Genomic DNA, 132,462 nt, shown 5'->3' on the forward strand with positions numbered 1-132,462 from the left:
AGTAGGTTGTTTGTTACATTGTGTTCACACCTTACCAATACATGAAATATAAAGTAGGTTGTTTGTTACATTGTGTTCACACCCTTACCAATACATGAAATATAAAGTAGGTTGTTTGTTACATTGTGTTCACACCCTTACCAATACATGAAATATAAAGTAGGTTGTTTGTTACATTGTGTTCACACCCTTACCAATACATGAAATATAAAGTAGGTTGTTTGTTACATTGTGTTCACACCCTTACCAATACATGAAATATAAAGTAGGTTGTTTGTTACATTGTGTTCACACCTTACCAATACATGAAATATAAAGTAGGTTGTTTGTTACATTGTGTTCACACCTTACCAATACATGAAATATAAAGTAGGTTGTTTGTTACATTGTGTTCACACCCTTACCAATACATGAAATATAAAGTAGGTTGTTTGTTACATTGTGTTCACACCTTACCAATACATGAAATATAAAGTAGGTTGTTTGTTACATTGTGTTCACACCCTTACCAATACATGAAATATAAAGTAGGTTGTTTGTTACATTGTGTTCACACCCTTACCAATACATGAAATATAAAGTAGGTTGTTTGTTACATTGTGTTCACACCCTTACCAATACATGAAATATAAAGTAGGTTGTTTGTTACATTGTGTTCACACCTTACCAATACATGAAATATAAAGTAGGTTGTTTGTTACATTGTGTTCACACCCTTACCAATACATGAAATATAAAGTAGGTTGTTTGTTACATTGTGTTCACACCCTTACCAATACATGAAATATAAAGTAGGTTGTTTGTTACATTGTGTTCACACCCTTACCAATACATGAAATATAAAGTAGGTTGTTTGTTACATTGTGTTCACACCCTACCAATACATGAAATATAAAGTAGGTTGTTTGTTACATTGTGTTCACACCTTACCAATACATGAAATATAAAGTAGGTTGTTTGTTACATTGTGTTCACACCCTTACCAATACATGAAATATAAAGTAGGTTGTTTGTTACATTGTGTTCACACCCTTACCAATACATGAAATATAAAGTAGGTTGTTTGTTACATTGTGTTCACACCTTACCAATACATGAAATATAAAGTAGGTTGTTTGTTACATTGTGTTCACACCTTACCAATACATGAAATATAAAGTAGGTTGTTTGTTACATTGTGTTCACACCCTTACCAATACATGAAATATAAAGTAGGTTGTTTGTTACATTGTGTTCACACCTTTACCAATACATGAAATATAAAGTAGGTTGTTTGTTACATTGTGTTCACACCCTTACCAATACATGAAATATAAAGTAGGTTGTTTGTTACATTGTGTTCACACCTTACCAATACATGAAATATAAAGTAGGTTGTTTGTTACATTGTGTTCACACCTTACCAATACATGAAATATAAAGTAGGTTGTTTGTTACATTGTGTTCACACCTTACCAATACATGAAATATAAAGTAGGTTGTTTGTTACATTGTGTTCACACCTTTACCAATACATGAAATATAAAGTAGGTTGTTTGTTACATTGTGTTCACACCTTACCAATACATGAAATATAAAGTAGGTTGTTTGTTACATTGTGTTCACACCCTTACCAATACATGAAATATAAAGTAGGTTGTTTGTTACATTGTGTTCACACCACACCCTACCAATACATGAAATATAAAGTAGGTTGTTTGTTACATTGTGTTCACACCCTTACCAATACATGAAATATAAAGTAGGTTGTTTGTTACATTGTGTTCACACCCTTACCAATACATGAAATATAAAGTAGGTTGTTTGTTACATTGTGTTCACACCCTTACCAATACATGAAATATAAAGTAGGTTGTTTGTTACATTGTGTTCACACCCTTACCAATACATGAAATATAAAGTAGGTTGTTTGTTACATTGTGTTCACACCCTTACCAATACATGAAATATAAAGTAGGTTGTTTGTTACATTGTGTTCACACCCTTACCAATACATGAAATATAAAGTAGGTTGTTTGTTACATTGTGTTCACACCCTTACCAATACATGAAATATAAAGTAGGTTGTTTGTTACATTGTGTTCACACCTTACCAATACATGAAATATAAAGTAGGTTGTTTGTTACATTGTGTTCACACCCTTACCAATACATGAAATATAAAGTAGGTTGTTTGTTACATTGTGTTCACACCCTTACCAATACATGAAATATAAAGTAGGTTGTTTGTTACATTGTGTTCACACCCTTACCAATACATGAAATATAAAGTAGGTTGTTTGTTACATTGTGTTCACACCTTACCAATACATGAAATATAAAGTAGGTTGTTTGTTACATTGTGTTCACACCTTTACCAATACATGAAATATAAAGTAGGTTGTTTGTTACATTGTGTTCACACCCTTACCAATACATGAAATATAAAGTAGGTTGTTTGTTACATTGTGTTCACACCTTACCAATACATGAAATATAAAGTAGGTTGTTTGTTACATTGTGTTCACACCCTACCAATACATGAAATATAAAGTAGGTTGTTTGTTACATTGTGTTCACACCCTTACCAATACATGAAATATAAAGTAGGTTGTTTGTTACATTGTGTTCACACCTTACCAATACATGAAATATAAAGTAGGTTGTTTGTTACATTGTGTTCACACCCTTACCAATACATGAAATATAAAGTAGGTTGTTTGGTACATTGTGTTCACACCCTTACCAATACATGAAATATAAAGTAGGTTGTTTGTTACATTGTGTTCACACCTTTACCAATACATGAAATATAAAGTAGGTTGTTTGTTACATTGTGTTCACACCTTACCAATACATGAAATATAAAGTAGGTTGTTTGTTACATTGTGTTCACACCTTACCAATACATGAAATATAAAGTAGGTTGTTTGTTACATTGTGTTCACACCTTACCAATACATGAAATATAAAGTAGGTTGTTTGTTACATTGTGTTCACACCCTTACCAATACATGAAATATAAAGTAGGTTGTTTGTTACATTGTGTTCACAATCTTACCAATACATGAAATATAAAGTAGGTTGTTTGTTACATTGTGTTCACACCTTACCAATACATGAAATATAAAGTAGGTTGTTTGTTACATTGTGTTCACACCCTTACCAATACATGAAATATAAAGTAGGTTGTTTGTTACATTGTGTTCACACCTTTACCAATACATGAAATATAAAGTAGGTTGTTTGTTACATTGTGTTCACACCTTTACCAATACATGAAATATAAAGTAGGTTGTTTGTTACATTGTGTTAACACCCTTACCAATACATGAAATATAAAGTAGGTTGTTTGGTACATTGTGTTCACACCCTTACCAATACATGAAATATAAAGTAGGTTGTTTGTTACATTCTATTCACAATCTTACCAATACATGAAATATAAAGTAGGTTGTTTGGTATATTGTGTTCACACCCTTACCAATACATGAAATATAAAGTAGGTTGTTTGTTACATTGTGTTCACACCTTTACCAATACATGAAATATAAAGTAGGTTGTTTGTTACATTGTGTTCACACCTTACCAATACATGAAATATAAAGTAGGTTGTTTGTTACATTGTGTTCACACCTTTACCAATACATGAAATATAAAGTAGGTTGTTTGTTACATTGTGTTCACACCTTACCAATACATGAAATATAAAGTAGGTTGTTTGTTACATTGTGTTCACACCCTTACCAATACATGAAATATAAAGTAGGTTGTTTGGTACATTGTGTTCACACCCTTACCAATACATGAAATATAAAGTAGGTTGTTTGTTACATTGTGTTCACACCTTTACCAATACATGAAATATAAAGTAGGTTGTTTGTTACATTGTGTTTACACCCTTACCAATACATGAAATATAAAGTAGGTTGTTTGGTACATTGTGTTCACACCCTTACCAATACATGAAATATAAAGTAGGTTGTTTGTTACATTGTGTTCACACCCTTACCAATACATGAAATATAAAGTAGGTTGTTTGTTACATTGTGTTCACACCCTTACCAATACATGAAATATAAAGTAGGTTGTTTGTTACATTGTGTTCACACCTTACCAATACATGAAATATAAAGTAGGTTGTTTGTTACATTCTATTCACAATCTTACCAATACATGAAATATAAAGTAGGTTGTTTGGTACATTGTGTTCACACCCTTACCAATACATGAAATATAAAGTAGGTTGTTTGTTACATTCTATTCACTATCTTACCAATACATGAAATATAAAGTAGGTTGTTTGGTACATTGTGTTCACACCTTTACCAATACATGAAATATAAAGTAGGTTGTTTGTTACATTGTGTTCACACCTTACCAATACATGAAATATAAAGTAGGTTGTTTGTTACATTGTGTTCACACCTTTACCAATACATGAAATATAAAGTAGGTTGTTTGTTACATTGTGTTCACACCTTACCAATACATGAAATATAAAGTAGGTTGTTTGTTACATTGTGTTCACACCCTTACCAATACATGAAATATAAAGTAGGTTGTTTGTTACATTGTGTTCACACCCTTACCAATACATGAAATATAAAGTAGGTTGTTTGTTACATTGTGTTCACACCTTACCAATACATGAAATATAAAGTAGGTTGTTTGTTACATTGTGTTCACACCCTTACCAATACATGAAATATAAAGTAGGTTGTTTGGTACATTGTGTTCACACCCTTACCAATACATGAAATATAAAGTAGGTTGTTTGTTACATTGTGTTCACACCCTTACCAATACATGAAATATAAAGTAGGTTGTTTGTTACATTGTGTTCACACCCTTACCAATACATGAAATATTCTAAAGTAGGTTATTTGGTACATTGTGTTTACACCCTTATTAATACTTGAAATGTCCTAAAGTGGGCTGTTTATTACATTGTGTTCACACCCTTACCAATACGTGAAGTATCTTAATGTAGGTTATTTGTTCAATTATGTTCCTACCCTCATCAATATGTGAAATATTCCGAAGTAAGTTGTTTGTTTCAGAGGTTCCCGTAAAGTTACAGCAAATTTATCTAAGTATAGATGTAACTAATAAATCAGATGGAAGGCAGCTGGTTTCTAAAATCTATGTTCTCTCTTCAACAACATTTATAATAGCACTTGACATTCAATATTGTAGTACAAAAAGTTCTCCACACTGCAGAACGCGTTTAGCAGCAATGGCTCGTGAACCACGAATTATGAAATTCAAAGTCGGGGCTCCCTATTACCAAGACCACATCCGGTTCTATCGTATCATCAGTTTTGATTAAATCTTGAAAATAATTTTCAAACTGGTATTACTTCACTCTCTTCATCAAAGTAAAAGGTTGTCTACTGAGAGAGGATAAAGTGTGGTGCTCACGAGGTAAAATACCTTATTACTAACCTTTAAATCCATTGAAAGTTGAAATTTAGTTCAACAATATGAAAGATTCTTTACAGCCGTGTAAATATTACAGCACAATTTTTATCTCAGACAGTTTGGAAACGTTAAACAGACAAGAATATTTTGTTTCTTTGGAATTAAACACAAAATTACAGAATGGGTTATATGTGCTCTGCCTACCACGAGTATCGAAGCCCGGTTTTTATCGTTGGGAGTCTGCACACATACCGCTGTGCCACTGGTGGACCCGCCTTCCATTCCCAAGATATCAAACAGATGCATATAGCTAATAGGGTTACAATCGAATTAGTCGAAAATGGTAAAGTGGTTCAAGTTGTGCCCGCTAGGCGGCTCTGGTATCGAATATTATTCGTGTCTTTTATCTAAATGATAGATTCAATTGGGAGTTGATTTCTGGTTTTACCTCCCTCCCGCATTATCTTCTACGTCCCTTCCCTAAAAGGACTAGTGAAATATGAACCTACAAAATATATAGGAAAATTTGATCCAGTGGAGAGTGCTGAAGAAAAGCGTATTATTCATACAACTTGATTGGATGTTCATTTTGTTGTTTTTTTACTGATAACCAGCCTCTTACAGCTGTGTATTATAATAATCAGTGAATATCTTACTGTGACCGCTGAACTGGAGTCCAAACATTAATTAAAAAATTATATTGGAGTATAATTTCATTCACATGTGTCACTCGAACAATAGGGCCTTCAGTAAAAATAACATTAGTAACCTGTCAGAAGAATGTTACTTTAAAACTCTTTCACCAGGGTGACAAACAGTTTATTCGCCTTTTTAAATAAAAAAGAAAAAACAACAACATTTTATGGATTCAATAACAGAACATTTCATTCATCTTTCTTTTAAACATCATGCGCATATAAAGAAATAAAATCACACCAAACTAAACTAAAATTACACACATAAAGTGGAAATACACACATATAAATGTAAAGTAGAATGGCACACACGTATTATGTAAATGTACTGGTTTTTCGTCGAATACTCTGGACGAAAAAAAAAGAGAAATTGTATAATTTACCTTTGCATTGTTTTCAACTAAGTGTGACATATTGACATCTAAGGTTGTGCTTGAAACAATGTGGTTTTAAAAATGTGCCTTTTAAGGAAACAAATGTAGAAAAAAGGAAAACATCTTATGTTGTTAAACTTGAAAGGTCTTTGACCTAGCGAAGAGAGTATTACTTTAAGAGTAGAGATAATGTTAAAAACAGTAATACTGAATGTGTGAAAAAACCTTAACCATTAATCCAGTCAAAGAAAAGGTAGCCACCCCTGGCTAGATGAAGAAAAACACCAAAAAATAGTAAATATATCAGGAAAAGCCAGGAAATATGGAGATACAGTTCTAAGAAGAGCTGCAAAAAGAATAGGCTTAGAACCCAACCACTCTTGAAACGTAGAACGTAAAAAACTATGAAAGAAATAAAAAAATTAATAAAAATTTAAAAAGTAGGAATGACTAGAGGAACATCACAACATTTGGTGTCTTGTGACATCCGGGCTCTTTTTAAAGTAGGCGTGGCCTTTCTTCTGTCCGTCACTACTTCGTATTTTACTTTGTACTTGCATCCAATTACAGACTTAAATTGAGTTGTATCGGTAGCTAATCCTTTCTAAATACCCAACAAATTTAAAAGTTTCAAAAATGACCGGTTTTGATACTATTCTGTTGGCTCGCTCGTGACCAGTCAAATGGCTATAATGTCCCCCATAAACAAAGTATGACAACTGAAACTTCCTATCTGACCCCGACATCAAATACCACATTATGATGTTATGCATTTCGTTAGGGTCACGTAATTTGATTACATATACTTATCTGTAGTTGGTTGCTGAAACAAAGTTTACAACAGCTACATAAACCTTTGGTTCAGTTTCAATAAATACTAAATTACAAAGAATCACACGAAGTTGGAATGGGTGGACCTCCAGTAGCACAACGTTATGTGTGCGGACTTACAACGCTAGAAACTGGATTTTGATGCTCGTCTTAGGCGGAGCACAGATAACTCATTGTGTAGCTTTGTGCTGAAATACAAAAAAAATGCAAACAAACAACCAAGGAATAAACAGAACGATGGCTCGAACGGTGGCTCCATCTACTATGAGGTTGCACCTTATCAAAAGGTATATGTTTCTAATCTTTCCCCGATGTAACGTTTAGCTGCATTATTATTAACCAAATTATTTTTTATTTCTGATTTTATTTGTTTTAACCAGAAATTGATTATAATCACATGTTAATTTTAAAATATGTTGGAAAACGTAAAATGACTTGTAAGTGATTTGAGGCCCTTCGCATTCAACTGAGAACTGGTCTTAACGGATTGCACAGTTGACGCACTTGCCAACTCATAGTCAAGTCATGTGGGTCTGGATATAAGTTCAGAAAACTGAGTCCCCAGTCTTTCTTCTGGGATGACGTCACGATTTTACCACGTATATCATACGTGGGTTCAGAGAAAACAGCATTCATACAAAACTCTGTATTAAAAAAACATGAAACACAAAATTTGTACTGTAGAGAGAGATTGAAAAGGTGAAAATTGATAAGAAACAAACAAGTGAAGATCACCTGAACTTTAATGGTGAGGTGTTATTTGAAAATATATATAAATATGACTACATACGTACTGCCAAAATATCGCGTCAAAATACATAAGCGAAATATACTCTAAAAACGGACTGGTGAAATATCCCTTCAAGACATACAGGTGAAACGTTCTGTAAAAATATACTGGTAAAATGTCAGCTAAAAACATACTGGTGGAACGTTCTGTAAAAATAACTGGTGAAAGTGGTTTACTGGTGAAGTGACATATTAAAACATGCTGGCGAAAAAATCTTTAAAATGCAGAGAAGTGAAATCTTTTTAAAATGTGAGTGAAACAATTGAGTTGTCTTTAGAAACAATGGAGATTACACATCCCTTAACAACACATAAGTGAAAACATTGTTAAAATGTGCGATGAAACAGTCGTTATGAACAACGATAGTTGGCCAATTTTAGACGTTTCTGAACGGTTTTATGAAACAGTTGTAATTATTGGCAGAAGGCACGTAGTATGGTCATTAATCTAAAAAACTTGACAGAAACAGACTATGAACTTGAGAAAACTAATCACCTATATCTGTGTATTAGAGAATGTGAAACTATCCATGTTATGTTTGACTTTCTTCGTTTTTAACAATGTTAACAGTATACCCTAGAAAGTAACTCGACACGACTTGTTTAATTACGTTATCAAAAGGCCTCTTGTACTCGCGTTTAACTACAACGTAACGTATAAACAGGGTTATATGCGGTGTCTATTTCTCTAATTTCTGAATGTTTGTATTGTCAACTGTTACGACAACGTCAGTAGCGAAGTACATCTACCTTTTGTCCTTTTTTGTGTTTCATGTAATCCAAAATCATACGAATTATTCAGCGTTTATGTGCTTTTATTTGTTTACATTTTTATAAACATGCTATTGTAGACATATTGTTGAAACATTCTTCCTTGTTTTAAACGGATTATAAAAGCAATTCGTGGTGACGAGAAACCCACTTGAAATAATAATGTATTCTCAAAAAGGTTGGTACGATGGGTAATAGTACTCATATTAAAATAAAGTACAGAACAATGTTTCGACCTTCTTAGGTCATCTTCAGGTTAACCTGCTCTTTATTAACCTGAAGATGACCCAAGAAGGTCGAAACGTTGTTCTGTACTTTATTTTAATTAAAATGGTAATATCCATTATACCAACCGTCTTGAGAATACGTATAATAGAAGGTTGTTTTTCCACCGCTAGGGTCCATTGGTACAGAGGAGTTAAAAAAACCCAAAGAAACAACATAACCTTGGCTTGAGCATGTTAGGTCGCTTTTTTTTAAAACCAATTCGAAATAGGTAGAACGCTTTTGTTTTATATTCTTTCAGCCAGGCTTCATAATTTAAAAAAATAAAAAAAAATTGTCAATTACGCACTGAAAAGTCTGGTGACAATAAAACACTAACGCGGGCCATGCCTCGCCCTCAATTTCTTTCTCACTTCACAACGCTGAACGTGCGCGTGCTTTCAGCCCCATAGAAGGGTAGGGTTGAGGCTGCTTACTTTACTTAAAGTACTGTCGAGTTCACTTCTTATCTCGTTCTCCTTTGAACGTCTGCTGTTCTCTCTTTCTCCATCGGTATTAAAATTCCGAGGGTTTAGATTTGGAAAAAAAATATTTTTGGCGCCATTTAAACGCGTGCGAGCTTGGACAGCGAAGCACGTGGTAAAGCATTTATAACTTTCTCCAGTATTTTTCGGTGGAATTTAATTCAGCGCCATTTGACAGCTTTTAGCTGTTTGTTACACAAATTGATTTATAATGCCAATGATTAGACGTGTGTTCGTTGGAAGTGACGGTTTCAACTAAATACATAAGATAATATTTTTCAGAACATGAAGTACCACCCATTGTAAAAAAGAAATAATCATAAAAATTTTGTGTTCGGATTGTACTAGAACTGTTGTTTCATCCGTGGTATAGTAAGTATCAGTGACACGAATTTTTTGGTTGGAAAACCTTAAAAACGGAAAAAAACACTATGTCACTTGCTAAGCCTAATATCACTGTGGTGTGAAAGACGCGACCAAAAGTTTCTAATTTAGTGGAAAAGTCGGTAAGTATGGAAGTAGCTTTAAGGTCATTATCTTTTTCGTAACATAAACAATATATATATATTAGTTACTTTACAGTGTAACTTACTCCAGTATAGTTTTGTAATTTATTTTGTCAACTGGAATGCAATAAATGAAATATTGACGCTATGTTCCATTTTTTTTTGTCAAATTCCGTTAAGTTATAACAATACAAAGTATGCCGAAAGTTTCGTATTTTTATCTCAAAAAACGTTCAGAACGGTTGGGTAAATATGAAATTAAAATGATTAAATAAGAAATTATTACTTACATTAATAATGTTATTTGCATATATAATACCTTCCTCGGGTTTTTCTGAAACCTCTGATGGGCCTCTTAAAGATTCGTTTTTTTATATAATAAAATAACTAATAACCTGTGAAATGTCTATGTTTTATTCGAAACGTAAAATAGGCATATTACGAATAATGATTTAATTTTTTTCATAGCACGAAATATACAAATTCTGTAACTGTCAATAACTCGTACTCCTTTCCTAATTTTCGTGTTCTTTTTCAGTTTTGATGTCATCCCTTGTTAGATTTCTATATTTTTAAAGAAAACAATTTACGTATTCCACCTCTTTTTAGTTATCGCAGTCTTATTATTCCAAACCACAAAATAAGTCGTTCTCAAATCGGTTAGGCTTAACCATGTATTTTGTGTTTAACATGTTTACCTGGAGATATGTTGCATTGTTTAATAAAAAAATAAAAATGTTGTACTTATTCGCAACACATCAGCAGTATAGAGTACGATTTTGTATACTGCACATAACGTTAGGATTTCAATCATATATAACCATTTATACTTGTGCATTGACTTAACATTTCACACTGTACATTTTGTCCGTTAGGGGTTCTTTATTGAATTGTTTTACTTCGTTCACGTTTACAATGGTGTATCCAAAACTACTTTTCTTGTTAATAACATATACTAGAAACGTATCTAATTATAATAATTACAATTTTAAACATAAGAGTAATAAATTACCAGTGACTGCTTTCTTGATCACTGGTCACTTAAATGCTAGTTGTTTAATAATCTAATCACTGTAACTGGTCGCATTTGACTGTTAGTAGCTTTAGTCAGTTGATATAATTCATTATATCTATGGTATATATATATGTCTATAAACCTGTAGACATCTTCGCTCATGTAGTATTAAATGTTGTGAAACTTTGGTCATTTATCCAGACATGATACTTTCTTCACAGTAAACGTTTTATTTATTCATACATGTAATATCATCAATCATTACTTTGCTAGAAATGTGAAATAACAAACTCTTATATGTTTCAAAAGTTTATTCAGTTAAACCAACGTTCTTAGTATCAAATACAAATCACAATAGATGTAGCCCCCTGGTGGCTCAGTTTGAGGGCTTACGCTGCAAATAACTGGGTTTCGAGATACTTGGGGTGGACATAATACACGTAACCCATTGTGTAGCTTTTTGCTTTGTTCGTTAAGCACAAAGAGATACAAAGGGCTATCAGTGTTGTTATCATCGCGGGTATTGAAACACAATGTTTAGCGTTACAAAACCAGGCTTGCCGCTGAGCCACTGGATGGCGAGCTTTGTGTTTGATAATAAACAAATAAAAATAAAAGATAAAACTGATATTTATGTATATCGCGTTCAACATGAACATAGTTAAATCTGTGTATAAGCTAGAAATCAGTTGGCACAATGCTACGTTTTGAAGAAAACGTAAATAAGAAAAAAATCGAAATAAGAAGCCATAACGAATCAGGGTTCGGGACCTCGGGCCTCCTCGGAAATGTTTCGTAATTTGTACCGGAAATAGTACATTTTGAGACTATTTTTACACCTTTTAAATATGGGTTATACAAGAAGAAGTACAAATGTAGCAGACTATTTCACTGTGATTAGTACAATTCAACTAAAAACGTCATATGTAAGACTATAAATATTTTAATATTTTCTTAATTAAATGTAATCTAATATTCACTTCAACTTTACAACAAATGCATGCACATAAACTATTTCTTTTAAGACACGAAAAATGTGAAATTGTTGCTTTTAACCATGAATGTTTTAATAACATAATTCTGACACGCCTTACTTAGAATTTTAAGTCTGGCTAAGGCGACAGTTCTGGTTTTTTCTCCAAAGCTGTGAGTTTATCTTCGTTGGTATTGAACGTTTCTAAGTTATTATCGCTATTTCTAGAATTATACAATTAACACGGTGAAGCATAAGTAAAGTTATAAGTATACTTATAGTTTGCCCCGATAGAGGGCAAGCGAAGTAGACTTAAACTACAAAGTTTCTTTATTATAAGAATTAAAATAAGTTATCCACACTTCAAAATACTGGTCTGCGTAATTGACAGGAGATCCTTCCAATACTTAAAAATATTGTTGCATTCGGTCTAGTACGTAAACAGTTGAAAATGCGTGGGAAATGCTACAGCTTTTCATCCTACACTTCCATGTTGCATTGCAGTTAGTAGGCGAGAGGTTTAACGGAAAAGGCACGGCTGGAAAAAGGCTTGCATTTTGCCGTGACTCATACTGAATATCGTGTGTTAAAATCAGTTTTCCCATATTTTCTACATGCACAGACACAAGTTGGCTATTTTGACTGTTTTTTTTTTTTAAACAACAACGAAAAAAAAAAAGATGACTACAACGCCCACACGTGTGTTCGAAACTAATCTTTCAACTTTCGACTACTACACGTAAACCAAAAATCCATTTCTATGTCACACACTTCTCTGTAAACAGTTCTCTGCATATTTTTATATAAATCGGCAAATCATACCGGCAATTCGTACCTTGATTCACATCGCCCGGCAAATCACACCTTCGCTAAAATAAACTGGTAAATTTCTGCCTTCTTTTCAATAAAGCACTAAAATATTTTTATATGAACCACTAAATCCTCGTGTTAGGGTAATCCATATAAATTTTGGTAAACAAGTAATTCTTCGTTCATGTACACCAGAGCTCCGTGTCTACATAAGTTACACAATTCTTGATTTTTATTTAAGTTTGCGAGACTTTTTTTTACTTTGAATCTTTATTAAAATATTCTAAAGAGTTTAAATCATAATTATAGACAATATCTGTTTTGAAATTTTCGAGCAAAGTTACACAAGAGATATCGCATAACCTTTCCGTATTCTGAAGTGAAGGAAAGCAGCTAGTCAGCAGCGCCCACTGCCAGCTTTGATCTGACCAAATAATTAGACTTTATAACCTTTTTAATAACGTTTTGTCTTCTCATTGGCAACGTGATGCGAGGCATGAATCTCGCGACTCACAGTCTGGGCAGGCTAATCAGATACGTGTAGGAAGTAGTTGAATAGTGTCAGATAAGATAGATGTACAATTCGTATATGTACACAGTATGCGTGTCGAATCAAGCTATGTGAATGTGTTACAAGTGGTGTTACTTGAGACATGAAGTGATACATCTGTCACCTTCTGAGCCATCACAGATTTCGATATAACCTTGACATTGTTAAGGTTAAAAAAGAAAACGTGAAATGGTTTTAAACTTGAACTTAATATGAAAAATCTAAACCGATATCCAGAATAACGAAAGCTTGTTTGTTTGTTTATTGAATTTCGAGCAAAGCTACTTGAGGGCTATCTGCGCTAGCCGTCCCTAATTTAGGGTAAGACTAGAGAGAAGGCAGCTAGTCATCATCACCCACCGCCAACTCTTGGGCTACTCTTTTACCAACGAACAGTGGGATTGACCGTCACATTATAATGCCCCCACAGCTGAAAGGGCGAGCATGTTTGGTGCGACCAGAATTCGAACCCGCGACCCTCAGATTACAAGTCGAACGCCTTAACCCACCTGGCCATGCCGGGCTCTAATGTCTTAATATGAAAATTCGAAACAGGTATCTAGAATAACGAATGGCTAAGATACAAGTTTGCTCTAACGTCTTAGTATGAAAAATCGAAACCGATATCCATAATAACGAAAACTAAGATACAATAACGTCTTAATACGAAAAATCGAAACCGGTTAATAGAATAACTAAGATACAAGTTTGTTCTAACGTCTTAATCTGAAAAATCGAAACCGATATCCAGAATGACGAAAGCTAAGATACTAGTCTGTTATAACATCTTTTATGAAAAATCGAAACCGGTGTCTAGAATAACAAAAGGCTAATAAGATAAAAGTCTGTTTTCATCTTGCGTAATTTTATCCTATTGAATTTAATAAAAAAAATTCCTAAATTGTGTAAATAAAAATACGAATTTGAAGTTTTTTGTTTTCTTATGAAAAAAGCTCTATTTTATGAAAAAAGTTCTCTGTACAAAGTTCTTGTACACGTACAACATATTCTATAGCTCGTGCCTTAAGGCCCCAGCTAACTACATCAGGCTTCAGTTTCATGTCTATTTTTGGCTCGGATCTAGTACCTTCTGAGTAGTGAGGCTGCATGCCCGGCCTCCGCTTGTGTCGCTGAAATTAGTTATGTAAGAACGAATAGTCGCCATTCTCCGTTATCTGTACTGAGAAGGAGGAAGCTAAGCCTAAAAATTCATAAGAATTGGTTAGTTAGAGTTTTTTGGCTCAAAGCGTCGGGACCATCTACGCTTCATAAGAAGAAACTGAATAACGTAGATATAAATAAAACTTTCCACCTAATCAGTTCACGGTCGTTGTTGTTTTTATGTGTGTTTTTTTTAACATACTGAAGGTAATCCATAACCACAGGTGGTCTTTTAATATCCACTTCATGTTTAAAGAAGCGCATTAGTGTTTTACACTTCTAAATATACATGTAAGTCGGTAAGTTATGTTGATATGAAATCACATATGACATGGTTTGCTTTGCAGTGTTTGTTGCAGTTTTATATGTAGTAAGAGCATGCAAAGTTACGTCATCGCATTTGCTTTTGTTTGACTCTTTAAAATACAAGAATTCTTAAGTCTCGTAAACACCCATTGTTAATTATCCTTCGAATTAACTTTAAGAAATGCAATAGCCTTTTTAATAATAAAATAAAGGTAATAAGCTCATAATTATAGGCAAAATGTTTTAGAAACTCTTACGTTGAGATATTTTAATACATATAATACTAATTTAGCACATTTGCCGTAAGGAAAATTGCCATTAGGAGTTGTATCAGTTATTTTCTTTTGAATTTCGCGCAAACCTACACGAGGACAATCTGCAATAGCCGTCCCAAATTCAGTAGTGAAAGATCAAAGGGAAGGTAGTGTCAGTAATATAGTTTTATATCTTCTAAATTATCATCGAATTAAAAATTGTTAAGGTTAGTTGTAAACCTGAGTCTGAACTGTCCAGGGTACGTAGCTGAATGTTAACACTGATTTATAAAATCAATGGTCTATACACTGTTCTTACTGGCCAAGTTTAACTGAATTTTTCTTAGCCTAGAGATTGCTAACGATAATATTTTGTTAGGATTTTTTTTAAAATATTGGTTTTACAAGTGAATGGATTAAGTAAAATTTATAAAGACGTGAAATTTTGAAGATTATGTTAAGTTTTACAAATATTCCTGAAAAAATCTTTAAATGTAAAGAAGGGTTGGACTCAATAAAGAACAAAAGATGAAATCGAACTCTCAGCAAACTATGATATAAACATCATAACAGAACAAATTTAAACGATACGATTCTGTAAAGTTATTAGAGTTCTTTGTATGGTAAAAGGCACGTGTATTCTTTTATTGATAGCTCTGTAGGAAGCTTCGTAGCATATAAAAGCTAAAACACAGAGGGTTTTCCCTGGATAGAACTAAGATAGTCCATCCACTATGTGACTAGGCGCAAAAACAAACAACAATTTGTCAGTAATCTTGTTGCGTTGTTTCGGTAGCAAACAAGCAAACCATGAATCGAACATACCCATTCATTTTAGTTTTCTATACTTAAAAAAACATACATCTTTGATCTTAAATCAGCTGGTCCTTTGATACCTCACAGAAATGTAAGGGGCTTATAACGCTAAAAATAGGGTTTCAATATTCCTTATTAGCAAAGTAGAAATAGCTCCTTATGTAGCTTTATAACAAACAAAGTAAATCAGTCGAAGTGGCGCCAACATTCGTCTTTGAGGATCCTACATGTAGGTGTACTAGTTAGGCCTAAACAAACATGCAGATGAACGGTTCTAGTACGACAAAATAAGTAATTACGTATAGATGTTTTAGTTAGGCCTAAACGAACAGGCAGACCAACAGTTTTAGAGCAACGAAACAACATTTTTACATATGGATGCTGTAGGTATAAACAAACAACATTCAGACAAAAACGTACTAGAGTAAGGAAACATTTATGAGCTAAACGCAGTAATTTAACGTGTAGGTAGCGTTGCATTGTCTTTCCATAGAGCCTACATAGAGTACTAGTACGAAAGTTATGCCCATTTGGAAAGTCCTATTAGCCTATTTCTCTGTAAATAAATCTCTTTCATTAGGTATAACAAAATACCTATAGATAATAATTTCATCCTCGCATCACAGCGGTATGTCTGCGGACTTACAACGCTTGAAACCGGGTTTCGATAACTATGGTGGGTAGAGCGCAGATAGCTCTTTTTGTAGCTTTGTGCTTGACTACAAACAAACAGTTTTATCCACAAGCTGTAATTTATACCACAAGATTTGAAGAAAAAACAAATGCTTTAAGGGGCTCTACTTGCAATTAGCGGGTCCCAGGTTTCAATTCCCATCACTGAACTTACCCTTTCAACTGCGCGGGCGTTATAATGTGACGTTCAGTCCCACTATTTGTTAATAAGAGTAGCCCAGGAATTGGCGGTGAATGGTGTTGAATAGCTGCCTTCCCACTAGTCTATCACTGCTAAATAAGGGATGGCTAGCGCAGATAGCCTTCAAATTGCTTTGTGCAAAATTCAAAACAAAACAACAGAATTCTAGTTTTTAGGCCATTCGAGCGTATTCGGCAATACCGTAGTGACAATAACAACAAATTTTGGCAGGAATATTTTAATTTTCTCATTTTTACGATGTTCTTGTCTGTTCAGTCTGTCCTTATCCTCTGTCACGTTCATTAAGCCAACGTCACATATTTAATCACTTTCATTTAAGCAACGCCATATCTTGTGTTTCATTCATTTCTGTTTGTTCAGTTACACCTGGTTTCGTCTCTTTATAGTGTTAACGAATCAACAGTAAACTACACCTGGGTTCTTTACGTTCTGTAGACGAACTCTGGTTTAGTCTATTTATAGTTAGCTATTTCTCATTACATACTAATCATCTGTTTCCTATTCCACTCTACATATCCGTTCAGCTGCATCTGGTTTGGAAGTTTAACACTAAATAAACTAATTTTGATTTTGTTGTTTTAGATACAGTCATTCATTCACTTTCCTTTTTCCACCGCTTTCCATTCAGCCGTGTTTGGTTCAGTCATTTTGAACTCCGTAATCTTAAATTACAGCTAACTCTTATTCCGTTTTCATCGCTCAGTACAAAATTCTTAACACCCCCCGAGCAAGTTTTAAAAATAATTCTAAATCAAGAAATCACTGTAAGGCCCCGGCATGGCCACGTGGTTATGGCATTGGACTCGTATTCTGAGGGTTCAAATCTCCGTCACACCAAACATGCTCGTCCTTTCAGCCTTGGAGGTGTTATAATGTGATGGTCATTCCCATTATTCGTTGGTAAAAGAGTAGCCCAAGATTTGGCGGTGGGTGGTGATGACTAGCTGCCTTCCCCCTAGTCTTACGCTGCTAAATTAGGGACGGCTAGCGCAGATAGTTTTCAGTAACTTTGCGCGACATTAAAACAAATAATTACTGTGAGCTGTTTGTGGTTAATCTTGAAAGTAAAACGTGCTATAGATGTAAGGAATTCGTCCGCTATTTACAACAAAATAAAAAAGAAGTGGTCTTCCGATGACGTCAGCTTTCCAGAAGAAAGTTATTTTCACCTTACTTATTTACGAGTTTTAGATAATGCACATATAATTGTGACTGCCACGAACATTAAAAGACGGCTTTCTTTTTAAAACTCGCCTTACTCAATGAAAGCCATCTATTTTTACACTGTTGCAACATGTGTGGGGGAGACATAATATGAAGCTCTTGGCCTAGTGTCGTGGCATTTTGAGTCTTACCTAGAAAAACGATATTCGATACACTGGAACTGTAAGGTTTTGTGGGTTCTGACAGGATTTAGGCTTCGATAATAGTGAAAGAATAAGATAAAAAAAAGAATTCATTCATTGTAGGTGGATTACACTTTCTGCGGTGACAAGTAGAGGCCCCAAACACAGATTGGGTTTATTTTCAATAACTTAGAAAACTTGCTTAATAATTGAATAATAAATTATAGCATCAGTTCCACATATTCTTAAAACGTATATAAATATTGGTGAATAAACGATAATTAAAACACCTTGCATAAAACTCTTATATGTAATATATTAACAATGTAATAATGTGGTACCATGGTTACGTACAAGTGAAATGTATAAAAAATGTAATAATGTGGTACTATGGTTACGTACAAGTGAAATATATCAAGAGTATAATAATGTGTATAACCCATTTACTGTTATACATTTATTTTAATACCTTAATTTGTTTCAGTTTGATGCATGTGACTTATATTGTTCTGTTTGTATTCTGCAAGTCCCTCCTGTTCTGTAAATTTGTAGAATATTCTCGAGCGTAAGAATCAACAATTTGAATGTCATTATTGTTGCCAATTGAACTTTCTAGAACCTCGTCTAAAAGTTTATAAATTGACACGCGAAGAGACAGAAAATAATATTATTGGTCAGCTACAGTTAGTGTGCTATAAACATCAGAAGCTATAATTGTGACAAACGCTTATTAATCGGAATACTACAGATATTTGACCAGGTACGGTTACAGATTTCGAACATTGCAAACAGTCAACTTCAGTGAATAAAATTCGGATGTTATTATTTACACAAGAACATTAAACCTCTTCGTCGGTAAAAAGTCCGCTTGTCACCGGTATGAGGCCAGCCAAGCTAGCTTGCTTAAACGAGGTGTAACAATATCAACTCAGAATTAATTTATTCGTAGTGTACCTGGACTGTCGATGAAATATTCAGTTTCAGTCCAGATATGATTAAGTGTAGTTTGTAAAACTCTTGTATATAAAGCCAATATTTTAAATAACTCTTTGTAATAACCGTTATTATAAATTATACTGTTGTTTTTATAGTAAAATATATTTGTTTTAAGAAAAAAAATTGTACCAATTTTATTAACTTATAAATCCAAATTCAAATTTTCGGTTATTTGAAATCGTAATACGTAACGTACGTAACATAATAAATCGGAGACTCATCCGAGATAAATTATAATACATAACTTTTACGACGGGCATATACAGGTGAAATTTCAGTGGAACGTCATAATGTGACGTAAATAGACGTTATTCAGTACAATGTCACAAATAAAACTAAAATGTAGTTTAAATCGATGAATCTGCTTATGATAAAAGGCCCGGCATGGCCAGGTGGTTAAGGCACTCGACTTGTAATCCGTGGGTCGCGGGTTCGAATCCTCGTCATATTAAATATGCTCGCCCTTTCAGCCGTGGGGGTGTTATAATATGACGGGTCAATCCCACTATTCGTTGGTAAAAGAGTAACCCAAGAGTTGGCGATGGATGGTGATGACTATCTGCCTTCCCTATTGTACTCTCACTGCTAAATTAGGGACGGCTAGCGCAGATAGCCCTCGAGTAGCTTTGCGCGGAATTCAAAACGAAACAAACAAACTTATGATAAACTCTAAATCTGCGCCTTATATTCTCTTCTAATTCAACAACCAAATTGTTTCTGTTTTGGATGCAGTATATTGTAGTAATGTGCGGATAAGCAGATGAAAAATGTGACGTCACGTCGTTTCTGTTATAATAAATTCTGCCATAATATGAAACTTATGTTAAGCCTGTTGGCCAGCGGTAGGCATCGGTTGTTTTTTACACGTTTTTCTACGACACGTTTACTTTAAGACTGACGTCCACTGTTAGGGTCCCCCGTCAGTACAGCAGTAAGTCTATGGAGTTACAATGCTAAAATCAGGGGTTCGATTCCCCTCGGTGGACTCAGCAGATAGACCGATGTGGATTTGCTATAAGACACATCCACTGTTGGATGAAGACCATATATTATCATCTCTATTCCCATCCCACTCTCCCTTAAAATCGAATGGCTTCTTGAGATAAGTCTGAAGGTTTACGAAACCCGTAGCGTGCGCAGGAGAAACAGCTCATTGTATGACGTTAGACTTAACTATAAACAAACAAATCCGGTCGAATCTTCGATTATGTGTTTTACCGTTGAAGAAAATATGGCATTTTAAACGTGAAATGTTGAATGGTTTGGGAGTTCTAAACCATTACAATTAATAAAAATTTAATGTTCTATTGAAACATTTTATATATATTCTCACAAATTATCATTATTATTATTAGGCAATGCTAAAATCAAGGATTCGATACTCCTCTCATATAACCTAACGTGCCCTCTCTATAAAAAAACAACACGAACACATTACTAATAGGAAGACACTCATTGATATTTACTGACTGTCTTTCAATTTTATGAACTTAGAAATTCACACACAAACAATTAACGATATAAATATATAGGATGTTTCTGTGCCCTTTTCTAGTAGATTGGAATATTTAAAAAAAATCTTACAATTTCCAGGTGGCTCAGCCGTAAGCTTGTAGACGTGTTCTCTAGTGGATCAGCGGATTTGCTACGCTAAATCCGAGACTCGATTTCCCGTGGTAGAAATAGTGCACAGAGCGTATTGTGTAGGCTTATGCTGAAAAAGAAACTAGATTATAGAATTAAAACGGCATAAAATCGGGTTCGATCACCGCTTGCCCTGCACAAATAGTTCATTATGCAGCTTTGCGCTTGTGACAAACAAAATATCTTAAAATTGTATCCACTTCAGGTTAATATCCTTGGTTTCTTACAATAAATAATTTAGTTTCCTAGTTTGATTGTTGCTGGTTGTTTTCTTTTGTTGCTGTGATATGGATGATTTGGCTAAATTTATTTAAAAAAAAAACACACGAGAGGATTTTCAACTGAAATATATTAGGCTTAATGCTGGTCATGCTTAAAAAAAACAAGGCAGAAAAATGTTTTTGCCATATCTCTACACGATTGTCTACCTGCGCTTTGTCCAGCGTGAGGAATCGAATATGGATTTTACGGTCAGTTAACTTATTGCTCACCCAGTGAGAGAAAAATAAAATATTACTGAACTTTTGGTTCAAAACGTTTTTTTTTTTCTTCTACTGTTTTCAAATCAGTTTTCGTATCTTTAATTCTATTTTTAGACTGTAGCTGCATGTGGGTATGAAGTTTTATATATATCAGTTAAGCCTACTCTCAAACTGTTTTGTTCAGATTTATTTTTAAAATATAGTCTAGCCTTTTTTTTTCACTATTATTATTTTAACCTATGGATATTTACTAATTAAACCATAGGTCCAAATGATATCTGACAAAGTTTAGGATTCAAGAATTACTCTTTTCCCCACCACAGTAGTAAAGCGATGAATTAATGCCCTATTAGTTATATTTCTGACTAGACAGCATTTACATTCACCTTAAATTACGCGTTCAGATACACGCGCGAAAGCTAAAGCTTTCGTCAAAGGTTTCTAGAGCGTTCAGACATAATTTCATATTCATTTGGAAACGTTTTCTATTATTACAAATGAACTTTGATAAGAACCTTATTAAAACATTTGCAAGCAGGATCTCTAACAAGTTATGAACGTGCCCATTGTATGTTAACAATGCTTTTAGTTTTAGCTCGGCTAATTGTATTGTATGAGTGATATGGAATAGCAATATTAGAAAGGAACTGTTTACATATATACATGATTGAGGGAATTTACTGAACAGTGCAGATGTTGATACGAGCATGACCAGATGATGTGAAACAACTGAATGAACGACAGACAAAGGAACAGGGAAGTTCTGGTGAATGAACAACCAAGACGCACTGAATGAACTGATTACCAGATAATGTTTCCAAGTTCTCAGATTTCTTCAGACTATTCCTGTCTCGTGAGAAAGGAAGAACGTATTCGAACGTGTCTACCGAGTGAGACTTTAGAGTCGTGTGAGCGTCGGGAAGCATTGCAAAATCTCCGTTCTATATTTTCGACATGACATTGTTGTCACTTGAGTATTGCTATAAAACAATAGCGATCGTTGTCTATAGTTTAGATTCACGCACGCGCGTCTATGCAATATGTGTTTGGACTTCTGCCAAAATTAGGCTTAGCTATGTTTTTCTCATTGGTAGCTCTGTGCATACTGGGATCGGAATACATATTACGTGATTGTTGTAGGGCCGTTTTAATCTTATATCACTAGTGAAGTAAATATGTTAATAATATAGCTTTACCGCGCACATTCGTGTATTTACAGCTGTATGTTTACCTTCATGAGGGTTGAATATGTTTTAAATACAAGTGCTGCACTGTACACCTACGTCTTATGGGAGTTTTGCCATAAGAGATAATTACTGTTATTTTGTTTGGTTAGTTGTACAAAACCACGTAAAACATGATGGTACACGACACATTTATTAAATACGGTACGACATAGGTAGAAATATCTGCCAATAGTGTGTGATTACAGATTATTTAAAGCCTATTGTATTTGAATTAAAGGTGATAAAAATGTGAAACGTAGTGATAGAAGGACTTTATATATATATATCATATTCTTAACACAACTAATATTATCCTCTTCAGCCTTATCAGTCTGTACCAACTCCTGCTGTGCACGTGGGTGAAGTTAGGATGTTTATCGTACAGAGGGCACTTCTGTCAATGTTCAGGTTATCAATGTATTAGAGCTTAGAGAATAACACATGTAAGACCTCGTGGAAAAAGGAAATTCTGTTTTATACAGCGGTGTATGCTATATAAAAAAAAATCCACAGACAGACCTCGGGTTGTATGATGCACGAGCAAGCTGAGGGATCTCGCAACGCACGCGCTTCTTTGAATTTCTATGAATTTTACTACATTTGTTTATTATAAGAAGAAACTAAAACTACATAATACAGCCACAGAGAGTTAGACAGATGTTATAATACAGCCACAAAGAGAGATATTTTAATACAGCCACAGAGAGAGAGACAGATGTTTTAATACAGCCACACAGAGAGAGACATGTTATAATACAGCCACAGAGAGAGAGAGAGATGTTATAATACAGCCACAGATAGAGAGACAGATGTTTTAATACAGCCACAGAGAGACAGATGTTTTAATACAGCCACAGAGAGAGACAGATGTTATAATACAGCCACAGAGAGCGACATATGTTTTAATATAGCCACAGAGAGAAAGACAGATGTTATAATACAGCCACAGAGAGAGAGAGACAGATGTTTTAATACAGCCACAGAGAGAGACAAATGTTAAAAATTCTGCTAGAAGAATAAATATCATTCTAATGGTGAATAATGTTGTAGTTCACTAGATAATCAGGCAGTAGAGGGACTAATCCCCAATCGTACACTAAGAAATCCCTAGATATTCTGTCAGTGGAGGGACAGTCGTACATTAACAATTCAGTATATAATCTGGCAGGGGGGGACTAACCCACAATCGTACACTAACAGTTCACTAGAGAATCTGACAGTGGGGGGACTAATCCCGAATACTACATTAGTAGTTCACTAGATAGTCTGGAAGTGGAGGGACTATTTCCAATCGTACACTAACAGTTCACTAGATAATCTGACAGTGAGGGGACAGTCGTACATTAACAATTCAATAGATAATCTGGAAGGGGGGACTAATCCCCAATCGTACGCTAACAGTTCACTAGATAATCTGGCAGTGGAGGGACTAATCCCTAATCGTACACTAACAGTTCACTAGATAATCTGATAGTGGGGAGACTAATTCCAATCGTACACTAACAGTTCACTAGATAATCTGTCAGTGGGGGGACTAATTCCAATCGTACACTAACAGTTCACTAGATAATCTGACAGTGAGGGGACAGTCGTACATTAACAATTCAGTAGATAATCTGGAAGGGGGGACTAATTCCAATCATACACTAACACTTCACTAGATAATCTGACAGTGGGGGAACTAATTCCAATCGTACACTAAGAGTTCACTAGATAATCTGTCAGTGGGGGGACTAATTCCAATCGTACACTAACAGTTCACTAGATAATCTGACAGTGAGGGGACAGTTGTACATTAACAATTCAGTAGATGCTCTGGAAGGGGACTAATTCCAATCATACACTAACACTTCACTAGATAATCTGTCAGTGGGGACTAATTCCAATCATACACTAACACTTCACTAGATAATCTGTCAGTGGGGGGACTAATTCCAATCGTACACTAACAGTTCACTAGATAATCTGACAGTGAGGGGACAGTCGTACATTAACAATTCAGTAGATAATCTGGAAGGGGGGACTAATCCCCAATCGTACACTAACAGTTCACTAGATAATCTGGAAGTGGAGGGACTAATCTCTAATCGTACACTAACAGTTCACTAGATAATCTGACAGTGGGGGGACTAATTCCAATCGTACACTAACAGTTCACTAGATAATCTGACAGTGAGGGGACAGTCGTACATTAACAATTCAGTAGATAGTCTGGAAGGGGGGACTAATTCCAATCATACACTAACACTTCACTAGATAATCTGACAGTGGGGGGACTAATTTCAATCGTACACTAACAGTTCACTAGATAATCTGTCAGAGGGGGGACAGTCGTACATTAACAATTCAGTAGATAATATGGAAGGGGGGACTATTTCCAATCATACACTAACACTTCACTAGATAATCTGACAGTGGGGGGACTAATTTCAATCGTACACTAACAGTTCACTAGATAATCTGTCAGTGGGGGGACAGTCGTACATTAACAATTCAGTAAATAATCTGGAAGGGGGGACTAATCCCCAATCGTACACTAACAGTTCACTAGATAATCTGGCAGTGGAGGGACTAATCTCTAATCGTACACTAACCGTTCACTAGATAATCTGACAGTGGGGGGACTAATTCCAATCGTACACTAACAGTTCACTAGATAATCTGACAGTGAGGGGACAGTCGTACATTAACAATTCAGTAGATAATCTGGAAGGGGGGACTAATTCCAATCATACACTAACACTTCACTAGATAATCTGACAGTGGGGGGACTAATTTCAATCGTACACTAACAGTTCACTAGATAATCTGTCAGTGGGGGCACAGTCGTACATTAACAATTCAGTAGATAATCTGGCAGGGGGTACTAACTCAGTAGGTAATCTGGTTGTGGAGAAACTAGTTATAAATGTGACAATGCAGTGAGCAGTGTGTCAGTATATGTTTGATTGCCTGAGGTAGGGGGACAGGGTACGAAGAAACTAGTGTTTATATTTGCTGATTGAGAGAAAGAAAAGTTTATTTCGTTTAAATGTTCAGATGGTAGCAAGATGTAATCACCGTTTCAACAGGAAACTTAATTTGGCAATCCTGGAGGAACGGAAGTTCCCCAAGAAAATAAACACTTGGGTTTTTCTATCGTTCACTCTATGGGTTCAGCCCAGGACTTAACTAAAAGCGATGACAAGTTAGACAACGACCTTAAGCCTTACATCGTCTGATACATAAAGGCCTACCGGGTTGATTTAAGAACATTTAATTGTATCTGTATTTGTTTCTTTTTGTTCTTTTATAGAATATAGTCTGGTTTCCTAACATTTTGGATATCATAACCTAAGCAAGGTAAATATATACACTCTATTATAACATAATATGTAAATTTTGTAACTTTTGTAAACAAACTGTGCACTCGCTCAGCATGTGACACACTAAAATTGTTACCTTGGAAAATTGAAAGTCAGCACGTGGCTACTACCATGAACAATTCATGACCAAAGGGCTAGTCTAAAATCGATTTTGCCGTCACCTAGGCTTAAAGCACACCATCCGTAACGGTGGAAAGGAAGAAACGTTCGTTCCGTAGTCAAGTTGGTTTTAAATATCTCTCTAATTTCCTTCAACCTCAAGCTGCATGATTTGAGAGAACTGATACCGAGTTTCCAAAAAAAAAACATTTATTGTATTGTTGAAAGAAGACAACAACGTGACGATATTAGGCTAAAGAAATCGAGAACGTCTTTCGTAAACTCAGATAAGTGTCGACAGACAGATACACAACTAGAGAAAGATAAAATATATTTATAACTAGTGATCCAACTTACAGAGGTGCACAGAAAAATAGAGAAAGAAACAAATAAACATACTCAGGTAAATATAAAGAAATACTGACGACAACTAGTTTACGCAACAGATCTTACGAGACAAATCCAGTTGTATTATATAGCCAAGTTTTTACACGTTCTATTCGCTCACTGAGTTGACAGGTATCCATGTGTTTACACGGTCTATTAGCACACTTATTACTGATTTAACAGGTAACCATGTGTTTACATGGTCTAAAGCACACTGCTTTGACAGGTAATTACGTGTTTATACGTTTTATTATCACACTGTTTTGACTAGTATAGTCACGTGTTTACACTTCCAAAAAGCATGTCGTGATGGGAGACTTTTAAAATATGATTTAAAATTACAGACTTAATAAAATATCAAGCATTCTTCAGGATACATTTAGGACACTACGAGTGTCTTAGTTCAGTCTTCGTAGTATATTTGGGACACTAGAAGTGTCTTATCTTAGTGTTTGTGGTGCATCAGGGACACCAGAAGTTTCTTAGTGCAATCTCAGAGTGTCTTAGTTCGGTTTTCGTGGTATTTTTGGGACACTAGAAGTGTCTTAGCTTAGTGTTTGTGGTGCATCAGGTACACCAGAAGTTTCTTAGTGCAATCTAAGAGTGTGTTAGTTCAGTTTTCGTAGTATATGTGGGACACTAGAAGTGTCTTAGCTTAGTGTTTGTGGTGCATCAGGGACACCAGAAGTTTCTTAGTGCAATCTCAGAGTGTCTTAGTTCGGTTTTCGTGGTATATTTGGGACACTAGAAGTGTCTTAGCTTAGTGTTTGTGGTGCATCAGGGACACCAGAAGTTTCTTAGTGCAATCTCAGAGTGTCTTAGTTCGGTTTTCGTGCAACATCTGGGACACTAGAAGTGTCTTAGCTTAGTGTTTGTGGTGCATCAGGTACACCAGAAGTTTCTTAGTGCAATCTAAGAGTGTCTTAGTTCAGTTTTCGTGGTATATGTGGGACACTAGAAGTGTCTTAGCTTAGTGTTTGTGGTGCATCAGGGACACCAGAAGTTTCTTAGTGCAACCTCAGAGTGTCTTAGTTCAGTTTTCGTGGTATATTTGGGACACTAGAAGTGTCTTAGCTTAGTGTTCATAGTGCATCAGGGACACCAGAAGTTTCTTAGTGCAATCTCTGAGTGTCTTAGTTCAGTTTTCGTGGTATATTTGGGACACTAGAAGTGTCTTAGCTTAGTGTTTGTGGTGCATCAGGGACACCAGAAGTTTTTTAGTGCAATCTCAGAGTGTCTTAGTTCGGTTTTCGTGGTATATTTGGGACACTAGAAGTGTGTTAGCTTAGTGTTTGTGGTGCATCAGGGACACCAGAAGTTTCTTAGTGCAATCTCAGAGTGTCTTAGTTCGGTTTTCGTGGTATATTTGGGACACTAGAAGTGTCTTAGCTTAGTGTTCGTAGTGCATCAGGGACACCAGAAGTTTCTTAGTGCAATCTCAGAGTGTCTTAGTTCGATTTTCGTGGTATATTTGGGACACTAGAAGTGTCTTAGCTTAGTGTTTGTGGTGCATCAGGGACACCAGAAGTTTCTTAGTGCAATCTCAGAGTGTCTTAGTTCGGTTTTCGTGCAACATCTGGGACACTAAGGATGTCTTACTTCAATATTCGTGATACTCTTGAGTCACTAGGAGAACAGACAAGATACCAAATTTCCCACCACTGAAATCATCCTCCAACTTGGAAAATTCAGTGGCCAACTCTATGAACAATTTACTCGTATTTCCATGGGTACAAAACTGAGTCCTTTCCTCGATAGTCTGTTTACTGGCTACCTGAAGGAACGCCTCTGTGCCACTTTTAAATATACTTTCTTCGATCTTTTTATCCGTTACATTAACGACGTTTTAGGTATTGTTACAAATACCAAAGCCCAAGTAGAGAAGTTCATTGACCTCATCCAACAACTCCACTCATTCCTTGAATACACTTATCAAGTCTCATATCAGTGCCTCTTTCATCCTATTATCTTAAAACCAGAGTACACTACAGAGACACTGATAGTCACTCTTACTTACTAAGGTTGCCATTTATAAAAGGCAGTTCACAAGATTGAGACACATGTGTTCTGAGGACCAAAACCTTCCGCTCCAAACACCACGATGACAGAATTTTACCAACAACGTAACTTCCCAGCCTATGTCATCGAAAAAGCCCAGAATCTGTTACACAGATTATCCCTTAATACCTAACATAAGGACAATAGTCAGCAGGATAAAACTTCCTTGCTTCTAATATATCATCTAAAAGATTAACAGCAAATATAATACACAAAAATGTATGTTACCGATCACTGCAGAAATATCCACTACACCTGATCTAAGTTCTTCTAGATGAAATTCCAACCTCAAAGACTATTTAGTACCCTCAAAGCTACAGAACAACAATGTGCCCTTTATAGAAACTTATTGTTGCACCAGAAGAACTTGTTATACCTGTCCGTACATTTCAAACAACACCACAATAATTGGTCCTAGTTACCGTTTTCACGTCAGGAGACATTATATCTGCTCGTCAGAATGAATGTGGTGTTTGTTTGTTTTTGAATTTCGCGCAAAACTACACGAGGGCTATCTGCCCCTAATTTAGCAGTGTAAGACTAGAGGGAAGGCAGCTAGTTATCACTACTCACTGCCAACTCTTGGGCTACTCTTTTATCAATAGTTACTAGGATTGACCGTCATATGATAACGTCCCCACGGCTAAAAGGGAGAGCATGTTTGGTGTGACGGGGATTCGAACCCACGACCCTCAGATTACGAATCGAGCGCCTATCTGTGCCGGGCCTATATCTAACGTAACAGGTGTCACAAGTTATAAAGTGGAGAACCAGCCTGCAGACTGAGAGATCATTTTTGCGAAAACCTTAGGTCTGTAAGAGAAGGTTCCATTGACCTCCCAGGTCCTCGATAAGTCCTCCTTACCACAATAATAAACCTGGCATAGTACTCTCTGTCATGAGAAATGAATAAGTTTTAATGAGAAACACCGTTTGATCTTTCTACTCAACATCGAGTTCACTTATGGTAATAACGAAAGATCAACATTCATATAATTATAAAACTTCGTCAACGCTTTCATTTCCATAAACCTTTTCTTTAGTCATGTTTACCTCACTTCCACTCCTGGCTAAATCTTTCTTTTCCATATTTGTGCTAATTTTAATAACGTTTACGTAACAAATTCAAAAATATTGTATCAGTATTTTTGTAACTGTGTTCCACGTTCAACGTGTGTCATTAGAACCTTTATATTATGTTACCTTTTAACTGGTATTTCGAGCCTAACTCCACGGTCGTTTGCTCTATAAAGGTTTTCATCTAGATGTGTAAATTAATTTTTTTTATTATCATTCATCCAAGTGTCTTACCTCAATCTGAGACATTCACAGTGTCTTTCGTACCTCAGTCTCTGGGACATTCGAAGTGTTATAGCACAGTCTTTATGGTACATCTAGAACAATTGGAATGTCTTGGTTCCGTGTTTGTGGTATATCTGGAACACTTGGAGTGTCTTAGCTCTGTGTTCGTGGTACATTTGGGACACTCGAAGTGTCATACCTCAGTCTTTGTGGTATATCTGAGACACTCGAAGTGTCTTACCTCAGTTTTGATGGTACATCTGGGACGCTCGGAGTGACTTATTTCAGTCTTCGTAATACATCTGAGACACTCAGAGTTTCTTACTTCAATCCTTGTAGTACATCTGGGACACTAGGAGTGTCTTAGCTTAGTCTTCGTAGAATATCTGGGCCAGTAAGAATATCTTAGTTCAGTCTTCATGCTACATCCAAGACACTTGGAATGTGTCATATGGTGCAGTCCTCACGATACATGTAAGGCACTTAGTGTTTCTATTCGTTAAATCTTTGTGAGATGTAAATGTGGGACACTCCATTGTCTTGATTGGTTCAACCTTTATGTCATGTGCATCTGGGACACTCGGAGCGTCTTAAGTGGTTCGACCGCTTAGTAATACATAACAGATTAAAAACCAATGGAAATGATTTTTTCACCAATAAATACTGAGGTTCTTAAAAGTTTGTTTGTTGTTTAAGTTTCACACAGAGCGAGGGAACAATATACAATAAACAGATGTAGTAAATAAACACCACGTTTTATGTGACGTTTCAGGAATTCTGTTTACCGCAAGCTCTTAACCTTTCTGTTTCTGTCGATTCACGTGAAGAGAAGTCGCTTTGAGAAGATGAAAATGTTCAAATAACTCTGTTTATTTGGCTAATGTATTTGATATTCATGCGACCACCATACGATGTTTACTCGTGCACTATACATGCGGTAACTGCGCGTTCAAGGTAATCGAAAAAACGCATACTGTCGATTGATATCTAGCGATCAGAGACGTGAATAACACAACAGTTATATGTCTCACGCGCGCCTTACATGAGGTAAACGCGTTCAAGGTAATCGAGACTCGAATATTGTCGTGTGGTATCCATACGCGAGTAACACAACAGTTATGTGATCTCACGCGCGCCTTACATGAGGTAAACGCGTTCAAGGCAATCGAGACTCGAATATTGTCGTGTGGTATCCATACGCGAGTAACACAACAGTTATGTGATCTCACACGCGCACTAAACGAAGTAAAACGCGTTTTGTAAGACACACAGAACACGAATTCGTCACGTGTGAAAGACACGTCAATTACCGTACAACGTAGACGTTGAAAATGATAGACAAAATTTGCGCTTTTTCGAAACCACGAATTTTTTATGTTTCTTGTAATTCTTGATGACGAGAAATCCACTTGAAATAAAAATGTATCTCAGAGCGGCTGGTGTAGGTATTAACATTTTTACTGATAAGGAGAGAACAACGTTTCGACCTTTCTTGGTCATCTTCTTAACCACATGTTTCTTGTGTTTCAAGCCGAGTTACATAAACGTGGCCATTACACTGAAGTTGTCGATTTTTGTGTATGTTTCCGACCTCATAATCACCGAGAAATGGATGTTACGTTTACACAAGCTAGAATACTCTGCGATTACTTATAAAATCTAGAACTATGTATCTTTTGTTTAGCTGTGATTTTTAATACACACACACACACACGTTATTTCTAAATGTGCAACGTTTCATTATTTGTTATTTTTTATTTTGTTCTTACCCTAAATAACTGTAAGCACGTGCTAAGTAAATTTAAACGTAATGTGGTGTTGTTATCACCTGTGTTGCACGTGCCTCGTAGTTGGCGTGAGTGTTAAACTCCAAGTAATGATATGTAATGAATTCAGTCAAACCAAGTCATCACAAAGCCCCGGATGTAACGGTCGTCAGTACTGGTGCGGTTTTGTAGAGTTTAGCGTAATTATATTAAGGAAGTTCCAAGTTTTATCCCCTGTGAAAAAAAACCCAACAAACTCTAATTTTTCAACAATACCGGTATTCCTTTGTGTACTGATCGATGGGTGGACGTGGCTGTCCACAAAAGTCACTTCTACCTTTAGAAACACACAGTTGTGATTGTCATGTAGACGCCTGATATCGATGTGCGTCGCACACTGCTTCCGTCGTAACAGGAAGCTTATGCCGCGATCCCACTTCAACTGACCACCACATTATCCGTTTGTCTGTCCGTTATACAACGGCTGATGACTTTTCTGGTTACATGAGCTGGTTGTGTGCAGATCTGTTATATAAACCTTGATTGGTTCAAATGTACCTTTTATAGGTACTATTATTTACCCGTTTTTATATTATGTTTTATTTGAAAAAGAAAAAAAGAGTTTGTGGATACTGCAGCGGTCCCCAAACTATTGGTCACGACTTCTAATGACCTGAAAGAGGTGTGAAGTAGGTCACAAAATGGAGCACAAAAGTATAGCTATATTTTTCTTTTAAATTTGTACATGAAATATTAAGTCTAAAATGTCGTTGAACAGACAAAACTAAAACATAAGCGTTGAATTCAAGTTGAATGGAGACTGACCACTCATCAGTTGAGAATGGGTGCCAGAAATTTGTAAGTGGGGCATTAGAAAAGCTCAGTACCCCTGGACTGTACATGTATCTGTTTGTGGGTGGTGTAGTGTACTTGCACGTGTTGATGGGTGTGTTCGCGCGCCTGAATTGTTTGTAAATATTGTAGACCGCCTGGGTGTGTTTGTGGGTGCTGTAGTTCGTTTTGAATTTCGCGCAAAGCTACTCGAGGGCTATCTGAGGTAGCCGTCCCTAATTTAGCAGTTTAAGACTAAAGCGAAAGCAGCTGGTCATCATCCAGAATTATACTGAAAAAAACAGACTTAACTGTGAACTAGAAAATGTTTAAAAACAAAATTAATTAATTATTCATTTATTTGTTTTTAATATAAACAGGAAAATCTAAAGTCATATTTCAAACTCCATTAACAAACTACTTACAGTGATGTAGCTGTAACAAAAGGCCACAATATCTTCCTCTTGATAAAAATATAATCATGTTAATACTCAATTCCGTAAGGAAAATAGGGCCGCACACGCTGCGGTTTCAGTAACAGGTTGGTTTTTAAGTGAGTAGGTTGTTAGCCTACTGCACAATCCCCAACCAGGAGGACAATTTTCTCAGCCCACTGAGGGGAATCGAACCCTTGATTTTAGCGATGTAAATGCGGAGACACTCCGCTGGACTAGCGGGGGGCAATCATGTTAATAAGTGATGTGAAATTCTTAAATTGTGCACACATATCAGTATTTCTATTATACTTGTTTCTCTGCTCCTACAAAAACTGTTGTACATTAGCTAAAACTTTGACTCTGACTGCACAGCTAGTCAATCCTGGCACACAGAAAGGACATCTTCTTTTTCTTTTATTAATTCCTTTCCAGTTAGGTCTATCTTCTCCCGTGCAAAATCGCTGATCTCCAAACCTTGCACGATCTTCCACTTACGGTCAGCACCAATCTGAACAGGGAAGCTGTACATAACATTACCAGGTACGTTGTACGAACCATCCGAATACACTGCCATCGAAACCCACTGTCCCTGTAGTTCAAATAAATATAAAGTTACGTTGCACTTGAAATACAGCACCAACAGTTTAAAAAAGACAAAAAAAAAACAGTGTTCAGAATCATTATACAGGCAGCTTTTGCAGCTGTCATGGCACTTGACAGCTTCCTGGCAGCAATAACAGCAGCTTCTCTCTTCTGTACAGTCTACAGGTTGTTTTTTTCATGTGGAACACTTGTGTGAAAAACTTAAACACTGTATGGATTATACTACCAGGTGCAGTAAGTTTAACTTTTTATCAAGTTCACCCTATCTCCTCAGTGACTCCTGGCTAACAATGTTAAACACTCAGTTTACAAAAGTTTTGATATAAGCATGAGCCAGTCACAGATATTAGTATAAAACTTTACCGAGTTAGAATGAGTACACAGATAGAAGCCAATAAGAACACTTTATCCAATCTCTTTACAGAGTGTATGCCACCAACAATTACACCTGTAACTTGTTATTGAAGATCTCTCCACCTAGTGGATGTCAATAACACTAGTAAGTAAATATAAAGAAGACAGAACAATGTTTATAAAATAGTTGGGTAAGGTATTGTGGGCATTTCTTGATACATGGATTCTTGTATTTTTGGTTGTATTGTTTGTCAACGGAGACAGTTGTTAATCCTGCACAGCTAGTGTGCCTGAATGTGTTTTATGGATATTGTTGTTTGATTGGCTTACATGAGTTATCGTTAAAACATATTTTTAAATGGCTGATTATTAGTTTCACCTGTGATTGGAACACGTCATTGGTTGGTTTGGTAAATAGAAAAAAACAAACAAACAACTATTACACTATGTAACAAAATTTTTTACTTTTTCTTGTTCCTGGACAGAAAGTGTTATTTCCCAATTGTTTATGTCTAAAGCAAATGGAAAAGACCTATTTTTCTTTTCATACTTTGCTTTTGTGACCTGGGTAATGAAATTTTCAAATTTACCCATTTTCCAGAACATTCCAGGTAGATTCAGTGCTGAGTAGCTGATAGGGAATTTTCTCGAACTTACAAGAATTTTCAAGAACCTTTTAGAATTTTCTAGAACTTTCCATAGCAATATATATATACATGGGCTCACCACTCACCACTTCAGTTTAGTTCTAGCTGCCTAAGTGAACACATAAACCTATCTGATTTTATCAGAGGTGTCATTAAAACGCTGCAAGTATTCTCCATATGTATTCTGCTATATATGTGGCCAATTTATCAAAACAAGAGCGAAAAACTACTCTGTGAAAGCATCTTTTAAAATGTGTGAAGCCTACAAGACATATTTCGGCATGCTTGTCGGGGATCAATACAAACCCTGGGCACCTCGTTTTACCTGCGAGCACTGCAAAAAAACTCTACAAGATGAGAGGACAATTTTTGCTGCTTGAATAGTAAGATTTTATATTATTCAAATTTTAGACCTTTTAAAATTTAAATATCTTTCGGTGCACCTCAAAGAGGAATACAACAGCATCAAGACCTTGAGAAGCCTTGATGTATGATGAGTATGGCTGGGAGGTTATCGGAGACATCAAAATGGTAGCATTCCTGATGGGTCTCCAAGGAGGTTTTACCAAGTTTCCCTGTTATCTTTGCCTTCGGGACAGCAGGGACACTGCAGCGCATTACAACAGGAAGCACTGGCCATAACAGACCGAGTTCTCTGTGGGGAGGTACAATGTCAAGTGTGAGCCACCAGTGGATCTCAAGAAGGTGTTGTTCCCACCATTACACATAAAATTGGGTCTCATGAAACAATTTGTCACAGCTCTTGATAGGGGTCTGCAGCCTTCAAGTACCTTCGAGACTTCTTCACTAAGCTGTCTGGGGCAAAGGTCAAAGCTGGTGTCTTCGTTGGACCACAAATAAAGAAGATCCTGGAGTGCACAGAATTCCTAAAGAAACTCTGAAGGAAGGGTAAAAAAAGCTTGGGACAGCTTTGTCGCAATGGTTTGGGGCTTCTTGGGCACTCACAAGGCCGAAAATTATGTGGAACTGGTTGAGGCTCTGGCGAAGAACTACAGCAAAATGGGCTGCATGATGTCCTTGAAAGTTCATATCCTTAACGCTCATCTTGATAAATTAAAGGAGAACATGGGAGCATACTTAGAGGAGCAAGGCAAGCACTTCCACCAAGATATACTGGACTTCGAACGCCGCTACCAAGGAGCGTATAACGAAAACATGATGGGAGACTGAATTTGGGGACTGATACGTGAAAGTGATTTACATTACAGTCGCAAATCTCGAAAAACTACTCACTTCTAAACATTTTTGTTCATTTTTGTATAACTTTAGAATAAATACATGTAAATTTCGTTATCCGGGTCACAAGAGCAAAGTTTGAAGGGAATAATAACCATTTTCTGTACTTTTACAACATAAGCAATTAAGAAATAACACAAACTATCCAGGAACAAAATTTATGTAACATAGTGTAATTTTCATCTAAGCGTGGATACATGATATTGGAAACCATAAACCTAAGTGCTAAGTCCAGGATACTGTCGAAGCGCCACAATCGATGTTGCGATCTCCAACATTATGCTTGGAAAATAATAATTATACGGTAGAGATTCGAATAATATTGGTTCAAATCTGGTTATCAAACTTGTCGTCTATCGTGTTTTTTGTTGTTGTTGTTTATTTCAGAATAAACTAAGTCAGACATCCGTTATCTGTGGCGAAAACACGTGTTCTAAACAAACAATGTAACTGTGAGCTCGTCAGTTTCATGTTGTGTGTGTATACTTTCCCCTTTCTTTACCCCCAACGTTTTGGCCTAAATAATTTAACTATAATAATGATGATGTCCATTGATAAGCACGACCTCGCGTCAGGCGTAAGAGAAGGACCGAAAAACTCACTCACGTGAAGCGAAAACATCTGTAAACCTCCCAGAGGGCCACGTTCTAGTTCATTCAGGGTAAATAAGTCTACCAAGCAAGGGGCCGCGAGATTTCTTCTAATGAGTTGTAATACGTGTCGTAGGTATTAGCTGTTGACACCGACACCGTTTTTTAGCGATCACGCGAAACGTCCTCGGGTTGATGGATATTCACTGTGGGGGTTTGTCTGCCTCTGCGAGGTTGCATAGTGTATCAACTGTGGCATGTGTTTTACAACTGGCTGTTAACTGTGTTATGGTTTATGCAAGAAGATAAAGAGACGTACTTTGTCTAGAAGTCCGTGTGGTGAAGTTCCAGTTTTCAGTAAGTTTAGTGTTGAAAGTTTCATTAAATATAAAATATCTAAATATATGTTTGTTTGAATACCGGGGCGCTAGATTATAAGCATTGTGGGGGTTTGTCTGAAGTAGGTTCTGGTATTTACCGTGGGGGTTTGTCTGAAGTAGGTTCTGGTATTCACCGTGGGGATTTGTCTGAAGTAGGTTCTGGTATTTACCGTGGGGGTTTGTCTGAAGTAGGTTCTGGTATTTACCGTGGGGGTTTGTCTGAAGTAGGTTCTGGTATTTACCGTTGGGGTTTGTCTGAAGTAGGTTCTGGTATATAACGTGGGGGTTTGTCTGAAGTAGGTCCTGGTATTTACCGTGGGGGTTTGTCTGAAGTAGGTTCTGGTATTTACCGTTGGGGTTTGTCTGAAGTAGGTTCTGGTATATAACGTGGGGGTTTGTCTGAAGTAGGTTCTAGTATTTACCATGGGGGTTTGTCTGAAGTAGGTCCTGGTATTTACCGTGGGGGTTTGTCTAAAGTAGGTTCTGGTATTTACCGTGGGGGGTTGTCTGAAGTAAATCCTGAGTATTCACACCATTCTAAGATTGTCTAAAAAGTGCACAACTTTAAACCCGTAGGCTCAACTGTAAGCTCGAAGGCGTATAACGCCAAAATTCCAGGTTTGATTTGCATGACAGACCAGTGCAAAATGTCTTAGCGCTAAACTAAACAAACAAACATACAAACTGTGTGTGGTGTTATAATTAACTTTTGCTCACCACAGATAACTTAAATTAATGCAGAATTTAAATAATATATATTAATCTATTCTTCTGAATTATTCAGTAGACAAACTGTTTAATATTAACTTCCATGTTTATTTGAAAACGAAACTTTTCAACCCCAGAATTACTGATAGATTTTGTATACATATAATTTTTAAATACATTTTTCATAGACAGTTTATGCCAGAAGTGTTTTGGAGGTCGACGTTTATTAGCTATAATGTACAAGCTGCGCACAAAACGCAAAGATACCATCAATATTGCAATTAATTTATCTAAATGGTTCTGTTTTACAATATGTATTAGCCAAGTGGTTAAGGCACTCGACTTGTAATCCGAGGGTCGCGTCACACTAAACATGACGCCCTTTCAGCCATGGGGGCGTTATATTGTGACGATCAATCTCACTATTCGTTTGTAAAAGAGTAGCTCAAGAGTTGGCAGTGGGTGATGATGACTAGTTGCCTTCCCTCTAGTCTCACACTGCTAAATTAGGGACTGCTAGCGCAGATAGCTCTCGTGTAGCTTTGCGCGGAATTCGAAACAAAAGCCAATATGTATTTCGTAAAGAAGATGAGTGATTTCTTCATATTCGATTGGTTAGGCCTTTGTGACGTAACAAGCAATGACGTGAAGCAATATGCTTATTCTACCGGAAGTAAACGGTGTGAAACCAAATCGGTAGTTTGAAAATTAAAATAAAGTGGAGAAATAATGTAATCTTTGTTATTATATCTGGTTCTTTGATAAACTACAAACAAAACAAGTCATTTTAAAACAGCCAAAAGAAATCTGCTCTGAAACACAACGAAACCAAACAAAATACAGTGATGCCGAGAAAACCCACTTGTAGAGAAAAATATATATGTAAAAACGGCTCGTTTGGGTTGAGAAAATTTAACACTTTTTTATCCTTACTGTTAGAACACGTAATTAAAAGAAAAGAATATTGCAGTATGTCTGCCACACAACATCTTTCATATTCAATGACTACGAGGCCTTTCGTACAATACCAGGATTCATCAGGCCGACAGATATGACACGAAAAACATTGTAGTAGACAAGACATTATCACATAAGTTACAAAACGCATAAAAACGAGAAATGTGTGCTAGCACATTGCTAGACTAAAGAATGAGACAAAAAAAAATCCACGTACAACACAGCGAAACTTACGTTCCTTATCCTTATCATATAACGTTTCCTACATACGATTAATGACATACGATAGCCGAAATGAACTAGCTGTGATAGGTTCGTATGATGCTGACGTAGAGGGCTGAAGGTGTTACGTGTAATGTATTTACAAACTGTAAATATTCGTATGCTCTTCTATTCGCCTACTTAAAGGGATTAATAGGACCTAATGAATGACCTCTCACCTATAATGTGACCGCTGATAGTTCTATAGCTTTTTCTTAAGAATATTGTTTGTAAAATAGATACAGAATTATATTAAATTTTTACCTACAGCTATTTTAAAAATGAAATAGATGGAATTAAATGTAAGAAGTCCATAAATGTCTGGTGGAATGCAGCAGTCCAGTTGATGGAGTATGGAATTTGTTTGTATCAACACTGAACTACACTTAGCTGTTATTGTAATATGGAATTTGTTTGTATCAACACTGAACTACACTTGGCTGTTATTGTAATATGGAATTTGTTTGTATCAACACTGAACTACACTTAGCTGTTATTGTAATATGGAATTTGTTTGTATCAACACTGAACTACACTTAGCTGTTATTGTAATATGGAATTTGTTTGTATCAACACTGAACTACACTTAGCTGTTATTGTAATATGGAATTTGTTTGTATCAACACTGAACTACACTTAGCTGTTATTGTAATATGGAATTTGTTTGTATCAATACTGGACTACACTTAGCTGTTATTGTAATATGGAATTTGTTTGTATCAACACTGAACTACACTTAGCTGTTATTGTAATATGGAATTTGTTTGTATCAACACTGAACTACACTTAGCTGTTATTGTAATATGGAATTTGTTTGTATCAACACTGAACTACACTTAGCTGTTATTGTAATATGGAATTTGTTTGTATCAACACTGAACTACACTTAGCTGTTATTGTAATATGGAATTTGTTTGTATCAACACTGAACTACACTTAGCTGTTATTGTAATATGGAATTTGTTTGTATCAATACTGGACTACACTTAGCTTTTGTTGTGGTATAGCATTTGTTTGTTTCAATACTGGACTACACTTACCTATTATTCTGGTATAAACGTTGTTCTCTCCTTATAAATAAAAGTTAATATCCATACCAGCAGTCGTGAGGTACATTTTTACTTCAATCGGTTTTCTCCTCATCATGAAATATTAGAAGTATTTTTGTAATGTAGGCTTAACGTTAATTCACACGCTTGTCAACGTTTCATTTCTGAATTTGTTTTTGTTTTATATATTCACACACTGATCACCGGATTACTGTAAGTTAGAATGATAAAAGCTACACTTCTAACTGCACTTCTCGCCAGTCGTTTAGTCAAGATATGATTTCAAAATCTATACACCTATTGTTGTCACTATGTTACCTCACAGCACTGGATTCACTGACCAATGAAGTATACAACACACCATCCGATGACGTTTAACCACTGAACTCACAGCATACCGAGTTTTCCATTCTACACCTTCAGCGTTTCGATTATTGCTATTATTGCTACAGCGACAGTAATAAACGGTTTTCGCTACGTTTCGCGGCCATATTTAAACTAAAATGCGTTGTTTAGTCCGCAGTCGCACACAATAGTAACAAGTAAGCAAACGTTTGTTAGCCTAAATTCCACGTTCACTAACAACAGGTAAGCCATGTTTCTTATGTGATAGTTTGCCTAAAGTCCACGTTCACTAGCAACAAGTAAGCCGTGTTTATTATGTGTTAGCCTAAAGTCCACGTTCACTAGCAACAAGTAATCCATGTTTATTATGTGTTTGCCTAAAGTCCACGTTCACTAGCAACAAGTAATCCATGTTTATTATGTGTTAGCCTAAAGACCACGTTCACTAGCAACAAGTAAGCCATGTTTCTTATGTGTTAGTTAGCCTAAAGTCCACGTTCACTAACAACAGGTAAGCCACATTCATTAAGTAGTAGTTAGCCTAAATTCCTCGTTCTCCAGCAACAAGTAAGCCATGTTTATTATTTGGTAGTTAGCCTAAAGTCCATGTTCACTAGCAACAAGTAAGCCGTGTTTATTATGTGTTAGCCTAAAGTCCACCAGCAACAAGTAAGCCATGTTTATTATGTGTTAGTTAGCCTAAAATCCTCCAGCAACAAGTAAGCCATGTTTATTATGTGGTAGTTAGCCTAAATTTAACCGGCAACAAGTGAGCCATGTTTATTATGTTGTAGATAGCCTAAATTTCACAGTTATATTTACTCAAGAATTAGGTATTTATGATTTATAATAAAAACCTTCACTATTCAACGTCGAAAATCATGGTTATATTGAATAATAAAACTCAGACGATGAGATGTCATTGTCAGTTAATGAAATATTTCTGATGGTATGATCAAAATAACGTTACTGTTTTCTCAGCCACAAGGTGGTGCTCTGACTTAAATTGTGAAAAGTTACCATTAAATTGGATATTTTTTCTACCAAGAAACATCATTCATTAAAAAACAAACAAACTTTATTGATGTAAGATAAAAGACTACATTAGTATTCAGTCTTGTTAAAGTACCAGTATAATAATAACATTCACGACTTGAATTACACAAACATAAGCTTCACACGATTTCCCTTTTCACCGTCTAGTTCTGGAATTCTCATAATTTGAAACGTACACCTAGCCAACCCAGCGCGAGCCAGTTTCGTCAGGAGGCTCGAGAAACTGTTGTAAAATAGAGTTTGTGACATTAAACTGAACAAAATTAATATTTCGAGAAGAAAAAATAGTGAAACAAAAGAGCTTAATATTTGTTTAAAGGTTGGACTAGATGTTTAAGCTACTTATAAACTGAGATGCGCATATTTTTTTAATGGAAAAGTTTAACATTTGGACTGTAGTTCTGCGTTTAATTGAAGTGTGAACATAACCTTCAGAAGTCGAGTTTACTGAAATTATATATATATATATGTTCCAATAAACGAAAACCTATTTAAACAGAAATTAAACACGGTGCACAAATGAAAAGGATCCCCAGGGTACAGATTATAATGTGGGATATAAAATGTACCCTAGGTTTTGGAGGTGACTGAAAATGTAGGACCCACATTGGGGTGGGGATACACCGTCTATCAGTCTTAACCTCTGTTTTCTAATCCTACATGAAGAAATTAATAAATAATAATAACGTAATAAAAAGAAATAGACATTCGGAGAGCGAAATGTGGGTGCTCAAACCCACAACGTCCCACATCTATATATATTACTGTTCACTGCCCGCAGACAGTTGTGGGAAGGTGACTGCTCTTTAAAGTAAAGAAGTAATAATAATTAGGTACTACCACTTCGGGGGTAAGTAAGATAAACTTACCTCTTGAAGCTGGAATTTCAACCCTCATTATGGTGGTTAGGCTAAATTATTAGCCCAGTAGATAAGGTATAAGTTATACTAGTATAGAGGGTCCCAACCAGTTATCATAACTAAGTAGTATAACTCCCAACCACCATTAATTAAGTCGAAAACCTTTGGTTTGTGCAGTGTGTTTTTTTTTGCTTAGAGTTGTTTTTGCTTATTACAAAATCACGTCATTAGTGAGAGGTTTGGATTTGCTATTTTTATCGCAGTTCTTCCTTTTGATTTTGTTTTATTTTACTTGACAATTGAGTATTAATATTCTATATATGATTCTATGTTGTATTTATAAATATTTTGAAAGATCTTCCAGTAATGACCATAGCTAATTAAATATAATTACGTCCTTGATTATGCATTGTTTTATCGTGATAAGGCACTCAGCACGCCATGCTTTGTGCAGCTGAGATTCTTAGTCGGCATATTTTGAAAGCTGAAGACTAGGTCTGCACTACTGGATAGGGTTGACTGCTTTGTTTGACTTGATCTTGTAACAAAGAAACACGTGCTTACAGGGGCCTCATGCATATCAGTAACGGGATAGGGTAAGCTATTCTGTATGACTTGATCTTGTAACAAACACACACGTGCTTACAGGGGCTTCGTACACATTGGTAAGAGGATAGGATAAGCTATTCTGTATGACTTGATATTGTAACAAAGAAACACGTGCTTACAGGAGCTTGGAGCTTGCAGGAGCTTAATACACACCGTTAACTTTTCAAAAAGATTAACAAAAATCAAATATAATTTCTTGCAGTCAAGTAACCTGCATTTGGTGGGTTTGACCCCTCCTGTTTGTTACCTTCAAACTCTCTGACCCACGAAAGCTGACAAAAACCGAGTTTCTTTCCGAATTATTTTGTCATCAAATAAGAGACATCTCAGTCTGTACTATTTCTGCAGGGACGGGGAACTGAAAAAAAACCTTTAGCCTACTCGGAAATGGCGGTTAATCAAACAGCGCATGCGTTGAGAGCTTTGTGTGACGTATTCCCTAAATGATGTTAGTTTTAGCTACTAATCAAACGAATCTCCGCGTCTTCAGTTTCCAAAATGGCACGTGCATTTAGTCTAAAATATTAATACAGTCTCCGCCCTGTCCCTCCCTCTAGTGGTTGACATTCTTTTACAAAAAGTGATTATCGTATTTGAATAGGGTTTCAATTCTTCATACGTGGATCTATTTTATTTATTCATTCACAAATAAAGCAAGTAAAACCCGAAATCTGTTTCTTTGTGGTTTGATTTCTATGGCACTGATATAAAGAAGCCATCTCTTTCGGTAACTTAGGAAATCTAGTTTCTAGTTTAAATACACTGTTCTCAGCCCAGATATTTGTTACCTTCTCGCTTACTTCTCTGTATACCTTATGTAAACGTCAGTATGTGCTACAAGTATAATCTAATATTCAGTACGTTAATTTATTGGCAATACCTCAATGTACATTTAATAAGTTAGCTTCTTGATTTTAATGTTACGAGTCCATCAAAATATGGCCCGGCATGGCCTAGCGCGTAAGGCGTGCGACTCGTAATCCGAGGGTCGCGGGTTCGCGCCCGCGTCGCGCTAAACATGCTCGCCCTTCCAGCCGTGGGGGTGTATAATGTGACGGTCAATCCCACTATTCGTTGGTAAAGAGTAGCCCAAGAGTTGGCGGTGGGTGGTGATGACTAGCTGCCTTCCCTCTAGTCTTACACTGCTAAATTAGGGACGGCTAGCACAGATAGCCCTCGAGTAGCTTTGTGCGAAACTCCCAAACAAACCAAAAACTTGACAGTAAATAATTTTTATGTTCTAATTCATTCGTAAAAGTGAATAATGATGACGTATTTGAACCAATATCATTTGAATCATTTTTAATAAAACTTGGTAGAACAGTCCCAAATGAGCCTTAAACCTAATCAGCTAACAGTTGACTATATAGTAAGCCGGCTGTCACTAAAGTATCTACTATGGGAGAAGGAAGAGGAGTGAGTCCCAGATGTCCCACGCACGAGCTGTCAGGCTGTGATAAAGAAAACTCAACGTAACAAGACAAAGCTTGTCATTTGAAAGCATTCACATGTGGCAGAGGAGACATATGAAAGCGTTGTAAGAATCAAAACCGAAACTTAACATAAAGAAGCTACTTTTCATCACTTAACGATTGGAGTGTCATCATCTTCTTTATATTGAATATTGATTAGAAGTGTAATCTGGACACGGTAATATGTAACTGTTGTTTTCAATCTGTTAGTTCCGTATAAAGCCTTGCATAGAGTTTTATTTTGCTTAATGTTTTCTTCTTATGTGGTCCTTACTATCTAAAGACTGGGCTGATCATACTGTTTTGAAACTAGAATTTCAGTTAATATGCCTTATAGAAATGATCCATTGTTCAAGCTGCAACTTCAATTTTCATAGTTATCTTTACATCTGTCTGATAGCTTACCTTTGTTTTATGTTTATTCATTTATATATCTTTTTAAGCTAGCAGATTTGATAATAGTTATTTTGTCTCAGTTTGTCTATGTACCTTACGTTCCAGGGATTTATTATTAACCAGTAACAGTATTCTCTTGTCTACTCTCCATCAACTTCACCAGTAACATTATTCTTGTGTACAATCTCCACCAAATCCACCTTTTCTAGTACTTGACGAAAGTAAGATATGTATCCCAGTTGCTGAAATTCTCCCCAGTCCCTGGTTTCATAAAAGTTCCAAAGGAACAGCAGTCACTGTATTTTATTGACCGGTTTCGTTAGCCTCGAACACTGAAAAGACTTAAAACCATGCGAGGTCGCACTGCTTCTTTTCTTAGGATATACAGCGGTAACCATTTAAATCTTTAAACTGTCAGATAGAATGATGCTTTGTCTACACTTGAACATTGTTGCTCAACAGAAAGAGATAAAAATGTTGCGCCTACCTTGAACGATGTAGATTATCAAAGATGCTGTGTCTACACTTCAAAAATGTAGCTTATCAGAGTAAGAGAGAAGTGTGATTACCTTGCAATAATATTCGTTCCCCGCTGGGACAGCAGTAAATCTACGGATTTACAACGCAAAAACAAGAGGTTCGATTCCTCTTGGTGAACACAGCAGATACCCCGATGTGGCTCTGCTATAAGAAAACACATGCACATACGCAGCAACATTTAATATGCAAGATAAATAAAAAATATAGATCGTAAACAGTAAGACTGGAGATACTGTAGATATTAGTTTTTAAAACGACAATCATCTGTGTTTCCTCCTTGCTGTTACCTAGAATTACATTTAGTGGAGTCAAAATAGAGATTTGTAGCTTGAGTGAATAACTAGTAGCTATCTGATACGGTACCTGATGATTTAGTGTAGCTATTGATTATTTGACCACATTAATTAGACATTTAAAATGATACACTGCAGTTAGAGATTATCATACAAATTTCTTTGAGAATATAGTGAGTATTTATAGTTTCTGTGTAATTGAATTATCTGTCTATAAGGAAAAGCAATGGGCAAATATATACCTGGGTTAAAACACAGTCACCACAAAGCGCTTATAAAATGTTACCACTTGAAAAAAGCAGCCTTTTTAAATAAAACGTATGCGTCTAAAACATCACTTTAAATAAATATTCATGTCTTTTAATGTAATTATTCTGTGAATGTGAGTATTAAAATTTAATATTAGGTGTGTTGTTTTTTTTTGTTTACTCCTTCACTTCATACGTAATATAGGGATTGGCTCCTTAAAGACACCGATTGTATAGTGTACAAATCATTGAGTATCTACATATTACCGTCACGTAATATACGTCTACTATTAGCCGGTAATTCCTTTTTCACCCTATATTTAATTTCAAGGGTTAATGGTAACATCGTTTACATGTTTTAGCTTATGTAAAATAGAAAAGAAAGAAATCGACTTTTCAATACCCTTAAGACTTTTGCTTGTTTGGTATTCTACAAAAGATTTGGATGCAATATACTAAGCTGTCTTTGTCGTAAGTTGGCAAGAGGAGTCGCTAATGGGCCTTTTTGAATGGATTTTTCTTTTCATTGTAACTTTACCATACGCACTTTTTGTAAAGGTTTAAAAATGTTGTTTGAACTGAATCGTTACTGTTTAAAGTGCCATTTGCTCGAACATTCTTCTACAGTGTTAAGAAATTTCTTGCGATCCCTAATATGAACCACTATCGTGGTTTATGATAACCCGTGAGAGACCAGCGTTTACTGTCTGCGAATTGCTTAATCAAAAGTCTTGTTTTTGCATTAGAATCAATTTTCCTGATAATACTACAAAAAACAAAAAAACATTTATACCGTGTTACGATAAACAAGTAACGATTATAACAAAAATAAGAAATTTGATGTAGAATTAGATTTAACACTGGAGAAAAAAACAAATCGTGATCATAAAACTAATATTAGATGGAAATGTCCTTTATCTACATGCAATTTTTTATATTTATTTACAATGATTATTATTTTAACATATGTTATATATTTTGATTTGCGGAAATTATAGATAAACGGAATTTCAACCAGACCCTAACAACAAAACAACAAATTAAAATGAACTTTTTACCTCAAAATATAGAGCTAACTAATTAACTCCTTCAAGTACATAACAAGAAGTCTCTGTAAAAATATGACTCGTGCTCTGAATTATAAGCAACTAATGCACAACTTGTATTTCTAACTTTGTCGTGAATGAATTATGTGAGAATTTTAAAGTTGACCTTGTTTTTTACGAGAACCTGTATGTATTTATAAATGCTACAGTGTGATTCCGAGACGTGCGTGTATGTATATAATCGTAAAATAGGGTGTTAGGCCTTAAACCTATTTCTCACGCGAAACGGGGTGTTTCAAAATTATCTCTTTCATTTGGTGTGTGAATTCAAAACGAGGACAGTGCTTATCCTTAGGCCTCTAGTCTTGGGAAAATATAATTTTCAGTCGACATCGTGCGTGGACAGGAGTTCTAATAACATCACTGATTGTTCTCGTTTCCTAATCATAGTATAAAGTGGTGTTAACAATCCATCTCTCCACTTGGTATTTATCTGATAACTATATCAGATTTTGACTGTTTTAAATTATAAATAATGTTCGAAGATAACTTAATATTTTTTCATCATATAGCAGGCTGCAGTTTTATGGATTTCGTTTGTAATAAAACAGTGATTTTGGGTTCTTTTCATCAAATGTTTCACAGTTTCTTTAAGAATATTCACATTTGATGTAGCAGCTGCTAAGACGTATCTCAAGACGGCTGGCATGGCTATTAAAAATGTTATTAAGATAAAGTACAGAACAACGTTTCGACCTTCTTAGGTCATCTTCAGGTTAACAAAGAGAGTTTGCAACTGACCGTTGCCGGGTACATGTTTTAGGGACCAGAATGTAAACGTGTACGGGATTGTAGGTGACGCTGCAGTTACTAATTAATAACCTAACATCTAACTCAGCGCCACCTACAATCTCGTACACGTTTACACTCTGGTCTCTAAGACATGCACCTGGCAACAGTCATTTGCAAACTCTATCTTTGTTAACCTGAAAATGACCTAAGAAGGTAGAAGAAATGTTGTTTTCTACTTTACTTAATAAAAGTTTTAATACCCATACCCAGCTGTCTCGAGATACATTTTTTACTTCAAGTGGATTTCTCGTCATCACGAGCTGCTAAGACGAGTCTGTTTTGAGCATTCGAGTTAAATCTCGTCAGAGTTACAAAAACTACATAATTTGTTTTCCAAACTCCAATATAAATTCTTACTTCATGCCACAGTATCGAATGTTTGTTAGTGTTGCTCCTAGGTGACGCTAGTAACACCGAAATGAAATAAAATAAATGTACCCACATGCACCTCGCATAATCTTACATTTACATATTAGTGTAACTATCTTTGTTTTTGTACTAAGATGAACTTTGTCCCCCCCCCGCAAGCATAGTTAGTTAACTCTAATAATTATGTGGCAGTGAAATATATAGAGCAATTAAAAGCAAAATGGTAATTTATTTCAGGAGAGAAGTTGTTTCATGGGTTCGTAAAAACTCTTCTACTTTAAGCACAAGGTGTACAAACTACATACTAAAACATATCATTGGTTTGCACGTGCTTTGTAGTCAGTGTGACATATACATTAGATAAGTGAAGTGAAGGAAAAGTATCAATGACCGCTAATCAATTCTTGGATCGTTTCTGTTTTATGCACCGCGTTCTACTAGAAAAAAAAAAAAAAAGATAAATAAATGTTGTTTGTAAAGTTGATTTCAGAAATATAAATTAAAAGTTGGAGAAATTAAAATATTTTTTTTTATTTTGCTTACGAAACAAAGGAAGTACTTTTAACATTACATACACCTATATATTTAAAAGAATTGCAAAACATCAAGACATTACAAAGTATCTAGTGACAATGTAACATTCATTGTGAAAATTTAGAAAATATTGTTAAATATTTGCTTGAAGAGATCATCATTTTCTTGGTTTCGACACCAAACGCACTTGCAGAGATACGAGCCAATCATGTTACGATTGTATCTCAGAACTGCTATACGATTGGTTCCACAATTTCCTTTGTTGCGTCGCTTAACCATATTCCAAGTACTTTTAATTTGCTACAAATTTCAGAAATATAAATTAAAATTTAGAAAACTGATTTTTAAAGGGAATTTTTTTAGAATTTTTAATTAAATTATTTTTTAAACAAACACATAATTATTTACTGATCAATCTAACATGATCTAACCTCACATAAAGTGATCTAGCCTAGCGAAACAAAATCAACATCGTTACTTTAATTTATATTTCTGAAATCAGCATTAAAAACTACATTCAAAAATATTTCTTTTTCGCTTTGAACACAAAGCATGAAACAGAAAAGATTCCAGTTCTTCACGTTATATAACCGTACAGTATCAGATATAATAAATAAACTTAATATTCCGTAAATTGTTTGATCTTGAAGTTTAAAGTTCCATGAAGGTCCAGTTTAGCCGACACTTTAATCAATGTGTTGTTGGGTTATTACTAGTTTCGGAAAATTCTACTTCTCATCAATAACCTTGAACACAAATTGATCAATTAGACATAAGCTGTGCTTATATCATAGTGAAAACTGTTAGATGTATTGTTTCGGAATATTACATTTATTTATTATACCTACTATTGTGCAACTATGCAACGTGAAGAGCCGAACAGTGGTGGCCTGTGACACATTTCTTGAGTAGGTTTTTCTCATAGTGATTACAAAGCACGTTCAAACCAACAGTATATTTTGATACTTTCCACTATAATATACGCTCAGCTTTTCTCTAATTGGTTACCTTGTGTTTAGGGTTACCGATGAAATGTGGTATCCTCCTAAACTCCTATAACCCAATAACACACGTTGATCAAAGTGTTAGTTGAACTGGACCTCCCTTAAACTTAGACTTCGATATTAAACAGTTTTCGGAATATTAGGTTTATTTATTTATCAAATGTGTTCTCGACTTTTTCCGGTCATTTAAAACTTGTAAAACTCGCGAGCAAATAACGTAGTATTATACATCGATTGGTTAAAGATCTTCGCTCTTCTGTTGTTGACCCTGGTACGACTGCAGTTTAAGGATGAACTCCGTATGTTTTCAGTCCCATCTAGTTAGGCACAGAATGAATCGGCAAGGGATATAAAAGGTTAATACGGAAACCTTATTTCAACACCTTTAGTCCTAACTATTCATAATCACTTTAGTTCGATTTATCTTGTCACTATCATAGTGTGACCGATATGTACCTTGTCAAATGACACTCCAAACTTTTTCGTTCTTGAAGTCCTTACAGATGTTGATAAAGATATATCTCAGGGTTGTGTTTCTTCATCATATGTTGCTTGTTCACCCTACGATTGGATAAGCTATTGATTTGAGGCTGTTTGTGTGAATACAACATTCTACCATGTTTTGCACGATTTAAATCTTAATGACTGGTTGTCACATACGAAGATCAAAATCAGTCGGTCTTATGTTTTTTACCAGTAGATTTAAATTTTCTGTTTTTTAAATAATTGGATCTAACAGTTGGAAGTTAACTCCCAAGCCAGCACGAGGTATTAAAACATTTAGTGGTTTTTACTATATTGAAGTTTCTGCTATTTTTCTGCTACAGGAGGTTAGAGTAAGATGGGTTGAAATGGACAAGTTAACCACTTATTTGGAGTTTGACTCAATATTGATTTATAATAATTATATTTTGCTAAAAAGGCTAAAGATGATAAAAACAACTAGTTTTTGAACCTTGTTGTACATGGTGTTGTCCACTTCAGGTTATATTTCCTGACAGGCTTCTAACTTTATCCCTTCTTCTACATTTGAAGCAAAGATACGCTAACCAGCTGGACACCAGATGCTCAAACAACAACACGCACGTCCTTCCTCGTGAGGCCTTATCCCAAAAGAAAGTCGAAGAGGACAAATCGTAGTCTAAAACAAGACCACCAATAGGGGGGTGGGGGTAACGGGGGTTTACCCCTGAGCCCGAGGATATTGTAGGGCACGTACAAAAGCTCGCGAAATTAACGTTTCAGAGTGCATTAAAAATTTTGCCATGAAAAAAAATCTTTGAAAGTTACGTTATACGATTAACTGATTACTATGGGGGCCCCACATGTACATGATTACTCTAAGGTCAGGGACGATTCTCGGCAGCTCTGGTAACTACTTTGCAGGGGGTGGATGGATCTTCAATAAAGTTGTACAGAGGTTCATTAGGTCCATGTAGGGATACATACAAATTTTCAGTTTTGCATTTTGCAGTTTTCATGAGTGTTTTTGTGTTTTTTATCACTACTTCGCCCTCTGTAGTTGGATCTTAACCAAATGTGACAAGGACGTTTGTTGGGCCCATGCGGAATACATGCAAATTAGCGTTTTGCAGTGTTTATGAGCGTGTTTTTTGGCAATTACATATAAGGGAAACAACTTTTCATGTCCTGAGATAGCATTTCATTAACCATAAATTTACATAACTTCCGCCCAGTAGACAGGTATTCCAACTAATTACTAATATTATTAAATTTGACTAAATAGAAACCTGTCAACTTGAATAACTATTTGATTGAAAGTGAAAGTTGATAATTCTTATTAACTTTAAATTCACCCATTTATTAAAAAGTCTTGGTGTTTGTTTTTCGTAATACTTTTCGGAAGAACATTAAAGACTAGGACAAACGTCTGCTGTCTTCATATGAAGTTACTGTTGTACCCTAGAGGTGGCGCTCGAAGTAATTAATTCTGCGAAACGTTCATAGCAACGTAATTCCGTTAAGCCACAACAGTTGGCGAGTGTAGCAGTTCTATTTTATCGAAGTAACTTTGTGCCTGATGGACTTCTAGTTAATTCAACAGGTTTTGCTACTTTGATTAAGTAACAAAGTCTAATAGTTCTTCCAGGAGATATTTTAGTCTAATTTCTTATCTTTTGTTTATATAATTTACTATTTCTGATTTGAAATAGTTGTTTCTTATAAGGAAATATATTTACACACAAATATAAAAAATAAGCGTACAGAGATAACGTTTAATTGCAATAATTCTACCACATTCTGCAACAGTCCACATATAAATGTCTGCCTAAATTAGTATTATCCAAACCTGGATTCGCGAGAAGTCTTGGAGAGAATTGGTTATACATACGATTTTTTTTTTCTCAATTCAAATTTATGCATCGTGAATAGCTGTTATTTAAAGCTAACAGAGGCCTTCAAAGCGTTTGTGGTTAAATTAGAATCTTTATTGCAACAATATATCTTTAAATACAGGATTTCTTAAATAATGCAAAATAATTCCAATCGCACACACCGATATCTGTAAGTTCTCGTGTCTTAGGTCTAACATTAAGTAAGCCTTTGTTACTTGACCTGGTATGGCGCGTAAGGCGTGCGACTCGTAATCCGAGGGTCGCGGGTTCGCGCCCGCGTCGTGCCAAAACATGCTCGCCCTCCCAGCCGTGGGGGAGTTATAATGTAACGGCCAATCCCACTATTCGTTGGTACAAGAGTAGCCCAAGAGTTGGCGGTGGGTGGTGATTCCGAAATTCCAAAAACACCAAAGCCTTTGTTAAGTTCAGCCTATATTCGATAAAGATATAAAATTAACAGTGTGATTTTAGTACTTTTTTGCTCTAGTTTAGTTAGGACTAAACCTTACTACACTTAATACTATAAATAAATATAAAGTTATAATTCATGATATTAGAAAAACACGTAGGTTCGAGAAGTTTTGATAGAAATTAATAAAAACCCTATAACCCATTATAAACTTATAGTTATTCTAAGATTTAACGTTAATTCTTTTTAAAAATTTTGATAAAATTATAATATATTACTGCACAAACTGTCTACTAAAATATATTTACATCCGTTGAAATGGAATGTGCGCGTATTTTCAGGACAAACAAAAACTAAGTGTTACTTTAATAGATTGCTATTAGATTATTAAGTAAGGCTTAAGCTATAACATTTGGTAAACAAAACACTGTAAACGTCTAATTTCTTCAAAATATGCCTACGTTTTGTGTACACATAGATTTGATGTTTTTTAATTTGTTTGTAGTTTAAACAAATTCTAAAGGCAATCTTCTGTAAAATCATCTTGTTTTAATATAGTTACATAACTTCTCAGAAAAGCAGTAAAATTTGGAAAATATTGTCCAAAGTTACCGTAGGCCTAACTTTCACTAGCTACAAATATGTACATTGTATGAATATAAACGAAATAGTCCTGAATCACCCTGGCCTAATTTACGTATGCTGAGTGCGTTATATACTTGTATATCTGGATTCTAAAATACTAAAATAAATAAATAAAGAACGAGCAGAAATATTTTTAAATTATGTGTAATTGGGGTGACTATAATTATTTGAATGCAAAAAAAAAAAACAAAAACGCTGTACATGCTCTGTCAGGAGTTATTAAACTAAGTATTTTAATAATCCCTGAGTTTTCCACGTTCGTATAACACCATTCTCCTTACTTAGATTTACCCTCTACCTGCGTAAACTCACCAGTATTTTCTTCTTTCGGGCCCGGCATGGCCTAGCGCGTTAAGGCGTGCGCTTCGTAATCCGAGGGTCGCGGGTTCGCGCCAAACATGCTCGCCCTCCCAGCCGTGGGGGCGTTATAATGTGACGGTCAATCCCACTATTCGTTGGTAAAAGAGTAGCCCAAGAGTTGGCGGTGGGTGGTGATGACTAGCTGCCTTCCCTCTAGTCTTACACTGCTAAATTATGGACGGCTAGCACAGATAGCCCTCGAGTAGCTTTGTGCGAAATTCCAAAACAAACAAAATTTTCTTCTTTTAAAATTGATAAAAAATGGGACCACATATTCTTTAATCGTGCCAGAAAAAAAAAATACAATCGCTTCCTTCGCATTAATGGGTAACTATTAAAAATATCAATTTTAGTTACTAGATTTTATTTTTATTTTTAAAATTAGTCCTGGGATTGTAATCTTAAAAAAATAAACAGAAAGTAGTACGTAACCTGAAACGTTCGCTATTCCAAGTGATTTATCTTTGACTTTCCATTGCATTTATTAAAAACTCTGAAAGTGTTTAGTCCTGAAAGATCTTTCTCTTGCTTGGCGTTGGGTGTTAGTAACGTATTACAACGCTGAATGATTATCAAAACCTGGCAAAAACTTTATGGTTGTTGGCATTTGCTTGACACACGTTCGCTCTCTTCCTGTGATTTATTGGACTCGATATAAATCGATCGACTGATTATACATTGACTTACACTCCCTTCCTAAATTTGCATCCTCTCCAATCATGAGAGTAAACCTATTTGCCATGCCACTTACACCCACAAGTAAACAGGTTTGAGTTTATTGCATACAAAACTGATTGGGGGAGTGGGAAGCAGGCGCTTTTATGTAGACCGGTGGGCTGAATCTCGCAGTTAAGCCTACTTGCCAAGTATGTTATGTATTCTTATCGTGAATTTGTGAACGATTACAAGTTAAACAACGTTTTTTGAATTATTGGGCCACGTGCACATGGACACCATTGCACGTGCTGAGCACACGCAGACCCTGGTAATTCTACTTCAGATAGTGGTTATTTTGAGAGGACTGACGTTTTCATGGTTTCAGTTTTTGTTGCGAATGTTCTCGCACTCACCACTCTAACTTAACCATTCATTTCCTTGTACAAGTTAAATAATAATAATTAAACAAATCATCTGGTGTTTGGTGTTTTTCTAGTAATATTTGCACATTTCTAGTTGTTTGTTTAAAATGATTAATGAAAAATTACCAATAAAAATAAAAACTTCTATCAAAGAGTGTTACTTTTACTTCACAACAAGTCTGCTGTGAGAAGACTTAAAACTAACTTTCTGTCATAACTGGAAATAGTTACTCATAACTTTATAAAACGACATATTATAAAGAAAGGAAATATTCAACATATATCTATGTATAATATAAAATTTGACTTTCTTTATAATCTTCAGTACGACCAATGTTTCTGCAAGTGTTAGATAACAGGTATCAACACCCAGATTTAAAAAACAAAAGGTGGATAAAATCTAGATAATGTTCCATTATAATGAATATTCAACTTTACATCAGTTGTTTACAGTTACTTATAAGTTTATACAAAAATATGTTTAGTTTTAACAATTTAGTTGCCGTAATTTTTTTATTATTAAAGCTCGGTCCACAAGCGATAAATGAACTCTAGCGGACGTAAGAACCATTAAAGAAATGCACACAGAAACCTAATAAAATATACTTAACGCAAATTATTAACAAGAGGATTTGGATAAGTTAACTAAATCTCATACAGCAAATGTTTAAATTGTGTTTACTTTTGATTCAATTATTTCATCCACAACGATTTTCGATTCACACACACACAATTTAGTCTCACTGTGTTGGACTAGGATGTCTGAGATTCAGCTGAAAACTGTACGTAAACATAATCAGTGATGTCGAGAAAACCCACTTGTAGAGAAACATGTATATTTGTACGTAAACATATTTTTATACCAGTTCACAGCCTGTGCTGTGGTTTGAAGGCTTGATTCGGCCACACCTCTTCGATATGCTTTTTTTTTTTTTCAACCAAACATACTCTGTAAATCTTTCTTCAGATTTCTTTGGCTGTTTAAGGAGGGAGAAAGCCCTTCATACGTTTCTATAGTCCCTGTATTCTTCTGCCGGTTATTTTCTAGAGAACATGAACATGCGCGTGGCTTTTTTCTTACGGTGCAGATGGTGTGTCTCTGTCGACGTCACAGGCCAACAAAAGCTATACAGTCGTCCAGTGTCAGCCGTAAACTCTAAGGTGTGGTCAGGCTTTTGCTAGGCCTAGTTGTATTCACAAACACTACTGGTGTGGCTCTTTTAAAGAGCAGCTACTTCGACAGATGGGGAACAGGGATGTTAACATGTCAGAACCATCACAAGTGGAAACTTTATTCCCACGAAGCAATGTACTTGTAGTCTTTATTCAGTACACTATGTACATTAAAAACACTTCTTTGATATTCACTTCTCATGGTCACAGTATACATATCGGAGGATGCACTAGGCATCATAAGCTATATAGGAACCTGGCATAGTCGTTCTATCTCCTATGTATACGCTGCTTTTTAGCTATCCAGAGCGTCTCGAAGACGAAAACTGGCAGGTAGCCAAGTCCGGGATCTCATATATTTGTTCATCACCATCTTTGTTTCACAGGCTTAGCGTTTGCCTAGTTCTGGTAATAACTATAATTTTATTATCAATTGATAGAGAGAAAAAAAAAAGGCTTCACGATTTTTGACTACCTATTTTATTAATACAAAATTTATAAAAAAAAAATAAACAAGCGAGTATTATGGAAACATTTATCACTAAATAAAAATATCATGGAGGGTTGGCTACTGAGCTTGTTAAAAGGAGCGAATCAAGATAGGGATGGAAGTATACATATCATTTGATAGGCTAATGACATTTATAGCAGATTGTCTCGATTTTAAGTGGAGAATAATATATCCATATTACTGGCTTCCTCACTCGTGAAATACGTATTCTAAAGGTTACCAAAGAAAAGGTGTAATAATGAAAGAGATTCTGTTAAACCACCAAACTTAGACAAGGTGGGGAAGCCAGTAATGTAGGAATTTTATTCTTCGTATAAAGTCGATACAACTATGTCTGTTGTGTGATGATTAATCCATAAAGTGATATAACCACTTCCATACCTGTCGTGTTTGGTTCCATGCGTTTCAGTTAAAAACTAGTCCTAACACTAAATATGTGTGGATGTGTGTGCTTTCTTAAAGCAAAGCCACATGGGGCTATCTGCTGAGCCCACCGAGGGGAATCGAACGCCTGATGTTAGCGTTGTAAATCCGTAGACTTACTGCGGAGAAGCTTGTGGATGTGACATTCTACTAAATGGACGTTCCACGTTTTTATTTTTGTTTTTCTCGAAAATAGTAGATTAAAAAATAATATGACATTATCTTGCAGTTAAAATGGTGAACATGCTAAAAATCTTTATAATAATCTTATTTGCATATATAAAATCTTTTTTTTTATAAGGAAAACACCCTTTGCGGACAAAACAAGAACATAATTGTATTTGTATTTCAATGAGATGTTACTTGAATACGAATATATGTTAACACTTAATGATGTACCTTGTAAAATATATAAAGTCCGTGAAAGACAAATAACTGTAAACGTAATTAAAATTAAAGAGGCCAACATTTATTGGGAAGTGTAATATGTCTCCGCCACGTAGTCCCAATGTGAGCAATAATTACACCAAAAACAAAAACAAAAACTCGGCATGGCCAGGTGAGTTAAGGCGTTCGACTCATAATCCGAGGGTCGCGGGTTCGAATCCCCGTCACACCAAACGTGCTCGTCCTTTCAGCCGTGGGGGCGTTATAATGTGACGGTCAGTCCCACTATTCGTTGGTAAAAGAGTATCCCAAGAGTTGGCAGTGGGTGGTGATGACTAGCTGCCTTCCCTCTACTCTTACACTGCAAAATTAGGGACGGCTAGCGCAGATAGCCCTCGAGTAGCTTTGCGCGAAATTAAAAAAAAAAAACAAACGATGAAAGAATGGCCGTAGGTGTTTGGAAGAATAAACGGTAGTAAAATAGTGTTTCTCTGTGTGGACGTAATACAAATTTTGGGACTTAAAAAAATGTTCAGTTTTTCTTCTATAACAGTTGTAAAGAATAAACGCGTATATTAAACACAGTTTTGTTATTGTTGAATGGTGTATAGATAAATGAGAATAACGTATAAATGTTTAATTAATTGGCTCATGTGCCTGTGCTGCAGTGTTCTTCTCTATGTTTATCACTTTGCTGTCGTCATATTTTCCCATAATAGTTAGTGGAATATTTAATTTCCATTTTGAAGACGAACCAAAGGAGGAAAATTTAGTTTCGTAAATCCAAGTCCACGAACACACTTCCGGTTGTACACGAGGCTTGTTATCACTACGGGACTCTGAAAGAAAAGGTTCCGCGTATGAAATAATCCGTTCTGCATGTATTAGAATGTTAAAAGACCCAAGGGGATGGTGTCCGTGTAAGTCATATTCAAGCTGTGTTCACTTTTTGATTTTCAACTCGAAGATCCGGTATGCACGCTACCCATATGTATCTACTGCAGTTTTTGTTTTGCATAACGTACACTGATATTTGTTTGCCTGACGGTTGTCACGTGGTACCCGTACTATTAAGCACTCTGAAATATTGTTGGTGCAGTCCTCTAGGGGTGCGGTAGTACTCTCGCTCCTCTAGTATGATGGACTGTCAGAGTAGGGTTAGCAAAGGCTGAATGTTTTGCTGTTGCTGAGGGTGGGTACGTACGGTAAGTGGAATTCGTTTATTATAACCCTGTATCATTAACAGAAAACGTTTATGAAGTGTTGCCTTGTTTCCTGCGAAGGTGAATGAGAACTTGGAAAAGTCAGGAATAGGTTTGACCTCTCCCTCCATCATGGAGGAGGCAAACTCGAGGCTATTATGAAAAAACAAAGAAATTACTTCTTCAACACGACAAAATGTTACTCATGGTTGTGGCCAAAAGCCATAATTATTAAGTAATTGAATAATAATTCCAGACTGATGAGATCTAGGACTAGGTTATACAGGAAGCCGGAGCAGATTGTAACAGTTTAAAGTGAAATTAAAGAATGACGAATTAATATGTCAAACACACCATATCTGATATGTCCAATACCGACGAGGCCTTTCGCCTAACACCAGGGCTAACAAGGCTGACTGGGATACAGCAGATATTAGTTGTAGTCTAGGCTTTATCTATATGTTGGTGAGCGATAATTTTATTTAAATAATTACACTTTAGAATTAGGCTTATGAATTATTTGTTTTAACAACAAATCGTGTATTATTAATATTATTTATTAGTTTTACATGAATTAACTTTACTCGTCGCTTAGAACTGGAGCAAACGATTCTCCAGTTTATTATATTACATATTACGATTTGAAATAGCATAAAACTGAGTTAAATGATAATTTAGGTTTAGAAGTTAATTAAACGTTGATATGTGTCAATTTTATGATGTTTGCCAATAAGGCTAATACACACAATTTTCTTTCTTAATACAACTATATTTTAATATACAAACAATAATACAGTTTATAATAACAGTTATTACAAATAATGATTTATATGATTGTGCTAATTTAATCCACACTGGACGCTTATATTCTACTACTGGTCTTATATGTTATTTATAAATTTTCATCATGTTTCCTGATTCTTCTGTCTTTACGTGTCAGTTTGACCGTAGTTTGCTCGTCACTCACGTTGTACCTCACTTCAATGATGTGAGTGCATTTTCTCCCAGAAAAGTCACTTCAGGCTATCTGCTGTGTCTACCGAGGAGAATCGAACCCCTGATTTTTAGCGTTGTAAATCAGTAGACGTATGAGTGTCCCACCAGAACAAGGCTTGAGTAAAATGATTGTTCATTTTGAAGTGTTTGTTATTCCAAGAAGCTTTGCCGATGTGACGACGTTTGGAACAGTTCCGTTCAAGTAAAGGTTCGTTTTTATAACATTTATTTTCATTTTATTCTTTTGACAATACTTCGTTGTTTGGTTTAGAACTGGATACATTTGTAGCTGAAATCGAAGGAGTCGTGCAACCCTTTCATATCGCTATATCGTCTACGAATTGTGAAGTTAGGCTAAAATAAGATGACCCAGCGTGGCCAGATGGTTAGGGGTGCTCGACGCGGGTTCGAATCCCCATCGCACTAAACATGTTCGCCCTTTCGGCCGTTGGGGTGTTATAATGTGACGTTCAATCCCACTATTAATTGGTAAAAGAGTAACCTAAGTGTTGTCAGTGGGTGGTGATGACTAGCTGCCTTCTGTCTAGTCTTAAAACTGCTAAATTAGGGACAGCTAACGTTGCTAGGCCTTGTGTAGCCTTGCGCAAATTTAAAAATACAACAAAAAACGAACAAAAAGTCTTCTGTATATTCTAGAAAGTTAAAACGCCTGTAGATAATTCTAATTGTTTCGTTTACATCTGACACTGCTATGCCATACAGATATAGAGAAAGCTTTCGACACTACGTTTCTTTTAGCTTAAGCTATCAACTATAACTTCATTTAATCTAACCTGATGATATGTTGTTTTCCAAATTTTTCTGAAACCGTTTCGATCTTCAGGTAATTTCGATGAGATCTCTTGAAACGTGGAGGGTTTACTGCTAATAATTCTTTCCAAAATGTTTCCTATACAACTAGTTAGGCTTTTTGGTCAGTAGCCCACTGCTTTATTCCCTGGTTTTCCTTTTAGAAACTAGAGAATAAGTACTTTATTTCAAGAGACCGGGATGTAACCAGACTGTAAGGATTTATATAATAATGCTTATTACGTATTATAATTTATTTCGGACGAGTATCCTATTTATTACGTTACTACTTCAAATAACCGTAATTTTAATTTGAGATTAGTATTTAATTAAATGTTGATATGTGTTAAATTTGTCTAATTTGCCAACAAGATATATACATATAATTTCCTTGTTTAACGCAGATATATTTTAATATACAAACGTAAAAGACAATACGACGTATTATAACTGTTATTACAAATGATGGTTTATATGCAAGGGTTTCACAGACTTACAGACAATACTGATTCTTATATCCAGTCTAGAGCTGAATATTTTATTGACGAACCAGGTCCACGACGAACAAATTACTTCTGAGTTAGTAGTGCCACATCTCGCTTAAGCTAGCTAGCTGCCGTTTCTTGATTGGCCTTACATCAGGTACTGATGAAGATATTTAACGTTCTCATAGAAATTTTAACATCCGATGTAATTCACTGAAGTTGAACGGTTTGTAGTGTCCGAAATTTACAAACGTTCCTGGTCAAATTCTGGAGTTTTTCGATTAATAGACGTTAATCTTAATTATAGCTTCCAAGGCTTATAGCACACCAACTGTAGCCATCCAATAATATTCTCTTCTCTCTTTCGTCTCTCGACTAGCCGCTTTTTATAATAATCACGAAAATTTGCAGAAATTTCGACAAAATTATTGCGCACTTTCGTCAGAGAAGTATTGTTATTTCACACTTTCAATGATCTACAAGTTCCGAGAACAGGCTGGACTTACGCAATACACAGTAAAAAATATACGTCACATGCAAGAAAAACGTCTATACAGAAACAAGCATATACACCAAAATAAATACAACGGTAAATTCATTGCATGCTGATATATGGTCAAACAATTTCTGAGTGCCCTTTTTAAGAAGAAGGTTGCACAAAGCTACACAATGGGCTATCTATGCTCTGTCCACCACGTGTATCGAAACTCGGATTCTAACGTTGCATGTCCACAGACATACCGCTGTGCCACTAGGGGACTAGGAATAACGAATTTTACACCATCTTCACCTGGTGCTTTGTTTTATAGATATGGCTACTTCTAATTTGGTTATTCTCTGTGTTATTTTTCTTATATAAACATTGTTGTTTGAATTTTGTGGACTTGTTGTTTCCAGGAAGCATGAAGTGTATGTTATTTTGTTTTGTTTATTGTATTAAAATAATGGGTCCAATGCCTGGGACATTAAGTGTTTTAAAAGGTTCTTATCAACTGTTCTCTAAAACTATTCACTGTTTGTTCCTTTGTGTTTGGTGGTTTGTTTTAGTGATTTAAATTCTGATATGATTTAATAGTGTTTTCATTATTTACAGATCGTTTTAGTTTTTGACAAAAACTTCTGTCTGGTCGTTTTCAGCAGAAATTATCCATTGTATCTAGTTTTAGTAGTTTTATTCCATTTGTCATCTTGTTTCTAAGAGACTTGAATTTGATATGTCTGTCTTTCGTATCCATAAACAGTTTAGCACGGCATGACCAGGTGGTTAAGGTGTTTGACTCGTAATCTGAGGGTCGCGGGTTCGAATCCCTGTCACACCAAATATGTTCGCTCATTCAGTCGTGGGGCGTTATAATGTGACGGTCAATCCCACTATTCGTTGGTAAAAGAGTAGTCCAAGAGTTGGCGGTGGGTGGTAACGACTAGCTACTTTCCCTCTAGTCTTACACTGCTAAATTAGGGACGGCTAGCGCAGATAGCCCTTTGTAGCTTTGCGCGAAAATTCAAAAGAAACAAATCATAAACTGTTTTCTCAGTCGATGCTGTTTTTCTATCATACCAGTAATTTATGTATGGAGCTGCCACCTGGTTTTGACTGTTGCGATTTAATTTATATGTTATTTGTCTTGCAGTTTAACTAAAGCACTCGGCAATTGTTTGGCACAAGTTATCAATATCAGATGAATTTTCTGCTAGAGTTATTGTTGTTATAATAAACCTAGGAAGTTTTTATATTGTTCCCAGTCTGTTTTACTGTGATTAAAATTTTGTTTTCTCATTTGTTCATTATAATAGATTTCGAGATCGAAGGACATTTAAATTGACAGTCATTCCTATCTCGATCAAATCTAACATTAAAACTTAAACACTCACTGCTAGCATTTGATGAAGTAATACATAAATCTAGTATATCATTATTGGAAGACTCTTGTGTATATGGGTGAGATTATTTAAATGCTACTCTTAACAGTATTCTTCCATTTATTATATTTTATGATAACTAATATGTTTACTCTTTATATCACATAGGTAATTAAATTCTTACTACACTGATTTGATACATTAATAATTATTGTCCCTGATGAAGAATAATATATTAATATTTATTGTCCCTGATGGAGAACAACACGTTAATACCTATTGTCCCTGATGGAGAACAACACGTTAATACCTATTGTCCCTGATGGAGAACAATATATTAATAACTCTTGTCCCTGATGGAGAACAACACGTTAATACCTATTGTCCCTGATGGAGAACAATATATTAATAACTATTGTCCCTGATGGAGAACAACACGTTAATACCTATTGTCCCTGATGGAGAACAACACGTTAATACCTATTGTCTCTGATGGAGAACAACACGTTAATACCTATTGTCCCTGATGGAGAACAACACGTTAATACCTATTGTCCCTGATGGAGAACAATATATTAATAACTATTGTCCCTGATGGAGAACAACACGTTAATACCTATTGTCCCTGATGGAGAACAACACATTCAAGCCGTTGTTATCTTTCGATTGTTTGAGATACGAACACCTAGTAACATACATTCGTTAATCGTTTCTACTTCTGTGTTACAGATAGGGTTATTTTCCCTGTTTAGATTATTTCCATATGATCTATCTTTTCTAACTGATGTATAACCAACACAATTTAAGCTATTATATTTTCTACTTCAAGTGTCGATAACATCTGTCAATTTATAATTGGCGCTCGTAACCTACCGGCGAATCAATAAGGCAAGAATTGCAGACGTTCCCATGACAACGGACTGTTTATTGAATTTATTCGGTTAATAGACTGTTGAGCTTGATATATCGGTCAACCAACGTTTCGTGGGAGTTTCTCCACCTGCTTGGATAATAAACTTCAACACCGATATTTTGGTTAATCGGGTAATAAGCTCCGCCTACAAAGCACGCGCAGTTTCTGATATGGTGTTGTTGTTAAATTCTCCCTTAACATGATTAAAATACGACCAGTTCTAGCATTCGACTGACGAAGGATTATAGATGATTTTAATATTTCGATTTCTTTATTTATTTTTAACTTGGGTAAGTAGAACATTAACTATTAGAAATATGGAAAATAACAGCATAAAAATCAGTTAATTTAACGTCAGCATTTTGTCACTCTGAATTGATGGACTTACAACGCTAGAAACCAGGTTTCGATACCCGTGCTGTAGCTTTGTGCTAGGCTACAAACAAACACTTTGAATTTAAAATTCTTTAAGATATATTTGTAATACAAAAATATTGAGGTTACTTGAGCGAGAAATAATTACGTAACAAAAAAGTTTAAGAAACTTGAATAAACAACTGAAACAAAGAGATGGGACAATTAAAAACCCGGGAAGAACTGGAGAAAAATTAATGTGATAGAATATTAAGCAAGGGGTTAAATGAAAGCAACCTACCCATCTACAGACGGGTTAAAGCCAAAATAAACCTGATTGTAGACGAGATTGATGAAGCTATATGGAATGTATACAGGGATTACAATAGGAAGTTTAAAACTTGCAGAAGGACATTAAAGAAATACAGTAAGGGCGTAATTCTTTAATCGACGAAATTAGAAGCTAAATAGGAAAAGCTTTCCACAAAATAGAAAAGAAGATCAGTGAAAGGAAAAGGGAAAAGAAGAAAAGGTTTGGAAAGTGAATTATTAAACACAAAGAGCCACATTCTTTCTCTGTTGGCTCGAGAGCTCTAACCGAAAACACCATTTAATATCAAGTATACAATATAACTTATATAGTCTACACCTATTACCACTAATTCTGTGCCACCTGCTACTGAAAGACCTCCCTGGAGTATTTCAGTCACTACCAAATCGAGTTCCGTAATTTAGTTGTCCAGTTCGATATTGGCCAGTCGAGGAGCCAACAAACTGTAATGGGAAGGTACCATGGGAGTCGCATCGAGATTAATTTGAAATCACTTCTGGAACGATTGGACAGAATAATCAACAAGTCGTCCATCTTGTCACCCATTTAGAAAAACAACGTCTTTGCAAACATTAAGTAATCTTCCAGCTGAAAGCCATGAGAAATGTTAAACACTAGTAGTTACCTCTCACACAGCTTCTGAGTGTCGCATCAGAACAAAGATCCAGAACAGGGTACAAGGGGTGGAAGAAGCCCTAACTGAAACTGTGGAAGATTCTAAAAGACTTTCCTAATTATCTTACCTGGACGTTCATTATGAAATAAAGGTTTTGTTGGAATTTATAGATGCAATACAGATAACAATATGAGGTTCTGGTTGAAGCAAAGTTTAGTGTTCTTCCTAAATGGAAAATATACAGTTAGTGATGGAACTATAATAGAATCCGTTAAGGTTGTAGATGAACTTATAAATGAATCATGTAGAGGTTACGGAGATATCAGATCCTGCAATATTATTATATCAACTCCTTCAATCAATAGTCTAGAATAACTAAATGATTTGATCAGATGGCCAGTTACACAGAACAGAGGTAATAGATCACTGGATAACAGATGGAACAAGTATAATTTGGAAAGACGTAAACCACAACTGGAATTTAGACTTACGCTTTGATTGACATAACCTGTATGGATCAATTCAGTTCTTTAAAATGTGGCTCTTAAATGTTGAACGTTGCGATTTTAAGTGCTATAAAGCTATATTAGGATCGTAGAATGACGTTCAAGATGATCCTGTCTAGATGGTCGTAGAAGGATATTCAGGATGATCGTAGAAGGATATTCAGGATGATCGTAGAAGGATATTCAAGATGACCTAGAAGGATATGCAAGATGATTGCAGAAGGATATTCAATATGACCCTATCAAGTGATTTGAATAAGAAGATCTTGAAATCAAAGAAGTTTTGTTTTTGGAACATTGAACGTCGTAATAGTGATGATATATTGACATGCCAATTCAGATACAATTATTGTATTGCTTCATACTTGTGTGTGAGAGAAAGAGAGAAGGTAACAGATGATAGTTTTTACTTGTATGTGAACGAATAGTTGCCTCAATAAAACCTATTCGGTCCGGCATGGCCAGGTGGTTAATTCACATGACTTTTAATCTGAGGGTTGCGGGTTCGAATCCCCGTCACACCAAACATGCTAGCCCTTTTAGCCGTGTGAGCGTTATAATGTGACGGCCGATCGCACTATTTGTTGGTAAAGAAAGTAGCTCAAGAGTTGGTGGTGGGTGGTGATGACTAGCTGCCTTCCCTCTAGTCTTACACTGCTAAATTAGGGATGGCTAGCGCAGATAGCCTTTGTGTAGTTTTGCGCAAAATTCAGAAAACAAACAAACAAACGATTTCATCAATCACAACTAGCACGTGTCAGCCGTCTAAAAGACAGATTCCTTAAAATAAACAACACATTTTAGGCATGTATTAAAACAGATTTTCTACTACTGTACTACCTTGAAAGGTTTAATACTGCAGAAACAAAATACGCAGTTAGTGTTCTCTGAAAACCACGTGCCAGTCATGCGTTGCCCTAATTGGCGTATAATATCATTGCCTGTTTGTCTATCTGTTTTCTTATAACAAAGTCACAGGCTATCTGCTGAGCCCACCGAGGGGAATCGAACCCCTGATTTTAAGTTGTAAATCCGTAGACGTACCGCTGTTCTAGCGGCGGGCTTGCATGTTTGTGGTGCTACTTATAATTTATGTCGGACGAGTTTCCAATTTATTACGTTACGTACTGCGATTTCAAATAGCCAAAATTTTAATTTAGAAGTTAATTGGCTATCGATATGTATCAAATTTGTGACATTTGCCAATAAGATTGATACACACAGTTTTCTTTCTTAACACAAATATGCAAACAACAATATGATTTATAATAACAGTTATTACAAATAATGATTTAGATACAAACAATACTGAGTCTTCTGTCTGGTCTTGAACTAAATATTTTATCGACGTTTCACGATGAGCGAATTGATTCTATGTTGATACCCAGGTAAACTTAACTTGACAGGAAGCTGCCTTTTTCCGCTGAAAGTGTATAATATGTTCGTAGGAATTCTAACGTCTGAAATTAATTCATTGAAGATAAACGGTCTGTAATGTTCGAAATCTATAAACTTTCCGGGTCAAATATCTGCATTTTTCCGATTAATAAGGGCTCATCACGGTTGTAGCTTCTGACTGTTGCAAATCAACAATATATAAAACTGTCTCTCCGTGTGTAAGTTTATAAACATTAAGGTAAGGCTCTAGAAATTTCAGTTGTCAACAATGTAAAATATATATTGCTGATTCTTACGCTCGAGAATCTTCTACAAACTTAGAGAATTTCGCAAAAACACATATTTAACACTATAATTTACATGCATTTCTAAATTATATATATTAAACTAAAACATAAATACATAATAGTATTATGCTATGGAGAAAGTATCATATGAAAGTTTGATAATATTTTTTAGTTTAAGCTTGTTTTAAGAAACAGTGGCGTATAGTTAAGATAAACAAAACTGCAGAATTCTACATTATTTGGACGACAATGGGTCAAGGAGATGTAGTCACTGTGGTATATAATAATTGTTATGACTACCAAGTTTGTTATTTCCACCACGAAAGAAGAACAAAGGTTATGTTTTCACCCTTGTTTGCATGTATGTACATATATATATATATGTGTGTGTGTGTGTTTGTTAGCATACTTTCTCGAAAACGGCTGAATAGATTTAAACGAACATTAGTACATATTTGGACTATGGCCCATCTTAAAAGTGAAACATTTTGGAGGATCAAGTACAAAGGTCAAGGTTACCAAAAGGTCAAGAATATTCAAAAATTCCCTATCTGATAAAATGGGGACCTATTTTTCATACTATTTTTGCTCTATAACTCAGTAAAAAACAATCGGAATTTGATAAATCTTTGTGGACATAAGTAAAACATTATATCTCACTTTTCTGCCAGAAATGACTAGTTTTCCTTCATAACGATGGACATAAGAGAAGATTTTCATGTTTTGTTCTTTTATTTGTTTTAGAGGGCCTAATAAGAACAACGTGATCCACTGAGTGTCCCTTTTCTTAGTAATTGTTTAATTTGAGGAAACGAAAAGAAAACAGAAAGTTTACTTGAAAATTCGTCCCAAACGCCAGCAAAACGAGTAACTATCAAGTTTTGAATGAAGACACACTTTAATGTGACACAATATCTGCTTTCCTTAGCCAAAGCTCTCCAGTGGCACGATGATATCTGCGGATTTACGACGCTAGAAACCGGTTTTCGATACCTGTGGTGGGCAAAGCACGGATAGACCATTGTGTATCTTTGCGCTTACCTGCAAACAAACAATTCTTAGTTTAAAATGTATTTAGAAAAGTATCTGGAAGGCACGTAACTTAACAGTCCTGCAGGTGTCGCGGCGCTAGTTAAACACAATCTGTAAACACTACAACTCCTTGATAGTCCTGCAGGTGTCGCGACGCTAGTTAAACACAATCTGTAAACACTACAACTCCTTGATAGTCCTGCAGGTGTCGCGGCGCTAGTAAAACACAATCTGTAAACACTACAACTCCTTGATAGTCTTGCAGGTGTCGCGGCGCTAGTTAAACACAATCTGTAAACACTACAACTCCTTGATAGTCCTGCAGGTGTCGCGACGCTAGTTAAACACAATCTGTAAACACTACAACTCCTTGATAGTCCTGCAGGTGTCGCGGCGCTAGTTAAACACAATCTGTAAACACTACAACTCCTTGATAGTCCTGCAGGTGTCGCGACGCTAGTTAAATACAATGTGTAAACACTACAACTCCTTGATAGTCTTGCAGGTGTCGCGATGCTAGTTAAGCGCAATCTGTAAACACTACAACTCCTTGATAGTCCTACAGGTGTCGCGACGCTAGTTAAACACAATCTGTAAACACTACAACTCCTTGATAGTCCTGCAGGTGTCGCGGCGCTAGTAAAACACAATCTGTAAACACTACAACTCCTTGATAGTCCTGCAGGTGTCGCGACGCTAGTTAAACACAATCTGTAAACACTACAACTCCTTGATAGTCCTGCAGGTGTCGCGGCGCTAGTTAAACACAATCTGTAAACACTACAACTCCTTGATAGTCCTGTAGGTGTCGCGGAGCTAGTTAAATACAGTGTGTAAACACTACAACTCCTTGATAGTCTTGCAGGTGTCGCGATGCTAGTTAAGCGCAATCTGTAAACACTACAACTCCTTGATAGTCTTGCAGGTGTCGCGGCGCTAGTTAAACACAATCTGTAAACACTACAACTCCTTGATAGTCCTGCAGGTGTCGCGGCGCTAGTTAAACACAATCTGTAAACACTACAACTCCTTGTTAGTCCTACAGGTGTCGCGACGCTAGTTAAACACAATCTGTAAACACTACAACTCCTTGGTAGTCCTGCAGGTGTCGCGGCGCTAGTAAAATACAATCTGTAAACACTACAACTCCTTGATAGTCCTGCAGGTGTCGCGGCGCTAGTTAAACACAATCTGTAAACACTACAAATCCTTGATAGTCCTGCAGGTGTCGCGACGCTAGCTAAACACAATCTGTAAACACTACAACTCCTTGATAGTCCTGCAGGTGTCGCGGCGCTAGTTAAACACAATCTGTAAACACTACAACTCCTTGATAGTCCTACAGGTGTCGCGACGCTAGTTAAACACAATCTGTAAACACTACAACTCCTTGATAGTCCTGCAGGTGTCGCGGCGCTAGTAAAACACAATCTGTAAACACTACAACTCCTTGATAGTCCTGCAGGTGTCGCGGCGCTAGTTAAACACAATCTGTAAACACTACAACTCCTTGATAGTCCTGTAGGTGTCGCGGAGCTAGTTAAATACAGTGTGTAAACACTACAACTCCTTGATAGTCTTGCAGGTGTCGCGATGCTTCCTTGATAGTCTTGCAGGTGTCGCGGCGCTAGTTAAACACAATCTGTAAACACTACAACTCCTTGATAGTCCTGCAGGTGTCGCGGCGCTAGTTAAACACAATCTGTAAACACTACAACTCCTTGATAGTCCTGCAGGTGTCGCGGCGCTAGTTAAACACAATCTGTAAACACTACAACTCCTTGATAGTCCTGCAGGTGTCGCGACGCTAGTTAAACACAATCTGTAAACACTACAACTCCTTGATAGTCCTGCAGGTGTCGCGGCGCTAGTTAAACACAATCTGTAAACACTACAACTCCTTGATAGTCCTGCAGGTGTCGCGGCGCTAGTTAAACACAATCTGTAAACACTACAACTCCTTGATAGTCCTGCAGGTGTCGCGACGCTAGTTAAACACAATCTGTAAACACTACAACTCTTTGATAGTCCTATAGGTGTCGCGACGCTAGTTAAACACAATCTGTAAACACTACAACTCCTTGATAGTCTTGCAGGTGTCGCGGCGCTAGTTAAACACAATCTGTAAACACTACAACTCCTTGATAGTCCTGCAGGTGTCGCGACGCTAGTTAAACACAATCTGTAAAGACTACCACTCCTTGATAGTCCTGCAGGTGTCGCGGCGCTAGTTAAACACAATCTGTAAACACTACAACTCCTTGATAGTCCTGTAGGTGTCGCGAGCTAGTTAAATACAGTGTGTAAACACTACAACTCCTTGATAGTCTTGCAGGTGTCGCGATGCTAGTTAAGCGCAATCTGTAAACACTACAACTCCTTGATAGTCTTGCAGGTGTCGCGGTGCTAGTTAAATTCAATCTGTAAACACTACAACTCCTTGATAGTCCTGTAGGTGTCGCGGCATTAATAAGCAGTGCAATTTCATAGTGCTGCTTTTATGTATAAGTCGAATATGCTACTTGGATATTACTTTCTGTCAGATAGCTACATTCCCACACGTAATCTGTCATCTGATATCTTGTTACAGATATCTTGCTTGATTTTCACATTTATAGGATCAATTTATATTTAATCTACAAACATAAATAGATAAAAACAACAACTCAAATTTGGCCAGTGATGTAGTCTAGGGTAATGTATTTACTCACTTATTTAACAGTTAGTTGTCACCGTGCGTCTACCGTGCGTCTACGCTGTCTAGGCTCGAGTCAACAACAAAACAAAAATCTTTTGTTACTGACTTCTTATATTGTGGTTACCACAGCATTGCCTTGTTAGGACTCTAGTCACGAAGAAAATGAAAGTATTATTTTAGTCATTTTTTATTTGCTTAAGCCTGACCAAATCACCACAAAGGTTTATTTGTACCCAGGGGCGTAGAGTTTTTACACCCGATGGGGGAATGATTTTTGCAACCACTTATGTGGACTGTTCAATTTGCAAATTGGTAATCTCTGATTACGTGAACCTGAAAGCTGTAAACATGCAGTCTCAGAGTAATCTTGTTGCCACGATACTTGCATGTATACTTAGGCCTACTGACTGATACTTACGAACTATCGCTTAGATAGAAAAGCTTAGAAGCACGCCTATATTAAAGATGTACATTTCGGCTACTGAAGAAGCCTACATCTAGGCCTAATAATAATAATTTGATTGGTAAGAACATGAGAATCACAAGAACAAACACACAATTTGTAGGCCTGTGATGCAATAAAACAATTCAACAGACTAAACTGTAGGGGGGATGATTGTATGCACCATACCCCACCTAAAATGAAGGAGAATGTATACCCCCATCCCCCCATGATCTACGCCCCTGTTTGTACCCATTTTTCAGCGCTAAATGTAAGTGTTCTTTGTCTGTTAAACACCGAGTTTCGTTAGATCTGGTTATGGGTGTTTAACCTCGTGAACACTGGCATATAACTAACAAGTTGAAATGTTATTATGCATTTAATATTTAAACTACTAGTTTAATTGTTAATTGCACACTATTAACGGCCCGTGTTTTTACTTCATTAACACTAAGATTTTATCGTGAAACAGTCACATTTTTGAGATTAACTGTTATTAGTCAAACGGCACGTGGCTGCGTGCGCAGCGACACCTACGTAAACCAAGCCAACTTAGCTCTTTTAACGAGTATGACGCTAAATGGTATGTATTAGGTTTCGAAAGCATCAAACCCAATCAGTAAACCCTGCTATTAACACGTTACGCACGCTAATCACAGAGGTAATCGGCGATAAACCACTTCCAACAGAAATCGTATGCGTCAGCGGCGCACGAGCACGCGTTGTGAAAGATGCGACGGTTGATAGTCATGTTTGATATTCACTCTTTCTTAACATTTGATGAATTGGTCGTAATGGTTTTCGTGGGAACGGTCGCGAGGGTTTACCTTTTTTAAATGGTCCATTTAAAAGCTTATTGATACTATAACAATATATTGTCATTTCAAGTTGACAGTCTAGGTTACTAGTAATACATTAATTTTACGTTTTTATTACTTATATCCAAGACAATGGAACTTGGCTTGGCCTGATGGTTAGGGTGCCCGATCACAAGCTGAGGGTCGTGGGTTCAAGTCCCGACCCCAAAATTCTCGCTCTTTCGGGTGAGGGTGCGCTATAACGTGGCGGTATTCGTCGGCAAAGAGTATCCCAAGAGTTGGCGGTGGGTGGTGTTGACTAACTGCTTTAATCACTTGAAAACTAGGGACGGCTAGCGCAGATAGCCCTCATTTAACTTAGCACAAAATTCAACAACTTAAAACATTCATATTTCAAAAATAATTATTGATATACAAACTGATAATTTCCAACGATTTACTTTAGGTCTTTGGCACTTTTGTTAAAGACCAGCTGCTCATTAAAGAGGTAAAAAAGACATTACATATACAAAGTAGAATGTTAGAGAAGAGAAAATGTTTAAAAAATATCCTTTCCCTTGTTTCACCAGTGCTGTTTCCAGATGTCTCCACAAACAGATGCATCTGACTCTTCCAGAATCACCATCTGGTCTCGCTTTTCTAGGTCAAGACGGCGTTCGCTCGTGCAGATCATTTGACACGCGTTACATCTTGTTGATACTAAACACGACCGATTCACGTGTCTGGGTTTACAGAACCGATCAAATTGTTTGTATTTAACTTGTACGGAGATGTTTTGGGGCTGTTATTATTTAACACCGAACGATTATTTGTGAAAATTGGCTTCTGAACTACGTTAAATGCTGTAGTTTTAAATTTTAAAAATTGTCCACAATACTCTTTAAAGACGGTTGTTATTATTATTGTAGTGTTATTCAAAGAAGGTAACAGTTATGAACCTGTTTTGTAATGAACATCAAGCCCCACTGGAAGAACATAACGAACATTCGTTTGAACATTATGATACCTGGAGTAGCATTATCAAACATTCCATGATGTGTGGCATTAATGTCAGGGAAAAGGGATACCATATAAAAATCTTGGACTTTTAGAGTATAATACTGTTAGCAGCTTGGACTTTCTTCTGTTGTAGTACTTAAGAACTATTATCACACTGGAGTTTTGTGAAGAGAGCACCAGCTAACCTGAGAAACAGTATTTTACTGGTAACATCGTCCAAGAGTTTAGTTGCTGTGTAGTATTACTGTCTGACCTCTAGACATCTTCCGGTCACTTACACCACGTGTCAGTCTGGTTCTTGTTGTAAATCAAACGTGATTACTTAATGTACAAACGCGATTCATTCTTTTTAGCTTCTTGTGTTCGCATTTTGTTAGAAAGTAGTGGTATTTCAGAAGATATCCAAACATACTAGTGACCATTAGACTTGATAAATCTCGGTTAGCCTTCTTGTTCGTTACAGATTTTCCACCTTTCCCTCTACCTTTGTTCGATTCAGTGCATTCTTTGAGGTGTCACACACAGACTTATGCTGGACTGTGCGTATGTACCTGGTTGGAAGGGAGGGTCGATGTTGCATCTGGTCCTTCCTTGCAGCTGTCTCTGCCTTATGGTGTCACATCTAGCTCACAAGATTCTATTGTTGGACGAATAATAGTGCCACGCGTCTTCTGTCACGAGACACACAGCAGTCTTAACCCGTGTCTTATTGATTGTGTCTTTTTTGAAACAAGACGGGGGGAAAATATATATATATGTATATATATTCGAGTTTTCCCGCCAAAACATGGATGTCGCGGCAGCTGTATCCGTATTACAACTACTTCACGCGTTCTTCTTTGTACGATATGATAATGAATTTTGTATTAATATAGAATTGTTTGTGTTTTTTTCTTCCTAAATTACAGGAGGCTTATTTCACTGAACCGAAGCGCCCTCTTTTCAGAAATAAATTTTTCCAGTATAGTATATCCGCGGTTGTGAATAATGTACGTTTAGTTTTCTAAATATAGTGTTAAAATCAATTTTTCATGGCACTTTTTTTTTTTTTTTGGGGAGGTAATTTTACTTCAAATTATTTATATATTCCTGTTCTATGGTAGCACAAAATTATTTGATTATCCTTTTATTTCTTTAGCGTAAAATAAAAGTTTAGCTAGATTTCGTGTCTACAATTAAGTAATATGAATAATAATAATAATTTGAAGTTTCATGCTTCTGAAGACTTGAAAATAATTTTAGTGATCAAAACAGATTTAATGGGCAGTAACAGGTGTTGTGTTTTTTGTTTATTTCGGATTTTGAAAAGTCTATCCGAGACGCGCACAACGCAACAGACGATCGAGTATCGTCGCCGAGTGCTAGCACGGGCGAGAATTAATCTGTTGAAGAGAAACCCCATGTTCTCGGTCACCAAGAAACTAAATTTGTGAACTATTTTAACTTAGTTTTTTACAGTAAATTATTACATGCAGCACAATTCCATTATGTTAACGTTTAGTATTTATTGTGTAAACAGTTAAAGGTTGAAAGAGGCGCACCCCGTATACCTTTAAAAATCTTTCGAAAGGAACGCTTCACCGTCAATTTTTTTAAAATGATTAACAGTTTGTATACTACGTCAAACATTCTCAGACTTTTTAGACATTGCATCTTTCCTCTGTAATACGTTGGCGCCCCCTTCAATGATACATATACCAATAAAATATATATACATAAATGCGCATAATTTTCCATGGACAACAGTTTTAATAAGACGTGTAGTAACCCTTTAGGCGTGTATGTATTTTCGGTTATATCACGCCCAAAGTCAGATATTTCATGTTCAATGTCAGAATAAGCTTCAATTTGTATATTACCAATATTCTCCTGTATTTTAAAAAAAGTGGTTCGATCTGATGCTATTTTACATACGTGTTCTTGTAGAAATTAAACAGTTGTCTTTGGAACAGCAAGAGACGCCATGTTGGATACGAATCGGCGGCTAACATCGACATCTCTACAGATTAGATTTTGTCTACAGAGTTTGTTTGCTCACTTTGCATTTCTATCGGACAATTCAAACCGCATTATCTGGTCGCCATTTTTGAGTATGTTCGTGTCGGGACAATGGACAAAATACACTAGGAGTAATGGAACAAAGTAACAAGGGTTATTACCCAGAATTCAGTAGCAGGGTAAACAGAATAAGGGTAAGGAGCAATGAAATCATAACAGTGACATTAGCCAATACCAGTACCTTTTTTTATGTGATGTTCACTATTTAATGTTTCAACTAAACACCAGCACAGGAAGTGAAACGTCTTATCTGATCTCCCCAAATTCCGAAAAGGATATGAATCCCAATAAAGCTACGATGAGATTGAATCTGAACCTACCACGTCTGAAAACATCTACAACTTGATGCCGAAACGAACTGTCATGGGTATAATATTGGTAGCATTTGTAAAATTATTAAAAGTACTTAAGGGGGAAGGAAGAGGTCCGCCGAAAACCTGACCCTCCCAGGCCCCCCGATGACTGAACATCATCGATTCACAACAGCGGCCACTGACGGTATCAGAGACCTCGGATAGAGGAATCTAAAACTTCAATACTAGTCTTGACACAATGCCTACACTACGGACATGTCCGGAGGTCACCACAACACACAAAGGATACCAAACTCATAGTGTTCTAATTGTAGTAAACAACATACAATAAACTACAGAGAATGCTTGAAACACAAAGAGATCAAATCTGTGACATACACCAAAACAATCAAACTATAGAATTTAACACAGAACATGAAAAAAAAACCCATAGAAACTTAAATACAATACACGGAGACAAACCAGAGAAATTAACATACAATACACAGAGACAAACCACGGAAACTAACATAAAAAACACAGAGACAAACCAGAGAAACTAACATACAACACACGGAGACAAACCATAGAAACTTAAATACAACACACGGAGAGAAACCATAGAAATTAACATACAACACACGGAGACAAACCACGGAAACCAACATACAACACAGGGAGACAAACAACAGAAACCAACATACAACACAGGGAGACAAACAACGGAAACCAACATACAACACAGGGAGACAAACCACGGAAACTAACATACAACACACGGAGACAAACCACGGAAACTAACATACAATACACGGAGACAAACAACGGAAACTAACACACAACACACAGACACAAACCACAGAAACTTACGTGCAACGAAACAAATAACAAAAACTAACGCACAGCACATAGAAACAAACCGCAGAAAAAATTACACAACAAAGAAACAAATATATTCATAACCCCAGAAAATAACCTTATAATGGAATCAAACACAGAAATACATCATATCTATTATTTTATATCACATTACAACAATTCATGGCTTTCGTTCTTAGTTAACATTAACAGGACAACTTCATTAGTATTGCAGCTGGGAAAAAAAAATTACTTTCTTTTTGTTCCTCTGGATTACTGATGATGGAATTATGATGTTTGTTTTGAATTTCGTGCAAAGCCACATGAGGGCTATTAGCAGTGACGGACTAGAGGTAACGTAGGTGGACATCACACACCACAATCAACTCTTTGGTTACTCTTTTACGAATGAATGGTGGGATTGACCGTCACTTATAACGCCCCATGGCTGAAAGGGCGAGCATGTTTGATGTAACAGGGATTCGAACCCGCGACTCTTGGATTACAAGTCGAGTGTCCTAACCACCTGGCCATGCAGGGCAAGATTCATAATGATCCCAAAATGCTTGATAAATACTTCCTATTACTAGGTTCGTGTTTTATTTTATCATTAAGTTTCGTTTTCCGGTAAACGAGTCAATAACAAAGGTACAAGTTTCAATATGTATATGTTATAGACAGTGATCACGACCTCGAACCCAGCATAATGAACCAAGTGGTAGACCAAACTTACCGTAATGAACCAAGTGGTAGACCAAACTTACCGTAATGAGCCTAATGGTAGACCAAACCCACCATAATGAGCCTAATGGTAGACCAAATCCATCATAATGAGCCTAACGGTAGACCAAACCCACCATAATGAACCTAACGGTAGACCAAACTTACCATAATGAGCCTAACGGTAGACCAAACCCACCATAATGAACCTAACGGTAGACCAAACTTACCTTAATGAGCCTAACGGTAGACCAAACCCATCATAATGAGCCTAACGGTAGACCAAACTTACCATAATGAGCCTAACGGTAGACCAAACCCACCATAATGAACCTAACGGTAGACCAAACCTACCATAATGAGCCTAACGGTAGACCAAACCCATCATAATGAGCCTAACGGTAGACCAAACCCACCATAATGAACCTAACGGTAGACCAAACCCACCATAATGAACCTAACGGTAGACCAAACTTACCATAATGAGCCTAACGGTAGACCAAACCCACCATAATGAACCTAACGGTAGACCAAACTTACTTTAATGAGCCTAACGGTAGACCAAACCCATCATAATGAGCCTAACGGTAGACCAAACTTACCATAATGAGCCTAACGGTAGACCAAACCCATCATAATGAGCCTAACGGTAGACCAAACTTACCTTAATGAGCCTAACGGTAGACCTAACTTACCTTAATGAGCCTAACGGTAGACCAAACCCACCATAATGAGCCTAACGGTAGATCAAACTTACCTTAATGAACATAATGATGAACCAAAGTTACAATAATGAACCTAATGGTAGACCGAACTTATAATAAATCTATTGGTAGAATGAAATTCAATTATAAAAAGAAACGAACTTGGATAAATATATTAACATCCTCGATAAATTATCACCAGAATTGACAAGGGACCAGTGTCAACTATTGATAAACAATATACCACACGTACAAATAATATATTACGGGTAATACTATCAACTCTACAACAAACAAACTAAAACGACTATGCTAACAAAACGACAAATACCTCACAAAAAAGTCGCCAAGTTCCTAGAACACAAAAAATAAAGCATTCGGAGAAAACGACATCCAAGCCTTCGTCTTCAAGAAAGGGTACTCTGTTTAACCGTTTAACAACAGTTTAATATGTTCCTCGACTCAGATTATTCCCCAACCTTAAGAAAGTAATACAATGTTTCTATGGGAAAATCAACCAGCAAATGAATTTTGTTTTGGAATTTCGCACAAAGCTATTCGAGGGCTATCTGTGCTAGCCGTCCCTAATTTAGCAGTGTAAGACTAGAGGGAAGGCAGCTAGTCATCACCACTCACCGCCAACTCTTGGGCTACTCTTTTCCAAAGAATAGTGGGATTGACTGTCACATTATAACGCCCCCACGGCTGGGAGGGCGAGCATGTTTGGCGCGATGCGGATGCGAACCTGCGACCCTCAGATTACGAGTCGCACGCCTTAACGTGCTTGGCCATGCTGGGCCACCATCAAATGAACCAGAAAGTTAGAGTCCAGTCAGGACATAGGCAAAATGTTAGAAAGAATAACCATTAGATAATAGACTCTCCACTTTTCTAGAAATAATGTCAATATTACGTGTAATATAAAATGGTTCCAGAAAATGTTGTTAAAACACAGCTAGATTAACTGAAACTACAGTAAGTAGCTTTCAGTCAAAAAGAAATGCAGTTGTGGTTGTTCTTGATGTACATCAATGGTGTCCGACACGGTTATTTCTCGCCACATGTGATGAAACTACTATTGACCTGTGGCGAAATGGTGCTTTACCTCTAAGTAAATAATTATATGTTTTTCTACCCCTCTATATCTCTAAAACGTCAATTAATGTTGGTCGTTTTCTGTCACGTGGTTAAAATGTTAACGCATTCCCCACAGTTTTGGCGATTATGAAACATTTTTGGACACCACTGCTGTAGAGAAAGTTTTCGACAGTAGGTGGCACAACGGTCTGCGATTCCACACAAAACAAGCTTTCAGAAATAGAAAATGTATAGTAAATGTGGGCGCCACCTACTATCTCCTTTGTTCCTTAGGTAGATGTTCCCCAGGGAGGGGGTGGTTAGCCCCATCCAATTTATCTTGTTTGTAAGCGATATGCACTTAACAGTTACATATCTAGGCTTACTTGTCAATTGGTAATTACACTACTTGCAGAGCACGTGCGACGCTTCGTTTACTTACTCAAATGACAAATCTGGAAGTGCTTAACTTTTTCATTCCGATTTTAAACAACCGCAGTATTTTAACTGTTTAAGTTTAGGGTGACACTACATTAGCAGTCTCATTTCAAAAAAATTAAAACAATGTAGTGCTAGTAGCGTAGCTCTTTCATTGGTGGATTCTTTTAAATTACCTGATGAAAATAATTTAACGTCCTGTCCAGGTAAGGTTAATAACTCACTTTATTTCGTCTTTCAATTGACATTTCTACAAACTTGAACACTTACATGTTACAATGCCGTAAACAAATCGAGTTGTACAAATTAACCGTGATACTGTTTCACTCTCTGCCTTTAAATATACATTAGAATCTCTTATCCATTTCATGCATATAATATACTATAAACTTTATTCCACGTTTTCAAAACTTTTTAGTAAGTAAGTGATGTAGGTTTATCTGGTTAAACCTTTTGGTCTAAATGTTATCATTAAAACCCGCAGCTCCCTCTAGCTAACGTTTAAATTGCATTAAAAATACAGTATCCCTAAATTACCTGAAACAAGTTAACTTCAAAAACATGTTATAAATACAACACTCCGGTTTTATTTAACTGGGCGAACAACTCGTACAGTTTTTTTCTTGCTTTAATGTGCTTCTGCACGTGCCCACATTCGCCTGTTGCACATGGTCAACTATTACATCAGATGCACTTGGACGTCCAGTTCCCCTTTATTCTAACACACTACCAGTTGCTAGGAATTTTTTTCAAACCAAGCTTTTACACTATTCTTGGTTATTGGATCTTTTACATAAATACATTGGTAACTTTGTTGAACTGGTACAATAGATTTAGCAAACCACACACTTTTCCTTTCCATGGGATGTAGTTGTTTTAAACCACACACTGTTCCTTTCCCTGGGATGTTGCTGTTTTAAACCACACACTGTTCCTTTCCCTGGGATGTTGCTATTTTAAACCACACACTGTTCCTTTCCATGGATGTTGCTGTTTTAAACCACACACTGTTCCTTTCCCTGATGTTGCTATTTTAAACCACACACTTTTCCTTTCCCTGATGTTGCTGTTTTAAACCACACACTGTTCCTTTCCCTGGGATGTTGCTGTTTTAAACCACACACTGTTCCTTTCCCTGGGATGTTGCTGTTTTAAACCACACACTGTTCCTTTCCCTGGGATGTTGCTATTTTAAACCACACACTTTTCCTTTCCCTGGGATGTTGCTGTTTTAAACCACACACTGTTCCTTTCCCTGGGATGTTGCTGTTTTAAACCACACACTGTTCCTTTCCCTGGGATGTTGCTGTTTTAAACCACACACTGTTCCTTTCCCTGGGATGTTGCTATTTTAAACTACACACTGTTCCTTTCCCTGGGACGTTGCTATTTTAAACTACACACTGTTCCTTTCCCTGGGACGTTGCTATTTCCCTCTTACATTTTTAAACTTTTTTGTAATGCTCTTACAACTGATCTACAATAGAAGGGAGGGAACATTATGAGATGTTTGTCAAGGTAAATAGAACCAGGGTGTTCTTTATGTAATATTTTTGAAACTATTAATTTTTAAGATAGGTCAGATGGTTTAAGAACATTATTACAGTTTATAAAAATAAGAACTATGTCTCAGTTTAAGGTGTGTAACTAGGACTAGTCTTGAAGTACATGGTGCAAGAAGTAATAGTGAGCCCTCTGCTACGATATACATTAAATTATATTAAATATGTGTGTGCGTGCGTGAGAGAGAGGGGTGTTAGAGACAAAAATATTTAGCCACGCGTGATGTATCTGAAACTTGGTATCAATAACTTATCCAATTTTTAAACTTAAAAAACAATGAAAGCAGATGCAATAATAGCAATGGAAAACAAAGTGCGTTAACAAAATCCTTGTACAGGAGAAATTAAATTTTCTTGCCCAGTCACTTGCCCTCCCTTTAAGGGGGGTTTCGAAATTGTAGCGTCTTGTTTCCTCTCTTGATTACAGGACCCCATTTGATTAGGATTTGAAGCCCTCTTCAATCGGTGGCCCGGTACCTGCTGCGTCCCCCTAAGGAGCAAGTCCACTTGCTCATCTTCCAAGGAAATGGGTCCCGGCATGGCCAGGTGAATAAGGCACTCGTCTCGTAATCCGAGGGTCGCGGGTTCGAATCCCTGTCGCACCAAACATTCTCGCTCTTTCAGCTGTGGGGGCGTTATAACATAACAGTCAATCCCACTATTCGTTGGTAAAAGAGTAGTCCAAGAGTTGGTGGTGGTTGGTGATGACTACCTGCCTTCCCTCTAGTCTTACACTAGAAATTTAGGAACGGCTAGCGCAGATATCCCTCGTGTAGCTTTGCGCGAATTTCAAAAACAAACGAACAAACGAAGAAAATCACTCGCGCAGTGATCCACATTTTGTTTTGATTTCGTGTTCCAAATATAGGCCTAAGTTCTGTTGGATGGACTTTATTAAGAATTAAATACGAGTGAATAAATATTACTTCTTCAGATAATAACTGAAGTTAAAATTTTAAGCATTCAATAGAGAATATTAATTGACTACATGCACTGTGAAACGTGACATACATAGGTTCCTCGCCCCGAACGTTACAGCTGTAATATTCATATGGTATAATACAAGTTCAACAGACGAAGAATGTATAACTAATTTATTATGAATATCGTGTGAAGGCTTAACACGTAGATTCTGAAGTAACAGTTTATTGGAGTCTTGTATTACAACAATTCTGCGTTGTCCGAAAGCTGGGATAAAACACGAAGTAATTTGTTACTAGACGTACAAGCCTGATTTGAGGAATACGGCCGCTAATTTATGCGTGTTGTGTTCAAGGCTGTGTAATGCGGGGGTGTAAGTAACTTTTATTAATAAAAATTGTAGAGGGTTAATATCATTTACATAATGTTATTATCACATACCGTTTCCGTTACATACCTACTTTTGTTTCTTATCTCTTATTATTCTGCACACATAAAAAACGCGGGAGTACTCGAGATTTTTTGTAGTAAAAGTAAAATGCAGAGGGCGCTCAATAGAGTGTAGATTGGTTTGTTCTGAATTTCGTGCAAAGCTACTCGAGGGCTATCTGTCCCTAATTTAGCAGGGTTAGACTAGAGGGAAGGCAGCTAGTCATCACCACCCACCGCCAACTCTTGGGCTTCTTTTACCAACGAATAGTGGGATTGACCGTCACATTATAACGCTCTCAAGTTTGAACGGACGAACATGTTTGATGCGATGGGGATTCGAACCCGCGACCCTCGGATTACGAGTTGAACGCCTTGCCATGGCGGGCCGAATTTTATGTTTGTATTTCTTTCAATACAAAGCTACGTGTACTATGGATAATCTGCGTACACTGTTCACTAACTCCAGGACTTAAACAATTTGTGTTTTACTGCATGTTTTAGATATTTAAAAAAATGAATATTTTTGTCTCTAAAGGAAAAAAAAAGATATCAAATAAGCTTATTAACAAACAACTTGTTTCATTTGTTTTACTGAATTTCGCGCATAGCTACACCAGAGCTCTGTACACTAGGCGTCTCTCATTTAGCAACGTAAGACTAAAGAGGGAAGGCAGCTGGTCATCACCACCCACCGCCAACTTTCGTGCTACTTTTTATCAAGGAAGAGTGTGATTGACTATCACATAATAACGCCTCACATAATGTCAGTAATTTACGAGATAGTGTTTAATTTTGGCAAAAGACAAAATGAAACACAACCTGTGTTTGGAGTCGCCATTTGTCATTGTATAGGACCAATTCCAGAGAATTTCCACCACTACTTCCTCAACCCTGAACAAGAACAAACAAAGAAATGACAACAAGAAAACGTTTTTTTATTTTATTTTTGCAGATGTTACTTTTCCAAGAAATGTAGAGGGCTCTCAAGAACGTAAGAAGAAACTACCATGTTGGTTTCTGTTTTATCAGACCGTAAACAGGATGGCAAAGTTGAAGCTTCAGTAAGCTTTCACAAAGCGAATGTTAGCAATAACCATATCTAGTCGTATAAGGACAGGACCTAAAGCGTGTCGTCGCTTGACTTATCGAATGCTTTGTTTTCAATAATAATAGTTTATTTTGTAGCGAAAACTGTCTTGTTATAACCACCTATAAAGTCCAGCGTGGCCAGGTGGTTAAGGCACTCGACTCTTAATCCGCGGGTTCGAATCCCCGTCACACCAAACATGCTCGCCCTTTCAGACGTGGGGGTGTTATAATGTCACAGCCAGTTACTTATAAGTTATTAAGTCCTAAAATATGAGTACAGACGCTGTTATAAAACTTGCATTTTTTAAAGGAATTCACATACCCAGTGTTATGCAGATTGAGTAAAGTTACTTACGTTTGAATGAGGAAATCTATGATTTTCACCAATTTCTCGGCGCAAATTAATAATATTTGTTATTATGACAAGCTACCAACTGAGGGCGCTACTGTCATGTTTCGATCACTTAGTGATGCTGGGAAAATGATAATGAAATTGTAAGTTTTTTTATTGAACTTCACGAAGTGGTATTTATACATATTAGATAAATAACTGAAATAAATTACATTTAAATTTAAAGCAGTCTTTCAATATCTAGCGTTTGTCGAGAAAATCTGATAAAAAAACGCTACAAGACTATTTTCAAACTTTCATGCTCTCTAAGTGTTTTGTTTAAAATTTAAAAAGTTTTGAATATATTAGGAAAGATAAGTCACAGTGACCAAGAACACGAGTTTTCTCATATATCCATTCGCTGTATGAAGACAGAAGTGGAGGGAAGTGGAATGTTTATTATTTTGCAGTAAAGAAAATGTTAACATATTTGATGCGTATACAGGGCTGTAGACCACATGTTGTTTCCGGTATTAAATTTCTTTTGGTTGGGCTTTTGAATGGACACAAAGGTGTAACCCTTGACCCGTGTCAAGACAAGTAGAATAATTTCAGCACAAACAGAAAAGTAAATAAAAAAAAGGAGAGGATACGTTTGCTGCTAAAAGTCAGGGGTCATAAAATTATCTGAGTGTAACAATATAGTGTGATTGACTGCATCATCATGGTTGATACGTGAGGTGGTTATTGGTCACTCTGTCACGTGAACTTACTTTTCTGAAGATAATGTCAGTAGATGATGAAAATTATACTCATGGGTGCCCTCAGGAAGAAGCAAGGAGGGGGGTCTTTGTCCCACTTAAGTTTCACAAAAATTGCGCGTAAATATGTATTTGCGTTTAAGCACATGTTCTTTTAGTCGGTTGACTTATACTGTAAATATTTATTCGCTAAATACATGTTTTGCCCCCACTTAAAATATTTTTGTGGAAACGCCAGTGGTTATGTATAAACTGGAAACGTAGATAGTTATGTAGCTTTTACTTCTCGTGAACAAAGTCATTCTCCTCCCCCCCAGAGGCACAGCTGTGTGTCTGTCTACTTCGAACACTAAAATCTAGATTTCAATACCCGTGTTGGACAGAAACCAGTAAGCCCATCGTGTTGCTTTGTGGTTGTCTTCAAACAAACAAACAAACAAACAAAACCAGTCCAATGAGAACGGAATACGTAATTAAACAACTGTAAACAAATGTTTAATTACCAATAAGTGTTTTGGAGTTTTCTGTTTGACCGGAGAACATGATTTGACCTTGGTTGTGAAGTGTGGACCACAGGTATGAAGTGTCGTATTTTGCTACAGTCGGCCTAAGTTTGTTCAGCGAAACTACTGTGTGGTAACTAATTTTTGAGTATCATTAAAATCGTAAGTAGTAACTTCTAACATTTTAATGTGTTCAATATTTTAGAGAATTTTCATCGTGTAAAATTGGTTTGATAATTACATAATACACGATAGTTTGTATCTCTAAACGCCTGCGTTAGAAAAAGAGTTAAACGCTTTTGATTTTTCTTTTCTGTTTTTAAAGTGACAACGTAATAAACTGCTCCTCACTAGCTTTAAATCACCCGAAATTAAAGCTGTGTCTTGCTTGAATTCTGATAAACGGACATACACAAAGTAATCCGTGGATGTACCAGCCTCCCCTCTGTACCGTTGCCTTCCTTTGCTCCCCACGTGACAGCTAGCCCCTAATGATTACGGCTAACATCTAAATCGTGAGACGATTAAAATATGAGATATGTAGGGAATAGGCTGGTTGGTGTCCTTGTACGAGTAAGAAAACTAGGTGATCGTAAAGTAGCAGAGAGGCTCGAGTTTCGCTCCAACAATAAAAAAGTTATATTTTCTCCGGTAGATGTCGCAAGTGAAGCAATATAATGTTGTGAAAATATGTTTATAATTAGGTGCTGCATATACACCTAAAGTCGTTTATCAGATCAACGAGGCTACTAGTTACATTGAATAAGAGATTGGTGGAGATGTCCGGCTTCACGTTAACTGTATAAGGTTCCTCGTTTTGTTAGATACGAGTTGCATGATGTCTCGACGTTTTGAAGGGGAGTGTTTTAACCATTTGACGGTTCAGTGTCAAGGATTTGTTTGATTGGTTTGTTTTGAATGTTGCGCAAAGCTACACGAGGGCTACACGTGCTAGCTGTCCCTAATTTAGGAGTGTAAGACTAGAGAGAAGGCAGCTAGTCATCACCACCCAACCGCCATCTCTTGGGCTACTTTTTTGCCAATGAATAGTGGGATTGACTGTCACATTATAACGCCCCTACGGCTGAAAGGGCGAGCATGTTTGGTGGGAAGGGGATTCGATCCCGCGACCGTTAGATTGAGGATCGAATATCTTAACCACCTGGCCATTCCGGGCTTCGGTGTCAAAGAACAAAATGTTCATTAATTAGATCGTGGCGTTATGGAACGCTTGAAATTATTTAAATAACGTAATGGGAGAAAGATTATCTTAAATTATGACAAGCTTCTTTCATATGATCTCAGCATCTAGAAGCGGTGACTATTTTGTAAAAAATAAATGCACAAATAAAGCATCTTCTGTCATCCTGACATATTGTGAAAAGAAGTTAAAGGCTTACTTCTTCATTGGTAAAAGATTAGCCCAAGAGTTAGCGGTGGATGGTGATGACTAGCTGCCTTCCTTCTTGTCTTACAGTGCTAAATTAGGGACGGCTAGCGCAGATAGCTCTTGTGTAGCCTTGCGTGAAATTCAAAACAAACCAAACTAGGGCCAAGCTTCCTAGGACAAAACAGTGCTTAATTTCAAATATTAGAAAAAATAACATTTCTTTCGTTTATTACTTCTAGTTATTTTATGCTCTGCACAATTGTGTCTCCAACGGCTCAGTGGTAAGTCTAAAGACTTTTATAACACTAAGAACTGTTAAACGTTAATTTCAGAAAATGCATTTTAGAAATTTCTGTTTCAAGCAAACTTATATAATACTGCGGAAGGAGTTAATGGTATTTGCAATGAAATAAATAAATAATGTGTAATTTATGAGACAGAACATAAAAGGTGTGTTTGATAATTTTCTGTGTGTAGTAAATTCGTTGCCAGGTGTCACTCAGTATTCCCCCACAACCTACCCGACGAGGTGCTTTAGTTGTATGTTTTATAATAGAATAACATGGGTGAGTATTTTATCAGTTTATACTGTTTGTCCAAAAACAGCTGTAAACGTTTGAAGGGTAAATAAAGACCCAGGAAATACAACCTGTGTCCACTTGAGAATTAACTTAATGGGTTAATACTTTACAAATACAAGTTTGTGAAGGAGCAGCCACTAATGTGTGAACGTTTCTTCGTACGTTCTGTGATTTTTTTTTTTTTTTTTGTCAGCTGCGTGGGCAAATTAAAACCTCGATCTAATACTCTGCGAAAAAAACAACAAACAATTTTAGGCTTAATTTAAAAATGAATTAAATATTACGTTTAAAGACACTGTCTTAGTTCAGCGAAAAAAAAACAAAACGGATAAAACTTGACCCTGTTTTTAGAATGGCTTATCATGAAACAGATTACAAATAAACATTTTAAAGGAATTTTGTTTATTTCCAGGTAGAGAATGTATATGTGAGATATAAATCAAGCGCTGAATTAATGTGCAAGAAAAGGTGATCTTGACGTTTCTGTTTAAACATAGTATATTCGTTATTAGTTAATCCTACAAACCGGAGGTAACATGACTTATTTTTGGCTAGTTTATGACGTATCCAACTCGATTTCTGCAAATCCTACAATAAACAAGGGGCAGTATTATATTTCCAGGCGTGTTTTGATTTTATTAGAACTTTTTTTTTTCTCGGCTGCAAAAAACGTAAAATATCCATGTAAAAATAGTGTAACTATATTTACATTAAAAGTGTGTTGAATGCACGACTTTTAACGTTCTTACGTTGATTAGACTTTGTGTAATAAACTCGTTATACTCTTATTTTCTCTTCTTACCACAAGGGTTCGATTTTATTATCACATTCTTAGTGATTCCTCGCTTTTTAGCCGCCTATTGGTCAACTTTTAAAATAATTTATTTTGTGCTCCATTTGAAAATCAGAGATTGTGAAAAGTGAAGGGTATTTAACCATTAAAGAATATGAAAGTGTATTTTAGTCTTATTTGTTAATTGTGTGCGTGTAATGTACAGTTTTTTTGTATATTTAGAGCAGATTTTTGAGCCGTTTTAACGACAAGATTACAAAAATAAAACTACGCAGCTTAGCCTATCGCTGCCAGTGTTCTAATTGCACGGACTGCAGACGATCTTTCGTTGAGACTGCCGTTGGTGCTGATATCACTCAAGCATGGAAAAGACCCGGCCGGTAGAGCGCCTCAATAGGTTCTTATTATACTAGCCCGTGATATATTCAGTCATGTCTTCTCCCCTCCCCTTGTCCCCTCCTATATAACCCTCGTGCCACGCGCTACTATACCAGTTTCCCTTCGTTGTTCTGTGAATGCGAGTCTGTGCCTCACGTGCTGTGATGTATCGCCTGAAAAGCTCCTAGCGCGCGGATTTCAGTACTAGTCCAAGTTGATACCTACCTGAGTATATAGATAGATAAATTTATATATGTATCGTCAAACCGGCATCGGTATAAATGTACTAGAATTTTGGTGCAGAACTTTCTGTATTTTAATATTCCGTGGAGTGTGGAATCGTTCAGAAGTATAGATGGGCTGTGTTTCATGGGGATACCGAAAGTGTGGATACTGTGTGTGAAATACAGGTGTTTGTATTGCCTACCGAAACTTAGATTGTGTCTGTGTTGTTTCAGTGTGCTGTCAATCACAACGATAGGCGGAGCCTAGGTTTGCTGAAAACGAGGCTGACATCGGTTTAGATTAAGTGTCTTTCGACAGAGTGCGACGGAAGGCATTCTGGCGCGATGGGGAGGCGTTATGTATCGAATATGGTCCATGTCGCCTTACTAGCCTTTACTGTAGCATCCCAGGTGAGTGAATCTTTGTATAAGCAGGACGACTACACTAACTAACTCTAGCACTGATAACATATTCGTAGATTAATTTATCACTTCAAAAATAACGTTGAAGTTATCTTTCATCTGCTTAGTTATAGTTGTCGCCACTACGCTAATGTTTAACTGTTGCAATTGTCAACGTGTTTAGTCAGTAATAAACATTACTCATATGTAGACCAAACTGGTGCCGTGGGAACCGATACTTTCAGATTATAGTTATTGGTGTCACGGCCCTATCGGTTGACGCACAATGACTCAAACTTGTTTTCTTTATCTTGACAGGCTTTCGGCTCAGAAGTTTTCGAACTTCGACTTGATTCTTTTAGCAACGACAACGGACGAGATTTTGAAGGAAACTGTTGCAGTGGGTACCGATCTGATCACGGCTCGTGCAGCAGTACCTGTCGAACTTATTTTCGTGTCTGTTTAACACACTATCAAGCAATAATTGACCCTAATCCTCCATGTACATTTGGAGAGGTCATAACCCCTGTGCTTGGCAATAATTCTGTGTATTTATTGGATAAAAAGGTGTCAAGATTTACCAACCCTATTCGATTTTCGTTCGATTTTTCTTGGCCGGTAAGTTGATGTAGTTTTTCTTTTATTTTTTGTAAGAACTTAGGTTGTTTTTTTTTATTACGTTTCGTGTAAACTATTAAACAGTCACTTATCAAATGTAGCAGTGTTTCACCTGAACAATCAAGCAGTGTTGGAATTCGAAAATTTCAAATACACGTATTCAACGCCAGGCTGTTTTTATTGGGAAAATATTCTATCACAACACACACACACACATATATATTTTTTAATCAGACATGTTTATTAAATAGCTCGAATGGTGAGCTTAACTGTTAGTTTATTTCTTGTTGTTCGGCGATATAATATTTAACTAACTTAGTGATAGGCTGGAATTTAGGCCTTTATAGTTTTTAACGCATTCGTGTTTGTGTGAGTACACATTTTGAAATGTTTAGTATCTGAAGTGTTAGAACACTTTCAAGGTGTTTCCTTACTTTTATACGGACACTGTTTACATTTTATATAGTAATGTTGTAAATCATATTGTGCACAGAACCTCTTCATTTAAATTTAATATTTTAATAGGGTTCATTGTAAGAGAAACTTCGGAATGTTAGTTCATCGTGTTTCCTCTAAGCACTACAGCCATCGTTTGACAGTCCTCTATTATTGAAAGATAGTGTGTGTAGTCTGTCTTGTGGCGCCATCTGTTATATGTTTATTACAAACTTACTGAGAGACTGTCCATGGTTTAAAGATTAATCAATAAGAATCGTAGTTGAACATACATGTTATTTAGAGCAATTTGCTAAGATGGGTTCGGCTATCAGAATTAGAAATTATTAATAATAAAAAAGTAAATTTATCGATGTCAATTACTTTAAAAAATAAATAACTTTTAATTTTCTGTTTGTCTAAAATGTAGTTACAAATCATTATAAACAATTCATCAGTTATCACAAACAGCATTTTAAATTAGACGTTGACGATAGCTGTTGTTTATAAACTGAAGCAGCGACATTTTCTTCAATAAACATTTGAAAATGGCAGATTCACCTAGCTGATAGTGGAACCAGACGACTGATTGTTTCACTAAGTCATTTACTAAAGAAACTTTTATTTATTCGCAGGGAACCTTTTCTCTTATCATAGAGGCTTGGCACGATAGTTCGTCTGAAGAAGGTGAGTGAAAATATTTACAATGTATGACGTAAATGCATTTAAACTAGTGGATTAGCTAACGTGCTGTGACATAAACACTTGTAAATATTAGAATTCCTTGATTCGACCTAACTGTTATGATCTCGGCCTTTGTTGTTTCAATTTAGAATGGTCCGGCATGGCCAGGTGGTTAAGGCACTCGACTCCTAATCCGAGGGTCGCAGGTTCGAATACCAGCCGCACCAAACATGCTCGCCCTTTCAGCCGTGGGGGCGTTATAAAGTTACGGTCAATCCCACTATTCGTTGGTAAAAGAGTAGCCCCAAGAGTTGGCGGTGGGTGGTGATGACTAGCTGCCTTCCCTCTAGTCTTACACTGCTAAATTAGGGACGTCTAGCACAGATAGCCCTCGTGTAGCTTTGCGCAAAATTCAAAACAAACCAAACCTTTTATAATAATAATATTCTACTCGCAGTGAATTGTTTGTTTGTTTGTTTCTTTGTTTTTTTTAAAATTTCGCACAAAGCTACTCGAGGGCTGTCTGTGCTAACTGTCCCTAATTTAGCAGTGTAAGACTAGAGGGAAGGCAGCTAGTCATCACCACCCACCGCCAACTTTTAGGCTACTCTTTTACCAACGAATAGTGGGATTGACCGTCACATTATAACGCCCACACGGCTGAAAGGGCGAGCATGTTTGCTGCGGCTGGTATTCGAACCTGCGACCCTCAGATTACGAGTCGCACGTCTTAACCCACCTGGCCATGCCGGGGCCCAGCAGTGAATTTCATTTGTTCTTTTTGTATCTGAATATAATATACAGTACTGCTTTTAAGATATTCTTGTCATACTGTACGTGTTATATCACAGCTATTGTCGGTGGTGGCTCAGTGTGTTTATGCTGGCTGTGCTTCCTAGTGTTATTAGCGTTGTCCTTTCTACTTCTCTATTGGCGTGTTGGAAGCGTTATTAGCGTTGTCCTTGCTACTTCTCTGTTGGCGTGTTGGAAGTGTTATTAGCGTTGTCCTTTCTACTTCTCTGTTGGCGTGTTGGAAGTGTTATAAGTGTTGTCCTTTCTACTTCTCTGTTGGTGTGTTGGAAGTGTTATAAGCGTTGTCCTTTCTACTTCTCTGTTGGTGTGTTGGAAGTGTTATAAGCGTTGTCCTTTCTACTTCTCTGTTGGCGTGTTGGAAGTGTTATTAGCGTTGTCCTTTCTACTTCTCTGTTGGCGTGTTGGAAGTGTTATTAGCGTTGTCCTTTCTACTTCTCTGTTGGTGTGTTGGAAGTGTTATTAGCGTTGTCCTTTCTACTTCTCTGTTGGCGTGTTGGAAGTGTTATCCTTCAAGTTTTGTTGAATTTGTTGTAGTTTTGTGATTTAAGTTGTTTTTCATCAACCAGTTATATGGTTTGTGTAAGAACGGTTCAGTTAGTACAGGACAGCTGCTTTTCTGTACAAATGACTAGACTATGATTGTATAATTGCGTTTGGTTCTGAGAATAGAATAACCACATAGGTAGATAGAGCGGGTGATGACACGACCCAGGAATCTCTTCCTTGATGGTTAGTTAAAGGTCGACACTGTTGTTGTCTGGTGGTTTTCTTCGTTCCATTAGAGAAAGTGACGTTATCCGTCAATCCTTGGTCAGTAGCGAGAATCTTCCCACGCCATCAAGTAAGGTTTTTCGTTTATTGAATGGCCAACGACGTTGACAGAAGCGGTCAGCTGGCCATCTGGCAGACTGTATTTTCCTCCATCCTGTTCTTCTTCCAAGATTCAAGGCTGTAATCCCCTGACCGTGGGAAACTTCGATGTTAGACCTGCGGGCCTTTAGCAACTTGGTTGATCTTTCTTCAAGGCGCCATCTAGTGATACGCTATGTTCTCGCGTTCGAAACGACGGGATACATTTTGTTGTTAGTGTTAATGTATCTATCTGTCCATACTCTGTAGGACTTATACTAGCCAAAGATGATAATAACTAAAGGACGCAGACCTCTTTAGTTGTTAAATATAAATGTAGAAATGATTTTTTTATTAGCTCTTCTCCTATCGGAAAGGTTCTATTATTACTAAAGCTGATGACACATTTCCTATATATTTTTCATGTCGCGTAACCAGGACAGATTTTGTTGTGGGTATGTTTTGATGTCTGTGTTATTAGTGCTTACTTATGTGATATAACTGTGTTTTGGAAAAACGTCACTTGTACTTGTCAGTAACAAGGTTAACTCTCCAGGTGGCAGGACATTGATAACGCGTCTGGCCACTCAGCGGTCACTGGAGGTTAGTCCGGACTGGACACAAGATTCCCACCAGACAAAGCACGTGACGATACGATATTCGTACAGAGTTCTGTGTGACGACACCTACTATGGCGAAACGTGCACGAAGCTCTGCCGTCCAAGGAACGACAAGTTCGGCCACTATAACTGCAGCCTTACGGGAGAGAAGGTGTGCCTGTCAGGATGGACAGGGGAATACTGCACCGAAGGTAAGCCTAAACCTGAGACTGATTCCGACCGACAGAATTACTAGCGTGTTTCCTTCGTGAGCAGCATGCTTGGCTGGGAGATTTTGGGTAGTGTGATAAATTATTTAACTTTACTACTTTCTTTAACTTGGGTCGTCAAGCGGAACGAGCAACTTGGGTAATGTAGGTCACCTCCGCTAGGTGGCAGGACAGTTTCCTGACATCTGCTCTTCCCTGGGGCCAGCTGTCGCCAGAGAGCGCGTTTCCCTTATAACAATGGCCGGTTCCCTTAACAATACGTTATCGAGTCAATAGCGCCCCCTTGTGACCACAGCTCCAAGAAATAAATAAATAAATAAGAAGTAAATAACTAATATTCAGCTTTTGCTTGAGAATAGATTTAGTTCCTGGACTGAGCTGCTTGTTCTAATATGGGTCAATTTTTCTTCTATTAGAAACGCATTCAAAGATCTAAACAATCATATCTACAAACAGACAATTTTTTATTTGCAATATTCGATTACTTATATGTGAGAACGAAGCACGGGTCTGCTGAGAAACCTACGGTAGTTCGAAGCGATGAATGTGGTTCCACTAACACCGAGTATTTAATATTGAAAGAAAACTTTAATTAACAAAGCTTGTAAAATGCATTGTTGTTGTTTTCTTAAAGATCCAACAATAGACTTAAAATTTATTGTGTGTAGATATAGTATTGTAGGACAAAAATATTGAGTAGGTTAACAATGTTGTAGCCTAATACAATACTTGAAAAGTACGTCAATTTATACGTCCAGGTTATACTCCACTAGTGTTCTAACAATGATTTCCCTTTCTTTTCTAGCCGTCTGTTCCGGAGGCTGTCAGCACGGTAAATGTGACCAGCCTAATGAGTGCAAGTAAGTCTAATTCTCTCTTACCGTGGGAAAGCACGCGCGTATAGGTAGAACTTCATAGTCTTTCTTAATGTATATACCTTGTCGGTTTTAGTGAACCGTAAAACCCAAACGACGTACATAATGACTTGCTAGGGTGTATTGACCACCCTCTAAAGGGTAGAAGATGATTTTCAATATTGAAGTTAAAAAAAAAATTAACAGCTTTGATTGTGACTATAGAGATATATATATATACTGATAAAAGCAATCGATAAATAGATGTGAGTGAACGTAAATCTTATTGGTAGTGAGGCTCGGAATAGTCAGGTTGTAATCCGAGGGTCGTGGGTTCGAATCTCCGTCACACCAAATATGCTCTCCCTTTCAGCCGTGAGGGCGTTATAATGTGTGGTCAGTTCCACTATTCGTTGGTAAAAGCTGGCAGTGGGTGGTGATGACTAGCTGCCTTCCTTCTAGTCTTACACTGTAAAATTAGGGACAGCTAGCGCAGATAACCCTTTGCGCGAAATTTAAAAAAGCTAGCAAACAAAAAAAAAACCAATGAAACAAACACTTAACTGTAGTAACAACTACTGAAAAAGGTAGGGTTCAAGTTCCCCAACGTAAGTTTACAGCCCAGCGTACTGATGTAATTCTGGTACAAGAACCCGTCCGTGAAAGCATTGATATTAATATCATCCACACTAAATCCTGCCACTGCTAACGAGGCATTTTAAAAGCCCAGTATCAGGACTCGATTATCGTACGTAAAAGTGTCGCAGATACTACCTGGTGGACCTGTTCACTCCTCTATGTTTTTGTTTTGTGCGTGACTAACTTAACGTACAAAACCACCTACTGTTTTCTTATAATTATTGATTCTTAGAAAGTGTGTTAAGGATTTCAGAATGTTCTATTAAAGTTCTAGTTTGCTTGTTTTTTTTTTTAAAGCCTATAACGCACGTTCCTTTTTCTTATTTTGTAGATGTCATCAAGGCTGGCAAGGTCCCACGTGCCAAGAGTGTATTCGATACCCTGGGTGTGTCCACGGCACTTGTTCGAAAGCCTGGCAATGCAACTGTGAAGAGGGTTGGGGTGGACTCTTTTGTAATCAGGGTAAGCTGTTTAAACTCCTCTCTCACATACACACACTGAAACCATGTTATCAAGGTGAGCTTTCTGTGTGTTAGTTCCGAAGAGAAAAATATTGAATTCCACACTAGCGTATCAACTTTAAGCCTTAAAGCAGACTTTAAAATTTTCAATAATTAATTTATCGAAAATTAAATATAAAACATACCAGCAGATGGAATATTTCAACAGTAATTTTCTTACTCGTATCTTTGTAAATGTATTTTCAGTCAGTCGATGAAGGAAGTCTCGTTTTTTGTAAGAAATTCCCTCACAAAAAGAAACATTTTTTGTTATTTGTCTTCCTTTCTCAGATTGATCGTTCAAGCAGATACAGACCGATATTAATATCGATACGAGACTGCAAAAATATAAATGATATTTTCGTAATGTACTCATTAAAATAAGTCTTTTCATATATAATTTTATTTCCTACGCTTTGAGATATAGATCGTGACAAACATACGTCCATTATATATGAATTCTTTAACTTTTCTTCTAAAATTATCTCGGTAAATTCTGAAATAACATTAATTTATAATTAGGATAAACTGTGCACGTGGAATGAAACTGAAACTAATTAGGTTAAACTGTGCACGTGGAATGAAACCAAAACTCAACCTTGAAGGTTTTTTTTTTTTTACAGATCTCAACTACTGCACTAACCACAAGCCTTGCAAGAATGGTGGAACTTGTACCAACACTGGTCACGGGTCCTATACGTGCGCGTGCCCCGTGGGGTTCACGGGTTTGGACTGCGAAACGCAAGTTGATGACTGTGCCCATGACTCTTGTTTAAATGGGGGGACTTGCAAGGTGATTTTTTCCCCTACTTATTAGTTAGAAATCAAGCATTTTTTACGTCACATGTTTTTTTAATAATGATGTAATATTTCCTTGTTTAGTTTCATTTTGTTAAGAATGCATATGTATTATTTTTTACGTAATATAGTTTACACCATTAAGAACTATGGGCTATTGTTTTTTTTTGTTGTTATCGCTGTTCATTTAATGAGTTGCGGTTGGATCTTTTAAATGTTTTTTTAGCGCGAGGTGATTTGTTTGTTTCTTACGTGTTGGTTGTAAAAAAAACAATACGTAGCTATTCATCTAACAATTACATTCGTTCGTTATCTAGGGCACAGGTAAAAATTATACGTGTAAGTGTAGCGTGGGTTACTACGGTCAACACTGCGAAATTTCTGCCAGCACGTGTATCGAGGACCTGTGCAGGAATGGAGGTTCGTGTATCGCTTCGTCCCGTGGGTATCGGTGTCTCTGTGCCCACGGATTTTCTGGAAAAACTTGTGAGACCGAGGAAAATATATGTGAGCCCAATCCGTGTCAGAACGGTAAGTTTAAAAACATTGCAGTATAAATCACTATAGTTATGTAATTAAAATATTAAGTACTTGGTTTTTAGGAATAGAATTGCTCTTATATGGGCGATTTTCTGAGTGGGGAGAATAAGTTACTTTCATGAAATTTTAAACAAAAAACTTGGTAATTTAGTCATATACGAACCAGTTTCTAAGAGTATAATTGTCAAGTTAAAGCAATGGTATTGGTGATTGTTTTTTTAATTATTGTGGGTTGCTTGTGCAGGTGGTAGCTGCGTGGACCACTCGGACGGTTACACGTGTTTCTGTCGCACGGGGTTCGTCGGGGATAACTGTGAGATGGACATCAATGACTGTGTGGACAATCCATGTGTGAACGGAGGCACGTGTGTGGATGATGTGAACTCCTTTCACTGCACGTGCGTGCCAGGATTCATCGGTTCCTTGTGCCAAGTGAACGTGGACGACTGTCTTACCAAACCTTGCGCGAACGGTGGCACGTGCCACGACCTGGTCAATGACTTCCGGTGTGATTGTCATCCAGGATTCACGTCCAAGGACTGTTCCATGGAAGTGGACGAGTGCAGTTCGAATCCTTGTCAGAATGGCGGAACCTGCGTGAATCGTGTTAATGTGTTTGTGTGTGTGTGTTCACCTGGATTTAGTGGAAGGTTGTGTGATACGAGCACGAGGAACGCCGGTGGAAGGGAGAAAACGCAGTACGTTATCCAACAAGGTGTAGAAGTTCCATCGGACGCGGACGTATCTGGCGTCTCTCATCATGTGGCGGATGAGAACAAACTTTCAGGTCACCAGGTGACGTTAATTGGAACGTTATCGGCAATAACACCATTATTAGCCATCACAGCTGTAGTTATTTTTCTGCTTCTTCGACGAAAGAAGCGGATAGAAAGAGAGAAGCGAGATGAAGAAGCGATCCGGAAACAGAATGAACTGAATTCTGTGCAAAGTTTAAACAAAAAGTGTCTAGACAACCAAATAATTAACACGTTTGAGCGACGAAGCTCAAAGTTTTTAAACATTAGCACTGAAAGCCAGGATGTTGGGGTGCTGACTAAAGGTCAGTCTTTACCGCGGACAAAACTTCTTAATACAGACTGTACCAGCAAAGTGCTGGACAGAGACTCAGAAAACCATTTAGCTAATTCACAAAGGACATTAGAAAGACAGCAACAAATTGTGCAACAAGCCTCACCAGTTAGTCAAAGGTAACTAATTATTCTGTTCTTGTTACTAAGTTTCTTAGTTCGTGTCAGTAACGAACATTGTTCGTAAAAGGTCTGGCTGCGTCAAGTGTTTTCTAAATGTTTGAGTTAATATCTCCACGTTAGGGAACGGTTACAGACAACTTGATGGTAAACTGTTTTATTTGTAAAGGTTAGAAAAATGATGAATGTTAAAGTAAATGTATTTACTTTATTAAGTAAAGTGTATAACTTAGCAAGCAAGGGGAAGCGTGGCAAGTAAAGTGTATAACTTAGCAAGCAAGGGGAAGCGTGGCAAGTAAAGTGTATAACTTAGCAAGCAAGGGGAAGCGTGACAAGTAAAGTGTATAACTTAGCAAGCAAGGGAAGCGTGCGCAAGCAAAGTGCATAACCCAGCAAACAAGGGAAGCGTGACAAGCAAAGAGTATGACTTAGGGGAAGCGTGACAAGTAAAGAGTATAACTTAGCAAGCAAGGGGAAGCGTGACAAGTAAAGAGTATGACTTAGGGGAAGCGTGACAAATAAAGAGTATAACCTTAACAAACAAGGGAAGCAGAATGACTCGCAAACAAGGGGAAGCATGACGATCCCAGCGCTGGGAAGCCGAAACAAGTAAAAAAGGTATGATCCTTAAAAAACAAGGAAAGCGAATGATAAATAAAAGGGTATGACTGATAACAATCCCAAGGGAAGCAAGCGATAAATAAAGGGCATGACCCAACAAACAAGGAAGCAAGCGCGAAAGTAAAGAGAACGATCCCAACAAACAAGGAAGCGTGACAAGTAAAGAGTAGGATCCCAGCGCAAGGGGAAGATGACAAAAGAGTAACGATCCCAGCAACAAAGGAAGCGTGACAAGTAAAAAAGAATGATCCCAGCGTGCAAAGGGGAAGCGTGACAAGTAAAAGAGAACGATCCCAGCAAACAAGGGGAAGAGTGACAAGCTAAAGAGAATGACTCCAAAAACAAGGGGAAGCGTGACAAGTAAAGAGTAACGACTTAGCAAGCAAGGGGAAGCGTGACAAGTAAAGAGTACGACTTAGCAAGCAAGGGGAAGAGTGACAAGTAAAGAGTACGACTTAGCAAGCAAGGGGAAGCGTGACAAGTAAAAAGAATGACTTAGCAAGCAAGGGGAAGCGTGACAAGTAAAGAGTATAACTTAGCAAGCAAGCAAGGGTTAGCATAACAGGTAAAGTGTACAATTTCACAAGCAAGAAATAGTTTACCAAATGAAGTGTGTGTTTTAAAACGATCTGTAAATGTATTTCTTAAACAGACACATCTGTATATCTTATGTATATCTTATCTGTATTGAACTCATGAGTTTCCTTCACCTCTGATCATTTACAAACACAGTTATGCAGATACTTACACCCACTGTTAGAAGTGTTGTTATTATTAATATTCTGGGTAATTGCACCACTCTTAGAAGTTTTTTTTATTTTTCTGGGTATATACACCACTGTTAGAAGTTTGTTTTTATCATTATTGTTCTGGGTACTTGCACCACTGTTAGAAGTTTGTTTTTATCATTATTGTTCTGGGTACTTGCACCCATTGTAAGAAGTTTGTTTTTATCATTATTGTTCTGGGTACATGCACCACTGTTAGAAGTTTGTTTTTATCATTATTGTTCTGGGTACTTGCACCCATTGTAAGAAGTTTGTTTTTATCATTATTGTTCTGGGTACTTGTACCCATTGTAAGAAGTTTGTTTTTATCATTATTGTTCTGGGTACTTGCACCCATTGTAAGAAGTTTGTTTTTATCATTATTGTTCTGGGTACATGCACCACTGTTAGAAGTTTGTTTTTATCATTATTGTTCTGGGTACTTGCACCCATTGTAAGAAGTTTGTTTTTATCATTATTGTTCTGGGTACATGCACCACTGTTAGAAGTTTGTTTTTATCATTATTGTTCTGGGTACATGCACCACTGTTAGAAGTTTGTTTTTATCATTATTGTTCTGGGTACACGCACTACTGTTAGAAGTTTGTTTTTATCATTATTGTTCTGGGTACTTGCACCACTGTTAGAAGTTTGTTTTTATCATTATTGTTCTGGGTACACGCACCACTGTTAGAAGTTTGTTTTTATCATTATTGTTCTGGGTACTTGCACCCATTGTAAGAAGTTTGTTTTTATCATTATTGTTCTGGGTACATGCACCACTGTTAGAAGTTTGTTTTTATCATTATTGTTCTGGGTACATGCACCACTGTTAGAAGTTTGTTTTTATCATTATTGTTCTGGGTACATGCACCACTGTTAGAAGTTTGTTTTTATCATTATTGTTCTGGGTACTTGCACCCATTGTAAGAAGTTTGTTTTTATCATTATTGTTCTGGGTACATGCACCACTGTTAGAAGTTTGTTTTTATCATTATTGTTCTGGGTACATGCACCACTGTTAGAAGTTTGTTTTATCATTATTGTTCTGGGTACACGCACCACTGTTAGAAGTTTGTTTTATCATTATTGTTCTGGGTACTTGCACCACTGTTAGAAGTTTGTTTTTATCATTATTGTTCTGGGTACACGCACCACTGTTAGAAGTTTGTTTTTATCATTATTGTTCTGGGTACTTGCACCCATTGTAAGAAGTTTGTTTTTATCATTATTGTTCTGGGTACATGCACCACTGTTAGAAGTTTGTTTTTATCATTATTGTTCTGGGTACTTGCACCCATTGTAAGAAGTTTGTTTTTATCATTATTGTTCTGGGTACTTGCACCCATTGTAAGAAGTTTGTTTTTATCATTATTGTTCTGGGTACTTGCACCCATTGTAAGAAGTTTGTTTTTATCATTATTGTTCTGGGTACATGCACCACTGTTAGAAGTTTGTTTTTATCATTATTGTTCTGGGTACTTGCACCCATTGTAAGAAGTTTGTTTTTATCATTATTGTTCTGGGTACATGCACCACTGTTAGAAGTTTGTTTTTATCATTATTGTTCTGGGTACATGCACCACTGTTAGAAGTTTGTTTTTATCATTATTGTTCTGGGTACTTGCACCCATTGTAAGAAGTTTGTTTTTATTATTATTGTTCTGGGTACTTGCACCCATTGTAAGAAGTTTGTTTTTATCATTATTGTTCTGGGTACTTGCACCCATTGTAAGAAGTTTGTTTTTATCATTATTGTTCTGGGTACATGCACCACTGTTAGAAGTTTGTTTTTATCATTATTGTTCTGGGTACATGCACCACTGTTAGAAGTTTGTTTTTATCATTATTGTTCTGGGTACTTGCACCACTGTTAGAAGTTTGTTTTTATCATTATTGTTCTGGGTACATGCACCACTGTTAGAAGTTTGTTTTTATCATTATTGTTCTGGGTACTTGCACCCATTGTAAGAAGTTTGTTTTTATCATTATTGTTCTGGGTAAATGCACCACTGTTAGAAGTTTGTTTTTATCATTATTGTTCTGGGTACTTGCACCCATTGTAAGAAGTTTGTTTTTATCATTATCGTTCTGGGTACATGCACCACTGTTAGAAGTTTGTTTTTATCATTATTGTTCTGGGTACTTGCACCCATTGTAAGAAGTTTGTTTTTATCATTATTGTTCTGGGTACATGCACCACTGTTAGAAGTTTGTTTTTATCATTATTGTTCTGGGTACTTGCACCACTGTTAGAAGTTTGTTTTTATCATTATTGTTCTGGGTACACGCACCACTGTTAGAAGTTTGTTTTTATCATTATTGTTCTGGGTACTTGCACCCATTGTAAGAAGTTTGTTTTTATCATTATTGTTCTGGGTACTTGCACCCATTGTAAGAAGTTTGTTTTTATCATTATTGTTCTGGGTACATGCACCACTGTTAGAAGTTTGTTTTTATCATTATTGTTCTGGGTACTTGCACCCATTGTAAGAAGTTTGTTTTTATCATTATTGTTCTGGGTACATGCACCACTGTTAGAAGTTTGTTTTTATCATTATTGTTCTGGGTACATGCACCACTGTTAGAAGTTTGTTTTTATCATTATTGTTCTGGGTACTTGCACCACTGTTAGAAGTTTGTTTTTATCATTATTGTTCTGGGTACTTGCACCACTGTTAGAAGTTTGTTTTTATCATTATTGTTCTGGGTACACGCACCACTGTTAGAAGTTTGTTTTTATCATTATTGTTCTGGGTACATGCACCACTGTTAGAAGTTTGTTTTTATCATTATTGTTCTGGGTACATGCACCACTGTTAGAAGTTTGTTTTATCATTATTGTTCTGGGTACTTGCACCACTGTTAGAAGTTTGTTTTTATCATTATTGTTCTGGGTACACGCACCACTGTTAGAAGTTTGTTTTTATCATTATTGTTCTGGGTACATGCACCACTGTTAGAAGTTTGTTTTTATCATTATTGTTCTGGGTACTTGCACCCATTGTAAGAAGTTTGTTTTTATCATTATTGTTCTGGGTACATGCACCACTGTTAGAAGTTTGTTTTTATCATTATTGTTCTGGGTACTTGCACCCAATTGTAAGAAGTTTGTTTTTATCATTATTGTTCTGGGTACATGCACCACTGTTAGAAGTTTGTTTTTATCATTATTGTTCTGGGTACATGCACCACTGTTAGAAGTTTGTTTTATCATTATTGTTCTGGGTACTTGCACCCATTGTAAGAAGTTTGTTTTTATTATTATTGTTCTGGGTACATGCACCACTGTTAGAAGTTTGTTTTTATCATTATTGTTCTGGGTACTTGCACCCATCGTAAGAAGTTTGTTTTTATCATTATTGTTCTGGGTACATGCACCAATGTTAGAAGTTTGTTTTTATCATTATTGTTCTGGGTACACGCACTACTGTTAGAAGTTTGTTTTTATCATTATTGTTCTGGGTACTTGCACCACTGTTAGAAGTTTGTTTTTATCATTATTGTTCTGGGTACTTGCACCCATTGTAAGAAGTTTGTTTTTATCATTATTGTTCTGGGTACATGCACCACTGTTAGAAGTTTGTTTTTATCATTATTGTTCTGGGTACTTGCACCACTGTTAGAAGTTTGTTTTTATCATTATTGTTCTGGGTACATGCACCACTGTTAGAAGTTTGTTTTTATCATTATTGTTCTGGGTACTTGCACCCATTGTAAGAAGTTTGTTTTTATCATTATTGTTCTGGGTACATGCACCACTGTTAGAAGTTTGTTTTTATCATTATTGTTCTGGGTACTTGCACCCATTGTAAGAAGTTTGTTTTTATCATTATTGTTCTGGGTACATGCACCACTGTTAGAAGTTTGTTTTTATCATTATTGTTCTGGGTACATGCACCACTGTTAGAAGTTTGTTTTTATCATTATTGTTCTGGGTACTTGCACCCATTGTAAGAAGTTTGTTTTTATCATTATTGTTCTGGGTACATGCACCACTGTTAGAAGTTTGTTTTATCATTATTGTTCTGGGTACTTGCACCCATTGTAAGAAGTTTGTTTTTATCATTATTGTTCTGGGTACATGCACCACTGTTAGAAGTTTGTTTTTATCATTATTGTTCTGGGTACTTGCACCCATTGTAAGAAGTTTGTTTTTATCATTATTGTTCTGGGTACACGCACCACTGTTAGAAGTTTGTTTTTATCATTATTGTTCTGGGTACTTGCACCACTGTTAGAAGTTTGTTTTTATCATTATTGTTCTGGGTACTTGCACCCATTGTAAGAAGTTTGTTTTTATCATTATTGTTCTGGGTACTTGCACCACTGTTAGAAGTTTGTTTTTATCATTATTGTTCTGGGTACATGCACCACTGTTAGAAGTTTGTTTTATCATTATTGTTCTGGGTACATGCACCACTGTTAGAAGTTTGTTTTTATCATTATTGTTCTGGGTACATGCACCCATTGTAAGAAGTTTGTTTTTATCATTATTGTTCTGGGTACTTGCACCACTGTTAGAAGTTTGTTTTTATCATTATTGTTCTGGGTACATTGCACCACTGTTAGAAGTTTGTTTTTATCATTATTGTTCTGGGTACTTGCACCCATTGTAAGAAGTTTGTTTTTATCATTATTGTTCTGGGTACATGCACCACTGTTAGAAGTTTGTTTTTATCATTATTGTTCTGGGTACATGCACCACTGTTAGAAGTTTGTTTTTATCATTATTGTTCTGGGTACTTGCACCCATTGTAAGAAGTTTGTTTTTATTATTATTGTTCTGGGTACATGCACCACTGTTAGAAGTTTGTTTTTATCATTATTGTTCTGGGTACTTGCACCCATTGTAAGAAGTTTGTTTTTATCATTATTGTTCTGGGTACATGCACCACTGTTAGAAGTTTGTTTTTATCATTATTGTTCTGGGTACACGCACCACTGTTAGAAGTTTGTTTTTATCATTATTGTTCTGGGTACTTGCACCATTGTAAGAAGTTTGTTTTTATCATTATTGTTCTGGGTACATGCACCACTGTTAGAAGTTTGTTTTTATCATTATTGTTCTGGGTACTTGCACCAATTGTAAGAAGTTTGTTTTTATCATTATTGTTCTGGGTACATGCACCACTGTTAGAAGTTTGTTTTTATCATTATTGTTCTGGGTACTTGCACCACTGTTAGAAGTTTGTTTTTATCATTATTGTTCTGGGTACATGCACCACTGTTAGAAGTTTGTTTTTATCATTATTGTTCTGGGTACTTGCACCCATTGTAAGAAGTTTGTTTTTATTATTATTGTTCTGGGTACATGCACCACTGTTAGAAGTTTGTTTTTATCATTATTGTTCTGGGTACTTGCACCAATTGTAAGAAGTTTGTTTTTATCATTATTGTTCTGGGTACTTGCACCCATTGTAAGAAGTTTGTTTTTATCATTATTGTTCTGGGTACATGCACCACTGTTAGAAGTTTGTTTTTATCATTATTGTTCTGGGTACTTGCACCACTGTTAGAAGTTTGTTTTTATCATTATTGTTCTGGGTACTTGCACCCACTGTAAGAAGTTTGTTTTTATCATTATTGTTCTGGGTACATGCACCACTGTTAGAAGTTTGTTTTTATCATTATTGTTCTGGGTACTTGCACCCATTGTAAGAAGTTTGTTTTTATCATTATTGTTCTGGGTACTTGCACCCATTGTAAGAAGTTTGTTTTTATCATTATTGTTCTGGGTACTTGCACCACTGTTAGAAGTTTGTTTTTATCATTATTGTTCTGGGTACTTGCACCCATTGTAAGAAGTTTGTTTTTATCATTATTGTTCTGGGTACTTGCACCCATTGTAAGAAGTTTGTTTTTATCATTATTGTTCTGGGTACATGCACCACTGTTAGAAGTTTGTTTTTATCATTATTGTTCTGGGTACATGCACCACTGTTAGAAGTTTGTTTTTATCATTATTGTTCTGGGTACATGCACCACTGTTAGAAGTTTGTTTTTATCATTATTGTTCTGGGTACTTGCACCCATTGTAAGAAGTTTGTTTTTATCATTATTGTTCTGGGTACATGCACCACTGTTAGAAGTTTGTTTTTATCATTATTGTTCTGGGTACTTGCACCAATTGTAAGAAGTTTGTTTTTATCATTATTGTTCTGGGTACATGCACCACTGTTAGAAGTTTGTTTTTATCATTATTGTTCTGGGTACTTGCACCACTGTTAGAAGTTTGTTTTTATCATTATTGTTCTGGGTACTTGCACCCACTGTAAGAAGTTTGTTTTTATCATTATTGTTCTGGGTACTTGCACCCATTGTAAGAAGTTTGTTTTTATCATTATTGTTCTGGGTACATGCACCACTGTTAGAAGTTTGTTTTATCATTATTGTTCTGGGTACTTGCACCCATTGTAAGAAGTTTGTTTTATCATTATTGTTCTGGGTACATGCACCACTGTTAGAAGTTTGTTTTATCATTATTGTTCTGGGTACATTGCACCACTGTTAGAAGTTTGTTTTATCATTATTGTTCTGGGTACTTGCACCCATTGTAAGAAGTTTGTTTTTATCATTATTGTTCTGGGTACATGCACCACTGTTAGAAGTTTGTTTTTATCATTATTGTTCTGGGTACTTGCACCCATTGTAAGAAGTTTGTTTTTATCATTATTGTTCTGGGTACATGCACCACTGTTAGAAGTTTGTTTTTATCATTATTGTTCTGGGTACTTGCACCACTGTTAGAAGTTTGTTTTTATCATTATTGTTCTGGGTACTTGCACCACTGTTAGAAGTTTGTTTTTATCATTATTGTTCTGGGTACATGCACCACTGTTAGAAGTTTGTTTTTATCATTATTGTTCTGGGTACTTGCACCCATTGTAAGAAGTTTGTTTTTATCATTATTGTTCTGGGTACTTGCACCCATTGTAAGAAGTTTGTTTTTATCATTATTGTTCTGGGTACATGCACCACTGTTAGAAGTTTGTTTTTATCATTATTGTTCTGGGTACATGCACCACTGTTAGAAGTTTGTTTTTATCATTATTGTTCTGGGTACTTGCACCCATTGTAAGAAGTTTGTTTTTATCATTATTGTTCTGGGTACTTGCACCACTGTTAGAAGTTTGTTTTTATCATTATTGTTCTGGGTACTTGCACCCATTGTAAGAAGTTTGTTTTTATCATTATTGTTCTGGGTACTTGCACCCATTGTAAGAAGTTTGTTTTTATCATTATTGTTCTGGGTACTTGCACCACTGTTAGAAGTTTGTTTTTATCATTATTGTTCTGGGTACTTGCACCCATTGTAAGAAGTTTGTTTTTATCATTATTGTTCTGGGTACTTGCACCCATTGTAAGAAGTTTGTTTTTATCATTATTGTTCTGGGTACATGCACCACTGTTAGAAGTTTGTTTTTATCATTATTGTTCTGGGTACATGCACCACTGTTAGAAGTTTGTTTTTATCATTATTGTTCTGGGTACATGCACCACTGTTAGAAGTTTGTTTTTATCATTATTGTTCTGGGTACTTGCACCCATTGTAAGAAGTTTGTTTTTATCATTATTGTTCTGGGTACATGCACCACTGTTAGAAGTTTGTTTTCATCATTATTGTTCTGGGTACTTGCACCATTGTTAGAAGTTTGTTTTATCATTATTGTTCTGGGTACATGCACCACTGTTAGAAGTTTGTTTTTATCATTATTGTTCTGGGTACTTGCACCACTGTTAGAAGTTTGTTTTTATCATTATTGTTCTGGGTACTTGCACCACTGTTAGAAGTTTGTTTTTATCATTATTGTTCTGGGTACTTGCACCCATTGTAAGAAGTTTGTTTTTATCATTATTGTTCTGGGTACATGCACCACTGTTAGAAGTTTGTTTTATCATTATTGTTCTGGGTACTTGCACCCATTGTAAGAAGTTTGTTTTTATTATTATTGTTCTGGGTACATGCACCACTGTTAGAAGTTTGTTTTTATCATTATTGTTCTGGGTACATGCACCACTGTTAGAAGTTTGTTTTTATCATTATTGTTCTGGGTACTTGCACCCATTGTAAGAAGTTTGTTTTATCATTATTGTTCTGGGTACATGCACCACTGTTAGAAGTTTGTTTTATCATTATTGTTCTGGGTACTTGCACCCATTGTAAGAAGTTTGTTTTTATCATTATTGTTCTGGGTACATGCACCACTGTTAGAAGTTTGTTTTTATCATTATTGTTCTGGGTACTTGCACCACTGTTAGAAGTTTGTTTTTATCATTATTGTTCTGGGTACTTGCACCACTGTTAGAAGTTTGTTTTATCATTATTGTTCTGGGTACATGCACCACTGTTAGAAGTTTGTTTTATCATTATTGTTCTGGGTACTTGCACCATTGTTAGAAGTTTGTTTTATCATTATTGTTCTGGGTACTTGCACCCATTGTAAGAAGTTTGTTTTATCATTATTGTTCTGGGTACATGCACCACTGTTAGAAGTTTGTTTTATCATTATTGTTCTGGGTACATGCACCACTGTTAGAAGTTTGTTTTATCATTATTGTTCTGGGTACTTGCACCCATTGTAAGAAGTTTGTTTTATCATTATTGTTCTGGGTACATTGCACCACTGTTAGAAGTTTGTTTTATCATTATTGTTCTGGGTACTTGCACCCATTGTAAGAAGTTTGTTTTTATCATTATTGTTCTGGGTACATGCACCACTGTTAGAAGTTTGTTTTTATCATTATTGTTCTGGGTACTTGCACCACTGTTAGAAGTTTGTTTTTATCATTATTGTTCTGGGTACATGCACCACTGTTAGAAGTTTGTTTTTATCATTATTGTTCTGGGTACTTGCACCCATTGTAAGAAGTTTGTTTTTATCATTATTGTTCTGGGTACATGCACCACTGTTAGAAGTTTGTTTTATCATTATTGTTCTGGGTACATGCACCACTGTTAGAAGTTTGTTTTATCATTATTGTTCTGGGTACTTGCACCATTGTTAGAAGTTTGTTTTTATCATTATTGTTCTGGGTACTTGCACCACTGTTAGAAGTTTGTTTTTATCATTATTGTTCTGGGTACATGCACCACTGTTAGAAGTTTGTTTTTATCATTATTGTTCTGGGTACTTGCACCCATTGTAAGAAGTTTGTTTTATCATTATTGTTCTGGGTACATGCACCACTGTTAGAAGTTTGTTTTATCATTATTGTTCTGGGTACTTGCACCCATTGTTAGAAGTTTGTTTTATCATTATTGTTCTGGGTACATGCACCACTGTTGGAAGTTTGTTTTTATCATTATTGTTCTGGGTACATGCACCACTGTTAGAAGTTTGTTTTTATCATTATTGTTCTGGGTACTTGCACCCATTGTAAGAAGTTTGTTTTTATCATTATTGTTCTGGGTACATGCACCACTGTTAGAAGTTTGTTTTTATCATTATTGTTCTGGGTACTTGCACCCATTGTAAGAAGTTTGTTTTTATCATTATTGTTCTGGGTACATGCACCACTGTTAGAAGTTTGTTTTTATCATTATTGTTCTGGGTACATGCACCACTGTTGGAAGTTTGTTTTTATCATTATTGTTCTGGGTACTTGCACCACTGTTAGAAGTTTGTTTTTATCATTATTGTTCTGGGTACTTGCACCCATTGTAAGAAGTTTGTTTTTATCATTATTGTTCTGGGTACATGCACCACTGTTAGAAGTTTGTTTTTATCATTATTGTTCTGGGTACTTGCACCACTGTTAGAAGTTTGTTTTATCATTATTGTTCTGGGTACATGCACCACTGTTAGAAGTTTGTTTTATCATTATTGTTCTGGGTACATGCACCACTGTTAGAAGTTTGTTTTTATCATTATTGTTCTGGGTACTTGCACCACTGTTAGAAGTTTGTTTTTATCATTATTGTTCTGGGTACATGCACCACTGTTAGAAGTTTGTTTTATCATTATTGTTCTGGGTACTTGCACCCATTGTTAGAAGTTTGTTTTATCATTATTGTTCTGGGTACATGCACCACTGTTAGAAGTTTGTTTTATCATTATTGTTCTGGGTACTTGCACCATTGTAAGAAGTTTGTTTTATCATTATTGTTCTGGGTACATGCACCACTGTTAGAAGTTTGTTTTATCATTATTGTTCTGGGTACATGCACCACTGTTAGAAGTTTGTTTTATCATTATTGTTCTGGGTACTTGCACCCATTGTAGAAGTTTGTTTTATCATTATTGTTCTGGGTACATGCACCACTGTTAGAAGTTTGTTTTTATCATTATTGTTCTGGGTACTTGCACCACTGTTAGAAGTTTGTTTTTATCATTATTGTTCTGGGTACATGCACCACTGTTAGAAGTTTGTTTTTATCATTATTGTTCTGGGTACTTGCACCCATTGTAAGAAGTTTGTTTTTATCATTATTGTTCTGGGTACATGCACCACTGTTAGAAGTTTGTTTTTATCATTATTGTTCTGGGTACTTGCACCCATTGTAAGAAGTTTGTTTTTATCATTATTGTTCTGGGTACATGCACCCATTGTAAGAAGTTTGTTTTTATTATTATTGTTCTGGGTACATGCACCACTGTTGGAAGTTTGTTTTTATCATTATTGTTCTGGGTACTTGCACCACTGTTAGAAGTTTGTTTTTATCATTATTGTTCTGGGTACTTGCACCCATTGTAAGAAGTTTGTTTTTATCATTATTGTTCTGGGTACTTGCACCACTGTTAGAAGTTTGTTTTTATCATTATTGTTCTGGGTACATGCACCACTGTTAGAAGTTTGTTTTTATCATTATTGTTCTGGGTACATGCACCACTGTTAGAAGTTTGTTTTTATCATTATTGTTCTGGGTACTTGCACCCATTGTAAGAAGTTTGTTTTTATCATTATTGTTCTGGGTACTTGCACCACTGTTAGAAGTTTGTTTTTATCATTATTGTTCTGGGTACATGCACCACTGTTAGAAGTTTGTTTTTATCATTATTGTTCTGGGTACTTGCACCCATTGTAAGAAGTTTGTTTTTATCATTATTGTTCTGGGTACATGCACCACTGTTAGAAGTTTGTTTTTATCATTATTGTTCTGGGTACATGCACCACTGTTAGAAGTTTGTTTTTATCATTATTGTTCTGGGTACTTGCACCCATTGTAAGAAGTTTGTTTTTATCATTATTGTTCTGGGTACATGCACCACTGTTAGAAGTTTGTTTTTATCATTATTGTTCTGGGTACTTGCACCCATTGTTAGAAGTTTGTTTTATCATTATTGTTCTGGGTACATGCACCACTGTTAGAAGTTTGTTTTTATCATTATTGTTCTGGGTACATGCACCACTGTTAGAAGTTTGTTTTTATCATTATTGTTCTGGGTACTTGCACCCATTGTAAGAAGTTTGTTTTTATCATTATTGTTCTGGGTACATGCACCACTGTTAGAAGTTTGTTTTATCATTATTGTTCTGGGTACTTGCACCACTTGTAAGAAGTTTGTTTTATCATTATTGTTCTGGGTACATGCACCACTGTTAGAAGTTTGTTTTATCATTATTGTTCTGGGTACTTGCACCACCATGTTAGAAGTTTGTTTTATCATTATTGTTCTGGGTACTTGCACCACTGTTAGAAGTTTGTTTTTATCATTATTGTTCTGGGTACATGCACCACTGTTAGAAGTTTGTTTTATCATTATTGTTCTGGGTACTTGCACCCATTGTAAGAAGTTTGTTTTTATTATTATTGTTCTGGGTACATGCACCACTGTTAGAAGTTTGTTTTTATCATTATTGTTCTGGGTACATGCACCCATTGTAAGAAGCTTGTTTTATCATTATTGTTCTGGGTATGCACCCATTGTTAGAAGTTTGTTTTATCATTATTGTTCTGGGTACATGCACCACTGTTAGAAGTTTGTTTTATCATTATTGTTCTGGGTACATGCACCACTGTTAGAAGTTTGTTTTTATCATTATTGTTCTGGGTACTTGCACCCATTGTAAGAAGTTTGTTTTTATCATTATTGTTCTGGGTACTTGCACCACTGTTAGAAGTTTGTTTTTATCATTATTGTTCTGGGTACATGCACCACTGTTAGAAGTTTGTTTTTATCATTATTGTTCTGGGTACTTGCACCCATTGTAAGAAGTTTGTTTTTATCATTATTGTTCTGGGTACATGCACCACTGTTAGAAGTTTGTTTTTATCATTATTGTTCTGGGTACATGCACCACTGTTAGAAGTTTGTTTTTATCATTATTGTTCTGGGTACTTGCACCCATTGTAAGAAGTTTGTTTTTATCATTATTGTTCTGGGTACATGCACCACTGTTAGAAGTTTGTTTTTATCATTATTGTTCTGGGTACTTGCACCATTGTTAGAAGTTTGTTTTTATCATTATTGTTCTGGGTACATGCACCACTGTTAGAAGTTTGTTTTTATCATTATTGTTCTGGGTACATGCACCACTGTTAGAAGTTTGTTTTTATCATTATTGTTCTGGGTACTTGCACCCATTGTAAGAAGTTTGTTTTTATCATTATTGTTCTGGGTACATGCACCACTGTTAGAAGTTTGTTTTTATCATTATTGTTCTGGGTACTTGCACCCATTGTAAGAAGTTTGTTTTTATCATTATTGTTCTGGGTACATGCACCACTGTTAGAAGTTTGTTTTTATCATTATTGTTCTGGGTACTTGCACCACTGTTAGAAGTTTGTTTTTATCATTATTGTTCTGGGTACTTGCACCACTGTTAGAAGTTTGTTTTTATCATTATTGTTCTGGGTACATGCACCACTGTTAGAAGTTTGTTTTATCATTATTGTTCTGGGTACTTGCACCCATTGTTAGAAGTTTGTTTTATCATTATTGTTCTGGGTACATGCACCACTGTTAGAAGTTTGTTTTATCATTATTGTTCTGGGTACTTGCACCATTGTAAGAAGTTTGTTTTTATCATTATTGTTCTGGGTACATGCACCACTGTTAGAAGTTTGTTTTTATCATTATTGTTCTGGGTACTTGCACCCATTGTAAGAAGTTTGTTTTTATCATTATTGTTCTGGGTACTTGCACCACTGTTAGAAGTTTGTTTTTATCATTATTGTTCTGGGTACTTGCACCCATTGTAAGAAGTTTGTTTTTATCATTATTGTTCTGGGTACTTGCACCACTGTTAGAAGTTTGTTTTTATCATTATTGTTCTGGGTACATGCACCATTGTAAGAAGTTTGTTTTATCATTATTGTTCTGGGTACTTGCACCATTGTTAGAAGTTTGTTTTATCATTATTGTTCTGGGTACATGCACCACTGTTAGAAGTTTGTTTTTATCATTATTGTTCTGGGTACATGCACCACTGTTAGAAGTTTGTTTTTATCATTATTGTTCTGGGTACTTGCACCACTGTTAGAAGTTTGTTTTTATCATTATTGTTCTGGGTACTTGCACCCATTGTAAGAAGTTTGTTTTTATCATTATTGTTCTGGGTACATGCACCACTGTTAGAAGTTTGTTTTATCATTATTGTTCTGGGTACTTGCACCATTGTTAGAAGTTTGTTTTATCATTATTGTTCTGGGTACATGCACCACTGTTAGAAGTTTGTTTTATCATTATTGTTCTGGGTACATGCACCACTGTTAGAAGTTTGTTTTTATCATTATTGTTCTGGGTACTTGCACCCATTGTAAGAAGTTTGTTTTTATCATTATTGTTCTGGGTACATGCACCACTGTTAGAAGTTTGTTTTATCATTATTGTTCTGGGTACATGCACCACTGTTAGAAGTTTGTTTTATCATTATTGTTCTGGGTACTTGCACCCATTGTAAGAAGTTTGTTTTTATCATTATTGTTCTGGGTACATGCACCACTGTTAGAAGTTTGTTTTTATCATTATTGTTCTGGGTACTTGCACCCATTGTAAGAAGTTTGTTTTTATCATTATTGTTCTGGGTACATGCACCACTGTTAGAAGTTTGTTTTATCATTATTGTTCTGGGTACATGCACCACTGTTAGAAGTTTGTTTTATCATTATTGTTCTGGGTACTTGCACCATTGTTAGAAGTTTGTTTTATCATTATTGTTCTGGGTACATGCACCACTGTTAGAAGTTTGTTTTATCATTATTGTTCTGGGTACTTGCACCATTGTTAGAAGTTTGTTTTATCATTATTGTTCTGGGTACATGCACCACTGTTAGAAGTTTGTTTTATCATTATTGTTCTGGGTACTTGCACCACTGTTAGAAGTTTGTTTTATCATTATTGTTCTGGGTACTTGCACCACTGTTAGAAGTTTGTTTTATCATTATTGTTCTGGGTACATGCACCACTGTTAGAAGTTTGTTTTATCATTATTGTTCTGGGTACTTGCACCCACTGTAAGAAGTTTGTTTTTATGATTATTGTTCTGGGTACATGCACCACTGTTAGAAGTTTGTTTTTATCATTATTGTTCTGGGTACATGCACCCATTGTAAGAAGTTTGTTTTATCATTATTGTTCTGGGTACTTGCACCATTGTTAGAAGTTTGTTTTATCATTATTGTTCTGGGTACATGCACCACTGTTAGAAGTTTGTTTTATCATTATTGTTCTGGGTACATGCACCACTGTTAGAAGTTTGTTTTATCATTATTGTTCTGGGTACATGCACCACTGTTAGAAGTTTGTTTTATCATTATTGTTCTGGGTACTTGCACCACTGTTAGAAGTTTGTTTTATCATTATTGTTCTGGGTACATGCACCACTGTTAGAAGTTTGTTTTATCATTATTGTTCTGGGTACTTGCACCCATTGTTAGAAGTTTGTTTTATCATTATTGTTCTGGGTACATTGTTAGAAGTTTGTTTTATCATTACCACTGTTAGAAGTTTGTTTTATCATTATTGTTCTGGGTACATGCACCACTGTTAGAAGTTTGTTTTATCATTATTGTTCTGGGTACTTGCACCACTGTTAGAAGTTTGTTTTATCATTATTGTTCTGGGTACATGCACCACTGTTAGAAGTTTGTTTTATCATTATTGTTCTGGGTACTTGCACCCATTGTTAGAAGTTTGTTTTATCATTATTGTTCTGGGTACATGCACCACTGTTAGAAGTTTGTTTTATCATTATTGTTCTGGGTACATGCACCACTGTTAGAAGTTTGTTTTATCATTATTGTTCTGGGTACTTGCACCATTGTTAGAAGTTTGTTTTATCATTATTGTTCTGGGTACATGCACCACTGTTAGAAGTTTGTTTTATCATTATTGTTCTGGGTACTTGCACCACTGTTAGAAGTTTGTTTTATCATTATTGTTCTGGGTACATGCACCACTGTTAGAAGTTTGTTTTATCATTATTGTTCTGGGTACTTGCACCACTGTTAGAAGTTTGTTTTATCATTATTGTTCTGGGTACTTGCACCACTGTTAGAAGTTTGTTTTATCATTATTGTTCTGGGTACATGCACCACTGTTAGAAGTTTGTTTTATCATTATTGTTCTGGGTACTTGCACCCATTGTAAGAAGTTTGTTTTATCATTATTGTTCTGGGTACATGCACCACTGTTAGAAGTTTGTTTTATCATTATTGTTCTGGGTACTTGCACCATTGTAAGAAGTTTGTTTTATCATTATTGTTCTGGGTACATGCACCACTGTTAGAAGTTTGTTTTATCATTATTGTTCTGGGTACTTGCACCCATTGTAAGAAGTTTGTTTTATCATTATTGTTCTGGGTACATGCACCACTGTTAGAAGTTTGTTTTATCATTATTGTTCTGGGTACTTGCACCCATTGTTAGAAGTTTGTTTTATCATTATTGTTCTGGGTACATGCACCACTGTTAGAAGTTTGTTTTATCATTATTGTTCTGGGTACATGCACCACTGTTAGAAGTTTGTTTTATCATTATTGTTCTGGGTACTTGCACCATTGTTAGAAGTTTGTTTTATCATTATTGTTCTGGGTACATGCACCACTGTTAGAAGTTTGTTTTATCATTATTGTTCTGGGTACATGCACCACTGTTAGAAGTTTGTTTTATCATTATTGTTCTGGGTACATGCACCACTGTTAGAAGTTTGTTTTATCATTATTGTTCTGGGTACTTGCACCCACTGTTAGAAGTTTGTTTTATCATTATTGTTCTGGGTACATGCACCACTGTTAGAAGTTTGTTTTATCATTATTGTTCTGGGTACTTGCACCACTGTTAGAAGTTTGTTTTATCATTATTGTTCTGGGTACTTGCACCCATTGTTAGAAGTTTGTTTTATCATTATTGTTCTGGGTACATACTTGCACCACTGTTAGAAGTTTGTTTTATCATTATTGTTCTGGGTACATGCACCCACTTTTAGAAGTTTGTTTTATCATTATTGTTCTGGGTACTTGCACCATTGTTAGAAGTTTGTTTTATCATTATTGTTCTGGGTAAATGCGCCACTGTTAGAAGTTTGTTTTATCATTATTGTTCTGGGTACATTGCACCACTGTTAGAAGTTTGTTTTATCATTATTGTTCTGGGTACATGCACCACTGTTAGAAGTTTGTTTTATCATTATTGTTCTGGGTACATGCACCACTGTTAGAAGTTTGTTTTATCATTATTGTTCTGGGTACTTGCACCACTGTTAGAAGTTTGTTTTATCATTATTGTTCTGGGTACATGCACCACTGTTAGAAGTTTGTTTTATCATTATTGTTCTGGGTACTTGCACCACTGTTAGAAGTTTGTTTTATCATTATTGTTCTGGGTACATGCACCACTGTTAGAAGTTTGTTTTATCATTATTGTTCTGGGTACTTGCACCCATTGTAAGAAGTTTGTTTTATCATTATTGTTCTGGGTACATGCACCACTGTTAGAAGTTTGTTTTATCATTATTGTTCTGGGTACTTGCACCCATTGTAAGAAGTTTGTTTTTATCATTATTGTTCTGGGTACATGCACCACTGTTAGAAGTTTGTTTTATCATTATTGTTCTGGGTACTTGCACCACTGTTAGAAGTTTGTTTTATCATTATTGTTCTGGGTACATGCACCACTGTTAGAAGTTTGTTTTATCATTATTGTTCTGGGTACTTGCACCACTGTTAGAAGTTTGTTTTATCATTATTGTTCTGGGTACATGCACCACTGTTAGAAGTTTGTTTTATCATTATTGTTCTGGGTACATGCACCACTGTTAGAAGTTTGTTTTATCATTATTGTTCTGGGTACATGCACCACTGTTAGAAGTTTGTTTTATCATTATTGTTCTGGGTACTTGCACCACTGTTAGAAGTTTGTTTTATCATTATTGTTCTGGGTACATTGCACCACTGTTAGAAGTTTGTTTTATCATTATTGTTCTGGGTACATGCACCACTGTTAGAAGTTTGTTTTATCATTATTGTTCTGGGTACATGCACCACTGTTAGAAGTTTGTTTTATCATTATTGTTCTGGGTACTTGCACCACTGTTAGAAGTTTGTTTTATCATTATTGTTCTGGGTACATGCACCACTGTTAGAAGTTTGTTTTATCATTATTGTTCTGGGTACATGCACCACTGTTAGAAGTTTGTTTTATCATTATTGTTCTGGGTACATGCACCACTGTTAGAAGTTTGTTTTATCATTATTGTTCTGGGTACTTGCACCCATTGTTAGAAGTTTGTTTTATCATTATTGTTCTGGGTACATGCACCACTGTTAGAAGTTTGTTTTATCATTATTGTTCTGGGTACTTGCACCACTGTTAGAAGTTTGTTTTATCATTATTGTTCTGGGTACATGCACCACTGTTAGAAGTTTGTTTTATCATTATTGTTCTGGGTACATGCACCACTGTTAGAAGTTTGTTTTATCATTATTGTTCTGGGTACTTGCACCATTGTTAGAAGTTTGTTTTATCATTATTGTTCTGGGTACATGCACCACTGTTAGAAGTTTGTTTTATCATTATTGTTCTGGGTACATGCACCACTGTTAGAAGTTTGTTTTATCATTATTGTTCTGGGTACATGCACCACTGTTAGAAGTTTGTTTTATCATTATTGTTCTGGGTACATTGCACCACTGTTAGAAGTTTGTTTTATCATTATTGTTCTGGGTACATGCACCACTGTTAGAAGTTTGTTTTATCATTATTGTTCTGGGTACTTGCACCACTGTTAGAAGTTTGTTTTATCATTATTGTTCTGGGTACATGCACCACTGTTAGAAGTTTGTTTTATCATTATTGTTCTGGGTACTTGCACCATTGTTAGAAGTTTGTTTTATCATTATTGTTCTGGGTACTTGCACCACTGTTAGAAGTTTGTTTTATCATTATTGTTCTGGGTACATGCACCACTGTTAGAAGTTTGTTTTATCATTATTGTTCTGGGTACTTGCACCCATTGTAAGAAGTTTGTTTTATCATTATTGTTCTGGGTACATGCACCACTGTTAGAAGTTTGTTTTATCATTATTGTTCTGGGTACTTGCACCACTGTTAGAAGTTTGTTTTATCATTATTGTTCTGGGTACATGCACCACTGTTAGAAGTTTGTTTTATCATTATTGTTCTGGGTACTTGCACCCATTGTTAGAAGTTTGTTTTATCATTATTGTTCTGGGTACATGCACCACTGTTAGAAGTTTGTTTTATCATTATTGTTCTGGGTACATGCACCACTGTTAGAAGTTTGTTTTATCATTATTGTTCTGGGTACTTGCACCACTGTTAGAAGTTTGTTTTATCATTATTGTTCTGGGTACATGCACCACTGTTAGAAGTTTGTTTTATCATTATTGTTCTGGGTACTTGCACCCACTGTTAGAAGTTTGTTTTATCATTATTGTTCTGGGTACATGCACCACTGTTAGAAGTTTGTTTTATCATTATTGTTCTGGGTACATGCACCATTGTTAGAAGTTTGTTTTATCATTATTGTTCTGGGTACTTGCACCACTGTTAGAAGTTTGTTTTATCATTATTGTTCTGGGTACATGCACCACTGTTAGAAGTTTGTTTTATCATTATTGTTCTGGGTACATGCACCACTGTTAGAAGTTTGTTTTATCATTATTGTTCTGGGTACTTGCACCACTGTTAGAAGTTTGTTTTATCATTATTGTTCTGGGTACATGCACCACTGTTAGAAGTTTGTTTTATCATTATTGTTCTGGGTACATGCACCATTGTTAGAAGTTTGTTTTATCATTATTGTTCTGGGTACATGCACCACTGTTAGAAGTTTGTTTTATCATTATTGTTCTGGGTACTTGCACCACTGTTAGAAGTTTGTTTTATCATTATTGTTCTGGGTACATGCACCACTGTTAGAAGTTTGTTTTATCATTATTGTTCTGGGTACTTGCACCACTGTTAGAAGTTTGTTTTATCATTATTGTTCTGGGTACATGCACCACTGTTAGAAGTTTGTTTTATCATTATTGTTCTGGGTACTTGCACCACTGTTAGAAGTTTGTTTTATCATTATTGTTCTGGGTACATGCACCACTGTTAGAAGTTTGTTTTATCATTATTGTTCTGGGTACATGCACCACTGTTAGAAGTTTGTTTTATCATTATTGTTCTGGGTACATGCACCACTGTTAGAAGTTTGTTTTATCATTATTGTTCTGGGTACATGCACCACTGTTAGAAGTTTGTTTTATCATTATTGTTCTGGGTACATGCACCACTGTTAGAAGTTTGTTTTATCATTATTGTTCTGGGTACATGCACCACTTGTTAGAAGTTTGTTTTATCATTATTGTTCTGGGTACATGCACCACTGTTAGAAGTTTGTTTTATCATTATTGTTCTGGGTACTTGCACCACTGTTAGAAGTTTGTTTTATCATTATTGTTCTGGGTACATGCACCACTGTTAGAAGTTTGTTTTATCATTATTGTTCTGGGTACATGCACCACTGTTAGAAGTTTGTTTTATCATTATTGTTCTGGGTACATGCACCACTGTTAGAAGTTTGTTTTATCATTATTGTTCTGGGTACTTGCACCACTGTTAGAAGTTTGTTTTATCATTATTGTTCTGGGTACTTGCACCACTGTTAGAAGTTTGTTTTATCATTATTGTTCTGGGTACATGCACCACTGTTAGAAGTTTGTTTTATCATTATTGTTCTGGGTACATGCACCACTGTTAGAAGTTTGTTTTATCATTATTGTTCTGGGTACATGCACCACTGTTAGAAGTTTGTTTTATCATTATTGTTCTGGGTACATGCACCACTGTTAGAAGTTTGTTTTATCATTATTGTTCTGGGTACTTGCACCACTGTTAGAAGTTTGTTTTTATCATTATTGTTCTGGGTACTTGCACCACTGTTAGAAGTTTGTTTTTATCATTATTGTTCTGGGTACATGCACCACTGTTAGAAGTTTGTTTTTATCATTATTGTTCTGGGTACTTGCACCCATTGTAAGAAGTTTGTTTTTATCATTATTGTTCTGGGTACATGCACCACTGTTAGAAGTTTGTTTTATCATTATTGTTCTGGGTACTTGCACCCATTGTAAGAAGTTTGTTTTATCATTATTGTTCTGGGTACATGCACCACTGTTAGAAGTTTGTTTTATCATTATTGTTCTGGGTACTTGCACCCATTGTAAGAAGTTTGTTTTTATCATTATTGTTCTGGGTACATGCACCACTGTTAGAAGTTTGTTTTTATCATTATTGTTCTGGGTACTTGCACCCATTGTAAGAAGTTTGTTTTTATTATTATTGTTCTGGGTACATGCACCACTGTTAGAAGTTTGTTTTTATCATTATTGTTCTGGGTACTTGCACCCATTGTAAGAAGTTTGTTTTTATCATTATTGTTCTGGGTACATGCACCACTGTTAGAAGTTTGTTTTTATCATTATTGTTCTGGGTACTTGCACCACTGTTAGAAGTTTGTTTTATCATTATTGTTCTGGGTACATGCACCACTGTTAGAAGTTTGTTTTATCATTATTGTTCTGGGTACATGCACCCACTGTTAGAAGTTTGTTTTATCATTATTGTTCTGGGTACCACCACTGTTAGAAGTTTGTTTTATCATTATTGTTCTGGGTACATGCACCACTGTTAGAAGTTTGTTTTATCATTATTGTTCTGGGTACTGTTGTTAGAAGTTTGTTTTATCATTATTGTTCTGGGTACATGCACCACTGTTAGAAGTTTGTTTTATCATTATTGTTCTGGGTACTTGCACCACTGTTAGAAGTTTGTTTTATCATTATTGTTCTGGGTACATGCACCACTGTTAGAAGTTTGTTTTTATCATTATTGTTCTGGGTACATGCACCACTGTTAGAAGTTTGTTTTTATCATTATTGTTCTGGGTACTTGCACCATTGTAAGAAGTTTGTTTTTATCATTATTGTTCTGGGTACATGCACCACTGTTAGAAGTTTGTTTTTATCATTATTGTTCTGGGTACTTGCACCACTGTTAGAAGTTTGTTTTTATCATTATTGTTCTGGGTACATGCACCACTGTTAGAAGTTTGTTTTATCATTATTGTTCTGGGTACATGCACCACTGTTAGAAGTTTGTTTTATCATTATTGTTCTGGGTACATTGCACCACTGTTAGAAGTTTGTTTTATCATTATTGTTCTGGGTACATGCACCACTGTTAGAAGTTTGTTTTATCATTATTGTTCTGGGTACATGCACCACTGTTAGAAGTTTGTTTTATCATTATTGTTCTGGGTACATGCACCACTGTTAGAAGTTTATTTTATCATTATTGTTCTGGGTACTTACACCACTGTTAGAAGTTTGTTTTTATCATTATTGTTCTGGGTACTTGCACCCACTGTTAGAAGTTTGTTTTATCATTATTGTTCTGGGTACATGCACCACTGTTAGAAGTTTGTTTTATCATTATTGTTCTGGGTACTTGCACCACTGTTAGAAGTTTGTTTTATCATTATTGTTCTGGGTACATGCACCACTGTTAGAAGTTTGTTTTATCATTATTGTTCTGGGTACATGCACCACTGTTAGAAGTTTGTTTTATCATTATTGTTCTGGGTACTTGCACCACTGTTAGAAGTTTGTTTTATCATTATTGTTCTGGGTACTTGCACCACTGTTAGAAGTTTGTTTTATCATTATTGTTCTGGGTACATGCACCACTGTTAGAAGTTTGTTTTATCATTATTGTTCTGGGTACACGCACCACTTGTTAGAAGTTTGTTTTATCATTATTGTTCTGGGTACATGCACCCACTGTTAGAAGTTTGTTTTATCATTATTGTTCTGGGTACTTGCACCAGTTTTAGAAGTTTGTTTTATCATTATTGTTCTGGGTACATGCACCACTGTTAGAAGTTTGTTTTATCATTATTGTTCTGGGTACTTGCACCACTGTTAGAAGTTTGTTTTATCATTATTGTTCTGGGTACATGCACCACTGTTAGAAGTTTGTTTTATCATTATTGTTCTGGGTACTTGCACCACTGTTAGAAGTTTGTTTTATCATTATTGTTCTGGGTACATGCACCACTGTTAGAAGTTTGTTTTATCATTATTGTTCTGGGTACTTGCACCACTGTTAGAAGTTTGTTTTATCATTATTGTTCTGGGTACATGCACCACTGTTAGAAGTTTGTTTTATCATTATTGTTCTGGGTACATGCACCACTGTTAGAAGTTTGTTTTATCATTATTGTTCTGGGTACATGCACCACTGTTAGAAGTTTGTTTTATCATTATTGTTCTGGGTACATGCACCACTGTTAGAAGTTTGTTTTATCATTATTGTTCTGGGTACTTGCACCCATTGTAAGAAGTTTGTTTTATCATTATTGTTCTGGGTACATGCACCACTGTTAGAAGTTTGTTTTATCATTATTGTTCTGGGTACTTGCACCACTGTTAGAAGTTTGTTTTATCATTATTGTTCTGGGTACATGCACCACTGTTAGAAGTTTGTTTTATCATTATTGTTCTGGGTACATGCACCACTGTTAGAAGTTTGTTTTATCATTATTGTTCTGGGTACATGCACCACTGTTAGAAGTTTGTTTTATCATTATTGTTCTGGGTACATGCACCACTGTTAGAAGTTTGTTTTATCATTATTGTTCTGGGTACATGCACCACTGTTAGAAGTTTGTTTTATCATTATTGTTCTGGGTACATGCACCACTGTTAGAAGTTTGTTTTATCATTATTGTTCTGGGTACATGCACCACTGTTAGAAGTTTGTTTTATCATTATTGTTCTGGGTACTTGCACCATTGTTAGAAGTTTGTTTTATCATTATTGTTCTGGGTACATGCACCACTGTTAGAAGTTTGTTTTATCATTATTGTTCTGGGTACATTTTGCACCACTGTTAGAAGTTTGTTTTATCATTATTGTTCTGGGTACATGCACCACTGTTAGAAGTTTGTTTTATCATTATTGTTCTGGGTACTTGCACCACTGTTAGAAGTTTGTTTTATCATTATTGTTCTGGGTACATGCACCACTGTTAGAAGTTTGTTTTATCATTATTGTTCTGGGTACTTGCACCACTGTTAGAAGTTTGTTTTATCATTATTGTTCTGGGTACATGCACCACTGTTAGAAGTTTGTTTTATCATTATTGTTCTGGGTACATGCACCACTGTTAGAAGTTTGTTTTATCATTATTGTTCTGGGTACATGCACCACTGTTAGAAGTTTGTTTTATCATTATTGTTCTGGGTACATGCACCACTGTTAGAAGTTTGTTTTATCATTATTGTTCTGGGTACTTGCACCATTGTTAGAAGTTTGTTTTATCATTATTGTTCTGGGTACATGCACCACTGTTAGAAGTTTGTTTTATCATTATTGTTCTGGGTACTTGCACCCATTGTTAGAAGTTTGTTTTATCATTATTGTTCTGGGTACATGCACCACTGTTAGAAGTTTGTTTTATCATTATTGTTCTGGGTACATGCACCACTGTTAGAAGTTTGTTTTATCATTATTGTTCTGGGTACTTGCACCACTGTTAGAAGTTTGTTTTATCATTATTGTTCTGGGTACATGCACCACTGTTAGAAGTTTGTTTTATCATTATTGTTCTGGGTACTTGCACCATTGTTAGAAGTTTGTTTTATCATTATTGTTCTGGGTACATGCACCACTGTTAGAAGTTTGTTTTATCATTATTGTTCTGGGTACACGCACCATTGTTAGAAGTTTGTTTTATCATTATTGTTCTGGGTACTTGCACCATTGTTAGAAGTTTGTTTTATCATTATTGTTCTGGGTACTTGCACCACTGTTAGAAGTTTGTTTTATCATTATTGTTCTGGGTACTTGCACCATTGTTAGAAGTTTGTTTTATCATTATTGTTCTGGGTACATGCACCACTGTTAGAAGTTTGTTTTATCATTATTGTTCTGGGTACTTGCACCACTGTTAGAAGTTTGTTTTATCATTATTGTTCTGGGTACATGCACCACTGTTAGAAGTTTGTTTTATCATTATTGTTCTGGGTACTTGCACCCATTGTAGAAGTTTGTTTTATCATTATTGTTCTGGGTACATGCACCACTGTTAGAAGTTTGTTTTATCATTATTGTTCTGGGTACTTGCACCCATTGTAAGAAGTTTGTTTTATCATTATTGTTCTGGGTACATGCACCACTGTTAGAAGTTTGTTTTATCATTATTGTTCTGGGTACTTGCACCACTGTTAGAAGTTTGTTTTATCATTATTGTTCTGGGTACATGCACCACTGTTAGAAGTTTGTTTTATCATTATTGTTCTGGGTACATGCACCACTGTTAGAAGTTTGTTTTATCATTATTGTTCTGGGTACTTGCACCATTGTAAGAAGTTTGTTTTATCATTATTGTTCTGGGTACATGCACCACTGTTAGAAGTTTGTTTTATCATTATTGTTCTGGGTACATGCACCACTGTTAGAAGTTTGTTTTATCATTATTGTTCTGGGTACATGCACCACTGTTAGAAGTTTGTTTTATCATTATTGTTCTGGGTACATGCACCACTGTTAGAAGTTTGTTTTATCATTATTGTTCTGGGTACATGCACCACTGTTAGAAGTTTGTTTTATCATTATTGTTCTGGGTACATGCACCACTGTTAGAAGTTTGTTTTATCATTATTGTTCTGGGTACATGCACCACTGTTAGAAGTTTGTTTTATCATTATTGTTCTGGGTACATGCACCACTGTTAGAAGTTTGTTTTATCATTATTGTTCTGGGTACATGCACCACTGTTAGAAGTTTGTTTTATCATTATTGTTCTGGGTACATTGCACCACTGTTAGAAGTTTGTTTTATCATTATTGTTCTGGGTACATGCACCACTGTTAGAAGTTTGTTTTATCATTATTGTTCTGGGTACATGCACCACTGTTAGAAGTTTGTTTTATCATTATTGTTCTGGGTACATGCACCACTGTTAGAAGTTTGTTTTATCATTATTGTTCTGGGTACATGCACCACTGTTAGAAGTTTGTTTTATCATTATTGTTCTGGGTACATGCACCACTGTTAGAAGTTTGTTTTATCATTATTGTTCTGGGTACATGCACCACTGTTAGAAGTTTGTTTTATCATTATTGTTCTGGGTACTTGCACCACTGTTAGAAGTTTGTTTTATCATTATTGTTCTGGGTACATGCACCACTGTTAGAAGTTTGTTTTATCATTATTGTTCTGGGTACATGCACCACTGTTAGAAGTTTGTTTTATCATTATTGTTCTGGGTACATGCACCACTGTTAGAAGTTTGTTTTATCATTATTGTTCTGGGTACTTGCACCACTGTTAGAAGTTTGTTTTATCATTATTGTTCTGGGTACATTGTTAGTTAGAGTTTGTTTTATCATTATTGTTCTGGGTACATGCACCACTGTTAGAAGTTTGTTTTATCATTATTGTTCTGGGTACTTGCACCATTGTAAGAAGTTTGTTTTATCATTATTGTTCTGGGTACATGCACCACTGTTAGAAGTTTGTTTTATCATTATTGTTCTGGGTACTTGCACCCATTGTTAGAAGTTTGTTTTATCATTATTGTTCTGGGTACATGCACCACTGTTAGAAGTTTGTTTTTATCATTATTGTTCTGGGTACTTGCACCCATTGTAAGAAGTTTGTTTTATCATTATTGTTCTGGGTACATGCACCACTGTTAGAAGTTTGTTTTATCATTATTGTTCTGGGTACATGCACCACTGTTAGAAGTTTGTTTTATCATTATTGTTCTGGGTACTTGCACCACTTGTTAGAAGTTTGTTTTATCATTATTGTTCTGGGTACATGCACCACTGTTAGAAGTTTGTTTTATCATTATTGTTCTGGGTACTTGCACCCATTGTAAGAAGTTTGTTTTATCATTATTGTTCTGGGTACATGCACCACTGTTAGAAGTTTGTTTTATCATTATTGTTCTGGGTACTTGCACCATTGTTAGAAGTTTGTTTTATCATTATTGTTCTGGGTACATGCACCACTGTTAGAAGTTTGTTTTATCATTATTGTTCTGGGTACATGCACCACTGTTAGAAGTTTGTTTTATCATTATTGTTCTGGGTACATGCACCACTGTTAGAAGTTTGTTTTATCATTATTGTTCTGGGTACATGCACCACTGTTAGAAGTTTGTTTTATCATTATTGTTCTGGGTACATGCACCACTGTTAGAAGTTTGTTTTATCATTATTGTTCTGGGTACATGCACCACTGTTAGAAGTTTGTTTTATCATTATTGTTCTGGGTACATGCACCACTGTTAGAAGTTTGTTTTATCATTATTGTTCTGGGTACATGCACCACTGTTAGAAGTTTGTTTTATCATTATTGTTCTGGGTACATGCACCACTGTTAGAAGTTTGTTTTATCATTATTGTTCTGGGTACATGCACCACTGTTAGAAGTTTGTTTTATCATTATTGTTCTGGGTACATGCACCACTGTTAGAAGTTTGTTTTATCATTATTGTTCTGGGTACATGCACCACTGTTAGAAGTTTGTTTTATCATTATTGTTCTGGGTACATGCACCACTGTTAGAAGTTTGTTTTATCATTATTGTTCTGGGTACTTGCACCACTGTTAGAAGTTTGTTTTATCATTATTGTTCTGGGTACTTGCACCACTGTTAGAAGTTTGTTTTATCATTATTGTTCTGGGTACTTGCACCACTGTTAGAAGTTTGTTTTATCATTATTGTTCTGGGTACATGCACCACTGTTAGAAGTTTGTTTTATCATTATTGTTCTGGGTACTTGCACCCATTGTTAGAAGTTTGTTTTATCATTATTGTTCTGGGTACATGCACCACTGTTAGAAGTTTGTTTTATCATTATTGTTCTGATTGTTCTGGGTACTTGCACCCATTGTAAGAAGTTTGTTTTTATTATTATTGTTCTGGGTACATGCACCACTGTTAGAAGTTTGTTTTTATCATTATTGTTCTGGGTACTTGCACCCATTGTAAGAAGTTTGTTTTTATCATTATTGTTCTGGGTACATGCACCACTGTTAGAAGTTTGTTTTATCATTATTGTTCTGGGTACTTGCACCCACTGTTAGAAGTTTGTTTTATCATTATTGTTCTGGGTACATGCACCATTGTTAGAAGTTTGTTTTATCATTATTGTTCTGGGTACATGCACCACTGTTAGAAGTTTGTTTTATCATTATTGTTCTGGGTACATGCACCATTGTTAGAAGTTTGTTTTATCATTATTGTTCTGGGTACTTTGCACCACTGTTAGAAGTTTGTTTTATCATTATTGTTCTGGGTACATTTGCACCACTGTTAGAAGTTTGTTTTATCATTATTGTTCTGGGTACTTGCACCCATTGTTAGAAGTTTGTTTTATCATTATTGTTCTGGGTACATGCACCACTGTTAGAAGTTTGTTTTATCATTATTGTTCTGGGTACTTGCACCACTGTTAGAAGTTTGTTTTATCATTATTGTTCTGGGTACATGCACCACTGTTAGAAGTTTGTTTTATCATTATTGTTCTGGGTACTTGCACCACTGTTAGAAGTTTGTTTTATCATTATTGTTCTGGGTACTTGCACCACTGTTAGAAGTTTGTTTTATCATTATTGTTCTGGGTACATGCACCACATGTTAGAAGTTTGTTTTATCATTATTGTTCTGGGTACATGCACCACTGTTAGAAGTTTGTTTTATCATTATTGTTCTGGGTACTTGCACCACATTTAGAAGTTTGTTTTATCATTATTGTTCTGGGTACATGCACCACTGTTAGAAGTTTGTTTTATCATTATTGTTCTGGGTACTTGCAACCACTGTATTTGTTTTATCATTATTGTTCTGGGTACATGCACCACTGTTAGAAGTTTGTTTTATCATTATTGTTCTGGGTACATGCACCACTGTTAGAAGTTTGTTTTATCATTATTGTTCTGGGTACATGCACCACTGTTAGAAGTTTGTTTTATCATTATTGTTCTGGGTACTTGCACCACTGTTAGAAGTTTGTTTTATCATTATTGTTCTGGGTACATGCACCACTGTTAGAAGTTTGTTTTATCATTATTGTTCTGGGTACATGCACCACTGTTAGAAGTTTGTTTTATCATTATTGTTCTGGGTACATGCACCACTGTTAGAAGTTTGTTTTTATCATTATTGTTCTGGGTACTTGCACCACTGTTAGAAGTTTGTTTTTATCATTATTGTTCTAGGTACATGCACCACTGTTAGAAGTTTGTTTTTATCATTATTGTTCTGGGTACATGCACCACTGTTAGAAGTTTGTTTTTATCATTATTGTTCTGGGTACTTGCACCCATTGTAAGAAGTTTGTTTTTATCATTATTGTTCTGGGTACATGCACCACTGTTAGAAGTTTGTTTTTATCATTATTGTTCTGGGTACTTGCACCACTGTTAGAAGTTTGTTTTTATCATTATTGTTCTGGGTACATGCACCACTGTTAGAAGTTTGTTTTTATCATTATTGTTCTGGGTACTTGCACCACTGTTAGAAGTTTGTTTTTATCATTATTGTTCTGGGTACATGCACCACTGTTAGAAGTTTGTTTTTATCATTATTGTTCTGGGTACATTGCACCACTGTTAGAAGTTTGTTTTTATCATTATTGTTCTGGGTACATGCACCACTGTTAGAAGTTTGTTTTATCATTATTGTTCTGGGTACATGCACCACTGTTAGAAGTTTGTTTTATCATTATTGTTCTGGGTACATGCACCACTGTTAGAAGTTTGTTTTTATCATTATTGTTCTGGGTACATGCACCCACTGTTAGAAGTTTGTTTTTATTATTATTGTTCTGGGTACATGCACCACTGTTAGAAGTTTGTTTTTATCATTATTGTTCTGGGTACTTGCACCCATTGTAAGAAGTTTGTTTTTATCATTATTGTTCTGGGTACTTGCACCATTGTTAGAAGTTTGTTTTTATCATTATTGTTCTGGGTACTTGCACCCATTGTAAGAAGTTTGTTTTTATCATTATTGTTCTGGGTACATGCACCACTGTTAGAAGTTTGTTTTATCATTATTGTTCTGGGTACTTGCACCATTGTAAGAAGTTTGTTTTTATCATTATTGTTCTGGGTACATACACCACTGTTAGAAGTTTGTTTTTATCATTATTGTTCTGGGTACATGCACCACTGTTAGAAGTTTGTTTTTATCATTATTGTTCTGGGTACATGCACCACTGTTAGAAGTTTGTTTTTATCATTATTGTTCTGGGTACTTGCACCCATTGTAAGAAGTTTGTTTTTATTATTATTGTTCTGGGTACATGCACCACTGTTAGAAGTTTGTTTTTATCATTATTGTTCTGGGTACATGCACCATTGTTAGAAGTTTGTTTTTATCATTATTGTTCTGGGTATTTGCACCACTGTTAGAAGTTTGTTTTTATCATTATTGTTCTGGGTACACGCACCACTGTTAGAAGTTTGTTTTTATCATTATTGTTCTGGGTACACGCACCACTGTTAGAAGTTTGTTTTTATCATTATTGTTCTGGGTACATGCACCACTGTTAGAAGTTTGTTTTTATCATTATTGTTCTGGGTACATGCACCACTGTTAGAAGTTTGTTTTTATCATTATTGTTTTGAGTACTTGCACCACTGTTAGAAGTTTGTTTTTATCATTATTGTTCTGGGTACATGCACCACTGTTAGAAGTTTGTTTTTATCATTATTGTTCTGGGTACACGCACCACTGTTAGAAGTTTGTTTTTATCATTATTGTTCTGGGTACATGCACCACTGTTAGAAGTTTGTTTTTATCATTATTGTTCTGGGTACATGCACCACTGTTAGAAGTTTGTTTTTATCATTATTGTTTTGAGTACTTGCACCACTGTTAGAAGTTTGTTTTTATCATTATTGTTCTGGGTACTTGCACCGCTGTTAGAAGTTTGTTTTTATCATTATTGTTCTGGGTACATGCACCACTGTTAGAAGTTTGTTTTTATCATTATTGTTCTGGGTACTTGCACCCATTGTAAGAAGTTTGTTTTTATTATTATTGTTCTGGGTACTTGCACCCACTGTTAGAAATTTGTTTTTATCATTATTGTTCTGGGTACTTGCACCCATCGTAAGAAGTTTGTTTTTATCATTATTGTTCTGGGTACATGCACCACTGTTAGAAGTTTGTTTTTATCATTATTGTTCTGGGTACTTGCACCCATTGTAAGAAGTTTGTTTTTATTATTATTGTTCTGGGTACATGCACCACTGTTAGAAGTTTGTTTTTATCATTATTGTTCTGGGTACTTGCACCCATTGTAAGAAGTTTGTTTTTATCATTACTGTTCTGGGTACATGCACCATTGTTAGAAGTTTGTTTTTATCATTATTGTTCTGGGTATTTGCACCACTGTTAGAAGTTTGTTTTTATCATTATTGTTCTGGGTACACGCACCACTTTTAGAAGTTTGTTTTTATCATTATTGTTCTGGGTACACGCACCACTGTTAGAAGTTTGTTTTTATTATTATTGTTCTGGGTACATGCACCACTGTTAGAAGTTTGTTTTTATCATTATTGTTCTGGGTACATGCACCACTGTTAGAAGTTTGTTTTTATCATTATTGTTTTGAGTACTTGCACCACTGTTAGAAGTTTGTTTTTATCATTATTGTTCTGGGTACATGCACCACTGTTAGAAGTTTGTTTTTATCATTATTGTTCTGGGTACACGCACCACTGTTAGAAGTTTGTTTTTATCATTATTGTTCTGGGTACATGCACCACTGTTAGAAGTTTGTTTTTATCATTATTGTTCTGGGTACATGCACCACTGTTAGAAGTTTGTTTTTATCATTATTGTTTTGAGTACTTGCACCACTGTTAGAAGTTTGTTTTTATCATTATTGTTCTGGGTACTTGCACCACTGTTAGAAGTTTGTTTTTATCATTATTGTTCTGGGTACATGCACCACTGTTAGAAGTTTGTTTTTATCATTATTGTTCTGGGTACTTGCACCCATTGTAAGAAGTTTGTTTTTATTATTATTGTTCTGGGTACTTGCACCCACTGTTAGAAGTTTGTTTTTATCATTATTGTTCTGGGTACTTGCACCCATCGTAAGAAGTTTGTTTTTATCATTATTGTTCTGGGTACATGCACCACTGTTAGAAGTTTGTTTTTATCATTATTGTTCTGGGTACTTGCACCCATTGTAAGAAGTTTGTTTTTATTATTATTGTTCTGGGTACATGCACCACTGTTGGAAGTTTGTTTTTATCATTATTGTTCTGGGTACTTGCACCCATTGTAAGAAGTTTGTTTTTATTATTATTGTTCTGGGTACATGCACCACTGTTAGAAGTTTGTTTTTATCATTTTTGTTCTGGGTACTTGCACCCATTGTAAGAAGTTTGTTTTTATCATTACTGTTCTGGGTACATGCACCATTGTTAGAAGTTTTTTTTATCATTATTGTTCTGGGTACTTGCACCACTGTTAGAAGTTTGTTTTTATCATTATTGTTCTGGGTACACGCACCACTGTTAGAAGTTTGTTTTTATCATTATTGTTCTGGGTACACGCACCACTGTTAGAAGTTTGTTTTTATCATTATTGTTCTGGGTACTTGCACCCATTGTAAGAAGTTTGTTTTTATCATTATTGTTCTGGGTACTTGCACCACTGTTAGAAGTTTGTTTTTATCATTATTGTTCTGGGTACTTGCACCCATTGTAAGAAGTTTGTTTTTATCATTATTGTTCTGGGTACTTGCACCACTGTTAGAAGTTTGTTTTTATCATTATTGTTCTGGGTACATGCACCACTGTTAGAAGTTTGTTTTTATCATTATTGTTCTGGGTACTTGCACCCATTGTAAGAAGTTTGTTTTTATCATTATTGTTCTGGGTACTTGCACCCACTGTTAGAAGTTTGTTTTTATCATTATTGTTCTGGGTACTTGCACCCATCGTAAGAAGTTTGTTTTTATCATTATTGTTCTGGGTACATGCACCACTGTTAGAAGTTTGTTTTTATCATTATTGTTCTGGGTACTTGCACCCATTGTAAGAAGTTTGTTTTTATTATTATTGTTCTGGGTACATGCACCACTGTTGGAAGTTTGTTTTTATCATTATTATGCTGGGTACTTGCAAGAAGTTTGTTTTATTATTATTGTTCTGGGTACATGCACCATTGTTAGAAGTTTGTTTTTTATAATTTTTTTCTGGGTACTTGCACCCATTGTAAGAAGTTTGTTTTTATCATTACTGTTCTGGGTACATGCACCATTGTTAGAAGTTTGTTTTTATCATTATTGTTCTGGGTATTTGCACCACTGTTAGAAGTTTGTTTTTATCATTATTGTTCTGGGTACACGCACCACTGTTAGAAGTTTGTTTTTATCATTATTGTTCTGGGTACACGCACCACTCTTTAGAAGTTTGTTTTTATTATTATTGTTCTGGGTACATGCACCACTGTTAGAAGTTTGTTTTTATCATTATTGTTCTGGGTACATGCACCACTGTTAGAAGTTTGTTTTTATCATTATTGTTTTGAGTACTTGCACCACTGTTAGAAGTTTGTTTTTATCATTATTGTTCTGGGTACTTGCACCCATTGTAAGAAGTTTGTTTTATCATTATTGTTCTGGGTACATGCACCACTGTTAGAAGTTTGTTTTTATCATTATTGTTCTGGGTACACGCACCACTGTTAGAAGTTTGTTTTTATCATTATTGTTCTGGGTACACGCACCACTGTTAGAAGTTTGTTTTTATTATTATTGTTCTGGGTACATGCACCACTGTTAGAAGTTTGTTTTTATCATTATTGTTCTGGGTACATGCACCACTGTTAGAAGTTTGTTTTATCATTATTGTTCTGAGTACTTGCACCCACTGTTAGAAGTTTGTTTTATCATTATTGTTCTGGGTACATGCACCACTGTTAGAAGTTTGTTTTATCATTATTGTTCTGGGTACTTTGCACCACTGTTAGAAGTTTGTTTTTATCATTATTGTTCTGGGTACATGCACCACTGTTAGAAGTTTGTTTTTATCATTATTGTTCTGGGTACATGCACCACTGTTAGAAGTTTGTTTTTATCATTATTGTTCTGGGTATTTGCACCCATTGTAAGAAGTTTGTTTTTATCATTATTGTTCTGGGTACTTGCACCCATTGTTAGAAGTTTGTTTTTATCATTATTGTTCTGGGTACTTGCACCCATTGTAAGAAGTTTGTTTTTATCATTATTGTTCTGGGTACTTGCACCCATTGTAAGAAGTTTGTTTTTATCATTATTGTTCTGGGTACTTGCACCCATTGTAAGAAGTTTGTTTTTATCATTATTGTTCTGGGTACATACACCACTGTTAGAAGTTTGTTTTTATCATTATTGTTCTGGGTACATGCACCACTGTTAGAAGTTTGTTTTTATCATTATTGTTCTGGGTACTTGCACCACTGTTAGAAGTTTGTTTTTATCATTATTGTTCTGGGTACATGCACCACTGTTAGAAGTTTGTTTTTATCATTATTGTTCTGAGTACATGCACCACTGTTAGAAGTTTGTTTTATCATTATTGTTCTGGGTACATGCACCATTGTTAGAAGTTTGTTTTATCATTATTGTTCTGGGTAATTTGCACCCATTGTTAGAAGTTTGTTTTATCATTATTGTTCTGGGTACTTTAGCACCCATTGTAAGAAGTTTGTTTTATCATTATTGTTCTGGGTACTTGCACCCACTGTTAGAAGTTTGTTTTATCATTATTGTTCTGGGTACTTGCACCCACTGTAAGAAGTTTGTTTTATCATTATTGTTCTGGGTACATGCACCACTGTTAGAAGTTTGTTTTATCATTATTGTTCTGGGTACATTGCACCACCACTGTAAGAAGTTTGTTTTATCATTATTGTTCTGGGTACTTTGCACATGCACCATTGTTAGAAGTTTGTTT

General features: G+C 36.0%; 1 protein-coding gene across 6 annotated transcripts; it reads left to right on the top strand.

Moving 5' to 3' along the window:
• The first annotated feature begins 9,504 nt into the window (after positions 1–9,504).
• Positions 9,505–96,659, top strand: LOC143226757 (uncharacterized). Of its 6 annotated transcripts, none has more exons than XM_076458140.1 (11): positions 9,537–10,118; positions 58,754–59,017; positions 87,706–87,882; positions 88,192–88,491; positions 89,562–89,613; positions 91,829–92,083; positions 92,907–92,961; positions 93,926–94,056; positions 94,718–94,887; positions 95,210–95,423; positions 95,677–96,659. In XM_076458140.1, exons 3-11 carry the CDS (start codon positions 87,817–87,819, stop codon positions 96,642–96,644), a joined length of 2,211 nt encoding a protein of 736 aa, XP_076314255.1. In that variant the 5' UTR covers positions 9,537–10,118; positions 58,754–59,017; positions 87,706–87,816; the 3' UTR covers positions 96,645–96,659. The 6 variants fall into 6 exon arrangements, with proteins under 6 accessions (XP_076314258.1, XP_076314255.1, XP_076314256.1 ...); XM_076458144.1 differs by lacking the exon at positions 9,537–10,118 and adding an exon at positions 57,487–57,816; XM_076458143.1 differs by lacking the exon at positions 58,754–59,017 and having other exon boundaries at positions 9,505–10,118.
• Positions 96,660–132,462: the final 35,803 nt, after the last annotated feature.

Source organism: Tachypleus tridentatus, chromosome 9 (genome assembly GCF_004210375.1).
Source record: "Tachypleus tridentatus isolate NWPU-2018 chromosome 9, ASM421037v1, whole genome shotgun sequence".
Taxonomy (NCBI): domain Eukaryota; kingdom Metazoa; phylum Arthropoda; class Merostomata; order Xiphosura; family Limulidae; genus Tachypleus; species Tachypleus tridentatus.

Coding starts and splice junctions, on each gene's coding strand:
- LOC143226757 (XM_076458143.1), top strand. CDS start 87,817: ATGGGGAGGCGTTATGTATCGAATATGGTCCATGTCGCCTTACTAGCC. Junction 87,883..88,191: donor CCTTTACTGTAGCATCCCAG/GTGAGTGAATCT, acceptor TTATCTTGACAG/GCTTTCGGCTCAGAAGTTTT. Junction 92,084..92,906: donor AGGGGAATACTGCACCGAAG/GTAAGCCTAAAC, acceptor TTTCTTTTCTAG/CCGTCTGTTCCGGAGGCTGT.